Raw genomic sequence first — 144179 nt, 5'->3', positions numbered from 1 at the left:
TAATGCAGCCTGACTTTAATTTAGGGTGTGGTTTTAATGAGCTGCTCTTTATATCTCTGTTTAAAATACAAGAAACATACCAGGTCAGCTTATCTCCTAGCAGATGGGATTTAAATGCCAGAAGGGTAGTTGGCCTATTAAAAGGCCAAAAGGTTGACTTTAAGTCCATTGTAGAAATGTGAAATCTTTTTGTAAGGTAGCTTCATCTCAACTAGAATTCTAAAAAATTTACATTAAGGTTATACATCTCTTTAGTCATTTATCATCTATTATTAATTATATTTCCTGATAAAGGCATCCCATTCAGGCATGCTACATTGAAAGTAACCGTTAAGAGCTGGAGTAGGATTTGTAGATCCTAGCCCCTAAGAAGAGATCTAACATTCTGAGACCGTGCATTTGTTTATCCTACAGAGGCTTCCCTGGAGTGGTCCAGAAATTCCCAGACGGAACTTAACATCTTTTTTCTAGATCTGTTCCTCTTCCTACGTTCCTTTTCTCACTTCCTCAGCACCACCATCATGCATGAGTTCGTTCATTCATTCATTCATTCAGCAGACACGATTTCAGCACGTGGTAGGTTCCACAGACTGCTCAAGGTATTTGTGATGCAGCAGTAAACAGATGAGACATAATGTCTGCCCCCAAAGAACCTCATATTTTCTAGTGGGGGGAGACAGATGGTAATGGAATTATATAATATGGTGTGAGAGATACAGAGAAAGAAGTAGCAGGGAAGGTGGATAGAGAATGTTGGTAAGGATAATGTAGTTTTAATAGGGTGGCTAGGAAAGGCCTTACTGGGAAAGTGACTTTCAGAGGTAGAGACGTGCGAGTTGTGCCTCATCCACCCCATTTGATACCCCCCCATGCCCAGTCATCTGGTCAGCCCCCCAGTTTCACCATGTAATATTTCTCAACTTGATTTCTTCCCCTAACTACTAACACCCGGGTTCAAGCACTTATCATCTGCTCTCTGGATTACTACAACAGTCTCCTGACTACTCTCTGCCTCCTGTCTTGTCTCCCCAAATCAGTTTTCTACAAGGCCATGACAGATTTATCTTACAGGCACATCTGACCATGTCATTTTGGTTAAGACCAAAAAATGGCTCCTTCTGAGCAAGGTAACGCCCTGATGCCCTAATGAGTCATTTAAGCCTTTTGTGATCTTGCCCCTGGTTACTTCTCCAGCCCCATCTCTCGCCCATGCCAGCCTGCTGTCTCTGTCCTGAAGTAGAATTTCTTCCTCCATATATAGCACTACACCAGAATTCTGGTATCTCCCTTCATATGTCAGTATAGGTCCTACTTTTATTTTAAGATCCATTGGAGTCATCACTTCCTCCCAGTGATTTCCAAATTCTACATCCTATCCAGATAGGCTGGGTGCCCCTCCTCTGTGGTCCCATGTGGTCCCTTGTACACATCTTTTTAAAATCACTTTGTCATATTGTTCTGATATAATCTAGAATGGCTCAGTTTCCCCTACCAGACTACGGACTTTCTGAGCATAGAATCGTGTCTTACTCATTTTTTGTAAACTTGGCTTCAACCAGTCAATCAGTGACTTCATTTGTGTTTTGATCCTTCTGTTTCCTCCTGGTGACTGTAAGCCAACCATGATGATTTATAATTTGTGATTAAAATATATGGGAAATAGTCCCAATCCAAGGCTGAGTTCAACTCAAGTTGATTATCAGAGAGTCACAGAGTTTTAGACTTGGGAGAACAATTCCAGGTGATCTAATTCAACTACCTAACTGACACTCGAAAGCCCTTCTTCAACATTTCCACAAGTTGTAGCGTCTAGAGTCCTTCAAGTATGTTGTAATGGTGATAGGAGTGTGGGGAACATTTAGCTGACTGGAGGCTTCCTCTTCCCTCTCTTGCGGTTCAGGATGCTGTGTGTAGAAATAATGAAGCAGGAAGTTATTTGTATTAGAACACATATGTATTTATATACACATACACACACATGCAGCGTAAATTTAAATCTGTAAATTGCTTAAGATGATGAACGGCAGGCCATTACCTAAAATGTTAAACATAAGTTAGGGACTGAACTAGTACCCAGAGAGAAAATTATTTGTAATTTGAAGATAAAACCATCTGTCAAAGCAAGGGGCTCAGAATAAGAAGCAAATGGGTAGGTTAGACTCCATAGATGGATGGCAAGGGACAAGAACCCAACCAGACGAGGGACTGCCAGCTGGAACTGGCAGTCTGGGCACAAGTCTAGCTCTACGCCAGAAGAGGGGACTATAAGCCTTGAGTTAGCCATACCCCACCGCAGAAGCTTTGAGTACCACTTACGGAGTTTTGTGAGGAACACTGTACTTGCTTGTGCATTTCCTAACTGGACTCAATGCACTCAGCTGCTTAAGCTTGCATTTTACCTATGGGTCAAGAGCCTCTCTCTTCCTATCATCTTTTTTGCTCGCTGGTCTTGTAAGAAATAGAGGTATATCTGTGGGTGTGAGGAAAAACAAACTCTTAAAGAATCAGAATTCTTTAAATTCTGCCTTTGCTCCTTGCTCTTTTTTTTTTTTTAATGTTTATTTGTTTTGAGAGAGAGCAAGCACATGAGAGTGCATGCACATGGGTGAGGAGCAGAGAGAGGGAGAGAGAGAATCCCAAGCAGGCTCCATGCTGTCAGTGCAGAGCCGGTTGCGGGGCTCGATCTCACAAACCGTGGGATCAGGACCTGAGCCCAAATCAAGAGTTGGATGCCTAACTGACTGAGCCTCCCAGGCACTCCTGCTCCTTGCTCTTAGTCTCTAAGCAGTTTACGGTAAAAACTGTCTATTACAAAGGAAAGTGTTGAACTTAAAAAGCAGAAAACTTGGGGCACCAATGATGGATGATATCTCGTCACCATTGATAATATGGTTAGTAGATTGATTGTTAATTCTAGAGTTAATAGTGATGTTGAGTTGAAGTGGAATTATATTGCCAATCCTGAAGTCATTAGAAGGGCTGAGAGGGGTCCCGTGAGTGGTCATGGGCTTGGGTTAACTATGTGATATGCATGGGTTTGGTGGGTCATTAGGTGTGGTCATGTAGGTATAGACTTACTAACAGGGTGAAGACGTAGGCTTGAATTAGGGCTGGAATTAGCAAATTCAAGGATTGTTAGTAAGACGAGGACGATGAAACTAATGAGAGCAACAGTGGTGCTGATGCTTATTAGAGTTAGCGTGGCCCCTCCAATTAAGTGGATTAACAGGGGACTAGCAGTAATATTAGCTGTGAGTCCCACGACTAGGGCTATTAGTTGGCTAAAGAGGCTGATAGTCTCAATAATTACAAGTATAGGAATTACAGGAAGAGGGGTTTCCTGGGGTAGGAATGCTTTTGTCTTGCGTCAGAATCTGGTGACTACAGTCCCTTCTCACAGGGGAATGGCCATTCTCAGATTCATTGATAGCTGCTCGGTTGGTGTGAATGAGTGTGGCAGTAGGTCTAGTAGGTTTGTTGAGCCCGTGAATAGGATTAGAGATGTTAGTATTCGGGCTCAGGTTTGTCCTTTGTGATTGTGAATAGCTAGTATTTGTTTTGATGTTGGTTGAACTAGTCATTGTAATGAGATCACGTGGTTATTGACTAGTCAGTTAGGTGAGGGAAATAGAATGCTTGGGAATATGATGATTAGGATAACAACAAGTAATCCTATTACTGTTGGGGTAATGAAAGAGGTGAATAGATTTTTGGCTCAGTTAAGGATCTCACAGTCATGGATAGGGGCGCCTGGGTGGCTCAGTCGGTTGAGCGTCCGACTTCGGCTCAGGTCGCAATCTCATGGTTCGTGAGTTCGAGCCCCGCGTCAGGCTCTGGGCTGATGGCTCAGAGCCTGGAGCCTGCTTCCGATTCTGTGTCTCCCTCTCTCTCTGCCCCTCCGCCATTCATGCTCTGTCTCTCTCTGTCTCAAAAAAAAATAAACATTAAAAAAAAAAAAGGATCTCACAGTCATGGGATCGAGCCCCACATCAGGCTGGGCACTGAGCATGGAGCCTGCTTGGGATTCTCTCTCTCCCTTTCTCCCTGCCCCTCCTCCACTCACACACATGCTCTCTCTCTCTCTTTCTCTCTCTATCAAAATAAATAAACAAACTTAAGAAAAAAAAAGGAGAAAACTTACTTTGTCCAGAGGTCATTCAACCTATCCTAATATAGGCTTTTTTGGCAGCTATTCCCTTGGTTGAATTGAAATCTGTCTTTCTAAGGCTTTCACCCATTGATCCTAGTTCTAACCAGGACCACACAGAACAAATCCAAATGACCTCCCACATTATGGTTCTTTATATTTCCAGGCGGCTTGCTTTTGTGATCAGAAGTCACTGAACTCGTGAATATTGTGTGTTTAGCCCATGCTGGCCCATGGTAGCACTTCATAAATGGTAGCTGTTATTATTAGTTTCATGATCAGACTGCCTTTGAGCCATTCTTTTCTTTAAAAAAAAATTTTTTTTTTAACATTTATTTATTTTTGAGACAGAGAGAGACAGAGCATGAACGGGGGAGGGTCAGGGAGAGAGGGAGACACAGAATCCGAAACAGGCTCTAGGCTCTGAGCAGTCAGCACAGAGCCCGATGCGGGGCTCGAACCCACGGACCGTAAGCTCATGACCTGAGCCGAAGTCGGATGCTTAACCGACTGAGCCACCCAGCCGCCCCTGAGCCATTCTTTTCTTCATAAGTCAAGCCCTCTTAGAGTCACTGGCGTCACAGAATTAACCCAAAACAGAGGTTTCCCCTTAATTACACCAACAGCTTTAGGTGCAGATGTTAGACCACGGGGTGCTGGACAACTGAAGATGTTCTTCCTTCACCCTCCACTACCTGAACCTTACCTTTGTTAAGTGCCAAATCATTCTTAAAGACTTGACTCAAGGTGTTTTTTCCTTGAATCCCTTTCCCCTCCTCCAAGGAGAACTGATTGGTCTATTTCTTCACTTGAATTGAGACTGAATACAATCTGTATTTCTTTTAGATCTCTCTCCATGCCCATATGCACCTCCCCCCTCCCCTAATATCTAGAATGCTGAACTTGGTACCTGTATGCCAAGCAGAATGCCTGGAACATAGCATGTGATAAATATTTATTCATGGAAGGATAACATTTTGGGGTATCAGATTATACAATATTTATGCTATATTATCTTTCATCATATGCCAAGACTCTTCTATTCAAGTCACCTCGAAATCATTTCACCCACTGCTGTGTTTGGCCACCAGTCTCTTGTCTCTCACTTCAGCAATGGTGAAGTGGATAGCTTTTTCTTGGGGAAGAGAAATCCTCTGCCGTTTGTTGCCTTTGCCAATGACAAGAGCGTTGGGGAGTTGGATGGCGAAGCTATTGTCACTGGCATCTTTCACATGAACCACATCAAAAGAAGCAGGGTGTCTCTATTGGTGATCACACCAGTTCTTCCCAGGTTAGCACCTCCAGTCGCCACACACGGGTTACCAGTGTCAGACTTGATGAAGTTGGTCATCTTGCCAGTCTCCACATCATTCTGAATGGTGTTGTTCACCTTGATGAGGGAATCAGGGTAGCGGATGCGGTGAGAATCATGGGTCACCAGTGGAGGGATTCCTTTTGCTCCCACAACGATCTTTCTCACTTTGGGCAACTTGTACTTGGCCACCCTTGGTGTCAAAGATTAGACGGAAATTCTCTACAGTCTTGTCAGTCTTGATGACATCCATAAACCAGTAAGGTAGGTGATATCAGTTTGGACCTTGCCATGCATCTTAATGAACTGCTGCGTGCAGATCTTCTTGATTTCATCTTTTGTTAGGGCTTACTTAAGTCTGTTCCTTAGGGAAATGATGAGAGGGAGACATTCCCAGCTCGTGAGGACTGGCAGATGGGCAAGGAGCAAACACACTGGTCAGTTTATCCAGCCTCCACCGCTTTGCAGCCGCTACACATTACCGATGTTTCTTGGGACCAGGAGCCGTGGTTGCACTAGGCATGAAACGAAGGCTGCCAGGGTGCCTGGCAGTGGTGCGTGCGACCCTTGATCTTGGGGTTGTGAGTGCGAGTCCCACATTGGGTGTAGAGATTACTTAAAAATAAAGTCTTAAAAAAAAGAAAAGAAAAGAAAAGAAGACTGCCTTCTTCCAGCGTGCTGCTAAAATAGCTAAGTTACACAACGTTAACAGCTGGGTGGAAATTTAAAAAATTTCTTCTGTGCTTCATTCCTCCATTTCAGTGGTTCTCAACCATGGCTCTGTATTGGAAAGTAGTGCAAGTTTAAAAAAAAATCCTGAGGACTGAGTTCTACCCACAAGGATTCTGATGTAATTGGCCTGGGGTGCAGCCTGCGCATCAAGATTTTAGAGTATTATACCTTAGGCTGCTAATTCCAGAGTGCAACCAAACTATTCCCTTTTTGTGGACAAGGAAACTGACTTCCAGAGAGGTCATGTGTCCTGCCCACGCTACATGGTGTGTAGAAGTGAACAAAGAACTCAGGTCTCCTGACCTCTCTTCTAACATGCTGTTCATCGCATTTGAGCAGTAGTATTCATGTCTGCTTCAAAGAGAGACACCCCTCTCCACTGGGGCACTGGGGAGCAGCCCCTGGTTCACAGGCACAGTGAAGCCTGCTAACCTTTCAATTTTAGGACAAAAGATCGAAAGCAGTTTTCACAGTTCTGAAATATCACCCAATAGTAATGTTTTTGTTTTGTTTTGTTTTGTTTTTGTTTTTGTTTTTGTTTTTGCACGGGAAACCAGTGTCACTTTCCTCATTGTCATTTTAGCGAAGGGAATAATCTTACTTTTTTTTTTTTTTAATTTTTTTTTCAACGTTTATTTATTTTTGGGACAGAGAGAGACAGAGCATGAACGGGCGAGGGGCAGAGAGAGAGGGAGACACAGAATCGGAAACAGGCTCCAGGCTCTGAGCCATCAGCCCAGAGCCCGACGCGGGGCTCGAACTCACGGACCGCGAGATCGTGACCTGGCTGAAGTCGGACGCTTAACCGACTGCGCCACCCAGGCGCCCCAATAATCTTACTTTTTATGACAATACACTCCTCCTGTGGGAGTAACTTCATTTTGAATGAAACCAAGATGCGCTCCATAAGTTTTTTCATTTATGACTGAACTGGCCTTTGTCTGTAAAGGATGTTGGCTAGCAACCTAGGATACAATGTTCAAGGCAGATTGTTGTTCCCTCTGCCCTAGGGGAGGGGGACCTGTCCTGCACCACCCTCCAAATACTTGTCCAAACCTCCCACGACTTGACTGAGTGGAATTTTTACTGATACTACTCTCCTAGGTCTGACTTAGGAGCTATCAGTTCAACCCACTTACGGACAGTAGAGGGATTATGTTCTGGTTGTCTGTTGCTGTGTGACAGATTATTCTGAAACCTGACAGCCTAAAACATGCCTGTACTTTTGAGGAGCAGGACTCAGACGGGTAATCCTCAGTCCCAAGTGACATTGCTTGAGGTCCGTCACCCAGAGGTAATCAGCTGGAGTTTAGGCTGCTCTGGAGGGCTCGAGGCAGCTTCCACTCACATGTTTGGTTCCTGCAGGCTGGCTGGAAGGTCAGGATCCTCTGGGTCCGTGACCGCTCCGGTGATGCTCTCAAGGTACTAGGACTAGGGCAATCTTCTTTTTCTTCTCTTTCTCTCCGCCATCCTTCTCCTTTTCCTCCTTCTCTTCTAATACATGGTTTGGGTTGCCATTTTTTTCTTATATTTTTTATTGTGGTAAAATGCACATAACATACAATTTACCATTTTAACCATTTTAGAAGTGTCAGTTCAGTGGCATGAATTCAATTCACAATGTAGTAAATGGTCTGTCTACTTGCAATTTTTTCATGGCCCCAAGCAGAAACCCTGTACCCATTAAACGATAACTTCCCATTTCCCCTCCTTCTCAGCCCATAGAAAGCAACTCTGATCTACTTCCTGCCTCTATGAATTTGCCTATTCTAGATACATCATATTTGTGTCTGGCTTAGTTCATTTAGCATAATGTCTTCAGGGTTCGTGTATGCTTTCGCATGTGTCAGAATCTCATTCCTCTTTAAGGCTGAATAATATTCCATTGTATACACATTTGTTTATGTAACCACATTTTGTTTATGCGTTCGTCTGTTGACGGACACTTGGGTTGTTTCCATCTTTTGACTATTGTGAATAATGCTGCTCTGAGCATGGGTATACAAATATCTCTTCAAGTCCCTGCTTTCAATTCCTTTGGGTGTATACGTAGGAGTCGAATTACTGGGCCATATGGTCATTCTTTTTTTTTTTTTTTTTTAATATTTATCTGTTTGAGAGAGAAAGAGAGAGTGCATGCACGCATGAACAGGGGAGAGGCAGGGAGAGAGAATCCCACGCCGGCCGTTTGCTGTCAGCACAGAGCCCTACACGGGGCTCGATCTCACCAACCATGAGATCATGACCTGAACTGAAATCAAGAGTTGGACGCTTAACCAACTGAGCCACCCGGGCACCCCGTTTCTTTGTTTAGTTTAAAAAAAATTTTTTTTAATGTTTATTCATTTCTGAGAGACAGAGATAGACAGAGCATGAGCAAGGAAAGGGCAGAGAGAGAGGGAGACACAGAATCCAAAGCAGGATCCAGGCTCCGAGCTGTCAGCACAGAGCCCAACACGGAGCTCGAACCCACGGACCGCGAGATCATGACCTGAGCTGAAGTCGGCCGCCCAACCGACTGAGCCACCCAGGTGCCCCTAAGTTGTGTTATTTTGTTGTTGTTGTCAAGCTGTATATTTGGACTTCTTACATGACAGCTCGTGGTGTTCAGAGAAAAGATTCCAAGACATCCAGGTAGATGCTGCCAGACTTCTTATGTTTAGCTTCAGAAACCTCACGACCTCACTTCTGCTGTATTTTATAGGTCATGCAGGCTCCTGAGGTCAGCCCAGACTCTAGGGGAGGAGGTAGCAAAAAATCTGTGGCCATTTTCAATCTACCAGAGTATAATATTAAAATTAACTAAAACAATCCAAATGTTTGAATAATAGTAATAATAATAATAAAGACTGGGGCTACAACTTGGGATTAATACAATTTCTTTTCTCCTGAGGTCTTGAAGGACTTTCACCCAGGAAAGCCTTCACTATGGCATTTTCCCATATTTTAGAGGTCTTTAATTATGATGTAGGGATGAGCACAGTTACTTGATTTTTAAAATATACTTAGTTTGTCTCCTTTATAATGACAGGGTGAGGCAGGAGGCCTGGGTTTCAGTCTCAGATCTGCCAATAACTGGAGGAATGGCCTGTCTGGGAGGATAAGCTAGGAAACCAGCTGTTTCCGACTATTTGCAAAATTTTCCACCACCATCTGCTAATTTCAAGTAGATAAAGATGGCCCTTAATAGAAGAGATAATTTTATTATTATTATTTTTAAAATATTTTATTTTTAAAAAATCTCCAACCTGGGGCTTGAACTCACAACCGCAGGATCAAGAGTTGAAAACTGTACCAACTAAGCCAGCCAGGCACCCCGAAAGAGATAATTTTAGTAACTTAATTCTTTTTTTAAAAGTTTATTTATTTATTTTGAGAGAGAGAGAGAGAGAGAGAGAGAGAGAGAGAGAGAGAGAATGAACAGAGGAAGGACAGAGAGAGGGAGAGAGAGAATCCCAAGCAGGCTCTGTGCTCTCAGCACAGAGCCCCATGCAGGGTTTGATCTCACAGACCATGAGATCATGATCTGAGCCAAGATCAAGAGTTGAACTTAACCGACTGAGCCACCCAGGTGCCCCAGTAAGTTTATTCTTCAAAACGTATACGAGTTATGGATGCATCTCAAGGACATCTATACTGAGTCTTGAGCAGATGAAAGTTTCCTGTTTCTTCCCTATCTGGCCAGGACCCCTGCTTTGTATTACTGCAGGATTACAGTAGCTTCTCTTAGCCCTCCCCTAGGGCAAGGGGCTTTTGTTTCTACCCCTTCCATAACAGAAGCAGTGGATCTTTGCTTGAGTCCCTAATTGGGAGGCTTCGCTACCTTCTCCTGCTCCTCACATGCTCACAGCTTTTGCTTCCTATGAGAGAGGGTTTTGGGGGAAGTGGGCTATATTTCATACCTCTCCCCCAGTGGTACCTGATCATTACCTGCATGCTTGAGCCCTGAAAGGGGATTCTCTCTTATCCCTTGCCCTTCCCCCAATCTCCCTTGTGATAATCTGGTGGATAACAGCTTGGGAATAGGTGAATGTTCCTTGTAAAAGTCTGTGATTCCCTTTTGTTTCTAAACTGAAATAGCGCACATTCAGTCTTTAAGAATTGGTTGAAAGTTTAGCGGTTTTCTTCTTACCTACCTTCATGGTGGCCATTCCTTACTGCCATGCTGTAACAACGGTAAAAATTCATGTGTTCGCTGTTTTCTTGGAGGGGTTTGCCACTCTTTGGAATTTAATTCACTTAGCTGCCTTGTGTACTCAGGTTTCTAATGGATTCAAGAAATATTATGATTTTGTAGATTTTCTGTTTTTCTTGTTCTTAGGATGGGAACAATGTTCTCTTTTTTTTTTCCCAATTTTTTTAAAACGTTTATTTATTTTTGAGACAGAGAGAGACAGAGCATGAACAGGGGAGGGGCAGAGAGAGAGGGAGACACAGAATCTGAAACAGGCTCCAGGCTCTGAGCTGTCAGCCCAGAGCCCGATGCGGGGCTCGAACTCACGGACCGTGAGATCATGACCTGAGCCGAAGTCGGACGCTTAACCGACTGAGCCACCCAGGCGCCCCTAGAACAATGTTCTTTTGAAGCTTTCTAGATCCTAAGCAGACGTGGAACTCTGGGGGTACCTGGCTGGCTCAGTCGGTAGAGCACACACCTCTTGATCTTGGGGTTGTAAGTTCGAGCCCCACAACTGGTGGAGAGATTACTGAAAAATAAAATCTTAAGGGGTGCCTGGGTGGCTCAGTCAGTTAAGTGTCCGACTTAGCTCAGGTTGTGATCTCACAATTCATGAGTTCGAGCACCACATCTGGCTTCACGCTGGCAGTGTGGAGCCTGCGTGGGATTCTCTCTCTCTCTCTCTCTCTCTCTCTCTCTCTCTCCCTGTCTCTCTGCTCCTCTCTCTCTCTCTCTCTCCCAAAATATATAAATAAGAGGCCCCTGGGTGACTCAGTCATTTGAGCATCCAACTTCGGCTCAGGTCATGATCTCATGGTTTGTGAGTTCGAGCCCCACATCTGCCTTGCTGCTGTCAGTGCAGAGCTCGCTTCAGATCCTCAGTCTCCCTCTCTCCCTCTGCCCCTCCTCCACTCATGCTCTCTCTCTATTAATAATAAATAAACATTAAAAAATTTTGAAAATAAATAAACTATTGGGGTGCTTGGAGAGCTCAGTTGGTTAAATGTCCAACTCTTGGTTTCAGCTCAGGTCATGATCTCAAAGTTCATGAGATCAAGCCCCATGTCCTGCTCCATGCTGACAGCACGGAGCCTGCTTGGGATTCTCTCTCCCTGTCTCTCTGCCCCTCCCCTACGCACACTCTCTCTCTCCAAATAAACCTAAAAATAAATAAACTCTTTAAAAAAGGATTTTTAGGGGCGCCTGGGTGGCTCAGTCAGTTAAGTGTCCGACTTCAGCTCAGGTCACGATCTCGCGGTCCATGAGTTCGAGCCCTGCATCGGGCTCTGGGCTGATGGCTCAGAGCCTGGAGCCTGCTTCCGATTCTGTGTCTCCCTCTCTCTCTGCCCCTCCCCTGTTCATGCTCTGTCTCTCTCTGTCCCCAAAATAAATAAACGTTAAAAAAAAAAATAAAAAAAAAAAGGATTTTTAAAAAATCTCAGAGAGATTGAGGGCTCAGTTCCAGATTATTGCCATAGAGGGAATATTGCAATAAAGTGAGTCAAATGAATTTTTGTGTTTCCTAATGCATATAAAACTTACACATTTTACACTATACTGTAGTCTAGTAAGTATGAAATAGCGTTATGTCTAAAAAATAATGTACGTACCTTGATTAAAAATATTTTGTTGCTAAAAATACCATCACTTGAACTTTTAGTGAATTGTAATCTTTTTGCTGGTGGTGGAGGGTCTTGTCTCAATGCCCCATGCAGGGTTTGATCTCACAAACCGCGAGATCATGATCTGACCGCGAGATCATGATCTGAGCCGAGATCAAGGTGCTGGTTGCTGAAGGTTGGGGCGGCTGTGGCACTTAGAAAAAGAAAACAGTGAAGTTTCCTCCACTGATTGACTCTTTCTTTTGTGAATGATTTCTCTGTAGCATGTGATGCTGCTTGATAGCACTTTGCCTGCAGTGGAATTTCTTTCAAAATGCGAGTCAATCCTCTCAAACCCTACTGCTGCTTTATCAACTAAGTTTATATAATATTCCAAATCCTTTGTTGTCATTTCCACCATCTTTATGACATCTTCACCCGGAGTAGGTTCCATCTCAAGAAACCGCTTTCTTTTCTCATCCATAAGAGCAATTCCTCATCTGTTTAAGTTTTATCATGAGATTGCAACAATTCTGTCACATCTTTAGGCTCCACTTACTCCTTTTTTTAAAGATTTTGGTTTTTTTTGTTTTTAAAAAAAAATTTTTTTAACGTTTTATTTATTTTTTAGACAGAGGGAGACAGAGCATGAACGGGGGAGGCGCAGAGAGAGAGGGAGACACAGAATCGGAAGCAGGCTCCAGGCTCTGAGCCGTCAGCCCAGAGCCCCACGCGGGGCTCGAACTCACGGACCAGTGAGATCGTGACCTGAGCTGAAGTCGGACGCTTAACCGAGTGAGCCACCCAGGTGCCCCTAAAGATTTTGTTTTTAAGTAATCTCTACACCCAGTGTGGGGTTCGAACCTATAACCCCAAGAACAAGAGTTGCATGCTCTACCACGTGAGCTAGTCAGGTTCCCCCACGTTCCACTTCTAATACTAGTTTTCTCGTTATTTCGACCACATCTGCAGCTACTTTCTTCACTGAAGTCTTGAACCCCTTAAAGTCGTTCACGAAGGCTGGAATTACTTCTTCCAAACTGTTGTTAATGTTAATATTTTGACCTCCTCCCATGAATCACGAGTGTTCTTAATGGCATGTAGAATGATAAATCCTTTCCACAAGGTTTTCAATTTACTTTGCCCAGATTCATCAGAGGAATCACTATCTATGGCAGCTGTAACCTATAAAATGTATATCTTAAATAATAAGACTTGAAAGTCAGAATTACTCCTTGATCCCTGGGCTGCAGAATGGATGCTGTGTTAGCAGGCATGGAAACAACATTAATCTCATTGTACGTCTCCATCAGAGCTCTTGGGCGACCAGGTGCATTGCCCATGTGCAGTCATATTTTGAAGGGAATCTTTTTTTCTGAGCACTAGGTCTGAACAGTGGGCTGAAAATAATCAGTAAGCCATGTTGTAAACAGATGTGCTGTCATCCATAGGCTTTGTTGTTCCGCTAGGCACAGGCAGAGTTGGTTGAGCATAATCCTTAAGGGCTCTGGGATTTTTGGAATGGTCAGTGAGCATTGGCTTCAACGTAAAGTCACCAGCTACCTTAGGCCCTAACAAAGAGTCAGCCTGTCCTTTGAGGCTTTGAAACCAGGCCTTGACTTCTCCTCTGTAGCTATGAAAGTCTTAGATGGCCTTTTCTTCCAATCTAAGGCTGTTTCATCTACACTGAGCGTCTCTTGTTTAGTGTAGCCACCTTCACTCATGATCTTAGCTAGATCTTCTGGATAACTTGCTGCCACTTTCACATCAGCGGTCACTGCTTCTCCTTGTACTTTTATGTTACAAAGGCAGCTTCTTTCCTCAAAGCTCATGAGCCCACCTCTGTTAGCTTCCAACTTTTCTTCTACAGCTTCCTCCCCTCTCTCAGCCTTCACAGAATGGAAGAGCATTAGGGCCTTGCTCTGGATTGGGCTTTGGCTTAAGGGAATGTCGTGGGGGGTTCGATCTTCTATCCAGACCACTAAAACCTTCTCCATATCAGCAATAAGGCTGCTTCACTTTATCATTCGTGGCTTCACCGTGCACTTTTAACTTCCTTCGAGGACTTTTCCTTTGCATCCACAACTTGGCGAACAGTTGTGGCACAAGAGGCTTAGCTGTCAGCCTAGGTCAGCTTTTGACATGCCTTCGTCGCTAAGCTTAATAAGGTCTAGCTATTTATTTATTTATTTATTTAGAGAACGAGCAAGCACGCAGGTGGGGGAGGGGCAGAGATGATAAGAAATCAATAAATAAGTAAATACATAAATAACGATATTACAGACATTTTCAAGAGGGAGAGACAGAATCCCAAGCAGGTTCTCCAGTGTCAGCACGGAGCCCAACACAGGGCTCAAACCCACGAACCACGAGATCATGACTTTGAGCCTAAATCAAGAGTCTGATTAGCCACCCAGGTGGCTCTCTAGCTTTTGATTTAAAGTGAGAGATGTATGATTTGTCCTTTCATTTGAACACTTGGAAACCACTGTAGGGTTATTAATTGGCCTAATTTCAATATTGTTTTGTCCCAGGGAATAGGAAGGCTTGAGGAGAGGGAGAGAGAGTGGGGAATGGTTGGTCAGTGGAACAGTCAAATACACCAAACTTTTATTGATTTGGTTCACTGCCTTATATGGGTGTGCTTCGTGGCACCCCAAAACAATTGCAGTAGTCACATCAAGGATCCCTGATCACAGATCACCATAATAAATATAATAATAATGGAAAAGTTTGAAATATTGCTAGAACTACCAAAATGTGACACATTTTGTGAGCAAATGCTTGTGACACAAAGTGAGCAAATGCTCTTGGAAAAATGGCACCAATAGACTTGCTGAATGCAGGGTTGCCACAAACCTTCAATTTGTAAAAAACCGCAAATTTGTGAAGGGCAAAAAAGTAAAGCATAATAAAATGAGATATGCCTGTATTTTAAAAACTCCTTGTGGGGCACCCGGCTGGCTCAGTCAGTAGAGCGTGCAACTCTTGATCTCAGGGTTGTAAATTTGAACTCCACATTGGGTGTAGCCATCACTTAAAAATAAAAAAAATACATAAATAACTATATTACAGACATTTTCAAAAATTCAAAAGTATCTCTTCATGGTCTAGTGTGAGCTTTTTTATTTGGGACGGGGTCCTAAGAGATTCAGTGGGGTCAGAGGTTATGCATATTTTACATTTTGATAGAAAATGTCAAATTGTCATTCAAAAAATCTGTAACAATTACATTCCCATCAAACACTGCATGAGTAGTACCAAAAATCTTAACCTAACTTGAAGATTTGAGGCATTTACTTTAAAGAAAGTGACAAAGCTATAAAGTGTCCAGTTTGATCCACTGAAAGACATTCTCACTGTAAAAGTCAATTGGCCCATTCAAAAGAGCATTTCATGGGAAGAAGTAAACATTGGTCTTTGGTTCTTTTAGTCCAGTATTTATAGCTGAAGCTGTTTCTATTCTAATGCAATTCACCAAAATTTAGTGCTTAACCACATGAACAACACTTCTCATTTCTATTAGCTTCCTATCCTTGTACATCAGTGGCTTTCTTTCTTTCTTTCTTCCTTTCTTCCTTTAGATTCAAAGGAAGCAAATTTATTTTAAATAGGATACACATATATAGATCAGTGTCTTCCAAGCATAGACACCTTTTATTTATTTTTTGTTTATTTTTTTTAATTTTTTTTTTTATTTCAACGTTTATTTATTTTTGGAACAGAGAGAGACAGAGCATGAACGGGGGAGGGGCAGAGAGAGAGGGAGACACAGAATCGGAAACAGGCTCCAGGCTCTGAGCCATCAGCCCAGAGCCTGACGCGGGGCTCGAACTCACGGACCAGTGAGATCGTGACCTGGCTGAAGTCGGACGCTTAACTGACTGCGCCACCCAGGCGCCCCCATAGACCCCTTTTAAAGAGCATCAGTGACTTTAGTAATGGCTCTGATGATTTCTGTCATTAGCAAAGAATGTGCTTAACTCTTGGCATTAAAGTAAATGTGGCTACATGACATTCTATAGCTTCCAGTTAAAACAAAAAAACAAAACAAAACAAAGCAAAGCAAGAAAGAAAAACATCAAACAGATTTGCTTAAATTCCCATATTTCTGATTATTCTAAATTCTATTCAATAAATATTTCTATTTAGTTTTTGCAATATGCATGTATATTCTATGTACTCAGAGGATTAAACATTAGATATGGTTCCTTTTTCTAAGAACTTCCATGCATACAAAATATGTTTTAGAGGAATCTTTCCATCTATTCATCCATCCATCCATCCATCCATCCATTCATCCACTTATTCATTCAGTAAAAATTTGTCTCTAGTGTCCACTCTGTTGTAGTATTGCATTCAGAACTCAAAGGTGAATAAAAGATGGTCTCTGTATTCAATGAAGGACAATCCTGCGGGAGAAACAGATAATGCTCATGTCCTACGAGGGGGTTAGAGCAAGCTTTCCAAGAAAGGTGGCGTTATAGATGTCTGAAGGATATGTAGGATTTCAATAGGTTGTGTAGGATAAGGTTCACTCCAGGTCAAGTGAATATGAAATACGCTGGGCAAAGGCAAGCAGGTGCAAAAGTGCACTGGAGAATAGGTTGGAGGGGGAGGTTGAGCGATACAGCAATGCTGAAATTCAATTTAGAAAAACGTTAGCCAGGATCAGTAAGGAGAAAGGGTATCGTTATGGGTAAAAATGGTTAGAGAAGATTTTGTGGAGAAGGAGGAGGCACTTAAATACAACTTTGAAGGATGAGTAGGATTTGATAGGCAGATTGTAGGTGTGAAAAAGTACTAGAGGCAGAGAGAACAGTACAAGCATAGATTTGTGTCCTTAGGGGGCAAAGGAATGGATCTATGTTGGAAATAAGAAGTGTTTAACATTGTATCACCTTCTTTCCTGCATTAGGGTTTTCACGTAGGCTATTTTCTCTTCTTTCTATCTCTTCTTTCTATCTTCTTTGCCTGTAACAGAATGCTTTTGTAGTCATTAACAAAAAACCCAAGTTAGGTGGACCAGGGGTTTAGTCCTTAATTCACAGTCCCGTCAGGGCTTCATTTCACTGTAATTATCTGGGTTCTTCTCTCTCCTTTATGTTGGCTTTATTTTCAAGTTGGCTTTTGTCCTCGTAGAGAGATGGCTGCCACTAGCAGGGAGGCTTTCCCTGATCTCCCTGACTAAATTAGAGCCTTCCTGTTCTAGCTCAAAGTACCCTACAATTTTCCTTCACAACGCTTATCACCTTTAAATTATACACTTACTTGTTCTTGGTCTCTCCACTAAACTCTCAGCCATGTGAGAGCAGGGACCGTGAGTATTTCTCCACACAGGTCCCTAGATGGCACATAACAGGCATTCTGTGAAAATGTGTGAAATGAATGAATGGATTCATCTCAACTTCTATTCAATAAGGAGAAATCTTACTTTGATCAGTTTCAAAATTACTCTTGTGCCTGGGGAGAGGGAACATAAAAGTGAATACTAAGCTCAGAGCTGTGGTAACAATGTGACCCCAAACTGATAAGTCCGGTGCACAACAAAGTAGCTACTCCAGGAATTACATGGATTAAAAGACTCACTGTTATTGTAAATGACACTGTCAAATGCTAGTTTTGCATAAAAAGTCTTGCCATTTGTAAAAATATGCATTCCCACTTTTTTTATATTACCAAGGTTATATCTCACAGCAGAGCAAAATTTAAAAAATGCACTTAAACGCAGACCAGGACGATCTTGCTTTTCTTATAATAAATTATCTGCATCAGAAACGCACAATCATGGAACCGAAGCTATAAAGAGGTTTTTATATGGGCTAAAGAAATGATTATAAGCCAGTAGAACTGCTGTCATTCAAAATACACATTTTGACTCCTGGTTGTTTCAAAATTTATTTTCGTATTAATTTTGGCACAGTTTTCAATTAGAGGGATTTAAGAAGAATCAACTTTATCACTTTGAAATATTTATGTCATGCAATGTGGGTATAGTCTATCTCATCAACCCAAGCATTCTGGTTAAAGATTTTCGGAAAATCCACCTGTAGAGCATTCATTAAATTTGGTCAAATTATTTGGACAGCCTTAATGTAATTACTTTCTGTGCTTTTGGTGGGAAAAAAAGTCTCATTGTCTCGTTGTCGGATTGGCTCTGAAGTGTTTTTTTTTTTATTTAAAAAAAATTTTTTTTCAACGTTTATTTCTTTTTGGGACAGAGAGAGACAGAGCATGAACGGGGGAGGGGCGGCTCTGAAGTGTTTTTTTTTTTTATTTAAAAAAAAATTTTTTTTCAACATTTATTTCTTTTTGGGACAGAGAGAGACAGAGCATGAACGGGGGAGGGGCAGAGAGAGAAGGAGACACAGAATCGGAAACAGGGTCCAGGCTCCGAGCCATCAGCCCAGAGCCTGACGTGGGGCTCGAACTCACGGACCAGTGAGATCGTGACCTGGCTGAAGTCGGATGCTTAACCGACTGCACCACTCAGGTGCCCCAAGCTCTGAAGTGTTTTAGTGAGCATACTAACTGGTTATTGATTTCATCACTTGTTTTAAAAAAAGATTTTATGTGGAAGTAATCTCTACACCCACCATGGGGCTCGAACTTACAACCCCAAGATCAAGAGTCGCGTGTTCCACTGACAGAGCCAGCCAGGTGCCCCTGATTTTATTACTTTTTAAAATAAACATATTTTTGCATTGTTGTGCAGAAACAACCAAAGTATCATATGTTTAGGTTCCTGCTAGAATATGTGAAGAACTATATTTAATTTTATTTCATAGTCTTTTATCCAGTTTTAAGTTACTTGAATTTACAGAGCCTGAAATTTTCAGTTCAGTATACTGCTACGGAAATTAAAGATTTAAGGAATATTTGTTCCATAGGGAATCTGAGATCAGCATTTGGCAGGATGGATGTGGGCTAATCTATTTAGTGTAATAACTTCACTTTATTAAGCAATCTCTGAGGGTAAGCGTTCATTTGGGAAAATAAATCATTGATTCAAAGGACACTATCTTTCTGCCTTTCACCCATTGTTTGCCCTTACTATTTTCTATATTATAAATAGTACTGATTAAAAGTTATGAAGAATCTCATTATATGAAGAAATAAAGACAATACGTACAATTTAAGAAATAAAAATCTCGGGCCCTTACTTTATAACAAGGCATGTTTTCTGGATTGTTCGAGACACAGGTAAAGCACGAGACGGATTTTTGAATGGCTTAAGGATCTGTTGGCACTTTTTAGTGGGTCATCGTTATGTTTCAGTCTTCTTCTGTTCTGCTTATGAAAACTTTATAGACGTGTTTGAAATCATTACACCCTGCACAAAACCAAAACAAGAAATTGTCTTTTCATTAAAATGTTGCATTTTTAGTGCTCGCTTCGGCAGCACATATACTAAAATGTTGCATTTTTAGAGAGGCCCCTGGCCGTTTCCCAAATCTAGGTTGGGTTTTTAATATCCCATTAAGAGAGCCAGCTTAGCCCAGTGAGCTAAAAACGGACATCAGGACATCTGTGTCCCACTGTTATTTAAACGATAACTTTGGATAACTGCCCAAGATTTTTGTGCCCCAGTTCTCCATCCATAAAATGCTTTGCAGTAGGTGTTCAGTGTTAGTTAAGTGAATGAATGAACTAGAAGTAACCAACACTAACATGGTGCTCACCACATGCTGGGGACTTTACATGCAATGTGACACCGAAGCTGTACGAAGTAGATGCTGTTATGAACTCTATAGAGGAGAAAGTGAAGCTTAATTAACTTGCCCCAAATCATACAGCTAGCAATGTGTGAAATATGAACCCAGGCCACTTCAACTCCGTGTTCTTAACATGCTGTGGCTCTACAAGGAGAAAGTCAACTAAAAGCAACTAACGACGCTCCGGCTATCCTTTGCCTGGTGAACTTGGGTCTGTACTTTGTCGGGTTAGCACCACGTGAAGAAGGAATTCAGCAGGGCTGGAATCTCTCATCGCGTGGCGTCAGCAATTCTGGGTGCAGGAGAACTCTTTTACCTTTTGTGTCTTGAAGATTGCATAACTGAGGTCCTTCTAAACAAAAGAGACGGAGTAACTGACGTCAAAATATATACTGCCCTTTGACCCCCTTGGGGGTGAGTCAGGGGCGTAGAGCTAAGTATTACTGCCATCTCTTTCAGAAATCTAAATATAACGTCCTCAAAAAGAAATTTGATATCTGGTAGAACAAGTGGCCAGTAGATGCCTTAGACCCAGATGGCAGTGGTTGGGGGTCTGGAAGAAGAGGCCCCACCACAGTTTATAAAAGCCACGGAGTATCCTAATTAATATTTAGAAAGTGTATACGGGGACATTGAGGTTGAGTTTATACGAGTCTGAAAACCTTCATTTCATTTTGAAAACAGCCAGGGCCACATAGTGACCTGATTATGCGACGTTTGAGATGAGATTCTATGTTCTTCCCTGCGGTTTAGAAATGCATTCCATATTTTGGAAACATACTGGAATCTGATTTATATAGTGAACGAATTCTAGGGCATAAACTGAATATTGTATAAAGCTGAAGTTAAGTGAGAGCGGCTCTAGTTACATTGTGGGTGTCGGGGGTGTGCCGAGGCAGAGCTAACCCTGTGTGTCTTAAACAAAATTGGAGACGCTGCCTCACATGTGAAAGGTCAAGGGGAACTCACAACCCAGATCAGGTGCAAGCGACCGATATCATAACCAAACAGCTTTATGCCTTCCCTTATATATTTAAAAAACATCTTTCAAAAAATGCAGTTTGGCTGAGAGGAGGAGAACGGAGAGTCTACCCTAGTCAACAAGGAGGAGTGAATAGGCATAGAGCAAAGGAGGGCGCTGTGAAAAAAAAAAAAAAAACCAAAAGAAATGAGATTTCTGAGTGTTTTCTTAGCCAGAATCACTTATCTAAAAGAGATTAATGCTTCACAAACTCTCAAAAGTACTTATCAAAACACAGAAGACATTTTAAGTGCTCCCTCTGCCAAAAAAAACCCAACCCCAAACACCTCCCCCCCCACCACTGCACCCCTCCCCACCCAGACTATTAAGCCTGTGATACAAGCCAGTAGGCAGCAAAATACTCCGTTAATTTTGGAAGCCTACCATATGTCATTGTAACACAACAGAATGCTGTTTTAATGGCCCTCTTAACATACCCTGTGGTGTCTGAGTACTGGATGACATAGTATCTTTCTGGTTTAATTGTGCATTTCCTTGCTTCCTTTGGTTTCTGTCTGTCAAAACAGAAATGTTTTAATTTTGGTGCATATAAATATAAAAAAGTTTAATAGTTAATAATGGAACAATATAGTGTGCTCGAAGCATTTTAAAAACTCAAAGCAAAGCACACATAAAACAGTTTTAAATTTTTCAGTAGGAACCTCTAAAAACAGTTTTCTGTGTTAATAATTTACCTTCCAAATTAGATTCAGGGAGAGACACTTTAAGGTGGTTTTTCAATCCATGTACAATGCATAATTATTAAAATGGATGTAAAAAAACGGAGGTAACTAGCTCTGAAGAAATTATGTAAAAAAAACCCAGTAAATAGTATTAAATTGTTAACTTATAAAACTGAGTACCATACATGTTCAATGTGCATTTATGATATCTCAGCATGATTACTTGCTTTTACTTCAAGTATTTTTCCTTGTAGAAAATACCTTAAGAGCTGCACTTTAAGCATTTGAAATACATTTATATGCATTCAAGATATTACGTTTTTGGAAACAAAATCTATTAAGAAACACCTGAATGTTTGATAACACATCACTGTAATTATTTGGAAAAACAATAACAAAGGGATAAAATTGCTCAGTATGCTCTAAGGCAATATTAATAATAATGCAGTCAAGAGTGGGGACAAAGGACAAACATCTTACTCATAACGCTGTAGAGGTAAAAATCAACTTTCCTTCTCTCCACGCGTCCTCTTATATCCGTGTTAAACTTAAAGGAAACTCCTCTTTTTAAAGAATTGAAGGATAATGAAATACCTATTATGATTAATGTAATACTCTGGGTAAGAAAACAATTGCCACACGTATAAAACTCTCAGTTGTGGGGCGTACATTTCAAGGAAATAGAATATAATAAGATGACTTTAATATCAAGACTAAGTCAAACGATTGAATTGCTTTGTGCTTCAGAAGGCACTCGCGTCTTGCAGAGGCGTAGGGCCCTCTATGGAAGCATGAGTAATCACTGCCTGTGACTACAAAGAATTCTAGTTATTTGGGTCCGGCCAGATAGGAGCTTACCGTGTGTGCTGCGATTCTCCTTTGACTTTATATAAATAGCACCCTAAGTGAAATGGTTTTCATAGCTTTTCTTCATGGTCTTTTTGCAGTCCAATAGACTTTCATGCTAGAGATTTTCTTCAAAGCTAAAAGTCACAAAAGACTTGCAGTAACTTACATTCTATTTGTTAATTTACTTCTGATTTAATATACTACATTATTAGCTAATATTATAAAATGCAATATATAACATAATAATATATACTATGTTATTAAGGCAGATGTAAATTCTATCTATCCATCATCTATCGTTCATATATTAGGTAAAATCAACGTAAAATTACATTTATATTCTGCACGACTGCATAGATCCCCCAACTTAAGAACAAAGTTTAATTGGGAGATCAGTGAGGGGAGCATATCCTTTTGAACTTTAAAACTTTGGTAACTATGTACATGTCTTACTATTCTAAAAATACGAAAACAAAATAATTAACATTTTACAAGGGCAAAATGGGGGCAATGCCATTCTATTATTTTACCACAGGTAAGATGGCTCATTTTTTTAAATTATTATTTAAAAATTTTTTTTTTAATATTTATTTATTTTTGAGACAGAGAGAGACAGAGCATGAACGGGGGAGGGGCAGAGAGAGAGGCAGACACAGAATCGGAAGCAGGCTCCAGGCTCTGAGCCATCAGCCCAGAGCCTGACGCGGGGCTCGAACTCACAGACCGCGAGATCGTGACCTGGCTGAAGTCGGACGCTTAACCGACTGCGCCACCCAGGCGCCCCAAGATGGCTCATTTTTAAAAGTATCTTGCAGAGTCAGAATTATAATTTTACTCAATTCTCTCTCCTTGCCTTTTTATGGTAATACTATTTGACTTGCAGCTATTACAGTGTGGCTATGTCTAAAAAAATACTAGAGTCATAAAAATCATCCACCTTATAAGAACATTATGACTACGCTTAGAGAATCCTGCAAAAGTCCTTCAATGTTTTGGAAAAACCTGTATCATGTAAGAAAAAGCATTATTATGTTGAGTTTAGGAAAATGTACTTACGAGCCTAGTTTCACAGCGGTTCCTGTAAGGAAGCTGACATTTCGCACATTAGAACATGTAGCAAACAGGTGCGTGGCTGCAGGGGACTTTATTTTCCCAACTGACCTAATAAGACCACATATATCCACTTATGTTTTACTCATGGGAAGACACAGGACATGTATATTATTGTTGATTTTAACTCAGGAGAGTTTAGGACAAAAGCTAGAACCCAATAGTCTGGTGTTTCTGTGGAATTATGAAGGCAAGTAATACTAAATACTCGATTTTTGTGCCAGAAGTTGAGATTTGGAAACGGATAACGTGTCATCAGTGCTTTGAATCGACCACCTGGTAGCCTAAGTAATGGAAGCCACGTCGTTCTCATTTGGTTACATATCCAAATTTTTTAGTGGTTTTTAATAAAAGTATTTTATATACCCCGCTGGGGTAACTTTCTAAAGTAACTCCCTATCCTCCTAGAGCCTTTCTTGCTTCCAAATGTTTACTCGAGTATATATCATAGCAATAGTTCATTTTTATTGGGTGCTTACCACGTGCAAAACCTTTTATATGAGTTATCCCAATTAAACCTCACCCAAATCCTTCTAATGTAGGCATTATTATTATTTGTGCTTTACCAATAATGAAACTGAGGCTCAGAGAAGTTGAGAAACTTGTCCAGGAATCTGTTCATAAATGTCAGATATGGGATTTGTTTAGGTCTGTCTGACTGTAAAGCCTGACCTCTCTTTACTACACCCTCATCAGACTCTAGACCTTAAGTTCATAATCAGTTACTTAGGCAGTATTTTGTTAAAAACACGTACACTTATTCAAGAATAAACATTTCTAAACGCTTGGACAAACTGTCCTTAATTCATCGTATCAGCTAATGTGCCACCTACTTCTTTTGAGGATTAGTTTTGTTCCTGTGCATGAAGAATGCAGTTTTATTATCCGTCATTCTTTTTCTTTTTCACAGATTGGATTCTAATTTGTACCGTGGTGTTCCAGGTATTTAAAAGTGACGAACATCATAAAGTCTTTTACGTTTCTAGCTTCTGCTGATTTTGGTGGAAGTCATTGTCTTTCTATCATCACAGAAGATCCCCAATTTTATTTTTATACCTCTCTGTGGGCAAAGAACCGACTGTCAGAAAATGCTTCCATTTAGAAGATACCACTCATTTAGAAAGAATTGAAATCTGAGTTTGTTTTCATAATAAGTGATCAGCAATGCAGAGAAACTGCTTCTGATGAAGAAAGTAAGTAAAGACAATAAAACACCAGCTAAGGTTTATGGCCATCATAATTTGTCTTATTTTACATGCCCTGGGCACGTCCCCTTATAATTTCTACCGAATTGTGTTGCACCCATCTGCTGCTTTGTCGCTATTCTATGGTTTCGGGCGTTCCTCTTTCGTCATTCACCTACTTTATAATTTCACCAGAACAGGACCCCATCTTCTAGTTTTTTGGTTTTGTTTTGCTTTTTAGATATGATCTTGAAGATCTCAGTGTTATGAATCAATCAGCACTCAGTAAATGCCTACTGAAAGAAAGCTGAAATAATCCTTTCTGTGTGAAGGGAAGAATTAACACCATTAACTAAGAAATAAGCACGCCTTATTTATTTATTTATTTATTTATTTATTTATTTATTTATTTATTTATAAAAATGCTATATTTAAGTAATCTCTACATCCCACGTGGGGCTCAAACTCACAACCCCAAGACCAAGAGTTGCATGCTCTACTGACTGAGCCGGCCAGGTGCCCTGAGCTTTATTTACTTTTGAGTCAGAGTAACAAGATGGAATTAAATACCTTTTTATAATTCTACAGTCAGAGTGTACTTTAAAATATGTGCCTCTTCGAGAGCTAGCACCAAAGGATTACGCTCTCAACAAACTTCGTTTTTCATGGAAAAATCACAAGGAAGAAAAATGTGCATTAAATTTTATAAAGGCAAAGTCTTAGGCTGTGGGTGGTGAGTATCTCACGGCTCTCAGTTGCAGGTTTTTAAAATGGAAATGGAAATGGAAAAAGCATAGAAACCTTATTGTCTTTTGGCCCAAGAGCATCACACTTTTCCTGAGAAGCTGCTGGGATTTTGGTTTGCCGGCATGTTACCCAGGCTACTAGCCCTTCATTAGCAATCCAAGAACATTGGTTTTACTATGTAGTTTGTCTCTCTGTATTAAATTTATTTGTAATTATTTGCCAAGTATTATGGACTCATAATAGTTATTTGGATCTGGACAATCTGGATAAACCTTTCCCATGAAAGGAAACTAAAGCATAGAAAGAGTGGTGCACCCAGAGTTTTTTCTTCTTACACCTGATGTTTTCCCTTCTTGAGCATGGTTTTGGGGTACAAGGCAGACACCAGCCACAGCTAGCAATAGAACTTACCTCTGAAGACCTCCGAGAAGATTCGTGGGTTCTCTTGGTACATGTCTGATGTATAATTTAGGCATTTTTGTTTGTTTGTTTGTTTTGGCCAATGATTGAAGTAAGGTCTCACGGGAAGGACCCAGGATATTCCTGACTCCATAGCTTGTTCCCCCCCCCCCAACCCCCCCAAAGTGCTTGCTGAATTTCTCAAAGCCGGACGGCAATCAGACCCATAAAAATGAAGTTCATTAATGAAAACTAATTGAAAATTAATTCACCACGACTCCGGGGACGAGCTCGCATTTAGAACGTTGTGTTGTTAGCGAGTGAGTCTCTGATCATCAGAGCATGGCAAAATACTTCAGAATGACACATAGGTTAATGAGGTGGTGAAGCATCAAGAAGAACAAAGTCTTGTAATGTTAAAATAGCCGCCACACTTAAAACGGTGCCTTGCCCCTCCCTCCTCACTTCCCTTTCTGCCTCGTTCTGCCTTCTCGCTTCACTGTCACTAGACAGAGCACATGCCACGTTGTTATTCCTTCCCCCCGGCAAATCTTTCCTAGGGAAGAAATTCCACAATGATCTCCAAGTTTGGATTACTAAATATGAATTTTGCAAATGTCGACTTATCTAGTCTCTAAAACGTAGAGTCCATTTCCTCATTTTTAAAATGTTCGCTATGAAAAATATCAAACGTATACCAAAGAGAGAATGCCATAATGAAACCCTCCCCCCCCCAACTTCAACAATTATCTACCAGAAACCTGTTTTCCACCATATTTCAGTAAACTTGAGAGAGCAAACATTTAGACAGAGTATTTTCTTGCTCACAGAAGAGATGTTGTGTCTCAACGGGCTTGCTTTTCTTCTTTCTTTCTCATTCATTCAAAACACGTTTATTAAAGGTATTGTATGTACCAGATGGAACTAAGAGATATGGGACATTTATTTAAAATGAAGTTCACCTGTATCTTTAAAGATTCCACCTCTATCTCTTCTGAGGGATCATCTAGGAATCCTCTTGAAGCATCTTTACAGGCAGGTAGCTTCTAATTTTATGTGTATATTTATGGATTTTTCTTTTTTAGGTCTCAGCTATCATTGACATTTTACCGTGTCCTTTGGTCACTTCAAGTGGGATTGTTCTCCGCAAAAACACCTATTTTCATTTTGCTCTTAACACGATTCATAGTTATGCTGGTATTAAAAGTATTGGGAAAGTGGTATGTGAGGGGCACCTGGCTGGCTCAGCGGTAGAGCGTGCAGCTCTTGACCTTGGGGTTGTGAGTTCGATCCCCTCCGTTTAAGTAGAGGTTACTTCAAAAAATAAAAGAAAATCTTTTTTAGGAAGCGGTAGGTGAAAGAATCTGATGAATCACTGCCTTTCCTCTCTACAGTATTATTATTTTTGACAGTGAGAAATTAAGGGAAGAATTTCAAAGAGAAATTCTTTGTCTCCATTTGGTTGTTACCAGGATCAATTCGTATTTCTTTTATCATCAGTCCTTTTAGCAAATCTCATCTCTCAACTTGCCTAAAGTTTATTATTCGAGTATTATAGCTTCAATCTCAATCCAAAGAAGATAATAAATGCAATCTCTTGGTTATATCTTACAGAAAGCTTTTAAGAAAGCTCTTCAAAACTATCGAACTGTTCTGGAAATCTTTAGTACATTCTTTCAAGGTATGGAATTTATTTTTTTTATTTTTTTTTCAACGTTTATTTATTTTTGGGACAGAGAGAGACAGAGCATGAACGGGGGAGGGGCAGAGAGAGAGGGAGACACAGAATCGGAAACAGGCTCCAGGCTCCGAGCCGTCAGCCCAGAGCCCGACGCGGGGCTCGAACTCCCGGACCGCGAGATCGTGACCTGGCTGAAGTCGGACGCTTAACCGACTGCGCCACCCAGGCGCCCCAAGGTATGGAATTTAAACCTACCTTCACCGTAAAGCAAGGCTCTCTTAAGATCCTTCCTTTTTTCACACACTCCTATGTCTGTGAGTTTAATATCTCACTTCTCACAAGTCATTCCAGAACAATTCTGCTTTAGTATCTTCTTCAAAAAACTTTTTTAAAAGACATTGCCTTCCATCTCACGTTATTCTGATTTGCCAGCCAAACTATTTAGGTTATATTTACGGTACGGCTGTACTGGTGTGTTTTGAAATAGGAAATTTTAAAACGGCAAAAAGGAAGCCTGACAGAGTAAAAAGTTAGACAGCCTATGAAAACGCCAAGCGCTGCCCCAGGTGGCGTGAAAGATTGGTGTGGGGCTGTAACCGTGATTTTGTTATTTCTTTGATTGCTAAGAAGAGTTCTCATGTAGCTCAGTTTCTAAAAGAAGATCTGATGTGATACTCATCCCCCCAGCCTTATTAGTACCCAGTGGGGTTATGGAGACATGCAAGAGACACATGAATTATCTTACTTTTGAGTATGTCTATTAAATTGCTCTGATCTGTTCGGTCAGATCTTTTCCTCCTCTGACTGTATTTCTTCTGCATCGACAGTTATTGATTTGAAGAAATATGACGTAGTCCTTTCTTGCCCCGCTCTGGGCTATACAAGTAAACTATGCTTTGTAAGAAGAAGCGCGATGATAACACGGTGACGGGGATTGGGGAACAGGAGAGAAAACGGGCTTTAGTTGAAGAGATGCATTAAGAGAGAGGAGCCCAAGATTGGATGCAAGAAACGGCACATAAAGTTGTCTTCTCCTTCACAGAAACGCGAGCTTCGACGCAGGACAAGCACCAAATGAAACATACGTACGCATTTCTTGAATTTCTGCACCCGTCTTTATTTTCAAGAGGTCATACCCATTTTCTGTGTGTCAAGTTTCTTGGCAGTGACCAATGAGGGGAATTTTAGGACATGAGCAAAGGATTTGAATAGCAGTATCAAAGATGATATGGCTGTTGTCCTTTATTAACCACCAGTCAGTTAAGGATCGCTAATTTTCCTTAGATAACGAACAATGGAACTGATAGCTGAAATTGGATCTTGTAAAATTTTTTTAACTGTAAAAAAAAAAAACAAACAAAAAACACACCAAACCAAAACAACAACCAAAGAAAGAATCTTTGCCTTAATTTGAGTTTGAGCATTTCAAAGCTGGTATTTGCAAACTCAGAAAAAAGAGCCTTTCATTAATCCATGATTTTGGAAACAGTTACCCTAGCCCACAACCACATACAAATACAAAAATCCTAATGGGACTATTTTCTTACTAAGCCTGTAACAGTTTACATTCACCTAATGGCCTGGGGTTATGAGCAAACTACTCAATTAGAGAATTTAGGCTGGTTGCCCACATATTTTAGAGCAAATTATCCTTTCACAAATGCAGAACCCCCTATATAAAACGCCTAACCAGTATTTCCTGTAAAAAAATACTATTCCCTAAATTCCCACCTTGAACCTACTAAGAATTTCTCTTTTTGCTAGGGCAAAGATTTTATGGAAATATTTGTTTTTATATCACATACCTTACTGTTGGTCTTCCTGTGGGCTTGTGTTTTGACCTTAAAGCAGCTGAGAAATTATAATCAAGACACTTCTAAATAAGATATTTCTTTTCTGAGTACTTTTGCTAAGTACTTAAGCTAAGAACCTTAAGTTGGAAGGCATAGACTCCTGCCAATTCTTTGATAACAGATCTTCTGCTTGGGGGGTTAAATGAATTTCATGGTTATCCTTAACACTTACTATTTCTTCTTAGGCCTCTTTCATTTAAAAGGGGGTCGGTGCTTCCAATCTATAAACACCCATTAAAAGTTCTCCACCCTTTTATACTTGGCTGCTGGTCTTAATTGTCTGCAGATGGGTGGGTCACTGCATTTTTATTTCAAAGGTAGAGATTTGCAAAATGTAAACGAGCCTATTAAAAGTTCTAAATCAAAACTCTCAACATCCATTAAAGGGATCCGTGTGTAAATGGAGATAGAACTCAATCTGAACGTGTCTTTTTGCAACAAACATTTTCACCCACATGGAAACGAAATGGTCTATCACCGCCAATACCTTGCACATGTACTCGATGTAAACGCTGCGTTGTTAGAGAGGTATTCAAAAATTTCATGCAAAACTTGGAACCGAGGAAAATACGTGTTTGCAAAACATTATTTTTTTTCATGATAGTTGTCAGAGAAGAGATGCCACATAACTTACCCTACAGTATCCAGCCTATACTGGGTTGAAAAGAAACAACAGCATTTTGTTTTTTACATTTTACACAACCAAATTCAAATTCAGCACAATACAGACCTGTAGTACTAACAACCATATTCGAACGTATTTAATATAAAATCTTAAAACGTGACTATTTTTGGCTCACCTACTAAATTATGATCTTCTACCCTGATAAAATTCCTTTTTAGAAAATAAACCTCAGTTCGCAGTGTTGCTTGTGACTGAGAACTGAAACCCGAGACGGTTGCTCTTGGCACTGTGGTGTTCTGGCTTATCTTGCCCAAGGGACTGACAGTTTATCTCAGATTCTACAGTTTCTTCCATCCTTCTTTCACTAGCATTTCCCCTTGGTCTTGCTTTTCATTAGCCCACCCTGATGGCTGGCCACTTCTAATCTATAAATTAAACAGAAGGAAAACACAAAAGCGTGCTTTCTTTTATCTCTGGAAATCAAACGCACCACAAACTCAATTTAGCTTGATTTCTCCGGGCCTAAAATAAAATGTCCCGAGGAGCACCTAACGTTTGCTAGAATAGCTGCACTTAAAAACCAGCCTTAGATATGCTTCGTCTTGGGATGTAGAGTTGGCAGTGGGATTGCTCTGGGATAGTTTAGTCACTTGGGCTCTGCTCCCTGTAATCTGTACCCAGTAGTCAAATCCGGGTTCAGCATCTGACAACTATATTTCCTTCATCCTTTCTCTAAATGCGAGGGACAGTTTAATTTTAGGGGAATGGCGTTTTCCCTAAACTCCAGTTTTAATATGCTGATTAGAGTGACAATATGTAAAAGTCGGTCCAGTCTTTGAGATGGCAGTCTCTTTTTTTACTTGATTTTTCTGTGTGACAGAAGGGAAGCAGAGGTTGGGTATCTAAATAGAAACAAACACAGAAAAACCCAATTTAAGCTACTCTCCTTTAGCTTGCAAAAATACATTTACAAGCTCTCAACAAAATTTTCCTTTTAAAAGCCATTTTAATATTTGTTATCTTTTTCTGAGTAAAATAAACTGATGCTTTTACATGTGGATCTTATTATGTGAAAAGCTGTCTAAGCCTGCTATTGAACATAATCATATGAATTACGAACTGTGACTTTATTTCTTTTATAATCTTTGTAGTTCTTGCCATTACTTTTACATGCCTATGTCTGGCATTATGTAGCTTTGAAACTATGCCAAAAATATTTATTGTCGTATATCTGGCATTCTCATACTATGTGGCTGAGTTTGGTTTCCAAGCTGGGCAAAACTTATTAGCAGATACAGTTCTTGGCATTTGTTTGAAAAAAAAAAAAAAATCATATGTAATTTTAGTACCCTCCTGAAATACAACCTTTTGCACTCTTTGAAACATGTATGGAGTTGGCATTCCAGTGCTTGAACTATCTCTTTCTCCAACTATGAGTAATTTTTCTGTTACGAAAACTATATAAAATAGAGCAAAACAATAACAACAAGAGAAACAGAAAAGAATGAATTGAACTGAAAACCAGAACCGTTGGAAAAAATCATATGGACGGTCTGTGTAAAATATTTCTGTAGCATGCAAATCCCAGGGAATGGGGGCTGGGTCCCCATGAGAGAATGCGGTGTTGGTACTTTGTGGTTACATGAGCTAATAAGAATGATGAAAAGCAAAATATGTATGAATACTTCTTTTACTAAGCTCTTTGCAGCTTGACTAGTAAATTCTTTAAAGAAGTGTTATGAAGATATTCAGTTCCTGCACTTGTTTAACGTGCTTAGCCTCGCACAGTGCTCTTCGTGTAGTTCATTCTCAATATATTTTTTGTGTAGAGTGAGCCATTAGCGTTATTAAAGATGTTTTTAAGGTATTATTAAGATGTTAAAGGATATTTCTAAAAGAAGGTAAAACCATGACTCGCACAAATCTAAAATGTTCATTTTAGAGACCAAATATTTTATTTAATGCATTAATTAGTGAGGGAAAGAGTAGAATGTTACAAAGAGAATTCAAAGAACTACATACATGTGGGAATATGGGAAGTTAAAATACATTTACAAATAGATGCAAAACTGATGTATACAGAGAGCAATAATCAATTGCCTTCTACTGGAGGTAATTTGTCTGCCTTTCTATGGACAAAAATCATTTGTATTATCTATTTTCTTTAATTTACAGAGTAATAAATAATAAGACTTGCACCGTGCATTTTAAATGGCGAAGATGCTATGATTGAAATGTAAGATAAATTATTCTGTGTTAATATGTTCATTAATCTTTTTCAGTCAAAAAATTTTTGAGTGCCTATTATGTAGCATTGTATTTGATGCTGAGGATATAAAGGTAATCCAAAACTGCCCTCAGAGGTCTATCGTTCAGTGTGAGAGACAGACATTGATCGAATAAGCACAATAATGAATTTACAATTGTAACTGATCAGAACTACAAAGCTGCCTGAGACAAGTCTGCGGGACTCCTGGAGGGTAAAATTCATAGAATGGTAATCTCAATGTAAGTTATTTTTACTTTAAGTAGCATCGACATTTCCTGATTTTTGTGTTTATCAAAGGTGATACTTTAAATTAGAAACCTATTTTTAAAAAATTCTGAGTCAGCTACAATTTCTTACAAAGCTAGTAATTCTGCAATGCATAAATAAGTCTAATATTTACATACTTCGATATTATTTTTTCATGTTTATTTATTTATTTTTAATGTTCGTATTTATTTTTGAGACAGAGAGAGAGACAGAGCATGAGCGGGAGAGGGGCAGAGAGAGAGGCAGACACAGAAGCAGAAGCAGGCTCCAAGCTCTCAGCCATCAGCCCAGAGCCCGACGCGGGGCTAGAACTCATGGACCATGAGATCATGACCTGAGCCGAAGTTGGATGCTCAACCGACTGAGCCACCCAGGCCCCCCTAATGTTTATTTTTTGAGAGAGAGTGAGAAGGGGGGCAGAAAGAGAGGGGGACAGAAGATCCAAAGTGGGCTCTGTACTGACACTCGAATCCACGAACCATGAGATCATGATCTGAGCCAAAGTCAGACATTTAACCGACTGAGCCACCCAGGCACTCTGCCAATTGTTCCTTCTAAAGTCCTCTCTCCAGTTCCCCCAGTATGCTTGTCCAAAACAGTTATTTGTGATATATCTAGCCCACAGAAAGATGTCACTCTTCAGTGTTTTAGTTAACCATCCTGTGTTCTGAAAGGCTGTTTCTGTTGGTTTCCCCAGGGCTGAGTATCGCTGAGCACATTTGTTGTCCATTGACTCTATTCACTTAAATGTACTCCCTTTATGTTCAAAGATCCAATTAGAAGATCGCTCTTACGAAGCTTACTGTGGCAATATAGAGTTAAGATACAAAAACATTCACTTTTTTTTTTAAGCTTATTTATTTTGAGAAAGAGAGAGAGAGAGAGAGATGAGGGCAGGGAAGGGGCAGAGAGAGATCGTGGGAAGGAATCCCAAGTAGGGTCCCCCCTGTCAACACGGAGCCCTAAGTGGGGCTCGATTGCACCAAATGTGAGATCATGACCTGAGCCAAAATCCAGAGCGGACTGTTTAACAGACTGAACCACCCAGCCACCTCCAAATGCATTCATTTTGTGAACAGCCTGTAGATATCCCCATCACAAAAGCTAAATTTATATATGTGAATGTGACCCTAGCAAAACAAGAAAAATACACCCTTTAGTTTGTTTTTCCGTAGTAGTAGGGATAGGTACGATCTAAACCATTCATACTTGTCCAAATACTCCTTTTGATCTTACGTTTGAAGCTACTAAAAAGGATCCAGCGCCTTTAAACCTTCACCTTGTGTCTTTTATCAGGTTTCCTAGAAGCAGGCCATCAGATGAGGATTCATATGCAAGTGACTTATTACGAAAGTACTCCTGGGGGAACCAAGTAAGGGGATGTGGAAAGCAGGACAGGGAAGAGAAGACAGCCAAACAAGAATGAATGTCAGGCCAACTCACAGGGTAGCTTTACTTGTGCCTGCGTGGGCGCTCTGGAATGAAGCCATGCCTCAGAATTGTCTTGACCAGAGGGTAAAAGAGAGGGTCTTTCATACTCCTGCACCCATCAGTCCCTCTTGGGTGAAGCTGGGTGGGGGGAAGTAAATTCCTAGGCACTTTCCAGTGTTGGTACAGTGAGATCCAGTTTCCCCAGGGCATCTTCCAAAAAGTAGCCCATTGTTCGCTGTTCGAAGCAGAAACACACAAAGAGGTAAAAAGGGATCTGCAGATATTGGGAAGAAACGTTGATAGTGTTTGCAACACTCTATCTGGTCCCCTAAAATCTATTCTCTTCTATGGAAGAGAATATGGAAGCCCACGGAAGGCTACCTACAAGGTACATTGGGCTACATTTCCCAGCCTTCTTTGTCAAGTGTGGCCCTGCAGCTGTGTTCTCTTCAATAAACAGTGTGAGTGATGTGTGCCACTTCTGAGCCGAGGTTAGCTCCACCCATATTGTCCTTCTCCTCCCTGCTGCCTGGAACTCAGAGTGACTCAGCTTATACTATAAAGATAATGACAGTGACCTAAGGTCTGATGATGGAAGATGGTAGAAGAACTGGGGTCTCTGAATGACTTCACGGAGCCGAAGTTGTTGGTGACCCAAAGCAGTCACACTGGACTCTTAGGTAAGAAGTAAACCTCTTCTGGGGCGCCTGGGTGGCTCAGTCGGTTAAACGTCCGACTTCAGCTCAGGTCACGATCTCGCGGTCCGCGAGTTCGAGCCCCGCGTCGGGCTCTGGGCTGACGGCTCAGAGCCTGGAGCCTGCTTCGGATTCTGCGTCTCCCTCTCTCTCTGCCCCTCCCCCGTTCATGCTCTGTCTCTCTCTGTCTCAAAAATAAATAAACGTTAAAAAAAAATTAAAAAAAAAAAGAAGTAAACCTCTTTTTCAAACCACTTAGCTATTGTTGGGTCGCTAGCACAGCAGTCTGACCTTTCTCTAATTACTAGAGGAGACTTTTTTCTTATCAAAATGTTATATTATAGATCCATTTTTAATTACTCTTGATTTCTTCTATTAGAGTACATATTGTAAGAGAGAAGGAGATTTGCCTATCTTTTTCTTGCTGGCAAAAAAATACTCAAAAAATAGTTACCTAGTGAATAAGTAAAAGTGTAGTTATTTTGTCCTACAATAATTAAAATTTATAAACACACATCACAATTAAGGAGCTTATTATAATACTAAGTTAGGAGTGATGTAGAACAAATGGGAAGAGTTTAATGAAACATAATCCAAATGATTGATGAGCTAAAATGTTGCCATTCAAATGGATAGAAAATAAATTATATAATTTAAAGACAAGGCTGAAGGGCACCTTGGCAAGTGTCTTTTCACACAAAAAAGGTGATTATGTAGAGGTCGCTGACCAACTGTTTTCCATGTCTGCAGAGGGAAAACTAGCAGAAAAGAGCTTAAACTGACTTGACAGAAATAGTGATTAAACATTAGAAAAGGCTCCAGAGTAATATTGTGGAATCTCTGTCCCTGGTGAATTTTAAGGACAAACCATCTGTCTTAGACGTTTCAGGCAGAGCCTTGCAGGAAGAGAGAGGTCTGGATTAAATGACTCCTTGATCTGGCTCCCTTTCAATTCCAGAAGTCTGTGCCACTATACAGGGCATCAGAGGATCTGACAGTGACATCTTTCACTCCAGTGACCAGCGGATTGATTAATAGGCATCCCCTATCTATAACTTGAGAGAGTTATTTCTCTGGGTGAGGCTTATGGGGTGGGTGGGAAATAGGGAGAAGACAGACTAATTTTCCAAAGTAATGATATTTAAGAACTCTAGATAGAACTCTAAGATACTCATTTCTGTATGATCAATACAAACTGGGAGAGTCCCAAGATTTTTGACACATTTCAAGTGCTAGGTATTATTGAGTAAAATTCACTTTTATAGCAATGATGGAAGGATAATTTAATGTTGACTTTGAAATGACACAGAACAGAGAGAAACAATTGATATCCACTTACTTTATTTATTTATTTATTTATTTATTTATTTATGTTTATTTATTTTTGATAGAGAGAGAGAGAGAGAGACAGAGCATGAACGGGGGAGGGTCAGAGACAAGGGGAGACACAGAATCAGAATCAGACTCCAGGCTCTGAGCTGTCAGCACAGAGCCCGACGCGGGGCTGGAACTCACGAACTGTAGATCATGACCTGAGCCGAAGTTGGATGCTTAACCAACTGAGCCACCCAGGCGCCCCTACGATATTTATTTACTTTGGTATCAGAACACTAGCAACAATGTAAACATGCTCTTTATGAACGCTGCCTTAAACTTATACTGTATTTGGGGTGCCTGGCTGGCTCAGTTGGTAGAGCGTGTGACTCTTGATCGCAGGCTTGTGAGTTTGAGCCCCATGTTGGGTGTAGAGATCACTTAAAAATAAACACTTTTTTCTTTAATGCTTATTTATTTTTGAGAGGGAGAGAGAGGTGGAAGGAGAGGCAGAGAGAGGGGGGAAAACAGAGAATCTGAAGAGGACGCTGTGTTGACAGCAGAGAGCCCAATGCTGGACTCGAACTCATGACCATGAGATCATGACCTGAGCTGAAGTTGGATACTTAACCGGCTGAGCCACCCAGGTGCCCCTTAAAAATAAAATCTTAAAAAAAATTTTATACTGTATTTATAGTACTTATCAATAATCATATAAGAAAGTCCCTAACGATAAGCTTTCATTGGGAAATATTTTCTTAGTCTTCGGAGTTTGTTTATTCATTACTGGATAATATGGCAGCTATTGTTTTATTTTTTTATTTTTATGTATTTATTTTTTATTAATATGAAATTTATTGTCAAATTGGTTTCCATACAACACCCAGTGCTCATCCCAACAGGTGCCCTTCTCAGTACCCATTACCCACTGGCAGGTATTGTTTTAAAGAAAAAACATTTTTGGGGCGCCTGGGTGGCGCAGTCGGTTAAGCGTCCGACTTCAGCCAGGTCACGATCTCGCGGTCCATGAGTTCAAGCCCCGCGTCGGGCTCTGGGCTGATGGCTCAGAGCCTGGAGCCTGTTTCCGATTCTGTGTCTCCCTCTCTCTCTGCCCCTCCCCCGTTCATGCTCTGTCTCTCTCTGTCCCCCCAAAAATAAATAAACGTTGAAAAAAAAAACTAAAAAAAAAAAGAAAAAACATTTTTTTCATTAAGGTATATATGTTTTGCATTTTGACACTGAGTTATAAAAAACAATTAAAATTAAGGATTTATATATTATGGGGATTTCCAACCTTACTAATAGAAAATTTTAGTGAAAATTTTCATGTTTGCTGTAAATTCAAACATAAACTTTTGAATTCTTGCAGAAAAGGTAGAAAAACCCTGCTTTTATATTCTAAGATGTTGCAGTGATTTATTATTTATTTGTTTGTTTATTTATCTATTTATTTATTTAGTAGGTTAGTTAAATGGTAGACAATATAAAGTTATAACCCAAAGGGAGGGGTTTTTTTTCACTGAGGGGGGAAAATCTAATCAAATTTAGAAGGAAATATTGACTACTCTTTATGTAATGAATCTTTTTTAAAAAGTATATACTTATTGGGGCGCCTGGGTGGCGCAGTCGGTTGGGCGTCCGACTTCAGCCAGGTCACGATCTCGCGGTCCGTGAGTTCGAGCCCCGCATCAGGCTCTGGGCTGATGGCTCGGAGCCTGGAGCCTGTTTCTGATTCTGTGTCTCCCTCTCTCTCTGCCCTTCCCCCGTTCATGCTCTGTCTCTCTCTGTCCCAAAAATAAATAAACGTTGAAAAAAAAAAAGTTAAAAAATAAAAAAAAAAGAAAAAAAAAGTATTTACTTATTTATTTTTGAGAGAGAGAGAGAGAGAGAGCAAGCTGAGGAGGAATAGAGAGAGAGGGAGACACAGAATCCAAAGCAGGCTCCAGGCTCTGAGCTGTCAGCACAGAGCCTGACGCGGGGCTCGAACTCACAAACTGCGAGATCATGACCTGAGCCAAAGTCAGACACTTAACCGATTGAGCCACCCAGGCACCCCCGTGTAGTTAATCTTGAAAGTAAATGTTGTTCTTTTTTTTTTTTTTTTTTCTAACGTTTATTTATTTTTGAGACAGAGAGAGACACAGCATGAACGGGGGAGGGGCAGAGAGAGAGGGAGACACAGAATCGGAAATAGGCTCCAGGCTCTGAGCCATCAGCCCAGAGCCCGACGTGGGGGCTCGAACTCACGGACCGCGAGATCGTGACCTGGCTGAAGTCGGACGCTCAACCGACTGAGCCACCCAGGCGCCCCTAAATGTTGTTCTTAAACACATGAAGTGATGTTCACCCTCCCTCATAATTAGAAAAATGTAAAAATACAATGAGACACCATTTTTTCAAACCTACCATACTGTCAAAAATAAAAATGTGATCATACATTGCTTTGTCTAGAGTGAGGAAAGAAGCACATTTCTCGTGGAAATGTCATTCAGTACAATCTCCATGGAGAGTAATGGGAAATATCTCTTGAAAATTATAGTCGCACATATCCTTTAACCCCACGGTTCCACCTCTAGAAATTCTTTTTTTTTGCAGATGTATATCGACACACAAAGAAATGGCACATGCACAAGGTTATAGACTGCTATGTTGTTTATAATTGTACAAGGTCAGAAACAACCTCAATGTCCATTAGTAGAAGATTAGATGAAGAATGCTACATCCTTGCAATTGAACGCAGCCACTAACACCGCTGAGAATTAATTCTTAAGATACAGGCAGAATAGCATATAGAATGAACTACTCTTTGTGCCAGAAAAAAAAAAAAAAAGAGAGAGAAATGTATCCATACATTCACAAAATATATCTGAAAAGCTACCTAAGAATTGCCAACCGTGGTTGCCTCCGGGGAGAGGAACTATAAGTCCTGAGGCCAGGGTGAGAGAGAGACTTTTCTATAGTCTTTTTGTAACATTTGAATTTTGTATCATATACATGTATTACCCATTCAAAAATAAACAAAATAGAGGTCTCGCTGACTCGGTCGGAGAAGCATGTGACTCTTGATCTCAGGGTCGTGAGTTTGAGCTCCATATCAGGTGCAGAGATTACTTAAGTGAATAAAACTTTAAAAAAACAAAGTTAGGGTGCCTGGGGTGGCGTCGGACTTTTGATTTCGGCTCAGGTCATGATTTCACAGTTCATGACTGCAGAGACTGCCTGGGATTCTCTCTCTCCCTCTCTCTCTGCCCCTCCCTCGCTTGTGCATACACTCCTCTCTCTCAAAATCAATAAATAAACATTGAAAAAATAAACAAGGGGCACCTGGGTGGCTCAGTCGGTTAAGCGTTGGACTTCAGCTCAGGTCGTGATCTCATGGCTCATGAGTTCAAGGCCCATGTCGGGATCTGTGCTGACAGCTCAGAGCCTGGAGCCTGGTTCAGATTCTGTATCTCCCTCTCTTTCTGCCCCTCCTCCACTCACACTCTGTCTCTCTCTCTCCCTCAAGAATAAACATTAAACAAAATAATTTGAAAAGAAATATTGTGAATAGTATAACAAACCATTTATTCTTAAAAAAATTTTTTTTAATGTTTATTTATTTTTGAGACAGAGAGAGACAGAGCATGAGCGGAGGAGGGGTAGACAGAGAGGGAGACGCAGAATCTGAAGCAGGCTCCAGGCTCTGAGCTGTCGGCAGAGAGCCCGACGCGGGGCTCGAACTCACTAGCTGTGAGGTCACGACCTGAGCTGAAGTTGGACGCTCAACCGACTGAACCACCCAGGCGCCCCACAACTCATTTATTCTTAGTTTGAGGGTTTATTTACATTTAATACACAATTATTTTCAATTTCAAAAAGGTAGCATTAAGCCAATTTCAAAATTTTGTAGACTGCTCACACTTTCTGTGTGGGTTATAATTGTGGATTATAATTCATATTTAAAATATGAAAATACACCCCAATATTTAAAAATATGCTCTATGTAAGTAAAGAGCAGGTGTTATCATTCTTTTCTCCTTCACCCTTACAGTATGAGGTCCTTGAACCCAGAGACCCTGTACCCGTTCACCCTGAAGGTTAAATTGGGAAAAACTACTTTAAAAAACTATTTTAATTATAAAATTAATATGTGTTATACATATTTCAAATCTGGTAGTTGTTTTCAAATTGACGTTGGGCTACTGCCAATTTATATCTCCACTAACATGGGGCACCTGGGTGGCTTGGTCGGTTAAGCATCCGACTTCAGCTCAGGTCAGGATCTCACAGTCTGTGAGTTCAAGCCCCGCGTCGGGCTCTGTGCTGACAGCTCAGAGCCTGGAGCCTGCTTCAGATTCTGTGTCTCCCTCTCTCTCTCTCTCTGCCCCTCCCCTGTTCATGCTCTGTCTCTCTCTGCCTCAAAAATAAATAAATGTTAAAAAAAAATTAAAAAATAATATCTCCACTAACAGTGTATGAGAGTATACATTACAGATCACATCTCAAGTAGAATATTTGAAGTATTTTACTTCACTGGCTCAGAGACATAGTCATAAATAGATTTGGCTAAATAATTTGGATGGAAAATAAGAACAATGCACCACTATATAGGTAGAATTCCTAAAGGAAGCCTAAGGTCTCTGAAGTACTCTGAAATGAGCCATTCTGCAAAGGTTGAGAGTGACATTTAAATAGCTTCAGTGTATGAAAAAAACGGAGTGGCTCATTCTAGAATGATGCTTTATCTCAACAGAAAAAATTTTTATTTTATTTTAGAGAGAGAGAGAGAGAGAATGGGCAAGGGAGGGGCAGAGAGAGACACAGAGAGAGAGAGAGAGAGAGAGAGAGAGAGAGAATCTTAAGCAGTCCTCATGCTAAGAGCTGAGTCTGCCTTGGACCTCTGTCTCATAATCCTTGGGATCATGACCTGAGCGGAATTCAAGTGTTGGACGCTTAACTGACTGAGCCACCCAGGCGCTCTATCCACAGAAATTATTAAAAGATTTCCAAAACAGTAAGTTACCTTTCAATAGTACAAAGAATATTTCTTTTATTTTTAAGAAAAATATTTACTGGGGCGCCTGGGTGGCGCAGTCGGTTAAGCGTCCGACTTCAGCCAGGTCACGATCTCGCGGTCCGGGAGTTCGAGCCCCGCATCGGGCTCTGGGCTGATGGCTCAGAGCCTGGAGCCTGTTTCTGATTCTGTGTCTCCCTCTCTCTCTGCCCCTCGCCCGTTCATGCTCTGTCTCTCTCTGTCCCAAAAATAAATAAACGTTGAAAAAAAAATTTTAGAAAAATATTTACTTATTTTTGAGACAGAGCGAGCATTCTGTATATTTTTTGCATTCCAGTGTATTATAAGGCATCTTAGCCTTGCTGGCATATCTATTGCTGACAAAGTCTTGTGGTTTAGGAGACTAGGCATGCAAAGTTACCACTAACACGGTGATACGGTCAGAGCACACAAGTGTTCCAGTGACAAAACGCCCTGCACATATTCATAAGAAACCAGTGTATGGAATAGGAGCGACTCAGTTACACATTTTCCTGGTTATCACCATATAGTAGCAAATTAAAAAATACAGGTGAGTTGCTCCTCCTTGTCTTAACTTCAGGTTTTTTGGAACAAGATATTTTTAGAATTACTCTTCTAAATTCAAAGGTATCTGGAGAAGAAAATATCCTTTTGCAAGCCAAAGATTTAAACTGGAGTTTCACAAAAGCCTCAAGACATCAAAAACTGCCTTGTTACATCAGGATTGTCACCAAAGCTGTCAAAATTGTGAAGAAAAGGGCAGTCATGAGAGCCAAGAAAATACAGGTTTTTAAAATTACAGCAAAAGAGACAGAGATTGAGAGGATGAGGACCCTGCAAAAGAGGAAATGAAAAAGCCGAAGAAATAGAAAATAGTAAAGCAAATACAATTTGTGTAGTCAACGAAGGTTGGCAACAGCTTTAGGTTGATGACTTCACGGACTTTATTTATTTATTGGTTAATATTTTGGAAGAGGTTTTTGTTTTTGTTTTTGTTTTAAAGTTTTTGTTTAAATTCCAGTCAGTTAGAGGCGCCTGGGTGGCTCAGTCGGTTAAGCGTCCGACTTTGGCCCAGGTCATGATCTCACCTCCGTGAGTTCGAGCCCTGAGTCAGGCTCTGTGCTGACAGTGCAGAGCCTGGAGCCTGTTTCAGATTCTGTGTCTCCCTCTCTTTCTCTGACCCTCCCGCATTCATGCTCTGTCTCTCTCTGTCTCAAAAATAAATAAACGTTAAAAAAAAACTTAAAAAAAATAAATAAATTCCATTCAGTTAACATAAAGTATGATATTAGTTTCAGGGGTACAATATAGTGATTCAACCCTTCCATACGATACCTGGTACTCAATACAACTGCACTCCTTAGTCTCCCTCACTTATGTCACCTACCCCCCCCCCCTTCTGGTACCTTCAGTTTGTTCTCGCCAGTTAAGGGTATGTTTTAGGAGGGCACCTGTTGGGACGAGCACTGGGTGTTGTATGGAAACCAATTTGACAGTAAATTTCATATTAAAAAAAAAACAAGAGTTTGTTTCTTGGTTTGTCTCTTTCTTCTTGTCTCTTTGCTTGTTTGTTTTGTTTCTTAAATTTCACATATGAGTGAAATCATATGGTATTTGTCTTTCTCTGACTTATTTTGCTTAGCATAATACTGTCTAGTTGCACCCACATTGTTGTAAACTGCAAGATTGCATTCTTTTATATGGTTGAGTAATATTCCATTGTATATATAAACCACAGCTTCTTTATCCAGTCATCAGTCGATGGACACTTGGGCTGTTTCCATAGTTTGGCTATTGTAGATAATGCTGCTATGAACATTGGGGTGCATGTATCCCTTTGAATTAGTATTTTTGTGTCCTTTGGATAAATACCTCGTAGTGCAACGGCTGGATCATAGGGTATTTCATTTTTTAAAAAATTTTCTTTCTTTCTTTCTTTTCTTTTTCTTTCTTTCTTTCTTTCTTTCTTTCTTTCTTTCTTTCTTTCTTTTTTAATTTATGAAATTTATTGTCAAATTGGTTTCCATACAACACCCAGTGCTCATCCCAAAAGGTGCCCTCCTCAATACCCATCACCCACCCTCCCCTCCTTCCCACCCCCCATCAACCCTCAGTTTGTTCTCAGTTTTTAACAGTCTCTTATGCTTTGGCTCTCTCCCACTCGAACCTCTTTTTTTTTTTCCTTCCCCTCCCCCATGGGTTTCTGTTAAGTTTCTCAGGATCCACATAAGAGTGAAACCATATGGTATCTGTCTTTCTCTGTATGGCTTATTTCACTTAGCATCACACTCTCCAGTTCCATCCACGTTGCTACAAAAGGCCATATTTCATTTTTTCTCATTGCCACGTAGTATTCCATTGTGTATATAAACCACAATTTCTTTATCCATTCATCAGTTGATGGACATTTAGGCTCTTTCCATAATTTGGCTATTGTTGAAAGTGCTGCTATAAACATTGGGGTACAAGTGCCCCTGTGCATCAGCACTCCTGCATCCCTTGGGTAAATTCCTAGCAGTGCTATTGCTGGGTCATAGGGTAGGTCTATTTTTAATTGTCTGAGGAACCTCCACACTGCTTTCCAGAGCGGCTGCACCAATTTGCATTCCCACCAACAGTGCAAGAGGGTTCCCGTTTCTCCACATCCTCTCCAGCATCTATAGTCTCCTGATTTGTTCATTTTGGCGACTCTGACTGGCGTGAGGTGATATCTGAGTGTGGTTTTGATTTGTATTTCCCTGATAAGGAGTGACGTTGAGCATCTTTTCATGTGCCTGTTGGCCATCCGGATGTCTTCTTTAGAGAAGTGTCTATTCATGTTTTCTGCCCATTTCTTCACTGGGTTATTTGTTTTTCGGGTGTGGAGTTTGGTGAGCTCTTTATAGATTTTGGATACTAGCCCTTTGTCCGATATGTCATTTGCAAATATCTTTTCCCATTCCGTTGGTTGCCTTTTAGTTTTGTTGGTTGTTTCCTTTGCTGTGCAGAAGCTTTTTATCTTCATAAGGTCCCAGTAATTCACGTTTGCTTTTAATTCCCTTGCCTTTGGGGATGTGTCGAGTAAGAGATTGCTACGGCTGAGGTCAGAGAGGTCTTTTCCTGCTTTCTCCTCTAAGGTTTTGATGGTTTCCTGCCTCACATTCAGGTCCTTTATCCATTTTGAGTTTATTTTTGTGAATGGTGTGAGAAAGTGGTCTAGTTTCAACCTTCTGCATGTTGCTGTCCAGTTCTCCCAGCACCATTTGTTAAAGAGGCTGTCTTTTTTCCATTGGATGTTCTTTCCTGCTTTGTCAAAGATGAGTTGGCCATACGTTTGTGGGTCTAGTTCTGGGGTTTCTATTCTATTCCATTGGTCTATGTGTCTGTTTTTGTGCCAATACCATGCTGTCTTGATGATGACAGCTTTGTAATAGAGGCTAAAGTCTGGGATTGTGATGCCTCATGCTTTGGTCTTCTTCTTCAAAATTACTTTGGCTATTCGGGGCCTTTTGTGGTTCCATATGAATTTTAGGATTGCTTGGTATTTCATTTTTTTAAAAACTTTTTGAGGAAACTCCTTACTGTTTTCCAGCGAATAGGAAATTTTTCCAAAAAAGACATACACATGGCCAACAGACACATGAAAGATGTCAGCATCAGTCATCATTAAGGAAATACAAATCAAAACTACAATGAGATATCACCTCACGCCTGTCAGAATGGCTAAAATCAACAATATAAGAAACAACAGGTGTTGGCAAGAATGTGGAGAAAGGGGAACCCTCCTGCACTGTTGGTGGGAATGCAAACTGGGGCAGCCACTCTGGGAAACAGTATGGAAGTTGCTTAAAATGCTAAAAAGAGAACTACCGTATGATTCATTGACTTTAACAAGGATTGTGGTCTTTCATTATGGCCTGTAACAAAAAAGTAATAACGACATTCAGTACTTAAAGACTTTTTTCCCTTCACAATTGTGATTCTAATAATATTTAAAAGATTTTATTAGGGGCGCCTGGGTGGCTCAGTCGGTTGAGCGTCCGACTTCAGCTCAGGTCACGATCTCGCGGTCCGTGAGTTCGAGCCCCGCCTCGGGCTCTGGGCTGATGGCTCGGAGCCTGGAGCCTGCTTCCGATTCTGTGTCTCCCTCTCTCTCTGCGCCTCCCCCGTTCATGCTCTGTCTCTCTCTGTCTCAAAAATAAATAAATGTTAAAAAAAAAAGATTGTATTAATGTTTATTTTTGAGGGGGGGGGCAGAGGGAGGGAGACAGAGAACCCGAAACAGACTCCACACTGTCAGCGCAAAGCCTGACACGGGGCTCGAGCCCACAAATTGTGAGATCATGACCTGGGCCAGAGTCAGACGTTCCATCTGACTAAGCCACCCAGGCGCCCTGATTCTAACAATATTTATATAGAATCAAAGAGAACATAAAATGTGTAAAAGAGATGTTTCTCAAAAGGATGTTTAAAAATATTTTAAATAGTCCTACTCTTAGGAGTTTAGTCTAAGGCAGAAAAAGGTCATAGATATTGTTGTGTTGATAAATTATTTGCAACAGTAATTGAATCCAGACTTGATGTACACTGGGTGGGTGTTCAGAGTTAATGAATACATTGAAAGCCCTCAAAAGGTGTGATAATTCTACGCAACGTACAACAACTAGAAATAATAGGAAAATATATGCATAATGAGAGCCTTAACAAATAAACCAGACACCAAACCCTGCTCCGTGGCCGCGGATTCTATGCTAGATGGTGTCCAATGCTCATCAGTTGTCCATTATTGTTCTCTCCTGCTGTGGTCGACAACTCTATGTAGAGCTTTAAGCATTTTGACGAACTCGAAAACAGGGGCGCCTGGGTGGCGCAGTCGGTTAAGCGTCCGACTTCAGCCAGGTCACGATCTCGCGGTCCGGGAGTTCGAGCCCCGCGTCAGGCTCTGGGCTGATGGCTTGGAGCCTGGAGCCTGTTTCCGATTCTGTGTCTCCCTCTGTCTCTGCCCCTCCCCCGTTCATTCTCTTTCTCTCTCTGTCCCAAAAATAAATAAACGTTGAAAAAAAAATTAAAAAAAAAAAAAGAAAACAGCCCGTGGCTTTATTCAACAATGGAAAGTAACTTTTGGACAATAGTAACCTGTGGTTGAAAACACTCATGCAGTCTTGTCCAGCAACATGGCTGCCAGGAAAGGTGAGGAAAAGGGCTCTTAGCACTCTTTAAAGATATTAATAAGTGTGCACGATGCACACCATGTGCAGCTCATTCCTTTAATCTGGTAAGAGAAAAACCTGCCTCCACGGTTGTTAACCACGTTGGCATTTACGACTTATTTTCCTTTCAGGTTCCTCTCATAAAAGGAGTATTTTACCTACATATATCAACTTGACTGAAAAAAAAGTCTAAGTATGATATAATGAGTTAACCATTATAAAGCCGTTCGAGCCTGGCAACATGGGCCAAGGACATTTTATGTACTCTAAAACAATATTTTTCTTTTTTTAAAAAAGTGTTTATTTATTTATTTTGCGAGAGAGAGAGAGAGTGTGAGTGGAGGAGGGGTAGAGAGAGGGAGAGAGAGAAATCCCAAGCAGGCTCCTTGCTGTCAGTGCAGATCATGAACTAAGCCGAAATCAAGAGTAGGGTGCTTAACCGACTGAGTCACCCAGGTGCCCCTAAAACATATTTTTCAAAGACCTGGAAGTAAAATCTCAACACGAGAAAAGCAAAATCTTACATAAAAAGTTGATACAAATAAAATAATTTCAACTATATAATTCAGTAGGACACTTTGAAATGTTTCCGTGAGACATTTAAGAAATTGTCATCATCGGGGCGCCTGGGTGGCGCAGTCGGTTAAGCGTCCGACTTCAGCCAGGTCACGATCTCGCGGTCCGTGAGTTCGAGCCCCGCGTCAGGCTCTGGGCTGATGGCTCAGAGCCTGGAGCCTGTTTCTGATTCTGTGTCTCCCTCTCTCTCTGCCCCTCCCCCCGTTCATGCTCTGTCTCTCTCTGTCTCAAAAATAAGTAAACATTAAAAAAAAATTAAATAAAAAGAAATTGTCATCACCATATTTGATTTACATGAAGGGGACCATCTTTCGTCATCTTTAAATCTATTCATGAAGAACTGAGAAAATTTTCACATAAAAAACTAATGGAAGATAAAACAAAAGGAGAAAAAGGTATGAAACTAATCAATAGAAATTATTCTAACAAATAACAAAAAAAGATTTCAAATCATCACCAAAAGCAGGAATTCACTAGAAGGAAGAGATTGATTTCAAATGGAAGTACGGAATAGGCTCTAAGATTGTCTGATAATTCATCTCTAATGAGAGGAGGGAACCATAAGAACACATAGAAAAAGGATTTAAAGTTCTTGGTGATTTGACATAAAATGATTACTCTGAAAAAAGTAACATAAACTCATAATATGCCATTGAAACAAGGACATCAATAGTAATAGTAACAACTGTCAGTGATTAAAACAATATTTCAAATTAATTAGTGTACAAGGAAACTTGAAAGTCCCAGACATCTTATAGCACATATTAAGAAAACCAACAACCTGATAGCACTTCCTCCACGTTTGACAACCATTCTAAAAATTTACATGATATTAACACAAAGCTGAAATATTCGCATGAACTGTCAACAATGCAAAAAAAAAGTTTGATAATTTTGAAAGATAGAAAGTGCATATGCAAGTGAGGAAGGGGCAGAGAGAAAGAGGGAGAGAATCCCAAGTAGGCTCCTTGCTGTCAGCGAAAACGCTGATGCGGGGCTCGATCTCATGAACTTTGAGATCATGACCTGAGCCGAAAACAAGAGTCAGACGCTTAACGGACTGCCACCCAGGCGCCCCGTAAAAAACTTGTTAATCAACCAGAAGACTGAATTATATTTGTATTTTTTAATAGAAAATGATATTACAAAATGATTGTCACATGGAGAGGCAATTAAAAAGTATGCAGGAGAACTTCTGATGTGGCCAAGGGAGAGAAAGCCTGTGTTTCCGATGATTACAACTAAAATCTCTTTCTAGACAAAATAAAAAATGCAACTGTCTGAGGACTTTGAAAAGTAAAGGAAAACAGATTGGGGAAGGAAGTAAAAACCGGGGGAAGTGAGCTGTAGGGGGGTTATTTTCCCATTTTTTCCCCTCTTTTTGCTTATGTTCTTAAGCCAAGGGTGAGCCCTTGGCAGAGCTGGGGCATCCATACTGCAGACAGCTAAACTCAGAGAAATCCTTCCTGTCCAAAAGACCAGGAAAGGGGATCCCCGTGGGCCAGAGAAAATGGGAGTAATACTTTTTTCTTTCACATCCTCGGTTTTTTGGTGTTTGTGACTTACTGAGAGCTGGCCTATGATGGAGCTGAAGCAGTAGGTTTTTTTGTTCAGAGTCTTTTTGTTCAGAGGAGTTGAGAAAAGGGACCTGAGGGTAAGAGAAGGTAGAAAGAACTCCTTTTAAAAAGTCTTCGTGTGTTGGGGGGGGGGGGGCAGGGGGAGGTGCCTGGGTGGCTCAATCGGTTAAATGTCCGACTCTTGGTTTCTATTTAGGCCACTGTCTCATAGTTCCGTGAATTCAAGCCCCACATGGGGCTCTGCACGGATGGTGTGGAGACTGATTGGGATTCTCTCTCTCTCTCTCTCTCTCTCTCTCTCTCTGCCTCCCTTCCTTTCTCTCTCTCTCTCAATAAATAAACACACTTAAAAAAATCTTTCTTTTTGTCCTCTCTGCTTTGCCCCAATGGGCACCTCCAATTGTAAGAACTGCAGCAGCATGGGCATGTAGGAATCCAAGAGGAATCTCATCTTTCTCGACAGAAGATCAGTAGAAGGGACCCCTGTGGGCTGGAGAGTGTGGGGAAAGTCTTGGAAGTGAGAGACTTGGAGAAGATGATCCCCCAAATCTGTGATAAACCAGCATAAAGCCAACCTCACTAGTGTGCTGGTGAGCTGCTTTTATGATATTTCCGACAGTAATTATGTGGGTTTTTCCCTCACGCCAACCAACTGTCCCTCTCTCTGGACATCCACCGGGTGTTCTACAATTCAGTTCAAGTCAATTCTCACACTACCTACCCGGAGTTAGTGTCAGGCTCCACAGATACAAGGGCTCAGTCCGACAAGGCTGCCATCACTTCAGATGTCAGTCACCAGTGTTGGGTCTCCAGGTTACCCACTCTTCCGTCTGACTTAGCTACACATCAGGGGTTTCCACAACCCACTTCCCTCAGGTTCAATAATTTGCTCAAACAGCTCACAGAACTAAGGAAAACAGCTTACTTACTGTTACTAGTTTATTCTAAAGGATACAACTCAAGAACAGCCAAAGAGGAGAGATGCATAGGGCAAACTATGGGGGAAACGGGATGGCACAGAGCTGCCATTTTTAAGTGTGCAGTTCAGTGACATTAAGTATTTTAATGATGTCACACAACCTTCATCACTGTCCATTTGCAAAACTTAAAAGAAATAATTCTAGATAGAAACTCTATAGCATTAAACACTAACTCCTCCTTTCCCCCTCCTACCAGCCCATGGTTATCAGTGTTCTACATTCTGTCTCCATGAATTTACCTGTGCTAGGTACATCATATAAATGGAATCATCCATTGTTTCTTCTTTTTTGTCTGCCTTATCTCACCGAGCATGGTTTCAAGGTTGACCTACGCCGTAGCACGTATCAGAATTCAATTCCTTTTTAAGGCTGAATAATACTCCATCCCACGTGTGTGCCACATTTTTCTTAATCCATTCGACTGTTGATTAGCACTTGGGTTGTTTCCACTTTTTGGCTACTGAGAAGAGTGCTGCCATGGACATGAGATACAAGTATCTCTCTGAGTCTCTGCCTTCATTCTAATGGGTATATGTCTAGGAGTAGGGATAATGTGTTTGTAATCTGGAGTGATAATAGCTATCCTACTAGGTGTGAGGTGGTAACCCATTGTGTTTTCATTTGCATTTCCTTAATGACATGGTTGTTGAGCATCTTTTCATGCTTTCTTGGACATTTGTATACCTTTTTTGGAGAAATAACTATTTATGGCCTTAGACCCTTCTTTGAGTTATGGTTTTTGTCTTTTTGTTCTTGAGTTTAGAAGTTCTTTACGTTTTCCATATATTAGACCCTTAAAAGATGCATGAGGTACAAATACTTTCTCCCATTCTATGAGTTGTTTTTTCACTTCTGTGATATTGTACTCTGACATACAAAAGTTTTATCTTTGGACCGTAGGTTTTCTTCTGAGAGTTTCATAGTTTTAATCCTTAAGTTCTTTGATCCATTCTGAGTTAATTTTTGAATTGTGGTGAAAAGTGAGGATCCGAAGAAGGCAATTCTTTAACCTGATAGAGATTTACAAAATACTTACACCTAATATTATACTAAAACTGAAAGAATGTTTTTCCCTAAGGTTGAGAACAAGACAAGGATATTCGATTTTACTATTCCTATTCAATATTGTACCGGAGGTTCTATATAGTGCAAGAAGTCAAGAGAAACAAAAGAAAAAAATACAGATCAGAAAGGAAGAAATAAAACTTTCTCTGTTTAGACTATATGATTTTCTACATGGAAAATCCCAAGGATTTTTAAAAATCTCCTAGCGCTAATAAATCATTTTAGAAAAGTCACAGGACAAAAGGTCAATATAAAAATAAGTTTTATTTCTACATATTACCAACTAATATTTGGAAATTAAATTTTAAAACACAGTATCATTTATAATAGTACCAAAAACATGAAATAAGTCTCACAAAAATATGCAGGATCCGTATTCTAAAAATTATAAAATAATGATGAAAGAAATCAAAGATCTAACTAAATGGAAATAAATACTGTGCCCATCAGTTGGAAGATTCAATATTGTCAATATGTCAATTTTCCACACACTGATCTAAGCATTCAATGTAATCCTAATAAAAATCCCATAAGACTTTTTTTTTTAAAAGAAATTGATGGGCTTATTTAAAATTTCATATAGAACTAGGATAGCTGAAACAATTTTAATTTTTTAATTTTAATTTTTTAAAAGCTTATTTTGAGATAGAGAAAGAGCATGCATGAGCAGGGAGGGGCAGAGAGAGAAAGGAAAAGAGAACCCCAAGCAGGCTCCGAGCTGTCAGGGCAGAACCCGACCCGATCGCATGAACTGTGAGATCATGGCCTGAGTGGAAATCAAGAGTCAGATACTTAACCGACTGAGCCACCCAGGCACCTAGTTTCACATTTATATGCAAAGAAAATTAAGAAAATGAACCTCACTTCATACTGTACACCTTATCCAAAATTAATTCACGATGGATCATTGACCTAAAACCAAAACCTAAAGCATAAAATGTGTAGATGAAAACTTAGGAGAAAATCTTTGTGATCTTGGGTTAAAGATTTCTTAGATCTGATACCAAAGACATAACCCAAAAAAGAAAAAAATTCTCATCAAAATTACGAGCTTTTGCTCTTTGAAAGACAGTTAGGAGAATGAATAGACAAGTCACAGACTAGAAGAAATATTTGAAAATCACGTATCTGAAAAGGAACAATATCCAGAATTTACAAAGAATATTTAAAACTCAAGAAAAAGACAATGCCATTAAAAATGGATAATTTTTAAAAACAGATAATTCCTTGAGTATGACCTATTTGGGGAACAAAGAGAAGTCTGTCCAGGTGCTCTCCCCACAAAGGCAACTCCTGGAAACGATGTGGGTCCTGAGCACACTGCACAGGACTTTGGTCCTTATCTTGTAGGAAAATATTGGTTCTGATTTCAGTGTTGCTATAGCATTGGAACTTTTCTAGAGTATATGCATACATAAGGAAAACCAGTGCTTTTGAACATATCTTCGGAAGTGAAATTCCTTTTACGCTATAACCCCAAAATATCAAACTTCTTAAGTTGTTCACAATTCAAGCTGCATTCTGATCTGCATGGAATTTTGTTTGTATATTCTATCTGTTATAGATGGGATAATATTGTTTGATTGAGGTTTGGTTTAACATCTACTGTTTGGGAAAATCAGGTCTTAAGGTTTTTTTTTTTTTAATTTTTTTTTCAACATTTATTTATTTTTGGGACAGAGAGAGACAGAGCACGAACGGGGGAGGGGCAGAGAGAGAGGGAGACACAGAATCGGAAACAGGCTCTGAGCCATCAGCCCAGAGCCCGACGCGGGGCTCGAACTCCCGGACCGCGAGATCGTGACCTGGCTGAAGTTGGACGCTTAACCGACTGCGCCACCCAGGCGCCCCAAGTTTTTTTAAAAAAATGAGTCGTATAGTTTGGATTTCCAGCTGTCAAATTTCAGAGGTTTGTCAAGGAAATGAATCCTACATTCTTTCTCATGTATTGGTCCGTGTCTCACAGCAGCAAATCTTTTTCTCCGTCTCTATCTTCATTTTTTCCTCTTTCCTCATTTCTTAGAACTTTCTTTTTCATTCCTCTCATCTCTTCTTCCTTCTTCCTTCAAGCTTCTGCAATATCCTTCCCCCCTCCGAAATCCCTGGCATTTTCCAATTCTCTCTTTTTATAAGACGTTTTTTTTCTCTACCCGGTCTTCCATTGGCGATGACTTTGTAAATCACCATGACTTAATCTTTTTCCTGTTAGCTACCGCCTACACATGTTTTACTAAGCTCCTCAGGGCAGAAAATTTGTCTTCCAATATTTTATGCTTTGTAAAATGCCATGCACTCTTATGACTCCTGCTAACAATAAATCTCAGTATAAATTAGTTGAATTTACATCTTCTTTGTTTTATGTGTAAGCTTTATGTGCTTAAGAGTGAAGACTCAAGTTTCACCAGCTACTTGATCTGTCGTATGTAGCATTACTTTTTAGGTAGCGTTAGAATGCCGCCTTTTGGAATTACTGGGCACCAAGACAGGCATTTATTTTAACCTGCTTAGTTTACATGTATTTTGTTCCAGAAAAAGCAAAAATCTTTTTTCCATTGTAAGAAAATGTTCCTCTCTTTTTCGATAACTCGACTGAAATCACGTAGAGTTGTCGACATGCCCGGATGCTTTGTGTTCTAGTTCTATATCTGGTCTTTCAGGACAAATGGTCACTGGAGTTACTAGGAGTGACAATTGGAATCTTTACTATTAGACTTATTAGGTGTCGATATCAAAATATATTGATATTTTCAGAGTTATTTCACACCAGTCTAGACTTTATTTTCCTCACTTTTTAAAAAAAATTTTTTTTAACGTTTATTTATTTTTGAGACAGAGAGAGACAGAGCATGAATGGGGGAGGGTCAGAGAGAGGGAGACACAGAATCCGAAACAGGCTCCAGGCTCCAAGCTGTCAGCCCAGAGCCCGACGCGGGGCTCGAACTCACGGACCGCGAGATCGTGACCTGAGCCGAAGTCGGCTGCTCAACCGACGGAGCCACCCAGGCGCCCCTATTTCCTCACTTTTTTATTGGAGCAGGGGAACCACACTTAGCACACAGTTGCTTTAGGAGAGTGTGATGAACGAGTCTAATTCTGAAGCGAGCAGAGGTTGGAGGAGCTGCGTGGCTCCTTCTGTTGTACCCCAAGCTCTTGGCTTTAGTGCTTTGCTTCCCCTGATTTTTTGTCCACCTCCTTCCAAATACTATTTATCTTGTCCTCCAAGCCCACCTTCAGGAGGTAGCCGAGTAGCTTCCAGGACCACCTCTCTCTTGGGCATTTTTTAGTTTGGATTCTTAAAGGTGAAACAATCTCAGCCACAGGACTTGAGGAATGTGACCTTCTTCGTACCATCACCAAGGCTTACTTGATGAGCCCCCCAGATATTTTGCTTAATAAGTAGGGTGTGTATTAGTTTTCTTTTGCTGCCATTTATTCTCTCGCAATTCTGGCTGTCAGAAACCTGGGCATGCCGTGTCTCAGCTGGTTCTCTGCTCTGGGTTTTACGAGGTTTAAATCAAGGTGTCAGCAGGTTGTGTACCTTTCTGGAGGCTCAAAGGGAGAATCTGTTTCTGGGTTCATTCAGGTTGTTGACAGAATTCAGTTCCATGAAGCTATAGGACTGAGTTCTCAGTTTGCTTGCCAGCTGTCAGGCAGGAGGCCCTCTCAGATTCTTTTTTTTTTTTTAATTTTTTTTTCATGTTTATTTATTTTTGAGACAGAGAGAGACAGAGCATGAACGGGGGAGGGGCAGAGAGAGAGGGAGACACAGAATCGGAAACAGGCTCCAGGCTCCGAGCCATCAGCCCAGAGCCCGACGCGGGGCTCGAACTCACGGACCGCGAGATCGTGACCTGGCTGAAGTCGGACGCTTAACCGACTGCGCCACCCAGGCGCCCCGGCCCTCTCAGGTTCTTGAGCCTGCCTACATTCCTCGGCGCACAGACTCCTTTTCCCTCATTTGCAAAGTCAGCAACGAGGGGTGGAGTCTTTCTTGTGCTTTGAATCTCTCTGACCTCCTCTGCTGCTACTCATCTCTCTTCTCAGCTTCCCTCTTCTGCCAAACGTCACTGACTGACTCCAGCTAGAGAAATTTCCCTTTGCAAGGGCTCAGGTGGCTAGACTGGGCCCACCTAGCTTATTCAGGATAATTTTTTAAAAAAATGTTTATTTATGTATTTTTGAGCGAGAGAAAGCAGAGGGAGAGGAAGAGAGAGAGTATCAAGCAGGCTTTGCACCATCAGCGCAGAGCCTGATTGGGGGGGGGGCTCGAAACCATGAGCCGTGAGATCATGACCTGAGCTGAAATCAAGAGTTGGACGCTCAACCAACTGAGCTATCCAGGTGCCCCGCAGGATAATTTTTTAAAAAGTAATCTCTACATCCAACGGGGCGTCAAACCCATGATCCTGCGATTAAGAGTCGGGTGCTCTACCAACTGAGCCAGCCAGGTGCCCCTGTTCAGGATAATTTATAACTTTAATTACATCTGTAATTGTCCTTTACAGTAGTACCTGGATTAGTGTTTTATTGACTAACTAGGGGATGGGAATCATGGAGGGACATCTAGAATTCTGCCTACTATAAGGTATGAGGCCTATATGATGAAAACGATAATCTTTTTTTTTTTTTTTTTTGGAGAATGTATAAAGACACTTGAACAAATACAGAGTTATGCCATATTCCAGAAAGAAAAGGCTCATGTGGAAGGATATTATTGCCCCTTAAATTAATGCAAAGAAATTTTAAGGAAGATCTAAATGTGATTTTGGGGGGTTTCTTGGTAATCTGGTTCCAAAGACAAGAATAAATGAATAAAAATGACACGAGAGTCAGAAAAAAAAGTATATTCCCCAACTCATTTTATGAGGCTAGCTAGTGTAATTTTAATGCCAAACCCAAAGAAAGAGATTACCAGAAAGAAAAATTAGAGATCAATCTCATTCTTTCTCATCTATTCATTTGTGTCTCACAGCAGATAGTCTTTTCCTGTCTTTATTGTCAGTTTTCCCTCTTTCCGTATTTTATTTTATTTTATTTTATTTTATTTTATTTTATTTTATTTTATTTTATTTTATTTATTTTATTTCAATTGTATTTCATTCTATTCCACTCTATTCTATTCTATTCTATTCTATTCTATTCTATTCTATTCTACTTTTAAGTTGGCTTCATGCCCAGCACAGAGCCCAATGTGAGGCTGGAACTCAATGGCCCTGAGATCAAGACCTGAGCCGAGATCAGAGCCAGACACTTAACTGATTGAGCCACCCAGGTACCTCCTGTTTCCTCATTTTTTTTTTTTTAATTTTGTTTAATGTTTATTTATTTTTGAGACAGAGAGAGACACAGCATGAACGGGGGAGGGTCAGAGAGAGAGGGAGACACAGAATCTGAAACAGGCTCCAGGCTCTGAGCGGTCAGCACAGAGCCCCGTGCGGGGCTTGAACTCACGGACCGCGAGATCATGACCTGAGCCGAAGTCGGACGCTCAACCGACTGAGCCACCCAGGCGCCCCTGTTTCCTCATTTCTTAAACAAAATAGGAGAGTCTCCCAGATCTGAAACAAAATATTAGCACATCAAATCCAGCAATATATAAAAAGGAAAACAGACCAATGGAACAGAATATGAAGGTCAGAAACAAATCCACACATACATGACTACTTACTTGGTTTATGACCAGGATAGTACTGCAGGGTAGAATGGGGAGGACCACCTGACAAAAAGCGGTGCTGGTTTAATTTTCCACATTGAGGTGGGGGTAGGGGTATGAGGATGTATAGGTGTCCTGCTTTCTCCATTAATAAAAAAGTTAATTTCAGGTATGCTTAGAACTAAATTTGAAAAGGAAAACAATACAATTTTAGAAGACCACATAAGAGACTATCTTCATGACCTTTGGGTAGGAAAAGATCTCTTAAACAGGATACAGACACCACTCACTACTCAGGAAAAGAGTGATAAATGACTCCATTAAGAATTTTTCATCAGGGGCGCCTGGGTGGCTCTGTCAGTTAAGCGTCTGACTTCGGCTCAGGTCATGATCTCACGGTTCGTGAGTTCGAGCCCCGAGTCGGGCTCTGTGCTGACAGCTCAGAGCCTGAAGCCTGCTTCGGATTCTGTGTCTCCCTCTCTCTCTGCCCCTCCCCTGCTCATGCTCTGTCTCTCTCTGTCTCTCAATAATAAGTAAATGTTAAAAAAATAAAAAAAAAGAATTTTTCATCAAAAGACATTATTAAGAGAGTAAAAAGGCAGGGCACCTGGGTGGCTCAGTCGGTTAAGCTTCTGACTTCAGCTCAGGTCACGATTTCACAGTTCGTGGGTTCAAGCCGCATGTCAGGCTCTGTGCTGACAGCTCAGAGCCTGGAGCCTGCTTTGGATTCAGTGTCTCTGCCCCTCCTCTGATCACTCTCTCTCTCTCTCTCTCTCAAAAAAAAAAAAAAATTAAAAACAAAAGAGAGAGTGAAAAGGCAAGCCAGGATGGAAAAAAATATTTGTAGCACATGTAGTCAACCAAAGACTTGTTTCCACATTATATAGTCAATTAATAGAAATCAATAAGGAAAAGATAACCCAGTAGAAAAATGGGAAAATATGTGAGCAATGAGCCAATGCTTTTATGAAAAGATGTTATTCTTCACTAAAGTAAGGGACATACGAAACAGTACCACAATAAGTTCATATTACACATCCATTGGATTGGCAATAATTAAAATGTTGGACAATTCAAGTGTTGCTGAGGATGTGGAGCAGAAGAAATGTTTACACGGTATTGTTGGTTATAGAAATTGGAACAATTTATTTAGCATGGTCTTGAAAAGCTGAAAATGAACATGCCCAGGAATTCTATACCAAGGTAAAGACTCTATAGAAATCTGTGGTTATGTACTCCGGGGTAAACACATACATATGCACACACACACACACACACACACACACACACACACACCAGCATTGTTTATAATAGCCCAAATCTGGAAATAGCCTACATCCATCAACAGTAGAGTAGATAAATTATATTTCCATGCAACATGGTCCCTTACAGCAATGAAAATGAATGAGCTACAGACACGTCCACATGGGTGAACCTTAAACACATAACCTTGATCAAAACAATTTCAGACATGAAAAAAACTTACTCTATGGTTCAATTTACATAGAGTTCGAAAACCAGCATAAGCTATATTTTTAAGAATGAGTAATTAGGCAGAAAAAATATGAATAAAAGCCTGAAAGTGAATATGCTAACAACAATGATAGTGGTTATCTCTAGGCCTTTGGGGGTTATAAGGGAAGAGGCACATTGGGGCCTTTTGGGGTATTGGTAATGTTCTACTTTTTGACCCAGTGGGGTCACATGAGTGTTTGGGTTTTAGTCTTTAAGCAGTACACTTCTTTTTTTTATTAACTTTTCTGTGTGTTTGCTATAGCTCCCATGACAAAAAATAATTCCAATCTTTTTTACCCCACACTTCCTGATTCTTCCTCTAGTTAGAAGAATCTACAGTGCCTCATAGAGACTTGGAGTTGTTACAGCAAGACTACAAAGAGAACAAACAATTTAGTCTTTAAAAACAAAAACACTTCTTAGGGTGCCCGGGTGGCTCAGTCGGTTAAGCATCTGACTCTTGGTTTTGGCTCAGGTCATGATCTCATGGTTTCGTGAGTTTGAGCCTTGCATCAGGCTCCTCGCCGATAGTGTGGAGTCTGCTTGGGATTCTCTGTCTCCCTGTCTCTCTGCCCCTCCCCCACTCATGCTGTCTCTGTCTCTCTCAAAATGAATAAACTTAAAGAACAAAAACACTTCCAAAATAGGTTCTTGAGAATAAAAAAAAGCCTTGCCAAGAGCGAAACATAGCATTTGACCCTATTTCCCTTCCAGTCCTGGCCAGATTAGCTTAACAAACAAAAACAACAACAACAAAACCACAGACCCCTGAATTGGGAAGAGTATATGCAGCGTAACCCTGAAGAAGATTGGGGTGGGGGCCAAGACGGGGAAAGGTTTGATGGGAGTGGGGGGAAAAGAGAGCATCAGGGTTGACTAAGCACCATTTTGGGAGACAAGGCAGGAGGCCTGGGCTAGGGGCAGGAAAGCTATTATCACAGCAGTCTGCAAGGGTTGCCTGCTGCCTCATATGCATCATTCAGCAAAGGACACCAGCTTTCTTCTGCGCTGCCTGGTGGAGAGCCTAGGACGCCTCTGTCAGAGATACAGGGCGAAATCTTAGACCACCTGGTGCGGTAGTATCTCCCTCCCTCCGTTCCTCTCCTCCCTTCTAGGGAGGAGATCTTAGGGATCTTAGTCTGCAAGGCCTAAGAGTCTATTTTTAATAAGTACCTCGGGTAGCTCTTATGCAGGTGGCCCGTGGCACGGGCATACCATTTCTCAGAGAAACTCTTTGATGAGAAGAATCACCAGAGGCACTTGTTAAAAATCCCAATTTCTGGGCTCCATACCAGACATGTGGAATCAGAATCTCCAGGGAAGGGGCCTGAGAATTTGTTTTTTTAACCAAGGTCCAGGTGATTCATAGGGAATTCTGGGAAACAGCTTTAAAGACTTCTACGTTTTATTTTGTTTTCTGTAGTATATTTAAAAACAAAACATTTATTTATAATTAAGGAAGTGGTATTTTTTTTTTTTTGCATTGTGAAAAAAAATAAGTGCCTTATGGAGAGAGATTACAATCTCTAATTTTTTTTTCCCTCTCTTCCTTTAGCCCAGACTTCTCAGTGCTGCAGGATAACAGATCTATTTACACGACAGCTCTCCTTGAAATCACAGAAACATCTTAAACTCAACATGTTCAAATTGGAATCACCATCTACCCCCCAAACCCAACTGCCTTCCAATGTTCCCCATGTCTCACTGGGGATCGTTACTATCCACCCACTGGGCCTACCAGAGATCCCATCATCTGAGACTCCTTCCTTTCTTTCAATCCCCAGTCCACCCCACCGTATACACATCCATCACCAAAGTCTCCCATTTTACTTCCTAAATCGTTCCATTTTCCCCACCTGTCTCCATCTCCGTGTTTCCATCCCAATCCGGTTGTGCCACCACCAACAGTAACTACCACCCGTGGATCCTAATTGTCCATATCCCCACATTGCAGCTGGAATGATCTTTTTCAAAATACAGACCTGATCAGGTTAAATCCCCTGTCTGCTTCTCAAGAAAAGGATGAAGGTTCTCAGTATGGCCAACAAGGTCCTGCTTAGTCTGGTCTCCAGTTTCATACTGTAGCACTCTCTTCCTGCAATCTGTGTGCTAGCCACATTGATCCGTCCCTCAGGCTTGCAACGTTTCCCCTCTGACAAAGGTTTTTACGCATGATGTTCCTTGTTTTCTCCTTTTCTCAGTATCTCATCCTTCACATCTCCACTCCAGTGTGACTTCCTCAAGGCAGCCTTCCCTAACCTTTCTGACCAGTTCAATGAATGACTCTATTGTAAGCCCTCCTGGTACTCATCCCTTGCAACTTTCATTCAGTTCTTGAATGAAATGTGGTTTACTTATTTGTTGAATTAGGCCTTTTAGCATTCTTTTGCCTAGAGTAGTTTGTTTCCTTGCTTATCTTCTCTAGTGTTTTTGATTTCACTTCCTTAGACTCTATCACTAGACTCTATTCACTACCTAGACTCTAGAACTATTTTAGGATTAGTAAGGAATAATTCTTTAATATTTGGACTCCGCTAAAGCACCACCTTCATTGGCTTTCCCGTTTCCCCTCTGGCTGCTGTTGCTTTATCATTTTCCAACTCTTGAACATTTGCCTCGATCATAGCACTTATTTACCCTATATTGTACTTTTTTGCTTATTTTTGTGAAGGTTTCTCTCGCTAGTATCAATTGCTTCAGGGCAGCTATTTTATTTCTGTATCCTTACACAACACATGGTCTTGTCCCTAATAAATATTTGGTGTGACCCTGATATAGTGCATACGTTGATTTCTCTGCTTCTAGTATCTTCCCTCGCTGTGCCTGACAAACCTTCATCACATAATATAAAGGAGGCAGTGGTATAATGCTAGCTTCAACGGTATGTTTCTATTCAATTTCCTCATTTGAAAAATGATATTTACCTTACAAAGTTGTTCAATTAAAAGAGTTAAGGATTCAATACATCCCTCCCTCCCCTTGCCAGGTCAAGCCTCTCCTCTTCTAGGGCAATTACCTATGGAATTTTGTCTCTGGATTAGATTTGGGATCTCTGGCAACCATCTAGTTCTGGTCTCCCCTCCCCCCTTTACAACAGACTTTGATGGCCCAATTAAAACCAGAGAACAAACCATTAGCAAGTGGAGAACATTTCTTCCCTGTTATCTTAGGAAAATATATTCCTGAGGTGAGGAGATATATTTGCGTAACTGCATAGGCCTTTAAAAAATGTACTTTGAAATAGCATAGGATGAAAATCAAAATGGTTTAATTTCCGTATCAAAATAAATGAAATGTTTCATTTTCTTCTAGGTTTGTAAAGGGCCTGACCCATGGTACACAAGAAGTAAACTTGGGTTCCTTTCCCTTCATCCTTTCAAGCTTAAAAAGCTGTAAGTTAGGACAAGCGATTCCACAGTGAATTATCTGGTAGCTTCCAGCGTAAGATTTTATTCTTACCAACCAGATCCTATGTTCAGTTTGTTACTTTACCTTATTTGTTTGCATTGTCAAAGTTTAAATATAGCACATTCAAACAATTAGTCTTTAAAAATCACGGAAACATTATTTTAATATAATTTATTGTCAAATTGGCTTCCTTACAACACCCACTGCTCATCCCAACAAGTGCCCTCCTCAATGCCCATCACCCATTTTCCCCTCTCCCCCATCCCGCCTCAGTTTGTTCTCAGTATTTAAGAGTCTCTTGTGGTTTGCCTCCCTCTCTCTCTGTAACTATATTCCTCCCCCCCCCCCCATGGTCTTCTGTTAAGTTTCTCAAGATCCACATGAGTGAAAACATATGGTATCTTTCTCTGCCTGACTTATTTCACTTAGCATAATACCCTCCAGTTCCATCCATGTTGCTGCAAAAGGCAGGATTTCATTCTTTCTCATTGCCAAGTAGTATTCCATTGTACATGTAAACCACATCTTTATCCATTCATCAGTTGATGGACATTTAGGGTCTTTCCATAATTTGGCTATTGTTGAAAGAGCTGCTATAAACATTGGGGTACAAGTGCCCCTATGCATCAGCACTCCTGTATCCCTTGGGTAAATTCCTAGCAGTGCTCTTGCTGGGTCATAGGGTAGTTCTATTTTTAATTTTTTGAGGAACCTCCACACTGCTTTCCAGAGCGGCTGCACCAGTTTGCATTCCCACCACCAGTGAAAGAGGGTTCCCCTTTGGAAACATTGTTTTCAAAAGCCTATGTAAAAAAAAAAAAATCCCACGAAAAATGTTTGCACAACGGGTTAAAACATGTCACGGAGGTAAAACACTGACCAAGGCTTTGGCTTGCTTTTCTACCCTTCTCCATCGTTATCTTGTGTGGTTCAAGTAGCTTTCCTTATTGGGACTTGTCATTTCCAGTTGACTAGGAAATTGCTCTTTAGCCAGTGTTTCAAATCTGAGGTGAGTGCAGCCTGGGTGGTTTATTCGTGGGCCCACGTATCACGACCTGTGTAGGGAGTATCCTGGAGGTAAGAGTTTTCAAATAGAAAACTCAGCTTCTGCCATACATGGGTTTGAAATCAACATCATGTGCCATGTGCAGCTCACCACACACGGGTGAGGTAAGCGTCCTGTCATCAAATGACCCTTTTTGACGTCCATGGGTGATAAGAGCCCCAAGCACTCCTGGAGTCTAGGCTGAATTTTCCCCACTGGCTTGGGAACTGGCCTCTTCTCAGCACTCGCACTGCTGCCGGCTGGATGACAGCCGATCTGGGACTCCTCAAGGCGGAGTCCTTTCCAGACACAGCCGTCTCCACCCTCAACCGCACTCGTCTCTCTCGCGGCCGGTCTAGGACCACCAGGACCAATTTCGGGGTTCTCCTTCTCCAGTGAGACTCGGCAGGACAGGCTTCAAGAGAATCGGGGGCAGAGGACGAGTAAGAAGTAACCGCTATTGGTAAGACTCATAATAAATGGCAGTATACCCCTGAGACACGACGAGGAGCACCCTGCTTAGCCGCGGAAGCCACAGGGACAGGAGGCCCCCGGCCAACGGCCGGACTGGCCCGCCCCAACTGTCCGCTCGGGTCACAGTCACGTGACCGGGGAGCGGCGCGCGCCGGCCGCGGCGCCGATTGGCCGGCGGCGGAAGCGCGGGGTTTGATGGGAAGGAGTTGGCCGGGCCCATCGCTCTGTCAGTGGCGGCTGCTGCCTGCTCGGGAGGCAGGCTGCGCGGTGGCCGCCGAAGCTGGCAGACTTGGACACAGGCGCCGGGCTTTGCCCGCTTCTTGCAGGTAGAACGCTTAAAATGAAGGCAACTGGGGGTGGCGGGCTCGGCAAGGGGGAAGCGCGCCGAGCTTTTCCCTGGGAGATACGCTCCCGGTTCCCCCGCTTGCGTCTCCCAGGCGCCCCCGCCTCATGCCAAGTGGCCTAAGAGCTCTGCGGCGGCGGCTAGTCAAACTCCCGCCGGGCTGCGCGCTAACCAACATCGCCTCCTGCTCCTCTTGATTTCCCAGCCAAGTGGCAGGGCTGACTCTGGAGTGCTAGAGACCCCTTTCCCCCACCTATCCCCGCGAAGGGGAGGTGGTTTCCCCGCCTTGTTCTCAGATTCCGGTGTGGGTGTCTGGGTTGAGCTGAGCATCGGCTCTTTGGCCCGCCTCTGTCGAGACGAAGGGTCCGAAGGTTCTACCCTAAGCTAAGCTGTCGCCTTGAGTGTTCTCTGTCTCGTTTTTTTTCCTCTGAGTTGTGCGGAGGCGCCACGAATTGGACAGATTGGGAGGGATCGAAAACTGTCAGTGTCATGCTGCTCGGCCCAGCCATGTGGGCGTGGATTGTGTGCTGCTTAGAGAAGCCTCTCTACAACCGTTGTCCTTATTTGAGGGACGGTGGGCGGTGTAAGGCTGGAGGGCGGGGAGAGGTTGCGTAGGTGTCTTGGGCGCAGCGGGAGAAGAGCAAATCTAAACTACATCCATAGTTTATTTCTTGGGGGTGCCTGGGTTGGGCGGAGCCTGCGACTCTTGATCTCGAGGTTATGGGTTTAGGCCCCGCATTGAGTGTGGGGATTACTTAAAAATAAACTATTTAAAGAAAATAGTTTAATTTTTTTAATAGTGGGTATGGGTATTGAGAGTTGTGATTGGTGAACTCAGTTTTGCTGATGGTGCCCTCACAGTAATAAAACTGGTGACTCATTGAATTTTCCACGTTCTGCTTTTTTCCCAGTTGGCTTCTGGTTTGTGTCAATTGTTTTCTCCTTTCTCTCTGGCTTGGGTGTCACCGTTGACAGAAATGACCCTGTTCACAGCAGTGTGTGTGCATCTGAGTGAGCTTGGCTTCAGGCGTATGTTCCAACTGGCAGGGAATGCTAATCTCTTGTTCTCAGCAGCCCTCATAGTTCCATTTTAGGAGGAAGTTGATTTTGAACACGTTTTTAAAAACAAGAATGGTGCCTTTAAAATTAGAATTTTAAGTTTCTCTGTCATCTACTAAGATCAGTCCAACACTGTTAATAAAGTTACATGGTGATTATATATTAACTTGAGAGAGAATGTAAGAAAAGAAGTCCTATGACTGTCAAACAGGTATGATTTAATATTAGAAACCTTTCCATATTAAATATAGTCATTTCTTGGAAGTTAGTTCAGAATGAACATCAACTTACCATGAACACCAGAATTAATCAACGTGTAGTAAAGTTACTTTTAGAGGTGTACCTCTTTTCAGTAGTTTTATTTTTGAGCAATAAATGTGGTGGTTTGGTATATTTCAGAATTGCCTTTAGCTAGGATATTGGAAAGTTAGAGTTCTAGAACAAATCACTCTTAAGCTTAAACTGAATAGTACAAATAGAGGTACTGTTGATGGTGACTGAATAGTTTCCACTTAGGTTTGGAAGTTGATAAATATAAAAGTTAACTTGCTTTGCTGTTAAAGGCCTGCAAGATTATTTTAATGGAAGAACCTGCAGGGTATGTTGTTTTATTTTTTTAATGTTAAAGTAAATGGGAGCAAAACATTTTCAGTTAAAATACAAACTGTAACTTATTTTTCCCATTTTAAAATTATGAAAACAGATACTTTATGAGTTTAGAAAGAAAGGTGTTTGTATGAGGAATATTGCTTTCTGATAATAGTAATAATAGTGGCTACAGTTTATTATGTGCACACTAGTTGGACACTGTGTCAGGTGATACATAATTTCATTTAATTCATACAATAATTCTGTAAAGTGTAGATAGCTTCACCACTCTACAGATGTGGAAACTGAGGTTTAGAGAGTTTAATTTACCTAAGATCACGTTGCTAGTATGTGGTTGAGCCATATTTTGAATCCAGATCTTTTTTACTCCTTTATTTTTTTCATTTTATTTAAAAAATTTTTTTGAAATGTTTATTTATTTTTGGGAGAGAGAATGCCAGTGGGGAGAGGCAGAGAGAGGGGGACATAGGATCTCAAGAAGGCTCGATGCTGACAGCAGCAAGCCCAATGTGGGACTCCAACTTACAAACTAAGAGATCATGACCTGAGCCAAAGTTGGTCACTCAATCAACTGAGCCACCCAGGCACCCTTCCATTATTTAAAATAATTAATTAATTAATTATTTTTGGGGGGAGGGGGAGAGGAGCAGAGAGAGAGAGAGGGAGAGGGAGAGGGAGAGAGAGAATCCTAAGCAGGCTCCATGTTCAGCGCAGAGCCCTAGCAGGGGTCGATTCTGTGACCCTGGGATCATGCTCTGAGCTGAAATTATGAGTTAGATGCTCAATTTACTGAGCCACGCCCCTACTCCATTATTTTAATATGACTTGAAGTAAGCTGAGAATTTAAGAATGACATGACCCAGGATTTTAAATTCTGACACCCAAACCTGAGTGTGAATATCAGTTAACATTGAACATTCAAAACATTGAAATAATATGGTGGGCATAATTACTTACTGGAAAACACATTAGATGCATCCAGCTCTTAAGGTCATGTCAGGTTGCACTGTGATATCAGAGTGGAAAGAGACCGTACACATTTATGGAAGAGTTCTTGGGGACAAGCCACTTGAGATTGAGCCATCTGTCCACTTAAGGGCAAACATTGATTTATGCTTCTGAAAGAAATGGTAGTTATTTGCTTCCCATGTATTTTCCATTTGTTGGAAGAGATGGATTAGGAAATAGCAATGACCACAGCAGTAAAAACAATTTATATTGAGGAATTATTTATGTGTTAGACACTGCTGTAAATGCTTTAGAATGCATTGTGTCATTCAAGCCGTTCAACATTAAAAAAAATTTTTTTAATGTTTATTTTTGAGAGAGAGAGCGCGCGTGTGCACGCACAAGTTGGGGAGGGGCAGAGAGAGAGGGGGAGACACGGAATTCGAAGCAGGCTCCATGTTCTGAGCTGTCAGCACAGAGCCGGATGTGATGCTTGAACCCACAAACTGTGAGATTATGACCTGAGCTGAGCCAAAGTTGGTCGCTTAACCGGCTGAGCCGCCCAGGTGCCCCAAGCCTTTCAACGTTTAAAGAGGGTCCTTAACTATCCCTCTTTTGCAGATGAAGATACTGAGTAACTGAGACATTAAATAGCTTATTTGCCCAAGGTTTCATAGTAAGTAATGGGCTACAGGAGTTGGAGTATGGCAAGGAGGGAAAAAGAGTTGGAAAACAGAAGAGGTATGAAACGAAAGCTATAAAGAGTTGATTTACTTAATTTTGTTATGCTTTCATATCTGATGGAAAGTACTACCATTAGTTGTGTATTATAGCAAATCAGCTTCTTTTTTTATTTTAATTTTTTTATGTTTTTATTTTATTTTTGAGAGGGAGACAGAGTGTGAGCAGGGGGAGGGGCAGAGAGAGAGACAGAATCTGAAGCAGGATCCAGCCTCTGAGCTGTCAGCACAGAGCCTGATGCAGGGCTTGAACTCACAGACTATGAGATTATGTGAGCTGAGCTGAAGTCCGACGCTTAACCAACTGAGCCACCAAGGTGCCCCACAGTAAATCAGCTTCTTAATACTGGAATTTGATAGGAAAATTGCTGGAACAATGAGGGTTGACTCATTCTTTGATTATGACATTCTTTGGATATGACATTTAATGACTATTTACCATAATGTTTTTTCGAGGACAAATTCTAAAGCAGAATACTCTGCTTCAGAAATCTCATAGTTTATTTCATTAACACCATAACAGTTCTCCAAGCAAATAATTGATATTAATTGCAACATTATGCACATATTTCATATTATGCTTACTTAAAAAGTGATATTCAGTAAAAAAGTAAAAGCAGTGCTTGCAGACTCCTAGTATCAGTTCTGCCCCTAACTAGAGCTAGGTGCCAAAATGATTTGGCAAATCATTTAGCTTCTCTTCCATGCAGATTTAAACATTCAGATTTAATCAGATGTGGGCTACATGATCCACTGTACCAACACTGTCTCTTGTGTTTATAACTTACTTTCCACTTCAGTAGCTCTGTTTACCAGCTATTTGAGAATGTCAGAGGTGCTTTCATATATTTTATGTATGAATATTCCAATCTAATTTATATAAAGCAGACTTTATTTCTGATTTCGTGTTACTGGGAATAACTAGTTTCTTCATAAAAAGCCAAAACTAAAATGCTGTGTCTGGCTCTGCTACTTAGTATTTTTGGGACCAAATTACTTTACTTCCCTAGCCTCAGTTTCCAACATTTGTAAAATGGGATGATAGTAGTATCTAAATAATAAAAGTCATGTAAGGCGTTTGTTTTAGGGTTTCCTAGAGAAATAGCAGTACTTACCAAATATTTAATTGGTATCTTTATTGTTGTCATTACTTTCTTTTTCAATGTTATTTTAAAGAATTATTTATTTTTAAGTAAACCCTACCCCCAACATGGGGCTCAAACTCCTGACCCCAAGATCAGGAGTCCCATGCTCTACCAACTGAGCCAGCAGACACCCCTGTGATTACTTTTAAGTATTAAAAATCCTGACCTGTGATGGCTACAAACTTAACTTGGAGGCATATAATTGTTAGAAACCAAAACGTGTAGACCAGTTGTGTGCAAAACTCTGTGCTTGACAGCATACAATTAATTCCCGAATAGTAGAGAATTACTATATACTTTGAAAATACCAAGTTAAGTGGCTCATGTAAATCCACCCCCACCCCGTCACCTTTCTTAGTATTTTTAGCATCTTCAGAAGATTTTGAGATCTATTTAATGTTTTAACTGAGAAATTTATACTTTTATGCATTAGAGTTCCAGGATTTCCTAAAACTGCACTTTAGAAATTTGAATACTTAGTTAATATTGAAGGATTAATAATATTTAGGTTGCAACTTAAATGTGGCGGATAACATTCATTATATTTATAAACACCAGAAAATTTCAGGACGGATTATTGGTATATCTGGTACTGGAAATCGCTTTGTAAGTGAAAGTATTTCATAATTAGGCTCTTTGTTACTTCTCTACCCAAGAAAGTCCAAGATGGGTATGCCTTATGCTAATTCCAGCCTATAAATAGTGTCGCAGAGTGAATGTATTTACTTGGTACTGGTATTATTTTGTGATCACATTAATGGTTTTAAAAAATGTAAGAATTATGGCCTAACTTTTTTTGTGTGTGGAAATGAAGTAGTTTTATACATTGGCAGTATATAACTACACCTGGTAAAAGTGTGTAAATTTGAAAGTATGTTTTTACTCTTTCAACTTAAAAGAGTAAAAACTTATATAATTATTGACTGGTAAATTGATTTAGAACCTAAGATTGCCGATACATTTTTATCCATATGGTAATATTATAATACATTTGAGAATACTAGAAAAATGACTGAAATAAGGACATTAGATATACACTAACTGACATGAAGGTCAACTGACTTGAGGGACTTAGACCCAGTTTCAGAGAGAAATGTTTATTTGGGTGTTGGAACAGTAGTGAACAGACCAGAAGTCTGAAGATAGAGTGGTTTTGAATCATGTGTCTTCTGAGCTATTGGGAAAATTGCTGAATGTCTTTTCACTTAATTTTCGTATCTGTAAAATGGTAGTAAGGAAGGCTATCCTGTGAAAAGTGGTGGTATAGTAAGTCTAGTTTACAGAAAATAAAATTAAAGCTCCAGAAGCAATAAATGATTTGCTCAAGGTCACAGGTAGTTCTGTAATCCTTATTTTCTTATTCAAAATCCAGTTGGCTTTCTGTTATTACTTGTGAAATAATGTTATGCTAAACATTGTAAAATGCTAATTCCAAATAACTAGTTTAGTTGGTAGATAGCTGAATGATAGAGATATTGTATTTAAGCGTGTGCAATGAAAGTAGTTTAGTAAAACTTTTCTTACAACATTAGGGGATCTACTGTAAACAACAGCAAATTGCAAAGTAGTATGAATATACGCTGCTAAAATGTCGTGCCATTTAAAAGCCTTTTCAGCTTATTTTTACTTTTAAACATGTCCTGATTTGGAAGAAGGGATTTCTTGAAGGGTAGACTCTATCCCAAGGCTCTCTAAATTAAAATTCCACGTAAGTGGAGTTCAGAGAAATTAGTATTGTATGTTATTTTTTGGCAGTATTGCAACATCTATATTTTATAGTGGGTTTGCTGTGTGTTTAACCTAAAAATTTTAAATACTTGCTTTTTTTCTAGCTGTGAATTCCTTTGGACAATTGATGATATTTATCATTGTGCCCAGTTTCTAAAAATAAAAGATGGGTGGATTATTTTCTCGATGGAAGGTAAGTTATTTTTCTTTATGGCCAGTTCTTAGTCTAATATAAAGTGTCACATAAACCTATTTGTAAAAGTCTCCTTTGTAGTATAGACTTGAGTAAAGCTTGATATTGTCCCTAATTCTATTTAATTTTCTTCCTTTTCTTATGAGTTAGAAGAATTATAATTCTTATGAATTATATTTGGACTTTAATAGTTCTGCTTGCCAGGTAGGTATGTAATGCCTCTGTTTAAAATAATTGTTTCACTTTGGCTTATGAATTATTTTTGTTTATTCATTCATGTGAAAATAGCTATCTTTTCTAGCTTTTTTCCCTTATATTGCCTACATTTCAATCTTACTTGAAAAATAGTTGAAACTATTATTATTGTTGAAATGGTTGAAATTATAGTTGTATGCTATACAATACCTGATTTTACAGGCTATCTCTTTTTGCTTAAAGCTTGTCATAAATATTTGCTGAAGTTATACTAGATATACTTTTAGGAATTAGAGGCTTAAAACAAAATTTGAAATGTAGTTTGATTTTATTGGTTAAGGCTTTAGAGGAAGTATCTCCAATTTAGTACTATAAAATATAAAATATATTAATATATGCTCTTTTCTAATATGAGAGGAGATCATGTAATCTCAGACAAACTACTTTGCTTATTTTTAATTCCTTTTTAGTATAATAATGGAGCCTAGAAATGCTTGGTATACTAGTTTTTGGACTGTTACTGGAACTGCTTTGTTTTGGTATTCCATGGACTCCTTGCTCTTTCCTTTAAAACTCTGTTACAGTTCTGCTTGAGGATCAAATTTGCCTATTTTTTCTTTGTCTTTGTTAGGTTGAATCATATGAAATTACCAATATTCAACAGTTTTGACTTACATAAAAAGCAATTTCATATGGTTCAACCTATGTTAACAACTCTTATGGGAACTGCAATGAATTGATATTCATTATCCTCCTATATTATTGAGTACATAATTGGTAAATGGTTTCACAAGTGTTGTGTGAGACATTTTGGCGGGTTTTTATTCGGGGTGTATAAAAAATATTTTTAACAAACAAGCTCTGCTATAATGAAGTATTCTTAGGTGCCTTTTTAAAATCTAATCTTCAGAAACGTAGGAATTCAGAATGAAGGTAGCCTATTGATTTTGACTTCCAGAGTCCTAAATGAACTTTTAGCAATAGTAAATCAGACCATCTTTAATCTTGAGTTTTTTAATGTAGGAGTTCTTTTGAATAATCATGTCTAAGAAAATTTTTCTTGGAGGAGAAAAGTGTGTTCTGGGATTAAGACTGGTAAAAAATGAACTGTCAGAGTTGAAAGTACTCAGGCTAAAAAGTCAAGTAGGAAAATGCTTGTTTCTTTAATCTTACGTAGTTCTCTTTATAATTTTTATTTAAATCTAAATGTTATTTATAAATAAATAGGAGTATACATTGTTTAACAATATTTGAAAAAGCTTAATTTTGAATTAAAATGTTCTTTTGTGATTTTATAAATCAAAATGTATCTAAGTTTGCAATAACAAGTTTTAATGTCTCATCTGTTTTTATAACAGACAAAACCGTCAACTGTAGAAGTTCTGGAAAATATAGATAAGGTATGTTTTTTAGCTCTGGGGTGTTTTAATTCATTTTAGGTATTACATAAATATTATTATAGTATATGTGTAGTATTTTGGAGACTGGATCTGGTTTGGGAATTAGAGATGATATAGAGTAAGCCTGAAGACTTTAATGTTACATTATTTCAAAAAAATTCAGAGTGAATCAGTGACTTAAGAAGCCTGTGTCAATAGAACCTGTTAGAATGGAATTAGATGCATAGCATGGCATAAATCAACGTTACAGATAGGATAAAGTAGATTATAAGATGGTCTGCAACAATTTTTATCAGTACACAAACTTCACAGCTTTTTTTACTTTCTATTATCAAAAATGGTTATTCCTTAGGAATATTAAGAGTGATGAATAGATTGAAAGAATCTAGTATGGGTCACTGTTTTAATTTTTATTAATTCCTTTTTTTTTTTTTTAATTTTATTTATTATTTATTTTGAGAGAGACAGAGACAGCCCAGGTGGGCGAAGGGCAGAGAGAGAGGGAGACAGAGAATCCCAAGCAGGCTCCACACTGTCATCACGGAGCCTGACATGGAGCTTGAACTCACAAAACTGTGAGATCATGACTTGAGCCGAAACCAAGAGTCGGATGCTTAACCAGCTGAACCACCCAGGCACCCCAGTTTTTATTCATTCTTTCTTTATATAGCCAGATTTTTTTAGACCTTATAAAAGGAGAATTATTACTTGTTTAGTTTAATAAATACTATTTATTGATGTCAATTTCATGCTTGATCTTTGCTAATTTGGTAGGTTAAAAACAGTATCTTAATTTTGCATTTAAGAGTAACTTGTCAGACTAGGCATTTCATGTTTTTAGCCTCATTTAAAATTTTCTTTTTCATATGTTCTATTTAAAAATATTAAGGTATTATATTTCATTGACTTTTAAGAATTATTTCTTTATAACCTCTCTATACTGTTAAAATTTTTTGTTAACGTTTTGATTTCTTTATGAAATTTGAGATTCGCTTCAATAATATAGAATAATTCTCTCTTAACAGGAAATTCAAGCATTGGAAGAATTTAGGGAAAAAAATCAGAGATTACAAAAATTATGGGTTGGAAGATTAATTCTCTACTCTTCAATTCTCTATCTGTTTACATGTTTAATTGTATACTTGTGGTATCTTCCTGATGAATTTACAGCAAGACTTGCCATGACACTTCCGTTTTTTGCTTTCCCATTGATGTAAGTAAATTGTTCTTTTAGTTGACTTTTCCTCTTTTTGACCAGATGGTTTAAATATATTAAGTCTCTCTTTAGTATGAAATAATAATGTCTCAGTTTGAGTAAATTTGTTTGTTTGTTTTTCATTTTGAAAAGTATTTCTTTAAAAAAGTAAACCAACTGTTTAAAACCTTAATTTACAATTCAGCAAATCTGAGGAATCTAACTCAGTGACGTTAGTAATAATGACTCTAGGTGGGAATCTTTTGTGATTCTCTAATAGATGATCATGCTTCCCTAGGGTCATAGGGCATAAAGTGGATATCTCAGATTGTGGGTAGTGGTAAGTGAGGGAGGGTTTGTAAAATAAAAAGAACAACTGACCCAGTAATTCCGAATATATTCCATTCATCCTATCTCTCTTCCCCTGTCTTAGTCACTGCTATAAAGCAATTGACCCTTATTATAGAAATATTTTATAATATAGGCCTTTACTGAAAGTGTGTAATGATTGAATTTTGAGACAATTGAATAAAAAATTGGTACCAATTCTTGGTATTTATGGGTACCAATTTTGTAGGTATTAGATTATAATGGTGTATGGTATACAAAAATACAAAATCTTTGACTATAGATTTTAGACTGCATATATCAATTAGTAAGTATGATGAATATCCTAAAGAGAAGTGTCACATGCTATGGAAACACTTAACAGAGACCCTAACCCAGTCTGGGATGGAGATGGGGGTCAGGGAAGAGCCTTTGTATTCATTTTCTATTGTTGCCACCAATTTAGCAGCTTAGAGCAACACCCATCTATTGTATCACAGTTTGTGTAGATCCAGGTGGCTTGACTGGGTTCTCTGCTTAGAGTCTTGCAGGCCTAAATCAAAGTAATCAATCAGCTGGACCGGGATCTTATTTGGAGTCTCTGTGGGGAGAATCTTCAAGGTCTAGTCAGGTTGTTTGCTGACTTGTGCTGTATCTCTCTGACTTCCAATTCTGCCCTCAACTCAGAGAAAGCTTTGTCTTTAAGGGTTTAACTGATTATATTAGACCCACCAGGATAATCCAGGATAATCTCCCTTGCTTAAAATCTGAGTAATACTTAATTATATTTGCAAAGTCCCTTCACAGCAGTACCTAGATTACTGTTTGATTGTATAACTGGAGGATGGAAATCTTGGGGAGGGAGAGAGATAGTTTTAGAACTCTGCTTACCATAGCCTCCCTGAAAAGTGATCTTTGAGTTTGAGATGCAAAGAATGATTATGTGTATTAAGGGTGGTGTGACAGGGGAGTGGATAGTCTGTTAGAGAGAAGGAACAGCATATATAAAGACCCTGAGGTGGATAGACCGTGGAAGGTTTAAAGAATTGAAAGAAGGCCAAAGACTGGATTATAGGGAAAGTCTGGATAGTTAGGCAAGGGATATTTCTTAAGGGCTTCATAGGCCATGATAATGACTTTAGGACTTAATCTAGAAGTGATAGGAAGTCATTGAAGATTTTTAAGAAGGGATATGGATAAGGGAAGATCTTTATAGGAAGAGAACAGAAAATACAAAGGCTGTGTAATGGAAGAGAGCATGACTTATTTGAGGGTCTGTGATGGAGAGAGTGATAGGAAGTATGCTTGCAGAATCAGATAGGTTCTGGATCATGGGAGGGTCCTGGTGCTAGGAGTTTGAATTTCATTTTGGGTGAAATGGGAAGCTTGTAAAGGTTTTAGTGGAAGAATGGCATGATGAGATTTAAGTTAAGAGGCTCATGTGTGCTGCCTGTGGAGATTGAGTAGAGGAGGACAAGGATAGAAACAGATCAGCTAGGGTGCTGTTATAGGAGTTTAATCTAAAAATCCATCTGGATTGGGACATCCCAGTGGCAGTGGAGATGAATAGATGACTTAGCAGTGTTTCAGAAGTAAAACTGAGACAACTTGATGGGAGGAAATGGAAGGTAATGGAAGAGGAGTCAGTGATATTTAGGTTTTTTGGTGGGTGTAGGATCTCTTTCTTTGGGACTGCTGTAGTAAAAAAAAATTTGTTTAGTCTGTAGTGCAGGACATAATTTCAAATTGGAACTCCAGGAGATCATAAAATTTTAGCTTTTATATGTAGATAAAAGAATAAAAAAATGAGTGCATGCATATTATGAAATAACATCTCTGCCATTTTCTTTATTTTCTTTCTCTTTTGAAATCTTTTGGAATGCTTCTTATCCCAGGTATAGTAGTGGATTTTATAATGCTGAGCCCCCTTCCCTCGTTCCTTTCTAGTTTTTCATTAAAAGAGGGGAGAAAAGAAATTTAGAAAGGGAATAGATGTGATGTTTACTTGATTGAAACATCTTTAAAAAACTTTAAAAAACTCACTTGAGGGCCACCTGGGTGGCTTAGTCTGTTGAGTGTCTGACTCTTGATGTCTCACAGTTGGTGAGTTCTTGCCCTGAATGGGGCTCTGTACTGATATTGTGGAGCCTGATTGGGATTCTCTTTCCCTTCCTTCCTCCCCCTCTCTCTCTCTTTCTCTCTCTCTCTTTCTCTCTCTCTCTGTCTCTCCCTCTCCCTCCCTCCCTCCCTCCCTCTCTGTCTTCCTCCCCCCCCCCCCCTTGCATATGTGCACGGGCTCTCTCTCTCTCTCTCTCTCAAAAATATATAAATAAACTTAACCCCCCCCAAACCCACTTCACTTGACATCCATTACTATATAAAAATAGATTTTTTTTTTAATTATGAAAGATTTGTATCTAGTTGCAAAAGAATGACAGGGAACTTTACTGTGCTAATTCTAATGGCTGTTCACAAATTGTGATCTCCTGGATCTGCTACTATGCTGCAGAAGACTTTTTTTTTTTGGCAAATAAATCATATACTAATTGTTCATAAAAGTAGAAAAACTTAATTTCTTTAAAAATGTTTATTTCTTCAGTTTGATCTTTCTACTCTTGAGTATGAGGCTTTATTGTCCTTACTGCGTCCTTCTGCCTGTTCTGCATCACCTGCATCTAGTATTTCTTGGTTTGTTAAGCTTCAGAGCCATTTCTCACTTTGTCTCATTCACATTTGTGACCTGGTTCTCAACTGCTGCAGCTTCTGTTTCACTGAGCTCTTCACTCTTGGAAGCATAGACCAGTTATCAAACAAAGAATAGAATTGTCCTTCTGATTGATGGCAATCAAAAAAGCATGAAATAAAATACAACAACGTGAAAGTGGATGCTGTGGTATGAAGAGAGAAGACTTACCACGGGACATTTTCTTTCATGTGAGCTATTGCCTGAGCTTATTCCTGGACCGTTTTCCTTTGGAAACAAAAGTGTTGAGGTCTGGACCAGGGTTTACTTAAAGAAATGGAGGCAGAATTAGTAATAAAATGTATTGTTTTACTTATCACAGTCTACACTGATTATAAAGCTTAGCAATCTACCTGATATTGCAAAAAGTGACTCACTTCTGCGTTCCAAATTTCCCAAATGCTTTTACTGGACAGAGCGGTCATGGATTCAGGAATGAGCATATATTGCATAATCATAACTACCTTAAAGTTATCTTTTATGATAGAATGTCAATACTCTGTATAAGATGCTTTGATGTTTTATTATATCTTCTTTTCAGGATGTAATAGGGAGGAGCTTGGGATGATTCCCAACCTGTTATTTTTCTGCCTTTCAGATTCAATAGTATATTTATATCCCTAATCTTTTCAACTATTACTGAAACAAATTATAATCTAAATGCTGAATTTGCTTCATTGGAGTCATTATGGCTATCGTCCAATATGAGGGAAGGTTTAGATTGCAGTTTAAATTTTATATTTCTTGCTTATGCTGGCAGATATGCATTACCTTGGGAATTGGTTCATTTTCTAAGAGTGAACAGCCATTAAACTTTGTCTCTATCCTTAACTAACTCTACAGGCAGTCTTAGACTTTTACTCCTAGATACCTTATTCTTCCAGATTATAACTTTCTAGAAATTTCATTCTCTATAAGATCATTTCAGAGGCTTATTAGCATAAAACTTGACCTTCCCAGAGGATTTAGCCATATTTTCTTCCTCCCTCCCCCCTCCCTCCCTCTTTCTTTTCTTTTCCCTTTCTTTCTTTCTTCCTTCCTTCCTTCCTTCCTTCCTTCCTTCCTTCCTTCCTTCCTTCCTTTTCTTGGAGAGTGTGCACCTGCATGAGTTGGGAAGTGGGCGGGAGGGTGGGGGAGAGAGAAAGAATTTCAAGCAGGCTCTTCTGCTCAACATGGAGCCCAACGTAGAGCTTGATCCCACAACCCTGGGATCATGACCTGAGCTGAAATCAAGAGTTGGACACTCAAGGAAAAAAAAAAAAAGTTGGATGCTCAATTGACTGAGCCACCCAGGAGCCCCAGCTATATTTTCCTTCTGTTTTTGTTTGTTTGTTTGTTTTTCATTCCTCTTAAAATGGAGCTATGGGGGCAAAAGTTAAGCAAAGGACCTGAAGAAGGTGGTCTTGTCCCTATTTTTTATGTTTTTTTTTTCCTACTTAAATCTAAAGTCATTTGAGGATAGGACTTTGATCTTATACAGTTTTTAACACCTTCTTCTCACTCCTCCTCCTCTCTCACCCCCTCCTCCCAACTCTGATAAAAGATACTTCCTCAATCCAGCAGGAGGGTTGGCAAGCATAATTTGTAGACTTAAAAAAAAAATTTTTTAACGTTTATTCATTTTTGAGAGAGAGAGAGAGAGAGACAGTGTGAGTGGGGGAGGGGCAGAGAGAGAGAGAGAAGGAGACACAGAATCCAAAGCAGGCTCTAGGCTCTGAGCTGTCAACACATAGCCAGATGTGGAGCTCCAACTCATGAACCCTGAGATCATGACCTGAGCTGAAGTCGTCCCAACTGAGCCACCCTGGTGCTCCATAATTTGTAGCCTTTTGAGGAAAGTTTAACATTTCTTTCATGGTGATCTTATGAGAATACAAAGTATCTCTATACTTTGGAATCAACTATAGTTGGCTCTTAAAGGAGAAGGTTTCTGTGACCATCTGTTGATATTTACTCAAGGATAATCTTTACTAGGAGGTTTTGGTAGGTAAGAAATCATTTTGCAAGCATCCTTTTTGCAATTGATAGATATTTGAATATTGATAGTTATTCACTTGGTAGATTTTTGTATTTAAAGAATTATGTACCGAGACATAATTAAGAGATCTTACTCTTTAATGGGAAGATTTAGTATTGTTATGAGATCATTTCTCCCTAAATTAATCTAAAAATGTGTGATCACATTAAAAATACCAACAGTACTTAAAAAAAATTTTTTTTTTAACGTTTATTTATTTTTGAGACAGAGAGAGAGAGAGCATGAACGGGGGAGGGTCAGAGAGAGGGAGACACAGAATCTGAAACAGGCTCCAGGCTCTGAGCTGTCAGCACAGAGCCCGACGCGGGGCTCGAACTCATGGACTGCGAGATAATGACCTGAGCCAAAGTCGGCCGCTCAACCAACTGAGCCACTCAGGCGCCCCACCAACAGTACTTTAAAGGTCTTGGCACACTCATTCCATACTTTTGAATGGAAAAATAAACACATAGAATAGTCCTGATAATTCTAAAAAAGGAGAGGAATGAGAAGCAGAGGTCTACCAGGCATCAGATGTATTATAAAACTTCATTGATTAAAGGTTTGCTATAGTGTATAAATAAATAGTATATACATTAATTAAAAGTTTTTACTTATTTTTAAAGTTTTTTTAATTATTTATTTATTTTTATTTTAGAGAGAGAGCACTAGCAGGGGAGAGGGGCAGAGTGAGAGAGAGAGAGAAAGTGTGCAAGCAGGTCCCATGCATCCTTTACCCAGACTTCCCCAGTGGTAACATCTTGTATGAGTACAGTAAAATATCACAACCAGGAAACTGACATTGATTCAATTCACAGAGCCTATCAGATTTTGCCAGTTTTACATGCACTCTTTTGTGTGTGTTTTACATTTCTATGTAGTTTTATCATGTGTAGCTTCATGTCCCTGCCCCACAATTCAGATCCAGAACGGTTCTAAAACCACAAAGCTGGGAGCACTTGGCTGGCTCAGTTGGTAGAGCATGTGGCTGTTGATCTCAGGGTTGTGAGTTTGAGCCCCATGTTGGGTGTAGAGATTACTTAAATAAATAAATTGAAAAAAAAAAAAACAAGACCATGAGGCTCCTTTTTTGCTACCCCTTTGTAGTCCTACCAACTCTCCTCTACCTGCCTCCTTCTTAATCCTTGCCACCCACTAATCTGTTTTATATCTCTATAATTTTGTTAGTTCAAGAATTATAAAATGAGATCATGTAGCATATAACCTTTTGAAACTGGCCTTTTTCTTTTTTATCTAGCATATTCTTGAGATCCATTCAAGATGTTAAGTGTATCAATGGTTTCTTTTTTATTGTTGAGTTGTATTCCATGGTAATGACCTACCACGGTTGTTTATCCATACACTTGTTGAGGGACATTTGGGTAGCTTCCAGTTTTTGGCTATTACAAATAAAGCTTCTATGAACATTTGTATATAGGCATTAGAACATAAGCTTTCATTTCTTTGGGGTATATGTCCAAGAGTGTAATTTCTGGGGCATATGGTAAATACATGTTTAGTTTTATAAGAAACTGATAAATGTTTTTTCAGAGGAGATGTACCATTTTACATTTCCACTGGTTATATATAAATGATCTAGTTTCGGGTGATAGGCATTGAGGAGGGAACTTGTTGGGATAAGCACTAGGTGTTGTATGTAAGCCAATTGGACAATAAATTATATTAAAAAATGATCTAGTTTCTCTGCATCTTTGCCAGCATTTCATATTTTACTATTTTCTATTCTGATCATTCTGATGGGTACGTAGTGATATTTCATTGTGGTTTTAATTCACATTTCACCAATGGCTAATGATGTCAAACTTCTTTTCATGTGTTTACTTGCCATTTATATCTCCTTTTCTGTGAAATATCTGTTCATGTCTTCTATTTTTCTGATTGGATTATTAGTCTTTTTGCTGTTGAGTTCTGAGAATTCTTTAATTTTTTTTAACGTTTATTCATTTTTGAGGAACAGAGAGAGAGAGAGAGAGAGAGAGAGAGAGAGAGCGCGAGCAAGCAGGTGCATGGGGGAGGGGCATAGAAAGAAAAGGAGACACAGGAGCCAAAGCAGGCCCTAGGCTCTGAGCTGTCAGCACAGAGCTGGATGCGGGGCTCGAACGGGGCTCATGAACCGCGAGATCTTGACCTGAGTTGAAGTCCGACGCCTAACTGACTGAGCCACCCAGGCACCCCGAGAATTCTTTATATATTGTAGATATAAGTTATTTGTTGGACATATGGTTTGCAAATATTTTTTGCCAGTCTGTAGTTTGTCTTTTTGTTCTCTTAATAGGGTTTTTGCAGAGTAAAATTTATTAATTTTTCTTTTTATGGGTTGTGCTTTTGTTATCAAGAACCCTTCCCTGGCTATAGATTCTGAAGATTTTCTTATTTATTTTTTTTCTATGTTTTTTTTCTTCTAACATTTCACATTTAAGTTCATAAGTCATTTTGAGTTAATTTTTATATGAGGTGTGAGGTTCATGTTGAGATTCTTTTCTTCTTTCTTTCATTTTGCACATGCGTGCTCAGTTGCTCTAGCCCCTTTTTGTTGGAAAGGAATTGCATCATATTTAACACTATGAAATGATCTTTTTCTGGTTTAAGCCTTTTTGGGGGGGGTCTTGAATTCAACCTTGTGGGGTATTAAGATACAACTCTTGTATTGTTTGTATTTGCCTAGTATACTTTTGCTCTTTGTTTTATTATCTTCAGCTTTCAAAAACTCTTAATTTTAGATTTTAGTTTATGTTATGGAGTTGGGTTTTGTTTTTATGCTCCAGTCTGAAAGTCTTTTGCTCTGGTGAGTTTAGCTCATTTACATTTATTAACAGGAAAGATGTTGACCTAGGTTTTGAAACATAACTTTGTATTTTGCTTTTGTGTTTTTTTTTAACTTAAAAATAAATTTATAACTATGTGGCATGTTTATTTTTGCCCAGTTATTTGTAGAAGGTTGTATGAGTATGGGGGCATGTCCTCCTACATTCCAGGCTATCTAGAATTTTCCTTATGATCCAGGATTTAATGTGCTAATTTGCTCAGCTTTTATTTTTCCCAGCCAATAGGGTTAGGCAACTGTATATTTTTTCCTAATACAAAACTTCTTTTCTACCCTGCTGCCATAGAAACAAAGTTCTTTGTAAACAGGGCACTTCTAATTTTTTTTTTTTTTTTAACATTTATTCATTTTTGAGAGACACAGTGTGAGCAGTGGAGGGACAGAGAGAGAGGAAGACACAGAATCTGAAGCAGGCTCCAGGCTCTGAGCTGTCAGCACAGAGCCCAACACAGGGCTCCAACTGACAGACTGCGAGGTCATGACCTGAGCCAAAATCAAGAATCAGAGGCTTAACTGACTGCCTCTGTAAACAGGGCATTTCTGAATGATTTCTCTTTAAGCTCTCTGCCTTCTCTGTTTCACTGCTGGAGCCAGATGGAGGAGTTTCTGCCTATGTAGCATGCGTTTCTTACTCCTTTCTTTCTTTCTTTTTTGGAGAGAGTGTGTAAGTGGGGAAGGGGAGAGAGAATCCAACTGAGCCACCCAGGCGCTTCTATCTTATTCTTGTTATAAACATGGGGTTTAGGCTTTTACACTTTGAGAAGTTCGTCTTGCTCCCTCTTTGTGAGATAAGCAGTTTTCCTTCTCAGCTTGCACTCTTTTTTTTTTTTAAGATTTTTTTTTCAACGTTTTTTATTTATTTTTGGGACAGAGAGAGACAGAGCATGAACGGGGGAGGGGCAGAGAGAGAGAGGGAGACACAGAATCGGAAACAGGCTCCAGGCTCTGAGCCATCAGCCCAGAGCCCGACGCAGGGCTCGAACTCACGGACCGCGAGATCGTGACCTGGCTGAAGTCGGACGCTTAACCGACTGCGCCACCCAGGCGCCCCTCAGCTTGCACTCTTAATCTTCATGATCTCCATGGCTTTTGGGAGTTGGATTTAGCTATATCTTAATTTTACCAGAACAAGAATTTGCGTGTTTTCTTTAAAATTTTTTAAATGTTTATTTATTTTTGAAGGAAAGAGAGACAGTGAGCAGGGGAGAGGCAGAGAGAGAGGGAGACTCAGAATCCAAAATGGATTCCAGGCTCTGAGCTGTCAGCACAGAGCCGGACATGGGGCTCGAACCCACAAACCACGAGATCATGACCTGAGATAAAGTCGGACACTTAACTGACTGAGCCACCCAGGTGCCCCAAGAATTTGTGTTTTATTCTCCTTGTTGTTTGGAGTATTTCTAAGGAGAGAAGAGGGAAAGGGAAATTATGCCACTATTCTCTAAGTAGGAGTCAGTAGTAATAAATCTTTAGTATCATCACAAAATATGTTGCTTTGTTTTCATAAGTTGTATCTAATTATTAGGAGAGCAAAAACCTTTATTGTTTTATAGATTTTTTTTTTTTTAACATTTTTAATTTATTTTTGGGACAGAGAGAGACAGAGCATGAACGGGGGAGGGGCAGAGAGAGAGGGAGACACAGAATTGGAAACAAGCTTCCAGGCTCTGAGCCATCAGCCCAGAGCCCGACGCGGGGCTCGAACTCACGGACCGCGAGATCGTGACCTGGCTGAAGTCGGACGCTTAACCGACTGTGCCACCCAGGCGCCCCATAGATTTTTGAAGTACCTTATTGTTTTTCCTAAATTTCATTTTAAAAATACAAAAGAATTTCATTTAATTTAGCCTTAAAGGTAAACTATGTGTTCTACCTTTTCAAGTCTTGAAGGAAATGTATTGTTTGATAGTTCATTTTCTCCAGCAATAGTTCTGACAAAAACCAAAAGGAGAATCTATGGTCCACAAAGGGGGATTACTGAGTTTTATTTTGAGGTAAAGAAATACATTTCAATTCTTACAGTTTTTACACTTTGAAAATTATGTACACTTTTTCAAAATACCCATTTAAGAAAACTTACTGATTTCTTCAGAATTCTGTCACTATCTGCCATTCCTTGTCCTGTGTTCTGTTTTCCTATCCTTTTTTTTTTCCCTATATCATCTCTCTGCTGGCACTGTTTCAGTGGGTTTGTAATGGAGAAATAGTATGAGAGTTTTCTGTTGTAGAATACTTGAAGATTGTGAAAAGTACGTTTAACTTCTCCTCTCCCTTCCCTTCCCTTCCCCTTTCCCTTTCCCTTCTCCTCTCCCTTCATTTTTATGATATAAACAACTACCCAAGTATGAAAAAAAAAGACACCGAGCATTGTCAATAATGTCTTTTTTCGTACTTACGTAGTTGTCTGTATCATAAAAATGAACCAGCACAATATAAAAAGCATGTATTGGTTATCTATTGCAGTGATAAATTTTCTTAGAACTTAGTAGCCTAAAACTACAAATGTTTATTATCTCTCACAGTTCCTGAGGGATAGGGATGTGGGAGCAGATTACTTGGGTGGTTCTAGCTCGGGGTTTTTATTCATGTATAAATTGCAGTTAAGCTGTTGGCTGGAGCTGCAGTTACCTCAAGGCTTAACTAAGGCTGGAAAATTTACTTCTAAGCTCAACACACGTAGTTGTTGGCAGGCCTCATCTCTTTGCTGGCTATTTGCCACAGACCTCTATTTTTTGCCACATGGGCCTTTCTGTAGAGTTCCCTGAATTTCCTCATATCATACCAGCTGGCTTCTCTTAGAGCAAGTAATCCAAGAGAGAGAAAGATGGGGAGTGGAAGAGGAGGCCTAACGTGGAAGCTGCAGTCCTTTATAACCTAATCTTGAAGTGACATACTGTCACTTCCACCATATTCTGTTAGTTACACAGAACAACACCGGTAAGAGAGGACTACGTAAAGGTGTGGCTACCAGGAGACAGGGTTCACTGGTGACTTACCTTGCAGGCGAACTCCCAGGAATAGCAATGATGTATTTCAGAGTGAAGAGGTCACGTAAATCCAGATACAATGTATTTTTTTTATGAAATTGTGAATAATGTTTATATGCTTATTCTGCCATGTTCCATGGAGAAAGAGGTATTTTGCTATATTTACATTGAATTTAAGAGATGATCTTAGCAAGTTTGTGATTAGTATCATTCTTTGATTCCCTTTTAATATCATCTGAGGTCTTATTCTAATGTAAGTCCTAAAGAATTCTCCTCATAAAATCTTTGAAAGGAGGTGTCTAGCCAAGTTTACTTATCAAATATTTATTTGAAGGTAAGTTTTCTTTTTCTTTCAGATAGCTTATTCTGTTTAGTAGAGAAGATCCTTCCAATGTGAAATAATAGAGGAGGAGTAACAACTTACATTTGTACAGTGTGCTGGAGTTGTAAAACGTGCTTTTCCCTCAGTACCTGGGAATGGACAAATTTTGGGGGTTGATACTTACTTAAGAAGAAGAAATCTATAATTTGTTTTCTTTTGGGGACTTCATAAACCTCTTTGAGAATGATGAACACAATGGTCTCTCCAGAGGGATACACTTATGCACACAAAGGTAATTTCACAATTTTGGGGCATCCTCAGAAGGTGCATGGATTTTAGATTGAGAACTCCTTCTTTGAAAGCAGAGGTAGACCTTTGATGGTCACTGAAAGAAAGGAGTACTTTCTGATTTTCAAAATAGAAAGGGAAGCAATATACTGAACTCTAATTGGAAATGTGTATTTCTTTTCATTTTATAAGGCTTTTAATTTACTTATCCTAATGATGGTTTTTCTTTCTGAATTTTGCTTCCTCCGTAGCATCTGGAGCATAAGAACAGTACTTATTTTCTTCTTTTCCAAGAGAACAGAAAGAAATAGTAAGTTTAATTTCTATATTTTTATAAATACATTACAAAAAAACTCTATCTTCTTGTGCATTGGTTTCTAATTGAATGGCATGTTGTGAAATGTATATTGAAATGACAATGTGGTAAATATTGAAGAGTTGTTTACTATCAAGCATTTTGTATGATCAACGTTGTTCTGTTTTTTTCATTTGTGTTATTTTTGTCTTCTTCATTTAGAATATTTTTTATGCAAATAATTTCTTTCTTTAAATCAAGAGAAATTACTTGTTAATTTTTATACAACACTTTTGTCACATCATTCTCTTTAAAAATTTTTTTTTATTATTATTATGTTTACGTATTTTGGGAGAGAGAGACAGAGTGTGAGTGGGGGAGGGACAGAGAGACAGGGAGACACAGAATCCAAAGCAAGGCTCCAGGGTCTGAGCTGTCAGCACAGAGCCCGACGCGGGGCTCCAACTTACGAGTGTGAGATCATGACCAGATTCGAAGTTGGACACTTAACCGACTGAGCCACCCAGGCGCCCCTGCACCATTCTCTTTAACCTCACAGCTCCTAGGCTTTTGTTTTTATGGAAACATGCAACTTATGGTAATATCTCCTTCTGTAATCTGTGTACAGATTTTATTTTATTTTATTTTTAATTTTTTTTTTTTCAAAGTTTATTTATTTTTTTGGGACAGAGAGAGACAGAGCATGAATGGGGGAGGGGCAGAGAGAGAGGGAGACACAGAATCGGAAACAGGCTCCAGGCTCTGAGCCATCAGCCCAGAGCCTGACGCGGGGCTCGAACTCCCGGACCGCGAGATCGTGACCTGGCTGAAGTCGGATGCTTAACCGACTGCGCCACCCAGGCGCCCCTGTCTGTGTACAGATTTTAAAGATTTTCCGGTCTTAAAAATATGAGTTATAAACAAAGATAGGCAAATTTTGTTATAAATGAACTTTATATGTGACTTCTTTTTTCTTGTTTTAACTTCTAATTTTGGGAAATTTCATATGCATAATTACCTATACAAAAGTAGGGTGAATAATAAGTTCTCATATACCTGTCACACAATGTTAACAATCACCAATTGATGGTCAGTCTTGTGTCATTTTTACCTCCACCCACTTTTCTACCTACTGTATTATTTTGAAGTAGATCCTAGTTATATCTATCCATAATAGGCTTTAAAAATACATTATGTAATATATTATCATTCAGGAACATAATATTATATCTAAAAAATTTTTAATATCATAAAATATTAAATATGTTTTGTTTGACTCAAGATCCAAAGAAGATTCATACGGATATATGGCCCTCCTCACTTATGACTTCTCTTCAGCCCAGTTTAGGTTCTCTGGTCTAGTCTAGTGACCCTTCCTTGCAGATACCCTTGACTCTTTTGTCCGTCTTTCCCATCCTACTTGTCTGGCAAAAACTGCACCTTGTTTAAATACAATAATATGCTTAATCTATGACTGGCAAAAACTTCTATATGCTTAATCTATCCCTGCATCAGAAAAGCTAAAATTATTTAAATATGTATTCAGTACTGCTACACAGTCCTATTTTATAGTTCCCTAGAAAATTCACTTTTTTCTCTTTGAGAGCATTTTTTGAGATTGTATTTCTCTTCAAATCACTAATACCTGCCTCTCTGCAAAAAAACAAAAATCAAATCAAAATAAAGCCGACCAATCAACCAACCAAATAAAAATTCAAAATCTACAAACAAAATCCCACATACAAACAAACAAAATCCACCTGGCCACTCTCACGTGATAGTCTCACTTTATGGAGAAAATAGATGTAAACAGAGGAGAGCTGCCTCTACTACCAAATGTATCAAGTTGGCTTCATCTGTTTCTCCTTCAGTTATGTTGTCATCCTTCAGTGGTAGTCTGGAAGACTGAGTGTGATCCATTTCTGGTTAAGCCCTCCGTTTATGTTTTGGGTTCTAGATACTCTGGCCATCTCGAGAACTTTGCACTTGCCGTTATCTCTTCCTGAAGTTATCCTCTTCTGCATTATCTGTTGCTGTTGGATTGTCTCTATTGGTGTATCATCCTGCCTCCATACGGTCAGCTGGAGGGGAAAACCCTATCCTGACCCCATACTCCCTTTAATCTACCATGCATTCCTCTCTCTCCTTCAAAGTCTTAATCATCTCTACCTCCACAATTATCTTGAATCTGACCACTTCTAACCTGCTTTACCACTACTACTGTCCTAATTCAGGTCATTATTATCTCCTACTTGTACCGTTGCAATGGCTTCCTCACTAGTCTCTTTTTGAGGTACAGATCAGTTCTCTTGTCTTAAAATTCTCTGATGGCTGCCAGAGTAAATCTGAATTCTTTACCCCTACTTTCCGGCTTATGCCCATTCCTCTGACTTCATCTCTCTCCACTTTTTTTTTTTTTTTTTCACTTTTGCTCCAGCCATCTTTTTGTCTTACAGACAAGTTTTAGTTCTTTGAACATCAGTTTCCTAATTTGTAAAATGGAAACCTATATTAACAACATCATTAACATGAAATATTTGTTTTGGCAAGCTATTGTGAGTATGAAGAGAAACTATCTGCCAAAGCATATGAAAATTGCAAAGTGTTATATACATGTGGACTGATGACACTGGTTATTCTTTTCCATTCCTTATTCTTTTTTATTTTTCTTGCCTTTTGAATTATTTTTGTCTGATTTAAGTGGGAACAGCAGATATCCTTGTCTAATTTCTGATTTTCAGTGGAACAGCTTTTAATTTTTACCATTATAGATGATATTTGCTGTGGTTTTAAAAAATATTGATACTTTTTATCATATTAAGGAAATTAAGGTTATGGTGTTGTTTCCAGTGATATTTAGTAATATAGTAGATGCCAGGAGGACAAGAAGAAGTCTAAAACAAATATGTTCTCTGACTTCATGGAACTAACAAACTAGTGAAAAATATAAGAAAACTTATTTTAACAGAGTGGTTGGAAACTCTTCTCTAAGGAAATTAAATACGTGAATATTTTATCTTACAAATAAGCACACCAGGACATGGTTATTATATAAAGGGGTTGGTTTAAAAATTTATTTCATGGATCCTTTTATTTAAAAAGAATTACTGTGGGCACCTGGGTGGCTCAGTCAGTTGAGCAGCCAACTTTGGCTCAGGTCATGATCTCACAGTTCGTGAGTTTGAGCCCCACGTTGGGCTCTGTACTGACAGCTCAGAGCCTGGAGCCTGCTTTGGATTCTGTGTCTCCCTCTCTCTGCCCCTCCCCCACTCATGCTCTGTCTCTGTCTCTCAAAAATAAATAAAGATTAAAAAAATAAATAAAAAGAATTACTGTACATTTGAATAGGTATTACATGTACATTTAAAATAGACTTCATAAAAGATTGTCTTGCAATCCTGCACATATTTTTTTTTAGCATAAAGTCACTTATAATATTTATTTTTTTAAGCCTGAAGCTATTGATTGTGTCTTTGCCTTTTACTCTCTTTAGTTTTATTTCCTTTGTTATATACCTAGTATAGAATAAGTGTTGGCAAACCATAGCCTGTGGGTCAAGTCCTACTTACCACCTGTACAGGTCATGATCTAAGAATGATTTTAGCAGTTTTAAATCATTGAAAAATTCAAAAGAATAATATGTAGTGATATTACATTTATATGAAATCCAAATTTGTTTTTATTAAAGCAAAACGCTGTCCATTGATTTCCATGTTGTCTGTAGCTGCTTTCATTCAGAGTTAAGTAGTTGTGACAGAGTGTATGTGGTACTCAGTACTTCAGACTGTTACAGGATGTACAACAAATCACACTGACACAGTTATAACTCGACATTTCAAGTGCCATATGTATTGTGACAGTTTTCTTTTTATTAAATTATCAATGCATACTCATCATATAAAAACAGTAAGAGAAGATTGGACTTTGAATGTTGCATTTTTAGGGCATAGTGGACTGTGGATTATTTTGTTATCAAACTGCAAAGCATTGTGTTTATTACTCAATGACATTATAACTGTGCTAAAAGAATACAAATATACATTGACATTACCATACTGATTACTCATTATGATATTCCCAATTCAGAGAAAAGCAATGGTCAGAAAAATTGGAACATTTAAAATGGAATATATCATCAGAGCTGAATTTCTTCATAAAAATAAAAAGTGAAAATGAAGCTTCAACCAAATAAGTTTCTGAGTGGCTTATTAGTGAAGCAGAGAAAGCCATTTACCAATGGTGAATTAATGAAATTGTGTTTGGTTGCAGCAGCTGAAGAAATGTGTTCAGAGAAAGTATACTTTTTTAATTAGTAAGTAGCCTTTTGACAAGAATAATCGCTTGAAGAATTGAGAATATCGGAAGCAAGATAGTTAATTTAAAAACATGGCAAATGATTTCAAGTGATCTTCCAGTTGGCTCTGATACTGCTCAGTTGTAGTTTATTTGAGGAGTCAGTACTGAGGTTGAAGTAACTGAATTAACTTCTGGGAAAAGTCTGTGTGAAACAACTTCAGGACAGAATATTTTTAAAGTTAAAAAACTACCAATTCAGTAGGACCTGAAGTGGAATCTGCCAAGATGTATTATAATATTGGTAGTAAAATATTCCCAAAGACGACATACAGATGGCCCGCAGACAAATGAAAAGGTGCTCAACATCAGGGAAACACAAATCAAAACCACAATGAGATATCACTTCACACCAGGCAGAATGACTAGTATCAAAAGGATAAGAAACAAGTTTTGGCAAGGACGTGGAGAAAAAGCAACCCTTGTGCACTCTTGGTGGGAATGAAAATTGGTACAACTACTGTGGAGAATAGTATGGAGGTTCTTCACAAAATTAAAAACAGAAATACCGTATGATCTAATAATTTCATTATTATTTATTCTTTCTTTTTCTTTCTTTCTTTCTTTCTTTCTTTCTTTCTTTCTTTCTTTCTTTCTTTCTTTCTTTCATTATTATTTATTATTATTTCAATAATTTCATTATTTACCCAGAGAAAATGAAGACCCTAACTTAAAAAAGTATACGTACTCCTATGTTTATCTGTTTATTGCAAGATTATTTACAATAGCTACAGAAGCAACCTAAGTGTTCATCAATAGACAAATGGATAAGGAAAATGTGGTGGGTGTGTGTGTGTGTGTGTGTGTGTGTGTGTGTGTGTGTGTAGATCTACAATGGAATATTACATAACCATAAAAAGGCCATTTGAGACAACATGGATGGACTTAGAGGGTATTATGCTAAGTGAAACAAGTCAGACTGAGAAGGACAAAAAACATGATTCCACTCATAAATGGAATCTAAAAAATATGAATAAACAAAAAGCAGAATCAGACCTATAAATATAGAGAACAAATTGATGGTTGCCAGAGGAGAGGGGGGTGGGGGATTGAGAAAAAATGGGTGAAGAGGGGAGGGAAATATAGTCCTCTAGTTATGGAATGAGTAGGTCATGGTATTAAAAGGCACAGCATACAATCAATGATACCGTAATAGCGATATAATGGGACAGATGATAGCTATACTTGTGGTGAATAGCCTAACACATAAACTTGTCAAATCACTAAGTTGTACACCTGAAACTAATGTAACACTGTGTGTCAACTATACTAAAAAATATGTGTGAAGCAGAAAAAAGGGTTATTTGGATTAATTTACAAAACTTGTGAAACTGTAAGGTGTTCAAATTCTATGGTTATTCCTCATGTTAGGCAATAGCAGATACTTTGCAGAGCATAGTTGAACCTATCATGTGTTATTAAATTAGTAGTGTCAATGGGGAACTTTATTCTCATGAACTTAAATATTGTCAGTTTTGTGAACTTTAATCAGAAATAGAAGCTGAATATCTTAACCTGCCCAGCCCCACAGCACTTTGATGGCTCAGCAATGGTAAAGTTTTATGGTGGTATTTTGAGCTTAGGGCCTACACTGAAATATTTCTGCATGAGAAGAACATTTTCAACCACTGTGATGGAATGCTGACTAATTTGGAAAATTAGCTTTTGCTGCAGAGTTGATAATGGTTCTTAATGAATTAAACCTAAGATTGCAAGACAAAACAGTCCTTATATGCAAAACCTATACTGATGTAAAACAGGTATCATTGTGATGACAAAAAGTAATTAAAAAAAAAAAAGGCTATGACAAGTTAAAACAAGAAGCAAGATCTCCATTTCCACAGAAATTTGCAGCAGATATGTTATCTGATCTCGAACTATAGTTCCAGCAGTGTTTTCCATACCCCACTCAAGTAGAAAGGAAATTTCCATATTTCCTTTCCATTTAACTGTGCAGTTGAGGGGCTTCCACCTATCTTCAATTGGAAGTGATTCATTTCCAATGTTGTGACAAGATAAGGTAAATATCAATAGAAGAATTAAAGAATTCTACACTGTTTGAAATCCCTTCCAAACAGTGAATATGCTCAATTAAATCATGAGCTTGTGGTTTGATTTCAATATTTAGCAGTACCTATCTGTTTGAAAAAACATTTTGAAAAATCAAGTATGTAAGATTTCATCACAAATCAACTTTAACATATTAACATTTGCAGTCAGTTTTGATAGGGAACACTGACTTCTTTTTTTCTTTTCAATTTTTGTTTAAATTCTAGTTACTGAGCACACAGTGCAATATTGGTTTCTGGAATAGAATTCAGTGATTCATTACTCACATATAACACCCAGTGCTCATCACGAGTACCCTCCTTTTTTTTTCCCCCCCAATAGAATTTATTGTCAAGTTGGCTAATATACAGTGTATACAGTGTGCTCTTGGTTTTGGGGTTAGATTCCCGTGATTCACCGCTTACATACAACACCCAGTGCTCATCCCAACAAGTGCCCTCCTCAATGCCCATCACCCATTTTCCCCTCTCCCTTCTCCCCCAGCCCCCATCATCCCTCAGTTTGTTCTCTGTATTTAAGAGTCTCTTATGGTTTGCCTGTTTGTAACTATTTTTTCCCCCTTCCTTTCCCCCATGGTCTTCTGTTAAGTTTCTCAAGATTCACATATGAGTGAAAACATGATATCTGTCTTTCTCTGACTGACTTACTTCACTTAACATAATACCTTCCAGTTCCATCCATGTTGCTGCAAATGGCAGGGTTTCATTCTTTCTCATTGCCAAGTAGTATTCCATTGTACGTATAAATCACATCTTCTTTATTCATTTATCAGTTGATGGACATTTAGGCTATTTTCATAATTTGGCTATTACAACAAGTGCCCTCATAATACCCATCACCCATCTAGCTCATCCCCCACTCTCCTCTTTCCATCAACCGTCAGTTTGTTCTCTTTGAGTCTCTTATGGTTTGTTTCCCTCTCTACCTTTTCTCCCCCACTCATGTGTTCATCTGTTTTGTTTAGGGAACACTAATTTTGAACCTCAATTAAGTGAAATGTTATCTCCCCACCCAAAAGAAAATAATTTTTTTTCATTGATAGACCTATGTTACCAAAAAATTAAACTCAATTATTATTGTATTTGAATTTTATCAATAAGGATTTGTGGATGTTTGTTTTTTCTTATGCCTTAAACGTGCTGACTCAATTTTGCCTTTTGGCCCGTAATGCCTAAAATATTTACTGTCTAGTCCTTTGTAGAAAAGGTTTGCTGACTTCTGGATTAAGGGATAAATATTTGGCTTGGTCTTAACTAACTGTAGATGACTATTCTCTTTAAAGATGTTAACAGACTTCTTTTTCCCCTTTAGTAATAATAAGTCTGCTAGCATATTAAAAACTAAAATATTTTGGAGAAATTGCAGTAAAATCTTTTTATAAGTTTGTATTTGAATTTTTACATAAATAATATACTTTGATTTGGGTATTCAGATGCTTGCTACCCCAGAACTTCGATGAATTAATAATAATTTTATTATAAATTTAATTAAAAATCAAGAATATTTATTTAAATCCTATTTGGTAAAATGTTTAAATCTTTTTAAGTTTTGAAAGGTGTTTTATTCTATGTAAAGTTGATTTTTCTCTGATTGTAAATATATAGGCAAAAATATGAAATATGTATGTGTAAAAATTGAGATAATCTTTATCTGTACGCATCAGTGAGAAATCCTAAAATGAGACAGTATTCTTGTGGTTGCTTAATATATATCATTTGGCATGCTATTTTAAGATATCTAAGTATCTTAATATCTGACTTAGCTTTGATTTAAATCTTGTTTTCTAGATGAAGCATTGGATGATTTAAAATCCCAGAAGAAAAAAATAGTAAGTTATTTAAAATTAATTTATATAAAACAAATACATTAAGAATTGAATAAGTAATGTTTATCAGTTATAAGTAATGACTCTCCAAGTAACAAGTATGCTTTTAGATAGCATTTTAATGCTGAAGCTAAATTATGTATAATTTTACTAGTTAATAATGATTGACAGGAAAAAGTAGTTACATGGACCTTTTTGGTTCTAAGAATCTATGTCAGTTGGAAGCTGAAAAGCAAGTAAATGAATCATATTGGAGGATTAATTGAGGCAGAAGGGTAAAAAGGTAGGTGTCCAGTGATTATTAGAGCCAAAAAAAGTCAGTTCTAGGTTTTTTGGACAGTTCTCAGGTATTCTGGCTGAAGAAAGGGGGAAGGAAAGAATTGTTTTTTCATTTTCTATCAGCAGCTCTGATCACATGCGTATCTCTTGTGGGGCCAGTTAGATGTGTCCTTCAGACATTTGGAAAGGGGGCTAAGCATAAGAGATGAAGGGTCCTAGATATTTAGACGTTGATATATCATAGTCTCTAATAAGTGAATTGAACTTGGTGTTTGACTTGAATTTATATATACTTTTTTGTATAATTATTTTTGAAGTATGAAAATGATAATTGATAGCAATAGCATGTTATGTAGAAACTTATTTAATGAAATTTAATCAAATGCAAATGATCAATGTATTTTAGAGTAACATGTAATAAGTAACAATTATGTATGAAACTAATAAAAATTATGAAGGTTAAGATTAATGTCAAAAATTATTCTGTGAAGGTGCCTGGCTGACTTGGTTGGTAGAGTATGTGCCTTTTGATTTTGGGGTCGTGAGTTCAAACCCCATGTTGGGCTTAGAGCTTACCTAAAAATTTTTTTTTCTGTGAATTGGTAATAAAAGACACTGGTCTTGAGGGTTTTAAGTACTTGAAAAATAAAGGACCTTTAATTCTGAAAGGATTTCTTGTTTGAGCTGCTTCAGTGTTCTTTGAGTTATTTGTCAACATTGCATTGGCATTTTTAATGGTCTTGAAACATAGAAATATTGCCATTATATCTTATTGTATTTCTTGCGTTTCACGCATTATGGAACAGCCAGAAATTCAAAATGAGGAAATACTGATGTTTCTCAGTAATATATAAGTTGTGATATGATTGATTTGGTTTGCTGATGTGATAAAAAGAAGAGCTGATAGAGTTGACCAGAGCCAAACCCCACTTGTACCAAAATGGAGAAATTCTGATGAAAGTAGAAAAGTACAAGGAAGAAGACAAAAGAAAAAAGAAAAAAATAGAAAATTAAAAAAAAATTTTAAGTGATGAAGAGCCGACCCAGTGTCATTGGTATCACATGACCAGAAAGCAGAAACTTGGGGTAATCTTGGAGTAACAGCAGACTTGGAAAACTCTGTGAAAAGGCAAGCCAAGCTATTTGTTTCTTCTTTAATAGCCCTTGAAGGAATCACAACACAAATATACTTTACCTAGGTCTGACAGTTGGGAAATTCAGTTCAGGGTTCAACCTATATATATCTCTATATATTTTTTAATGTCTATATGGTTCAAGAGGCGTCAATATTGCAGAATAGTTCAGTATGTCTTGTTTCTTGCAGTATGATTAAAGAAAAATAAGTTGGCTGCTCCAACTCATTAATTAGGGAGCACAATTTGTATTGATTTGACTGTTGTTTGTTATAATACTGTTGTTACTGGGAACTAGTCCCTGGCCTTTATTACTCAAGCCCTTAACAGAGCTGCTTTGCTTGAGTTGCATTACATTTTGTTTAGAACAATAGGTGTTAAGGGTGAGTTGGTAAGGAGCACAGTGCTTGCTCATGATTGTGCTGGTAATGAGAGGAAAAAGAAGGATACTACTTTTTTTTCAACGTTTATTTATTTTGAGAGACAGATTGAGTGTGCGCAAGCCTGCGTATGCATGCACAGGGAGGGGGCAGAGAGAGAGGGAGAGAGAATCCCAAGCAGGCTCTGCACTATCAGCGTGGAGCCTGACATGGGGCTTGATTTCACAAACTGTGAGATCATGACCTAAATCGAAATTGAGAGGATGCTTAACCAACTGGGCTACCCAGGCGCCCCTGAAAGGATACTACTTTTGAACAAAAGCTAACTGTAATAAAAACTGATCTTCTTCATTGATGTTTAAGTTTAAACTATACATTTATAGCTTTAAAAATACTTTTATTATTGAAATGCCTATAGAAAAGTAACTTTTATCAGTGTAAAATTATCCAACTCCTGTCTCTCCTCTTTTAATAACAAAATGAATATAAACTGTATTTACTACTTGACATTTTATTAAAGGTGGTTTCCTTAGGGATGCATCTCTTTATTCTGAATGGATTTGTAATATAATTTATAAATTTGTATAAGTGCAATTTGTAACAATGAACATGAATTATCAATTGATTAAAAAGTTAAATTATTTAGGAAAATTAGTATCTTGACAGTTTTAAATCTAAGAATTTAAGTATTTACTGGGGCGCCTGGTGGCGCAGTCGGTTAAGCGTCCGACTTCAGCCAGGTCACGATCTCGCGGTCCGTGAGTTCGAGCCCCGCGTCGGTCTCTGGGCTGATGGCTCAGAGCCTGGAGCCTGTTTCCGATTCTGTGTTTCCCTCTCTCTCTGCCCCTCCCCCATTCATGCTCTGTCTCTCTCTGTCCCAAAAATAAATAAAGGTTGAAAAAAAAATTAAAAAAAAAAAAAAGAATTTATTTACTTATTAAAATAAAGCTAGGAATTAATCTTTAATTATCTAAAAAACTCCCAAGTCTAGATACATACATTTTGCTACTCAAAAGAAAAAAAATATATAGCTTAAAAAAAAATTTATTGTTTAGTAGATAATCCCTCTGCATCCAAGAGCATCCCATCAAAACAGTTCAGAATCAAGATCCATCAAACACAAGTGTTGAAATTTTTAAGTGGCTTCATGAAAATGGTGTACTTTTTCAAGAACAGTATTTCTATGTGGTAATTCCTTTCTGGAATTCTCAGGAAATTTATGTTTTTCTAAATCCTGAGAAAAATCAGTTGAGAAATTAGGGACATGGGAGGGCATGTTATAATTCCCCGAGTATTAAAACTTAACAATTAACTACAAATGTTACTGGTTCAAAGGAATCCACTAACGCCAGTTGAAAGAAAGAGTAAGAAATGCTGACATGCTGAGCTATAGGTTAATGTGGACATTTCTGGAAACAGGACAGGAGCATGTAGTAGAGAAGTACTATAACCTAATTAATCAGTCTTGCTTTTGTGGCCATATTATGTTTTATGGGTCCTGTCTCTTGTTAATGTTGAGTTATTCTTGCAAATAGGTAATAATAAGCTTATACACGTAATATATTGTATATATAATCCTGTGAATGACATTCCATGAAATAAATTTTAGAAGCAAGATAAGTCCTTAAATTGGCACGTTTGGCATGTGATTCCGTATAGGGCTGTTGACCTCACTAGAAGTTTCAAGTGTTATATTTTTATATTATCAGATAATGTTTGCTGCCATTTTTCAGTGTTTGAATATTCACTATATATTATATAAATTGATCTGTAGATCTTTGTAAATACTAAGAAATGCAGAGAGAAAAGATGTGACTGTTGTTGTGGAATACTCCTATATGAAATCAGAATATGATTTAAAATCTGAACTAGTAAAAACAATATTGATTTCAGCAGAATAACCAAAATCAGGATAAGCAGACAGTATTTTCTTCATTGTAAAAAGATGAATTTAAACAATGCAACATGTACCCTAGTGCTCTGAATTGAAGATACTTTGGGGTACACTCTTAATAATTTGACCAAAGTCAATGTAAAATGAAAGGAAATTTGCTGCATCTAGAATATTTGCCATGAAGCAAAGATAAAAAATATTAGATAGAGCTATTGATTTTTTTGTGTGTTTTAAAATTTTATTTCATGAATGATATTTATTATTTTATTTTTTCACCTATTTATTTATTTATATGATTTATTGTCAAATTGGTTTCCATACAACACCCAGTGCTCATCCCAACAGGTGCCCTTCTCAATGTCCATCACCCACTTTCCTCTCTCCCCCACCCCCCATCCACCCTCAGTTTGTTCTCAGTATTTCAGAGTTTCTTATGGTTTGCCTCCTTCACTTTCTGTAACTCCCCCCCCCCCCCCCGCCCCGCTATGGTCTTCTGTTAAGTTTCTCAGGATCCACATATGAGTGAAAACATATGGTATCTGTCTTGCTCTGCCTGACTTATTTCACTTAGCGTAATACTCTCCAGTTCCATCCATGTTGCTACAAATGGCCAGATTTCATTCTTTCATGAAGGATATTTTAAAATTTAACTATTTGTAGGATTACCTTTTAAAATTAAAATTTTTTCTGACATTTGTGGTAATGTTTTCTTTTTAGTGTTGTCTATGATGAAATGTGTATATCAAGTAGAAGTAATTTTTGCATGTTATTGAAATATATAATAATATCATTGATTCATAATAAATTATTATTTTTTTAAATAAAAGGTCTGAAACCTTTGGTATAATGTATCACAGAAAAGCAATTATATAATTTATTAGTACTTAAAATATAAAAAATATTATGAATAATATAGGGTAATTTATATTTTAGGGAATTCTGAGAATCTGATTTTTCATTCTTGCATCTTGGGATTAATATGTTGGGTATTTGAAAACACTGTTTTCAGACCCATTCTGATTTATTGGGATATCACTAAGGATTATGTGTTATTGTAATTGAGTACTGTTGTAGACTTTCTCCTACATTATTGTAATTACCTTCAAAAATATTTTTGAGAGAGAGAGCTAGAATGAGAGAATGGGGGAGGGGCAGAGAGAGAGAGAGAGAGAGAGAGAGAGAGAGAGAGAGAGAATCCCAAGCCCAACATAGGGCTTGACCCCATGAACCGTGAGATCATGACCTGAGCCAAAACCAACAGTCAGATGCTTAACTGACTGAGCCACCCAGGTGCCCCTAAAGTGCCTAATAGTAGTATGAAGAAAGTATTAATGTATCTGCTTTACAAAAAGAGAAACTGAGGCCAGAAGACTTGCTCAAAGTCTTTCTGGGTAATTAAGAATGGATATGTGCTTTAACCCTGATTTTTTTCGGACTTCAGAGTTTCAAGCTTATGTTTTTTTCACTGATCAGAATGTCTGTGTTTAAAATAAGTTGAATTCACTTAAAATGTTGTATGGATACATGTGTTAATTAAGATATTATGTGAGAGAGGCTCCTGGGTGGCTTAGTCGGTTGAGCTTCCGACTTCGGCTCAGGTCATGATCTTGCGGTTTGTGGGTTCAAGCCCCGCGTTGGGCCCTGTGCTGACAGCTCAGAGCCTGGAGCCTGCTTTAGATTCTGTGTCTCCCTCTCTCTCTGTCTGCCCGCCCCCCCCCCCCTCCACTCTGACTGTCTCTCCTTCAAAATAAATAAACATTAAAAAAATATGTGAAAAATTTTTGTTAAAAGTGCAAAAGAGAATGGATTTATGTCTTTTAGTGCTTTAAAAAATGATTTTATTGAAGGTACTTTACATGAACATGGACATAGACATGAATACTGGCTGAATGATCAGCAGGAATTGCAATCATTTGATGAAGTGTCATTTTGGTTTTGAGTTTTGTGTGTTGTTTTAAAGATCATGGTTGTATCTAATCTTCTTTTTAAGCCTAGAAATCATCTTAGTCTAGAACTGTGCTATCCAGATCAGTAGCCAGAGCTACATGTATCTTTTAAATGTACATTGTTTAAAATGTAATAAAACTACAATTCCATTCCTCATTTGCACAAGCAACGTTTTAAGTGCTCATTTGTCACATATGGCTTAGTGGTTACTGTATTGTGAAGATGTAAACCGTTTTCATCATCACGTAAAGTTCTATTGCCACAACATTATTAGTCTAAGACATCAAAAATTAATTTGTAGAGATCAGGGACTTAGTTCATTGATATTCCATGTGGATTCCATGTAGATTATGTTGATTTGGGGGCATATAATATCTTTCTATCTCAATTCCTACTTTTTCCTCAACTCTCAGGTGATACTGCAAACCTTTCCTTTACATCAGAAAATTAAACTTGCTTGTTTTGAGAATTTATCATAATTTTGAAATAATTTGGAAAATTTTTAGTTTCACTGAACCAAGGTTAATAAATCATTCATGTAAGCATTTCGCTTCTTAAATGTTGAATTGAGTTTTTAATGAGAAATCCATTAACAACTGTTGGCAGCATTTTTTTTAACTTGGTAAATGTGCTCTTGTGTTGAATTCTAAAATAAATGACCTTTGAAATAAAGATGACATTTACTGAAATCTAAGTGGCTATAGTGGTCACTGAAAAGGAAAAGAAAACGTCCTATTCCAGTTTTTGCAAAAGCATTTTCTACTACACATTAGCTATTTGTCATAATATGACTGTCTTGTACTAAAATTAAACTTTCTTGATATTGGGCCATAACTGCTAAAATGATACTTTACTACTTATTGCTTTTTAAATTAAACCCTGTATTAAGCCATAGAGTGACTTGAATGTATTGTAAATAAAATGCTATAATAATGAACTGTTTTAATTACAGTCCCTAGTGTGAGTATAGAACTCAGTAAAGTTTTTATTTAAATTCTTACTATGTTTTTTTCCCTCTCAAGTTGTTTGGATCTAAGTAAAAAAGGAGGAGCTTCAGCTTTTAAAGTCATTTGAGCAAATTCCATGGCTGTTCTCCCAGTTAGTGAGTTTCACTGCATTTGCAGCAAGCTAATTGCTTCTGCTAATAAATAATCTAAAATCGATGCTGACAGCAGTTAATTGGCACAGAGATTTTATTTTGTAAAGCTCTTGGCTAACGACCTTCTTTAAATTAATAGCATTAAGTGCTATGAGGAAATAAATCTGAGGAATTGCCTGTCATTTGCTTGTCATGTCTAATAACTTCCAATAATGATGGCTGATAGATTTTTGCACATTCCATTATTGAAGTTGGTGCATGTAATTATTCTCCTCATTATATGTAAACAATTAGCAGTATTTGGTATTTCCTTCCAGTAAAGCTGTTAAATACAAGTAACATATTAGAGGTTAGAAGCCATTTTAAAATCTGGATTTTAATTATTTGAATGTAGGAAGTCTTTCATGATATTTGGATATATTATGTGCTGTTTATTTTAAGCATTGTACTTGAACATTTTTAGAATAGGACATTTAAAAATAAGTAGTGTATATGTTTTAGAGTGTGACAATTTATGGAAATTTTTGTTTGTAGCTTGAAGAAGTCATGGAAAAAGAAACTTATAAAACGGCTAAATTAATTCTTGAAAGGTTTGACCCAGACTCAAAGAAAGCAAAGGTAAGGCTGTTATATCACTGCTATTTTATTATAAATAGTGCATTGTACTAGGTCACTGTAATAACATAACTGTAATTGACAGGAGTTTGAGCCGCCATCTGCTGGAGCAGCTGTAACTGCAAGACCTGGACAAGGTAAATAACTTTGTAGAAACTGCTGCTGCTGTTGGAAAGATCCATATTTATCCAAGTGAGTTCAAAAGTGTGATAGAGGTGTGTAAAAACTTGTGTAGAATGCTTTTATGTTGATTTATACTTGGTAGTGTGGCTTATGACTTGGAGTGGATGGCAATAAGTTTACTTCATTTTTATTTTACAGGAATATGTTGATAAATAAGTAAAGATGTTATCTTTTGAGATTAAATATATGATTGATTTTAAGCTTTTGAAATTTAAATAATTCCATCAATATTTTGTTAAGTTTTTTCCCCCCTTTCTTATAAGAATCTCTTAGGGGCGCCTGGGTGGCTCAGTCAGTTAGACATTGGACTCTTGATTTCGGCTCTCGTCGTGATCTCAAGGTTTGTGAGATCGATCCCTATGTTGGGCTCTGTGCTGACAGTAGGGAGCTTGCTTGGGATTCTGTTTCTCTCTCTTTCTCTGCCTGTCCCCTGTGCGTGCACTCTCTCTCACTCTCTCTGTCTCAAATAAATATATATATAAAAAAAGAATCTCTTAGAATGCCTTATGAAAATTCTTACATTTTTATGATTTATTTTTGAGAAATTTAATGACATTTTTGTCAAGCTTGAAGTTTCTTCTAAAAACTTTTATTTAGAAAGATAATAAAATAATTTAGAAAGTTTGAATTTCTAATAATTAAGAAAAAATAGAATTACTGCTATGTAAAACATAAACTCTTTCAAAAGTTGTGTTGTCAGATTATTAGCGAAACCATCACTACTATTGTATTAAATATTACATAAAATTTAAAAAGGTACTATTTTAAGTGGCTACATAAAGTAATTCTAAGATTGGCATGTGAAAAGATATTTTTGAGTTTGTATTGGCTTTCCTCTTTGTTCTTTTTTCTAGAATATCATAGTTTGTAAGGCTTTTGTTACAATACAGAATATATCATTTTTAAAGATTTAACTTTTGGGGTGCCTGAGTGGTTCAGTTGATTAAGTGTCCGACTTCGGCTCAGGTCATGGTATCACGGTTTGTGGGTTTGAACCCCGCGTCGGGCTCTGTGCTGACAGTTCGGAGCCTGGAGTCTGGAACCTGCTTTGGATTCTGTGTCTCCTCTCTGCTCCTCCCCTGCTCGTGCTCTGTCTGTCTCTCAAAAATAAATAAACATTAAAAAAACCATTTTTTAAAATTTAACTTTTATTCTTATAAATCATCAAAATTGTAGCCTGGTTTATAAAGTTAAGGATGACTTTTAGAACCTTCAGAAGTCAATTCTTTTATAAATGTCCACAGAGACCACTGGTACTAAATAAGCCATAATACTTTTAGGTTTTCTTTTTTTTTCTTTTTTTTTTTTTTTTAGTTTTTTTTTAAATGTTTATTTTTGAGAGAGAGAGAGAATGAGCAGGGGAGGGCCAGAGAGAAGGAGACACAGAACTGGAAGTGGGCTCCAGGCTCCGCCTCCGCTGTCAACACAGAGTCTGCCATGGGGCTTGAACTCATGAAATGTGAGATCAAGACCTGAGCCAAAGTCAGAGGCTTAACTGACTGAGCCACCCAGGTGCCCCAGTTTTAGGTTTTCTGATTGGCAGGGCTATATAGGAAGAATCCCACCCTCTCCCATTTTCTATAAGTAGGATTTTGATTTATAGAAATAGAAGCCTGATATTTTGATGAATATAATAAGTTTACATATGATTAAAATAAATTAGTCATAGATACTTGCACTGAAACTCCTGCCTTCATAATACGTTTAAATTTTTCTACAACTTACACTTGTTTTTAGTAATTTTAAATGTTTCTTAAAATGTTTTTATTTATTTTTGAGAGAGAGACAGAGTCTAAGCAGGGGAGGGCCAGAGAGATAGGGAGACATAGAATCTGAAACAGGCTCCAGGCTCTGAGCTGTCAGCACAGAGCCCAGTGTGGGGCTCGAACTCACAAACCATGAGGTCATGACCTGAGCTGAAGTTAGACGCTTAACTGACTGAGCAACCCAGGTACCCCCTTTCTAGTAATTTTAAAAAGAGTGTTCGGTCTATAGGCCAGGTTTCTATAATTTTTACAGTATTTTGTATAACTGGTACTAACGTTTCAAAACTACTTCTTAAATAACCTTAGGAAATTTTTAAAATGTGATATTTTGCAGAAAGCTGATGCTGTTACTTAAAAAAAATCTGCTCTTTTCTCTCATTAAAAAAAAAGAGGTATGAACCCTTTACTGACATTCTTAAGTATTTAATAATATTTAGGCAACATAATTTCCTTGAAGAATTTAAATTTATTTTTCCTTAGAAGCCTTTGAAACTCAAATACATTTTTTCCTTTTGATGTCATATTGTAGTCATAGAAAAACCATTGCTGGTCTCTGCTGTGGATTCCTGTGGTACTGCTTTTGGATATCCTTTTAGCCTTTTAGGGAGAATTAACCACTAGTTATAAGATAAATGAATTGTTTGTTTGTTTCTTTATTTAAAAATTTTTTTTTAACATTTATTCATTAAAAAAATTTTTTTTTAAGTTTATTTATTTTTGACAGAGACAGAGTGCGAGCATGAGCTGGGGAGGTGCAAAGAGAGAGAGGGAGACACAGAATCCAAAGCAGGCTCCAGGCTCCAAGCCGTCAGCACAGAGCCTGACACGGGGCTTGAACTCGCGCACTGTGAGATCATGACGTGGGCCAAAGTTGGACACTTAACCAACTGAGCCACCCAGGTGCCCCAAACGCTTATTCATTTTTGAGAGACAGAGAGAGACAGATCATGAGCGGGGAAGGGGCAGAGAAAGGGAGACACAGAATCCGAAGCACGCTCGAGGCTCTGAGCTGTCAGCACAGAGCCCGACGCGGGGTTCGAACTCACAAACTGCAAGATCATGACCTGAGCTGAAGTCGGTTGCTCAACCGACTGAGCCACCCAGGTGCCCCATAAATGAATTGTTTATTTAAAAGAACATGTTAAATAATTCTTATGTGCAAATACCATGAGGAGTACAGAGATGAATATAATACGGTTTTCAACCTTAAGAAGCGTATAAGCTTTTTTTTTTTTCCTCTTAAAAGTATTTCTTCTGGAGGGTCCTATTGTAGTATTACTAGTTCTTCATCTGCAGTAATTAATTGCTGTTTGGAGTTTTTTCCTTATTGAAAAAAATTCTAAACTATATCTCAACTTCATTCTACTTTTTGAGAATTATAATTGAGTTTTGTTGTTTAATCCTTTCAAATCTCTTTTAGGTTTCTATTATTGTGTAGGTGACTTAGTCATACATTTTATTTATGTTTAAGTTCTCTGTTCCTGTGATTTAGTCAAATATTTATGTCTTTGCTTTTACCATTGTTCATTCGTTTGTTCTTTCCTTCCTTCTCCTCCTTCTCTCCCTCTTTTTCCTTCCTTTCCTTTCTTTTACCTGTTTCTGAACTGAAATAGGTAGGGGAAAAATATATATGTGCATATATATATATGTGCAAAAATATATATGAATATATATGTGCATAAATGGTGCTTGAATAGATTTGCTCCCAAATCAAATTGAATTGTGCTGTTCTTATTTGAATCTAACTCTCTTGCATGATTGCTGAACCAGAACTGTGATTCACGTGTAGTAGATATATTTCTTTTATTTCTTATTACTTAGTATTAATAATATATATTATACTGAGATTGATTATAAAATTTGAGAATAGTATTCTTTGGTTTTCTTAGGTTTAGCATTAAAAGGAATGTAATATTTACTGGAAACAATACTAACCTGACCTTCACCTTCTTTTTAATAAAGTTAATGTTTTAGAATATTTTTAGATTTACAGAAAAATTACCAAGCTAGTACAAAGAATTCCCATATACCTTTGTACCAAGTTTTCCCTGTTAACATCTTACATTAGCATAGTACATTTGTTAAAGGTAATGAGCCAATATTGATTCACTATTAAAAGTCCACATAGTTTATTCAGATTTCCTTAGTTTTTTATTATTTATTTATTTATTTATTTATTTATTTATTTATTTATTTTTAATGTTCTTTTTATGTTTCAGGATCTCATCCATGATATACCACATTGCATTTAGTTGACTTGTCTTCTTAGGCTTTTTTGGCTGTGCTCGTTTCTCAGACTTGTTTTTCATGACCTTGACAGTATTAGTCTTGACCCTTTTTTATAAGGAATTTTTATCAGTGGGTGCTTAATATTAGAAAATCAGGGTAATCATTTGATATGAAGAAATAAGTTAACATAAAAGGTAGATCTATGTGTATATATACATATTTACATTTAATAGAATGATAACGGTACTTAGAATCTTAGCATTCGTTCTAGTTCTGTAGAAATCATAGACTGAGTGGGAAGACTTTGTTCTTAGTAGATTAAAAAGTAGTAAAGTTTGGAATTAATGAAAAATGATATTTGCAAGTATAATTTTCTGAATAGATTCTATAGGATAAAGAAATCTAGATATTTGGGGTTGGTAAGAAATTTGTGTGCTATTGGGAATGGCCTATAAGACATGGAATAATTGATGATGGAGAGAGTGGGGACAATTGGTAGAGAGTCCGTAAGGAAGCAAGAAGGAATGGGATTTAGTGTACAAGTGCAGGAGTTGGCTTTCGATACGAGCGTGCATAGTTCATCAATAATAAGGGAAGACAGAGAACATGGGCAGATCCAAGTAAGTAGTGAGAATTGTCTTCTGATTGTATCTATTTTCTTAATGAGAGTGAGAATGGGGGAGACATTGTTGGGGCCCTGAAGAGAATATATAAAATAGGTCTCTAGGAGACTAAGAGAGTAAATGGATTAAGAAAATGTAGGAATGCCAGGGGACACTAAAGTCCACTTAAAGTTAACAGTCACAAATTTAAAGCATGGTTGTGCATGTTTTCCTGTTGTTTAGCTGTATGGGTAGAGGCATGGAGTAGGAAGAGAGTTGGTTTTAACCAGGGTTGGGGTTTTGACTAATGGATTAAATAAAGTGATAAAGGGGCAGGGTGGTGAAATTGTTTGCAAGGGAGTGATTATGACAATATATTGTAGAATCTAAGATGATCATGAGGGAAGTAAAGACATGAGAGGCGGGTGATGGACATCAAAGGTATTGGTAGTAGTGATACAGGGGTCTGAACTACAAGATCTCTTTTGTATGGCTCTTGACCTTAGAATTGGTTTTACGTTTTTAAAGTGTTCTAAAAAATAAGAAAGAAGAATAAGAATATCCAACTGAAGCTGTATGTGGTCCACAAAGCCTAAGATATTTACTATGTAACCCTTTACAAAAGTTGGCTGACCCCTTTAATAACTAATGGGTTATAGATCTCCCCTTGGAGTTGAAAGAATAATTGAGAAATTAAGCTGGAAGGGTAACTGTGCTTTCAGAGTGGGATGCTTGAACTTGAAAATGGTGCAGTTACCTTTAATGGCAAAGTTCTAAGATTAAGTTATGACCATAAATTCTTAACAGACTTTCTTATATTTGTTTCAAAAGGAAGTCACCTATACATTCTTTTTTACCTTTGTACATAACCCTGCATCTCTACTAATGACATTAACAAAAGAAAAGTCAATTGTATTCTGCCACAGCTAAATTTGAAATCAATAAGTATTGCAGAAAAATTTAATGGCTCTAGCAAATGGATTATAACTTCTTAAGTAGGTTTTTAGAATTTACTCACTTGTGTTACGTGGCATATGTGGAAGATTAAAGTAGAAATCACTGTTTTTGATCTTGATAGCAAAGGGAACGATACTTCATATTTTACTGTTTTTTGAGGTGTATGTTTGATTAAAGAATCTGGAAAACACTTGTAAAATAGTAAATTTACTTTTTGGGATGTTCTTAAGTGTCATATCTATACTGTTGCAGTTATCTATTTTTTTAATGTTCATTTATTTATTTTAAGAGAGAGAGAGAGAGAGAGAGAGAGAGAGAGAGAGAGAGGGAGGTTTAGAGAGAGAGGGAGAGAGAGAATCGTAAGCAGGCTGCATGCTGTCAGCACAGAGCCCGATAGAGGGCTCGGTCTCACGAACCTTGAGATCATGACCTGAGCCAAAATCAAGAGTCTGACACTTAACCGACTGAACCACCCAGGTGGCCCACACAGCTATCTATTGAATAACAAACCACCCCAAAACTTAGTGGCTTACAACAACATTCATTTGTTTTGCTCATGAATTTTCAGTGTTGGCAAGGTTTGACAGAGACTGAGCATCTCTGCCTCACATCTTTTGGATCTACCTGATTGGGCCTGGAAGATCTACTACCAGGATGGCTTACTCACATGGCTGACAAGTTGGTGCTGGCTGTTAGTTCCTCTCCGCATGGAGTTCTCTCATGGGGTCACTTGGGCTTGCTCCAACATGGTGGCTGGATTCTAAGAGCAAGCAGCCCAAGAGACAGAAAGTAGTCCTGAAAACTGGCGCATTTATATTCTCTTGGTCAAACAGGAACAGATTCAAGGGAGGGGACATAGACGTCCTCCATCCCCCATTTGATGGCAGGCAAACCAAAGCATCCTGGGCTTGTATTTTAAAACTGCCATGTGTGCCTTAATACAGGTAACAAAGGCATTTATGTCTCCATCCATTTTTCAGTGTTCGTCTTAAATGCCCCATTCCCATGAACCCTTCCTTCATCCCATCACCGAGTTTAATTTCCCCATTCTTGGGCCCTCTATGGCACTTTGTTGGTTCCTTTTTTATGGCACTTACCTGCTGTTTCATGATTTTTGTGTGATCTTTGCTTGCCACCTCTGTGTGCAACTCTGCATTCCATTCAGTGGTGCTTTACTCAGAGTGGTTGCTTAATAAACGTGCTGAGTTGAAGGAAATAAAAGAAAACTTTTTCTTAGAATTAACAAATTGTGTTTAAATGTTGTAAAATAATAATTTACCAAATGGGATGTTGGTGAGCTGCCAGGTGCAGGTTGTTTAAAGTTGAAAGAGGTAGGAGACTAAGTAGAAATAAACCATCAAGGTGATGAAAAAAGTAAATGTTGAGATAAAGAATTATAAAGCAAAACATTTTTTTTAATGTTTATATATTTTGGGGGAGAGAGAGCAAGCATGACCATGAGTGGGAGAGGGGCAGAGAGAGAGGGAGAGAGAATCCCAAGCAGGCTCCACACTGTCAGCACAGAACCCCAAGCAGGGCTCGAACCCATGAACCATGAGATCATGACCTGAGCCAAAATCAAGAGTTGGATGCCCAACTGACTGAGCCTCCCAGGTGTCGCCAAACATCCTCTTTTCAACTGAAGTACAATTGACATACAGCATTATATTAGTTTTAAGTGTAAAACATAGTGATTTGACAATTGTGTACGTTAGCTTTCCAAGCTAAGTGTAGCTACCGTCTGTCACCATACAAAGTTCGTGCAATATTGTGGACTATATTCCCTACAGTGTACTTTTCATCCCAGTGGCTTACTTGTTTTATAATTGTAAATTTGTATCCCTTAAGCACCTTCACCTATTTTGCCCATCCCTCTATCCTCCCCTCCTCTCTGGCAACCACCAGTTTGTTGTCTGTATTTATGAGTCTATTTTTTATTTTGTTTGTTCATTTTATTTATTTATTTATTTTATTTTAATTTAGTTTTTATTTTAGTGCAAGTGGGAGACGGAGGGAGGGAGGGAAGGAGGGAGGGAGGGAGGGAGGGAGGGAGGGAGGGAGGGAGGGAGAGAGAGAGAGAGAGAGAGAGAGAGAGAGAGAATCTTAAGCAGGCTCTCCTGAGCCAAAATCAAGAGTTGGATTCTCAACTGACTGAGCCACCCAGGCATCCCTGTTTATTTTTTTTAGATTTCACATTATAAGTGAAATTACATGGTTCTTGTTTTTTTTTCTGTCTGACTTATTTCACTTAGCTTTATACCCTGTAGGTCCATCCATGTTGTTGCTAATGACAAGTTCTCACCCCTTTTTATGGCTGAATAATATTCCATTATATGTATAGATGTGTGTGTGTGTGTGTGTGTGTGTGTGTGTGTGTGTGTGTGTGTGTAAATGGCACATCTTGATCCATTCATCTGTTGATGGACACTTAGGTTGCTTCCATATCTTGGCTATTGTAAATAATGATGCATTGAACATAAGGGTGTATTTAACTTTTCAAATTAGTGTTTTTGTTTTTCTCTGGTAAGTACTCACAAGTGGAAGTTGTATGGTATTTCTACTTTTAAATTTTTAATTTTTAAGGAAGTTCCATACTGTTTTTCATAGTGATTGCATCAATTTACATTCCTACCAATATTGTAGAACTGTTCCCTTTCTTCCACATCCTTGCCAACACCTGTTATTTCTTGTCTTTTTGGTACTATGTGGTGATATGTGGTGGTATCTCACAGTGGCATTGATATTCATATCCCTGATGATTAGTGATGTTGAGTTTCTTTTCATGTGTCTGTTGGCCATCTTTGTGTCTTCTTTGGAAAAACATCTAGTCATGTTCTCTGCCTGTTTTTAAATTGGATTATTTGTTTATAAAATAATATAAGAAAATATATTATTAATTTAAAAAGCAGAACAACACAAATAGTAAACTACAGGCTGGCAAGTGGCATATGTGATTAGCACATTTTCTGCTTGAAGTTGGCTTTTTTTGTATGGTCTCCTGAAGTTAGGCTGAAATTCTCAATGAAGCAGGCAACACAAATTCAGCTGATTAACAATCTTAATTCTATCTGCAATCTTAATTCCTCTTTCATGTGACATAACATTTATAGGTTCTGAGGATGAGAATGTGCATATGTGTGGGAGGCCATTTTTCTGCCTACTATACCATCTAAGTTGGATAACAGGCAGTTGGAAATTTAATCTTGAAATGCAAGTGGAAAGTAAATTTATTTCACAGATGTTTATTAAGCTCACACTCTGTGCTAATTACTTACCAAATCCTGGGGCTACTAAGATGCAGTTCCTGTCTAGGAGCTCTTGGTTCAAAAGGGTGCGCTCATGTAAATAATCTTAACGTATTAAGGACCACAATGAAGGTGGTAGGTACAAATCACAATGCATTATAAATTTTAGTAACAATGTGCCTTGAGAACACACTGGGATAGGACTGTTCAGGTCTACTTCACATGCAAAGATAAGAAGAGGGAAACAATGGGGTACCTTAAGAGACTGCAAATAGTGCTGTATGCCCCAAAAAGGGAGGTAGTGTTTATGTGAGGGAAGGATGATCATGAAGCATTTTGTACGCAACATTCTGGAGTTTGGGACTTTATTGTATATGTGACATGGAAAGCCACTGGAGGCTTTGCATTTTAGAAAGAACACTTTTTTTTTTTTTTTTTTTGGTAATATGGAGAATGGATTTGGAGAGAACAAGGTTGAAGACATGGAGATGGATTAGGATATAATCTATTATAGGTAAGAGATAAAGGCCTACAGGATATAAAGTTGTGGCAAAGGAGTTGAAAAAGAAGAGATTTAAGAGATAATTAAGATTTAAGATTAGATTGACAAGATTTTATGACAATTAGATTTGGAAAGTGGGGAGTGGGAAGAGGGGTCCAGATATCACCTAGGTTTTTGGCAACTGGTTAGATGTTTTAAGCAAGATAAGCATAAGACTTGGAGTAGTACGTTTGTGTAGAAGATAATGGATTTGCTTTTGGATTTGTTGAGTCAAGTGACATCTAAGTGGTATGGTTTATAGGTAATTGATTATTTCATGTGAAGCTCAGGAAGAAGGTTAAGGTTATAGGTACAGATTAGGAACGATTGGGACGTATAGATGATAGTTATTCAAACCATGGGATTGAGTGAAATTGCCCAGGGAGAGAAAACAGAGTAAGAAGGCCTATGGCAGAACTCCAGGGAATATTAACATTTAAGGGTAGATGGCAAAAGGAGGAGCCCAGGAAAAAGAAGGAATGATTAAAGTTAAAAGCAGAACTAAACTGGCATCTAGAAAGTTGAAGTGTAGTTAGGGATGCATCTGCTGTCATAGTCTGCAAAGGGTCAGGTGAGTAGAAGACAAGTGAGGCCACTGAATCTGATAAGTTATAACAGAGTTGAGGGCATTGTTGTAATAAACACTGGGATTTGTATCCTGCCTCCATCTCTTATTTTACTGTGAGAATTTGCAAGTTGCTTAGCTTTTGAGCTTTAGTTTCTTTTGAAAAGTAAGGATAAGAATTATCTCAAAGAGTTGGTTTAAATATTAGATGAAATTAGTAAACTCACATTAATCACCTAGTGTAGTTCCTAGTAGATAATAGGGATTCCTTAAAGAGTAGCTGTTAACAGTAATGGTGTAGGTTTGTTGGTAACCAAAGCAATGGTGTCTTCAGTGGTAAGTGGTAAGTGATGTTGTAGCTAAGAAAGACAAAAAACAGATTGTGTTGGGTTGAGAAGTGAAATGTTGGGGAAGTTTTTCTTCCCTCCCAAAAGCTTTGCCTCTATGGGAAGGAAGAGGTTATGGAGTAATTTTGTTGTTAAAAGGCATCGACCTATTGAGAAAACAATCTAAGTGGAGAAATAGGGCAGAGGCTGAGTTTAAAGTAGCTTAGCATGAGTAGGATATGTAGAAGATGGTACAGTGAATATAGAGTTCAGAAAGTTTTGAAAGTAAAAGAGATGTCAGATCCATGGTCTTTATTATTTTGATTTTTTAAAGGAATCATATAAATTTAAACAATTAGAGACCAGAATTTATATACATTTAACAATGGAAATTCTCCTGAAGATATATCCCTTATGTCTCACAGAACTACATTTAGTAATCACTTATAAAGAGCCTTATTCACCCCCAATTTAAAAATCTCCACATTTACATATGTGAATCATTCAAAAGCTTTTTCTTGACACTTTTTCTTATGAGGCTTAGAACTGGACACAATGTTCAGAAAACCTTTGACCAGTGCTAGGGAAAATATGAGGATCATCTTTGTAGTTTTGCCAACACTCTTTAAAGAAATTTGAAACCCAGAGTAGATAAAAGACTTTTTATCTACATAAGGAACTGGTGGTATCACTAGGATGAAAATCCAGGTCTCCTAACTATAATATGGTATTCTTCCTATTCCAGCTTAATACCGAAATGAAGACAAAACCCTCTACATGTAAAGAATCAGTATTTAAAAATCTGATAAATCAAGAGAATTATTTGATTTCTAGAACTTTTATCTCAAGAATTATCGATAATATGCTAGAGTTATAAAGTTTTTGCATAAATTGTGAATTTACACATTTAAGTCAGTTCACAAATAACTTTAGGAAAACATTTAATTTGTACATTAATTAATATCTACATTTTATTTTAATTATGGCTTTAGGAGTTGTAGGTTGCTTAGCTTTTGATTTATTGTAATCTCTGGAAAGTTTAGATGAATACTACTAATAGTTATTGTTTATTAAGTACTTATTAAGTACTTGTGCGTTGGTTAAGCCCTTTGTGTTGCTTATCTCATTTAATCTTTACAACAACCATAAGAGGTTAAGTATTCCTATTATGAGGAAGCTGAACTGAAAGTTGTCATCAACTTGGAAAAGGTTGCATGCACATCTAATAAACAGGGTAGAGCTGAAACTTAAATCCACACAGCTTGATCCCGGTGTCTGGGTTTTTTTTTTTTTTTTTTTTCTTAGTTTCAAGTTTTTATTTAAATTCCACTTAGTTAACATACAGTGTAATATTAGTTTCAGGTATAGGATTTAGTGATTCATCACATATATAATACCTACTGCTCATCACAAGTGCCCTCCTTAATATTTATCACCCATTTAACCCATTCCCCTGCCCTCCTCCCCTCCAGCAACCCTCAGTATGTTCTCTATAGATAAGGGTCTGTGTTATTGCTTGCCTCTCTCTTTTTTTCACCCCTATTTTCATCTGTTTTTTTAAATTCCATATGTGAGTGAAATCATATGGTATTTGTCTTTCTCTGACTTATTTCTGGCAGTCTATGCTTTTTAACAGCTGTCTTGTTTTTTCATTATTTTAAAATTTGTTTATTGTAATGTACTGGTTTTTAATCTCATTCAGATTCTATTTGTTTCATTTGGAATTTAAAAATATAGACATGTACTCATTCTTGTTGAATGTGATTTTTATTGAATCAGTGACTGATCACAGATAAGGATGTTGAAACATCTTGTAGTCAAGACTTGAATTTATGAAACACTCTTTATGATACTTTGCCAGAATGATGTGAAATGCTTGGTAAATATTTTGGGGGGATGGTATTTTACATTTAAATGCAGGAAATGTTGAATATAACAATATAATACTTAGTTGAATACCATAAACATTTTAGAGAAATTATAATACAAAGCACTTGTGAATGGCAGGTGACTAAAAGTAGATAAATCTTAGATGTTTTAAATTGAGACTACCAGAATATTTCATAACACCTTACCAACTATAGATTGGATGTTGTACTACTAGGTACTTTCACCTATTGATATTCTAATTCTTTGTTACTTGCTTTTCCTTTGAAAACAATGACACTATGTTTTCTCCCTTTCCTGACTCTCTTGTATCATTTTTCTCCCTTTTCTGCCTAAATTTCGATTTAGAAATTATTAAGCCAAGGGTCTCTTTCATGGAATGCTACACATGGTGTCCTTTGTTAACTAGCTAGTTACAGACCTCATCTTTCAGTCCTACATGGCTGATGTTAAAAGGGTACTTTAGTTAAGTGCTCCAGGGTAGATGCGCATTTAGAGGAAGCAGTTTCAAATCTTAATAGCTACTTTTAATATAGTCTAATACATGTTAAACTTTTATTTATCTGGAAGGAAAATGTCTTTTTTTGAGTTATGGTTTACCTGAAAATTGGCTGAAAAATGATTTGCAGTACCTGATACCTTGTTTTTTAAAATCAATTCAAATGACCAAATCTTAATATAATTTCACTGATCTTAGTACCTTTTGTGTGTGGTTTTTTTTTTTTTTTTTTTTTTTTTTTTTTTTTTTTAAGTAGACTCTATACCCAACCTGGGGCTTGAACTCATGATCCTGAGGTCAAGCGTTGCATGCTCTACTGGGTGAGCCAGCCAGGTGCCCCTCAGTACTTTTTGCAGCATTTAATGGCTTTCCTAATGTGTAACCACCTCTTAAGGTGTTCCTTGTGAGTAAAAGATAATTAGGTAACCAGCTAATTTGCAAGAGATATTAGGATACAATTGGTCCAGGTAAAATCTGAAAATTTCTAAACTGCATGGAAAATCACCAAATACAAAGACAGTTCCATTTCTATAATGATGATCTGCTTGTAATTTATTATTTCAGTGGCTAGGTTAGAGACTAAATTAAGAGCCAGAGGAAAATTAGTTGGTCTCAGTAATAACACCCTAACTGGTCATTTGAAAATACTTTGTGTGAAAACACTGTCATCTGAAATATTATGGATGTATTCAGTAAATGTGAGCTATCAATACAGACATTATCTTATTTAATCCTTATTACAGTTCTATGAGTTAATATTATTATCCTGAATTTACAGATGAAGAAAAGAGGTTTAGTGAAGTTATCCCATCTAAGGTCTTGTAAAGCTGTAGGATTCTAACCAGACTTTTCTGATTACAGGGCCCAGGTTCTTAGCTGGTAGACTAGATTGTAGTAAACTGAAATCTGATGCTAGAGCTATACTTTTAGTGGCAGTGAACTTTTAATGAAAATCTTTAACTGCCAAACAGAGTCCAAACTTAAAATATTTTGCTTCTGGAAGTATGCATTTTTACCAGTCATGCCAATTGGAACTTAACTTCTTTAGTTTCAGCCTACTGTTCAAGGATTTGTGATAATTTAAGGTGATATGTAGAATTAAAAAGCTATAAGCACTTTTTTACTTGAGATCTTACCATTGACATTCAAGTAAGATATGGTGGGAAGGGGAAATGATAGAAGTGAAATGTTATGGAGTAGAGAATTATGAAACTTTCTGTAAAGGGCCAGATAGTAAATATAGTAAATGGCTCTGACAGTCATATGATCTCTTCTCAGCTCTTCTAAAACAGCTATAGGCAATGTGTAAACAAAAAAGAGTGTTGTCATGTTTTAATAAAACTATAAAAAGGGGCAGGAGCCTGGATATGGCACATTTACCAACCCCTAATACAGAAAATCTTGTAATTTCTGCAACTAAAAGATGAGATTTATTTAGATTTATTTGTGATGATACTGTTTATGCAGAGTGGAAGTTTTCCTTTATTGAATGTATTGACAAAAAAAAAAAAAATTACCAAAAGGATGTTAATAATATAAGGAGAGTGGGAATGGTACCTAATAGTAAAGAATACTTTTTCAGCATTTCTGTGACTACTTAGATTAAGTACCTCATAAATTATTTGATGATTCTAGAATATACTTCATTCATTCATTTCTTAGTTATCTTTTTTCTTATCTTGAAAAAAATCTGCCATTTTCATTAGAGTTTTCACTAATTTTAATAAACTTTCTTTCCTTCATCATAAATTAGAGAGGATTACTATAAAAAGACATGACACATAATTGGGGATGGTTTTATTTTCATTGAATTTATTTTGAAAAGTGATACCTGTGATAGATTGAGGCTTTTTGTGTAAACATATACAGTTGGAAGTATAGGATCAGAAATGGAGTACTCTGTTATAGTCAGTTTTCAATGTACATTTTATAGATTTCTTATTATAAGAAGTCTTGACCCTAGAGATGCTTTCTGGTGCCACAAAACTTCATTAAACGTGTCATTTGTGGTATTGGCTAATACAGATATTAAATTGAAAATACACTTTTTAATTCTTATTCTCAGAGATTCGTCAGCGAACTGCAGCTCAGAGAAACCTTTCTCCAACACCAGCAAGCTCTAGCCAGGGCCCTTCTCCACAAGTTCCAGTATCTCCTGGACCACCAAAGGACAGTTCAGCCCCTGGTGGACCCCCAGAAAGAACTGTTACTCCAGCCCTATCATCAAATGTGTTACCAAGACGTCTTGGATCCCCTGCTACTTCAGTGCCTGGAATGGGTAAACAGAGCACTTAATGTTATTTACAGTTTATATTGTTTTCTCTGGTTACCAATAAAACGGGCCATTTTCAGGCAGTATGGAAATGGCATTTCATTTGGAAATAGCAGAGCAGTTATCTGATTAAGCAGGAGTTCCATATTCAATTAGCCATAACTCTTTACAGCTGGCACCTTGTGATACTGAAACCTATTTCTTGAGCTCATTTAACTGTTATGGCTTCTTTGTTTAAATGGCAATAAAACTTTGTAGTATTCTGTAGTCAACAGTATAGCATATCTTTTTATATTCAGATTTAGAATGGCTCCAGATTCATATAAAATGGGGATAGAAGAGAACACTTTTGGAATATATTCATGTTTTTTGCTGAACTCTTCACATACATTTTTAAGCATGACAACATATTCCAGGAAGACTATTTCTGCATTGTAGTCTACAGTACTATTATTGTTACTATGGGCTGGTAGATTTTTCTTTTATTAAGCCAAAGAACCTTAGTATTTTTTGACAGATACTTTAGCATAAAGTTCTATTAAATTAACATACTGCCTTTACTATTTCATTTCTTTGGATTTTCTTTGTTCAGTGTGGTAGAGCTCTAGGGGAAGACCCCATTTTTGAAGTGTAATAGATTATATTACCCTGATTATTATTTCTTTTGGAATGTGATGGTACATGGAAATCTACTGCTTCAGCAGATCACATTATTTTATATAAATTTCCGTGTCAGATTCTTGAATATGGTAGTAAATGATTTATCTTGTCTTTATTTACTTATTAAAGTTTATTTATTTTGAGAGAAAGAGAGAGAGAGAGAGAGCGCATACACACACGGGGCAGAGAGAGGGAGGGAGAGGATCTCAAGCAGTCTCCATGCTGTCAGCACAGAGCTGGATTTGGGGTTCAGTCTAAACCGTGAGATCATGACCTGAGCTGAAATCAGGAGTTGGACGTTTAACTGAGTGAGCTACCCAGGGCCCCTATTTATCTTATTTTAGGATATTTAATTCTAATTTAGATGATTTTGTTATTTCATGAGTAATTACTAACCTATAATTTATAATGATTTTGAGGCTAGTGAGTAGTTGATATCAAGTATACAGGGCACTTATGTAATAAAAGCAATCTAAATGTTGCTATGACAGTAGAGTTTTTTCCTGCTTTGCGTTAAAAAAAAAAAAGGAGCATAAGATTTTAGAAAACTGTTAATTTATAAACAAATTAAGAAAGCTGGCTGCAAATTAAATGTATATAAGTCATAACTTGAAAGTAGTTACTGAAAAAATACTTTCAAATTTGACATATAATGATGTCACTTAAGGCAGCCATGTATTTTGTGAAATTTAGAAAAATTAAGTTGATTGAAAATTATTTATCTTTCTGTTATTATCTGATTGATTTGAAATACACATGATTTGTAAAGTTCTTAGTTACTGAAAAGTTATGAAAGAACTTTTTCTTGTCTGAGAATGCATGAATTATATACATTTGTGTATCTAATTAGTTTTAAGGAAATAAAAGTGTATTTATTTATTTTGAGAGAGAGAGAGAGAGAGAGAGAGGGAGAAACCTGTATAAAGTAATAAAAACTGTATTGCATGTATAAGAATAGGGTTATAGAGGGGAAATGGCCTAAATTTCACGATCATGTAAATAAAGCATATTTTACTAATGTTCTTGATTTGTTTTCCATGTAGAAGAGTATTTAAGTTGTACATTGCCAGAAATATGAATGAGTTAAATGATTTCTTATAGAGAAGATTAATAATTCATTTTTTCATTATGCCATATTTGTGGAAGAGAATCAATCTAATGTGTATTACCACAGGGCTCCCATATGTTTGAAAATTAATAACCAGCAGGTACTTGATAATTTGCCAGGCTGTGTGAAAATGACCAGTATTCCTACAATGATTGCTTTTGATGTTTGTATTAATTACTGTTATCCATAACAGCATAAATGTGAAGATGTGTTATTTTAAAAGTCATCAGTATGCACAGCATTTAAGATATTTTTTATGAAATCTGTTGTTTTATGTATCCAGATTCCTTTATGGACATTTTCATTTTAAACATGTAGAAGTAAAATATTCCAGCAAAAGGTAATTTGACTTGAAGGCTTTCAAGATATAATTTGGCATACTTATTCTAGTTGAAAACTTGATAATGAGTGTGCATTATCTAAGTGTTTGCATCCAGGTTTACTTTTTGATGATAACAATTGAATGTTAATACAAGTAAACTAATATCTGATGAAATCTGAAAAAATGTTCTTGATTTGTTATATTAAGAACTTATTCTACAACTTAAATTTCATTTGTTAATTGCTACAATTTTGACATCATTTGCCCTTTTTTAGATGGCAACAGCCTTTAGGTTTGTGGTGATTTACAAAGCAAATCTCTTTTATTATCCTTTAAAATATTAATATAGTATTGTTACTCTTAAACTTTGGTTTTTGTCAGAATCATTTTGAAAACCTTGTATCCTTGTATTGCAAGGCTTATTCCAGCAACGTCTCATTTTGTTGCAAAGTCTTCTGTGAGGTCTTCATGTAAACCTTCATTGCTGCCCATCTTATTTTTGTGTTCATCCTGCCTTGCTTTACAAAGGCAAACGTCACTTATTTTATTCTCTCACTTTCTTCTTAGTGCTGCCTTCTGTGTTGTCTCTCAGTTCAGAGTATCTCCTACAAACAGTTTTCTTTCAGTTTTCAAAGTTTGTGGAGTTGCAGTTCATAACTCTTCATTTTTGTTGTTGATGTGTTTATGTGATGTAAATCACTAATTAAAACTAGGTTATTGGGGCGCCTAGGTGGCTTAGTTGGTTGAGTATCCGACTCTTGATTTTGGCTTAGGTCATGATCCCAGTGTCGTGGGATTGAGCTCCACATCAGGCTCTGTGCTGAGCATGGAGCCTACTTAAGATTCTCTCCCTGCTTCTGTACCCTGCTTGCGTGTGCTCTCTCTCAAATAAAAATAAAAATAACGAAAAAGCCCCCCCAAAACTAGGTTATTCTTTTACTCTCTATTCTCCATTTGTCTCTTCTGATATTGCCTAGTTTATTACATGAACACAGTATGTCTCTCTCTTGTTTAGATCTTCAGTTTTTCTCAGCAATGATTTGTAGTGTTTAGTATGTAGGTTTTGTATGTTTTTTTGGTTAAATGTATATGTAATTGTTTCCAACTTTTGATCCTAATGTAAATGGCTTTGTTTTGGTATCTCCAGTTGTTCATTGCTAATATATATATATATATATATATATATATATATATATATGTGTGTGTGTGTATATATATATATATATATACACATATATATATATATATACACACACACATATATATATATATATATATATATATATATATATAAATGCAATTAATTTTTGTATTTTGGTCTTGTATCCTGTAATCTTGTTAAACTTACTTATTAGTTTTATTAGTTTTTGAATAGATTCTATAGTATTTTCTACATAGACTCTTACATTGTCTGTGAATAATGATAATTTCTACTTCTTTTCTAATCTGGATTCCTTTTGTTTCTTACTCTTACCTTATTGCACTAGCTAGAACCTTTAGTACAATATTAAGTAGAAGTGTCAAAAGCAGGGGCGCCTGGCTGGTACAGTTGGTGGAGTGTGTGACTCTTGATCTTGAGGTTGTGAGTTCAAGCCCCATGTTGGGTATAGAGATTGCTTAAAATAGTAAAAAAAAAAAAAAAAAAAAGAAATTGCAGAAGCAGACATTCTTGCCTTATTGCTGATCTTAGGAGGAAAGAAGTTACTTTTTCACCAGTCAGCATGACGTTAACTGTAGGGTTTTTTCTGTTGTTGTTGTTATTGTTTTGTTGTATATGGATAACTTTTATCAGGTTGAGGAAGTACCCTTCTATTTCTAGGTAGCTGAAGACTTTTATCAATAATGGATAATGGATTTTATCATATTTTTTTCTGCATCTCTTGAGATGCTAATAATGGGGTTTTAGTTTATTTAATGTCTGTTCATACAGTGAAATACATTGATTTTTAAATATTAGACTATCTTGCTTCCCTGGGATAAATCCGACTTAGTCATGGTGTTTTATTTTTTATATATATTGTTGGGTTTGATTTGCTAAAAGTTTGTTAAAAATGTTTGCATTAATTTTCCTTAGGGATATTGGTCAACAGTATTTTTTTTTTCTAATAATGTCTTTGATTTTTCTATCAAAAGTATGAGAAAGTATTCTCTCATCTTCAATTTCACAGACAAGTTTGTGGAGAGTTTATATTATTTTTTCCTCAAATGTTTGGTAGAATTGACAGGTTGAAGCATCTGACTCCGGTGTTTTCTTTGTGGAAGGGTTTTTTGTTTTTGTTTTCAAACTAAAAATTCAGTTGAAAAAAAATCTACAGACTAATATCCCTTAGGAACATAGATATAAAAGTTCTTAATAAAATTTTAGCATGCTGAATAGTTACCGGTTTCTTGTTGAGTAAGCTGTGGTAGTTTGGTGGTCTTTCAAAGGATTTGTCTATTTCACTTAACTTTTGAATTTATTGGGATAAAGCTATTCATTATACTCTTATTATCCTTTTGATAGCTTTATAATTTAGATTTATGCCATTTCTTTCATTCCTGATGATAGTATTTTTTATCTTACCTTTTTTTTTTTTTCTCTGATTAGTCTGGCTTGAGGTTTATCAGTTTTGATCTTCTCAAAACAACCAGATTTTCTCAATTATTTTTATATTTTCTATTTTATTATTTACTCTTTATTACTTTATTCTGTTTATCTTGGGTTTCATTTGCTCTTCTCTTTTAGTTTTTTAAGGCGGAAGCTGAGTTCATGAATTTTAGATTTACCCTCTTTCATAGATGTTTAGTGTTATAAATTATCCTCTAAGTACTGCTTTAGCTGCATATCATAAATTTGATATGTTGTTTTTTCATTTTCATTCAATTCAAAATTCCATTTTGATTTTTCTTTGAACCCTCGGTTATTTAAATGTATGTTATTTAGAGATTTGTTATTTGGAGATTTCCTTGATGTCTTTCTGTTGGTGATTTGAAATTTAATTCTGTTGTGTTCAGAAAACATACTTTGTATTTGAATCTTCTTAAGTGTACTGAAACTTGTTTTATGTCTCAGAATATCATCTGTCTTGGTAAATGTTTTATATTCACTTGAATACATATTCTGTTTCTGTTGAATAGAGTGGCTATAAATGTCAGGTCAAGTTGGTAGCAGATAGTGGTGTTCAAGTCTTTTATGTCATTACTGATTTCTGTGTTTATTCTGTCAGTTATTGATAGAAAGCTGTTGCAATCTCCAACCGCATTATTTTGTGTGTATAAATAAGTAAATACTATTTTATATATATATATATACATTATATATATTGTGTATATATGTTGTATATACTGTTATACATATATTTTATATATTATTGTGTATATATATTATATATACTATTATGTATATGTATATAGATTACATATATACCAAATATATACTTGTCTATTTCTTTTTGTACTTCTGTTAGTTTTTGCTTCATGTGTTTTGAAGCGCATTATGATGCATATGTATGTTTAGGATTATTGTGTTCTCTTGATAAATTGACTCCTTTGTCATTATAAATTACCCTTTTTTATCCCTGATAATGATATTAATACAGCTACTCCAGATTTCTTTTGATTAGTGTTAGGAAATTTATATATATTGTTTCTGTTATTTATTTTTAAACTATTTGTGTCTTTGTATTTTATTAAAAAAATTTTTTTTAATGTTTATTTATTTTTGAGAGAGACAGAGACAGAATGAGAGTGGGTTAGGGACAGAGAGAGAGGGAGACACAGAATCTGAAGCAAGTTCCAGGCTCTGAGCTGTCAGCACAGAACCCGACACGGGGCTCGAACTTATGAACTGAACTGTGAGATCCTGAGCCAAAGTCGGACACTCAACCGACTGAGCCACCCAGGCACTCCAATGTTTATTTATTTTTGAAGGAGAGAGAGACAGAGTGTGAGCAGGGGAGGGGCAGAGAGAGAGGGAGACACAGAATCTGAACCAGGCTCCAGGTTCTGAGCTGCCAGCACAGAGCCCGATGCGGGCTTGAACTCACAAACTGTGAGATCATGACCTGAGCCGAAGTCGGACGCTTAACTGACTGAGCCACCCAGGCACCCCTTTTTCACGTTATTTTAGTGGGTGTTTTGGGGTTTACATATATCTTATATGTATATACTTTAACTTACAGTTCACCTTCAAGTGATATAATACCAGTTCACAAGTAATTTGAGATTCTAACAACAGTATACTTAGGTTTCTCCTTTCCTGGACTTTGTGCTATTATTGCCATACATTTTACTTCTAGATATGTTGTAAACCACACACACACAAAGTTATTTTTCCTTTAAGCTATCAATTATATTTTAAAGGGATTTAAATAATGAAAGTTTTGTATATTTACCCGCATGGTAACCATTTTAGTTATTTTTCTTTCCTTTGTATAGATCCCACTTTCTGTCTGACATCATTTTCCTTCTGCCTGAGGACTTCTTTTAACATGTTTACAGTGCAGTTCTGCAAATGATGAATTCTTTCAGTTTTGTATGTTTGAAAAAGTTTTAATTTTGCCTTCATTTTTAAAAGATGTTTTTGCTAATACGGAATTCTAATTGATAGTTTTTCTTTAAAAATATTGTTTTACTATCTTTTGGTTTGCTTATTTTCTGATGAGAAATCTGTCATTCTTATCTCTGTTTCTCTGTATGTAATGCACCTTTTTATGACAGTGTTTAAGATTTTCTCCTTGTTTTGTTTTTTTTTAAAAATTTTTTTTTTCAACGTTTATTTATTTTTTTGGGGACAGAGAGAGACAGAGCATGAACGGGGGAGGGGCAGAGAGAGAGGGAGACACAGAATCGGAAACAGGCTCCAGGCTCTGAGCCATCAGCCCAGAGCCTGACGCGGGGCTCGAACTCATGGACTGCGAGATCGTGACCTGGCTGAAGTCGGATGCTTAACCGACTGCGCCACCCAGGCGCCCCAAAGATTTTCTCCTTATTACTGGTCTTAAGCAATTTGATGATCTGTGCCTTGGTGCAAAATTATTTCTTGTGCTTAGGGTTTGTTAATATTCTTGGATTTGTGGGTTTATAGCTTTCATCAAATTTGGAAATTTTTTTTTTTTTTTTTTTTGCAGTACTGTTTTGTTTTCTCTTTCCTTTCTTATGGACTCCAATTATATGCATATTACGCAGCTTGCTGATGATTTATTTAAAAAAAATTATAGGCTTTTCTTTGTGTTTCATTTTGTATGGTTTCTATTGCTATATCTTCAAATTTACTTTTTCTTTTCCCTGTAATGTCCAAAGTGCTATTTATCCCATCAGCAGATTTTTCATCCTAGACATTATAGTTTTCATCTGTAGAAGTTCAGTTTAGGTCTTTTAAATTTTTCCATTTCTTTACTAACACATTGAATCTTTCCTGTAGATTCTCAAGCATATAGAATAGAGTCATAATAACCATATATTTGTCTACTGAGGCGCCTGAGTGGCTCAGTCAGTTAAGCGTCCAACTTCAGCTCAGGTCATGATCTCACAGAGCCCTGTGTCGGGCTCTGTGCTGACAGCTCGGGGTCAGGACCCTGCTTCGAACTCTGTCTCCCTCTCTGTCTCTGCCCCTCCCCCGCTCATGCTCTGTCGGTCTCTGAAAAATAAATACATGTAAAAAAACCCAACAAAATACAAAGCTTTAAAATAATGTGTATTTGTCTACTAATTCTATAAACTGTCATTTCTAGGTCATTTTTGGTTATTTTTCTCATTATGGGTTGTATTTTCCTGCTTATTTGCATGTCTAATAATTTTTAATGCTTTTTTTTTAACTTAATTAAATTTATGGGTCAATGCCCATCCCCCATTTTCCCCTCTCCCCCATCAACCCTCAGTTTGTTCTCTGTATTTAACAGTCTCTTATGGTTTGCCTCCCTCCCTCTCTGTAACTGTTTTTTTTTTCCCCTTCCCTTCCCCCATGGTCTTCTGTTAAGTTTCTCAAGATCCACATGTGAGTGAAAACATATGCTATCTGTCTTTCTCTGACTGACTTATTTCACTTAGCATAATACCTTTCAGTTCCATCCACGTTGCCAGAAATGGCAGGATTTCATTCTTTCTCATTGTCAAGTAGTATTCCATTGTATATATAAACCATATCTTTATCCATTCATCAGTTGATGGGCATTTAGGCTCTTTCCATAATTTGGCTATTGTTGAGAGTGCTGCTATAAACATTGGGGTACAAGTGTCCCTGTGCATCAGCACTCCTGTATCCCTTGGGTAAATTCCTAGCAATGCTATTGCTGGGTCATAGGGTAGTTCTATTTTTAATTTTTTGAGGAACCTCCACACTTTTCTGGAGAAGCTGCACCAGTTTGCATTTCCACCACCAGTGCAAGAGGGTTCCTGCTTCTCCACATCCTCGCCAGCATCTATAGTCTCCTGATATGTTCATTTTAGCCACTCTGACTGGTGTGAGGTGGTATCTCAGTGTGGCTTTGATCTATATTTCCCTGATGATGAGTGACGTTGAGCATCTTTTCATGTGTCTATTAGCCATCTGGATGTTTTCTTTGGAAAAGTGTCTACTCATGTCTTCTGCCCATTTCTTCACTGGATTATTTGTTTTTCAGGTGTGGAATTTGGTGAGTTCTTTATAGATTTTGGATACTAGCCCTTTATCCGATATGTCCTTTGCAAATATCCTTTCCCATTTTGTCGGTTGCCTTTTAGTTTTGTTGATTGTTTCCTTTGCGGTGCAGAAGCTTTTTATCTTGATGAGGTCCCAATAGTTCATTTTTGCTTTGAATTCTCTTGCCTTTGGAGATGTGTTGAGTAAGAAATTGCTCTGGCTGAGGTCAAAGAGGTTTTTTTCTGCTTTCTCCTCTAGGGTTTTGATGGTTTTCTGTCTCACATTCAGGTCTTTCATCCATTTTAAGTTTATTTTTGTGTATGGTGTAAGAAAGTGGTCTAGTTTTCATTCTTCTGCATGTTGCTGTCCAGTTCTCCCAGCACCATTTGCTAAAGAGACTATCTTTTTTACCACTGGATACTCTTTCCTGCTCTGTCAAAGATTAGTTGGCCATACATTTGTGGGTCCAATTCTGGGTTCTCTGTTCTATTCCATTGGTCTATGTGTCTGTTTTTGTGCCAATACCATGCTGTCTTGATGATTACAGCTTTGTAGTAGAGGCTAAAGTCAGGGATTGTGATGCCTCCTGCTTTGGTTTTCTTCTTCAGTATTACTTTGGCTATTTGGAGTCTTTTGTGGTTCCATACAAATTTTAGGATTGTTTGTTCTAACTTCAAGAAGAATGCCGGTGCAATTTTGATTGGGATTGCATTGAATGTGTAGATTGCTTTGGGTAGTATTGACATTTTAACAATATTTATTCTTTTAATCCATGAGCATGGAATGTTTTTCCATTTCTTTGTGTCTTCTTCAATTTCCTTCATAAGCTCTCTATAGTTTTCAGCATACAGATCTTTTACATCTTTGGTTAGGTTTATTCCTAGGTATTTTATGGTTCTTGGTTAATGCTTAGTTTTTGAGAGAGACAGCGCGTGAGTGGGGGAGAGGGAGAAACAGAATCTGGAGCAGGCCCCAGTCTCTGAGTTGTCAGCACAGAGCCCGCCATAGGGCTGAACTCACAAACCATGAGATCATGACCTGTGCCTAAGTCAGACGCTTAACCCACTGAGTCACCCAGGTGCCCCATCATGTCTAATCTGATATCAGGCATTGTAAGTTTTATGTTATTGAACACTGGATGTTTTTATGTCTCTATACAAAGGTCCTCTGAATGCTTACCCAGTGACCTGTGAGTTATGAAGGTTTCTACTCTGGTTGGTGAGAACGTGCTATACTTTGGGCCCATGTGAACACTATTACCTGTAATATTTGGGGGCAATTCTTTCTCTGTCCTCAGTTTCATCATACACATGTACCAATCAGTACTCTGTTGAATAGTCTCGGGGATCCTCTGTAGATCTTTGGTGTTCTTGCTCTGTGCATTTTCTTCTCTCTAGTACTCTTCCTGTAAACCCAAGCTGCCTTGGTCTTCCTAGAGTTCCAGCTTTATCTTCTCAAACTTAGGGAGACTGATACATTTCAGCTGGATTTACCCTCCATGAGCTGTTGCCTAGAGATTTTCTCCAGGCAACAAGCTGGGGCAATTGTAGGTTCATCTTACTTGCTTTTGGTCTCTCAGGAATCTTTATCCTACCTTGCCTGATTTTTAATGTCCTTACAACTGTTTCATAATATATTTTGCATAGTATTTTAGTTGTTTCAGGTGGAAGGTAAATCTGATCCCTGTTTTACTCTATTATTGCCCCAAATGGAAGTCTCCTAATTTGTTATTACATAAGATTTTAAGAATCTGGGCATTTTAAAAATTAGTTTGTACAGAGACCAATGTAGCTTCATTTCTTAATAGATTATGTTGACGGTTTTGATATAGAACATAATTTAACATACTTTGTAGTATATATTTTTAATGAAAACCTGAATGCTCTGAAGAGATTTATAAGAATTGCTATTATTTTTGTTAAAATCTTTCAAAAGTTCTGACAAGCATGGATAGTACTTGGTAAGTTAATTAAAATTTAAATGTATTTTATACATATAAATAAATATATGAGTAATATTTAAATATGTATCATGTAAAAATAACTATATAAATAAATTTTATTGTTCCTTTACTAGGTCTTCATCCTCCAGGTCCACCTTTAGCAAGACCCATTCTCCCCCGAGAGCGAGGTGCTCTGGATAGAATTGTTGAATATTTAGTTGGTGATGGTCCACAGAACAGGTAATGTTCGTTAGGGTGGTAGGTAAATGAAAATGAAGAAGTTTATTGGTCAAAAGGGTGTGTGTGTGTGTGTGTGTGTGCGTGCATGCACACTAGACATTCTATGGTTTTGTGACTCCTGTTTCCTGATTTTATTTTATTTTATTTTATTTTTTTTTTCAACGTTTATTTATTTTTGGAACAGAGAGAGATAGAGCATGAACGGGGGAGGGGCAGAGAGAGAGGGAGACACAGAATCGGAAACAGGCTCCAGGCTCCGAGCCATCAGCCCAGAGCCCGACGCGGGGCTCGAACTCCCGGACCGCGAGATCGTGACCTGGCTGAAGTCGGACGCTTAACCGACTGCGCCACCCAGGCGCCCCTCCTGTTTCCTGATTTTAGAACATAATAGAATATTTTATGCCCCTGTAAAAGAGAACATACTCAGTTGTTTTTCAGTAAGAGTTTTGATAAAATGCAAAAAAATATATAGAGAGAACAAAAACTGTTGTGACCCTACTATAAGATTATTTTTAGAGAAATTAAATCATTTGTTTGAAACTTTTAAACTTGAAGAGCACACAAATAGTGAAAACTTGGTAGTTTGTAAGAAATGGGGTTTTATAGATGTCAGTATGGGAGTCGGTGATGGTAATGATTTTAATGGCAACGAGGACAATTTAGGTATGTTTGACACTATGGTTTTCAAAATAGTTTTCCAATTATTATCTTATTTGATTTTTACAATAATTCTAGGAAGATAGGGGTGATGTGAGCAGAGCAACTGTCATAATATAGACTTTTAAAAAATACTTTAGGATAGTAGACTAGAATATTTGACAAGGTTATTGGTTAATATTATTTCAATAAAAGGACTAGAATTTAATGTTAATGTAATAATTGTATATTATTCAAAACAGACAAGTTGTTGTTTGGTCGGGCCAAGTGTTAAGTGCATACACAGAGAACAGAGAATGTATAAATAGGAAATGAGGAAGATGTATAACTAGGATAGACACAGCAATCGTGATGTTTGGAAGTTAACCTTTGGACTGGACTAAACAAATTCATTTCTTTACTACAGACTTCTCAGACGTTTTATTTTTATTTTATTTTATTTTATTTTATTTTATTTTATTTTATTTTATTTTATTTTATTTTATTTTATTTTATTTTATTTTATTTATTTTTCAGAAGTTTTAATAACATTCATTGTGAATCACTAAGGGGTTTCATCTTTTTCAATCTAGTCTGACCATGGATTTTGGGTCTGTTAGCCTCAGAAATATATGTTAGGAAGTACTGAAATTTAAGTGTTCTGTTATTGAATATGTTTGTTACCTTAGTAAGGATATATTCATTTGACTGTTGCTTAGTTTGTTTTTCGTTTTGTGTATAAATTATATTTTAGAAAGGTTGAAATTTTGGCTGTTATGCTTAAAGGGTATTGTTTATTGTTTACTAAGTAACATTTAGTCTGTTATGGCATATTTAGCTGTGTAAAATATTAGTTAGCTGTGATGGCTATTTTCATGGGCTTTGTCTGCATTTGTAACTGATCTGTTCATTTTTCCTTTTGGTGTAGGTATGCCCTTATATGTCAGCAGTGTTTTTCTCATAATGGAATGGCTTTGAAAGAAGAATTTGAATACATTGGTAAGAATTATTGGGCGTTTAGATTAAAATATTTTACTCTTAAATATTTCATCCTATGCCAAGTCCTATGTAATGTCACTTTGTTTTAGGTGCTCTGTTTGTATTGTTCAGGCATATTGTCCTTATTTTAGGACACAGAGCAAAGCAGGAACAACAATGCAGGTTTTTTCCTCATATAGTGTACAACTTCTAGGTCTTTTCAAACTTCATTGTGCATCAGAATCACCTGAAGAGCTTTTAAAAATACCATGCCCAAGACCCACCAACTAAGAGTCTGTTTTAATTGATATGGGGTGGGTCCAGGCTTTTTTTTTTTAAGCTCCTCAGAGGATTCTCATGTGCAGCCACTATTAAAAATTATTGTACTAAATTACTTATGTTTCTTAAATATGACATACTATAGTTTCTTGGGCACGTGAGCAATGTTCTGGATTTTAAAATCCCTAATGATTATAGTGACTAGAAATGTAATTTCTGTAATACATTTGGATCATTATTAATATTGTTTTGCTATTAAACTGCTGTGTAACTTACCATCTTTTCTGATTTATTTATTTACTTATTATTTACTTATTATTTTTTAAAATACAATTAATTGTCAAGTTAGCTAACATACAGTGTACATAGTGTGCTCTTGGCTTCGGGAGTAGATTCCCATGACTCATTGCTTACATACAACACTCAGTGCTCATCCCGACAAGTGTTCTTTTCAATGCCCATTACGTATTCCTCAACCCCCCCCAATCCACCCTCAGTTTGTTCTCTGTATTTAAGAGTCTCTTATGATTTGCCTCTCTCTCTGGTTGAAACTACTTTTTTCTCCTTCCCTTCTCCCATGGTCTTCTGTTAAGTTTCTCAAATTCCTCATATGACTGAAAACATATATCTGTCTTTCTCTGACTTTTCTGTTTTAAAATTAATATTCTAATTCTAATAATAATTAGAAATTATGCTTTAAAATTAGCTTTTGTTAGAGCACCTGGCATTATTATTAAAACTACATGTAGTTTCACAAGGGATAAATAACTTTTGAAGGGTTCTTTGACTATTTGCAAAAGTAATCTTGAGAATGATCTGATTAGTCCTTGAATTTTTTTTTTTTTGGTTTGTTGTTTTGTTTATTTTTTAAAAAAATTCTCTGCAGCTTTTCGATGTGCCTACTGTTTTTTCTTGAATCCTGCAAGAAAAACTAGACCTCAGGCTCCAAGACTTCCAGAGTTTAGTTTTGAGAAGAGGCAGGCAGTGGAAAGCTCAAGTTCAGTTGGTCCCTTGCCCTCAGGAAGTGTGATTTCGTCAGAGAACCAGACCAGTGAAGGTATGAATATGTTAATTAAAAAGTTTTATCTCTTAATAATGTTTGCTATTTAACATTAAAAGCATAATGCTTTTAGATAAGAATGGATTAATTTATCAGATTTTGCAGCATGCATATATCAGCTATTGCTCTGATACTCAGCCCTCCTGTGTGATTGGTATGATGTGTTTCAGTTTTAAAATGTAGGTTACCCTGTGTTAAGCAGCATCCACCCACAGCTGGGTAAACATTGTTTATGGAGTGACATCTAGGAACTGTTGGGAGATTTGACTAGTGATACTTTCATGGAATCATTTTTTCAATATATTTAAGTGAAGCATGTTATAAGAATTACGCAACTACTTGTAAGGGTAAAATTCTGCTATAATTTGTAGTTAACATTGATAAAATAGATTTGTGCCTACCATTGGAATTGGTAAGGTTACCAGAAGCAAGAAACTTCGGAACTGGAAAGTCGTCCTTGGCATTCTTTGGATAAGTATGTTGATAGGACTGGTGTTTCTTTGAAACAATTTATTGAGGTGCACAAGATTTAACATTGCTGCTGTATGCCTTTGATGTAAAACAACCTTTTGCAAAAGAGAAACAGAATTTATCAGAATTCATTGGTTTTTAGGATTCATCTTTAATTCTGTTTTAGGACTTCTTGTGGAAGTTTCATAAGCAAATGGAAAAGATGAGGTGGAAGATCTGACTATTAATTGCCAACTGTTTCTTGTTAATATTAGGTGGGGAGCTATTTGTTAAGCAGCTCCTAGTCATGGAGATGCTAAAATTATGGCACAGGCCATGATATTTTGGTGCTATGCCTGATGTAGAAAAAAATCCATATTAGAAGTTTAGTTCACATAGTGTATTTAGCAGTCTGTATTCATCCTTTTAATTTCTAGGAATTCTCATTTATAGATATTTGATTTCTTCTTTATACAAACACTGAGTAGTGAAAAAACTGCTTTAACTGAGAACAATAAAGCAGTGAATTTTCAGATATCGGAAGGTTAATATAAGAATTTGAGTATCTTTTTTTTTTTTTTTTTTAAACTTTGAAGAGTGAACCTAAAATACGTGTGTTGATTTGGGCTTGGCTTTTGGCTTACTAACATGCATCAGAATGAATTTGAACACAGATAGCCATGACAAGAAGTGTGTATACTTTCAACACTGAATCAATACATTCACTTTCTCCAAGTCTGCAGTATCAACTCCAAACATATCACATTTTTTCTTTTGCTTAAGTCATGCTCTGAAGCTGATTATTGCATGCAAATCACCTGCCTTGCTATTGCAGCCTCTTGGAACTGAAAACTAAGGAATTTCATACTGAAGATGCCTAGAGGAAAATTTGAAGTCCTTTCCATAAATAAGTAACCTTGCTTATGAAAGCTAAAGTGAATATTTGAAAGCCAATAGTTGGGACACACACACACACACACACACAAAGAAACAAAAGGAAAAACAGCCAACAAAACAAAAATCTTGATGAGTCCCATGCTTTATATCTTCTCCCAGGGTTGAGATGGATAGTTAGCAAACAACACCCAGCTATACCTTTCCTTCTCATCAAATCTAGGAGGAGCAATACCCCAGATGTCTCATTTTCTATCTGAAATCTCCAGAACGAAGTCTAACTGGCTCAGACTCAGCCCTAATAAGGTAATGTTTATAGGTGAAGACAAAACTTGAGGCAAGGTCTGACAGCTGTGTAGTGCTGGAAACTGAAGCAACAATTCCATTTGGTTGAGATGGTCTTTGGAGGAGTAACTTTTTCATACTTCTCTTTGGATTCATTGAAATGGCTATGAGAATTTTTTACTTCTTTGGCTTTCCAGAAGATTGAAACTTTTCTCCAAGATTCTGTCTCAGCACTGTGATACACAGTTACCATTTCCAAGCTGCAGTTCTTTAGTAGACGACCAGGTAGTATTCTGATGAAAGATGAAGCTGCATTTGTGGTGACTGCTGGAGGCATACCCTTAAGTTTAAATTGAACAGTAAGTAAGGCCATATCATCTCAATCGTCTACTTTTGGTGCCAAGAGCCAGTATAATGGAGGGCTTATATTTCTGATTTCCACATTCTTGATGTAAAAACTTGAGGTCCAAAAGAAAAAAAAAATCTTTCCTGCTTTTATTTTCATATTTTTTAAAAGTAGTGAAGTAGCTCCTTAGTAATTATAGAAACTGCAGAGATTAGGTGATTGAATTCACAGATGGAACTAAAAGGTAACTTTTTTCCATCTGGATTTTTCTTTCAACAAATATTCTATAACCATTTATATGAATAATCTTGAGTCATTAGAAGCAGCCTTTTTTTTTTTTTTCAATCTAAGGTATAAGACTTTGAAATTAAGTTTTGTTTTGATTCTGCTACTGGAAGATTTTGCATTTAGGATGAGACACAAGGTTTTTGAAAAATTTTTGGATCACTCTTTAGAACAACATATGAAATGTTGGAAAGTTTTCATCAAAGAAGGAGACCTGGAAGAAATTTCTCCCGTTAATTACTCATTTGGATTCCTAGAATTTTTTTCTAGAATTGTGTGTCCAGATGCTTTGGTAATAGAATATTGAAGAAACACAAGAAGTTAGGACTATGGATTTTCTTTTTATCTAGGAGCATACTAGATGTGGTATGCCAAAGTAATGAAGTACTTTTAGGTTACTGGGTTTCTTTTATGGCTAAATGAGTGGTGCAATAATACCTGAATCTCCGCTAAGCCACATTAAAGTGGTTTATCAGTTTTGCTTTGTTAAAGTGTGCTTTCCAGAGTGCTTGATATGTGGCATTCTTTTTTGTTAACTATGATAATAATTAGAAAAAGAGATTTCTGTCTTGTTAGTGTACCAGTACAGTGATTTTAGGTTAGCATGTTTGAAAAATGTTAATGTTGTTCTAATTGCTCAGTTGTATTTGTCTAGCTCATATGTAATTATTTTAATAAAAAATAGCTTTTACTTAATTGGAAATAACTTGCTAATAATAAAACTCATGGCCTTTAATCAATATTATCAAAAGTAGTAAAATTCATTTAAGGTGAAATTTATTTTGGTAATTGATTTCTGCTTTTTTCTTTTAAGCAATATACTGTTACTGTTAGGTATGTTAAACTAGAGAAAATTCTATTTTTAGTGTTGTTTGTTGTGAGGCTCTAGGAAATTGAACTATTTGATAATGTAAACTTTGTTGAATTCTGTGTATTTATCCGATCCAAAAAGCTTGTACCTTTGTTGGTATTTAATTATGTACAACTTCCTCAAGGTGTATATTTGCCTATAGGATGTTTTTGCATGTTTGTTTTAGACATAGAGATCTTATGCCCTTCTGATTCTCTTTTCTAAAACGCCTTCACCTAATAGTTTTACATTGTTGCCTAATAATGACATTTCTTACTCATCTAATGGATTTTTTTTTACCAATGCTAAATAACAGTACTATTGTTAAACAATATTCTATTGCTCATTATGAGTTATTTTCTCATAGGTGGTTTTTATTTAATTGAATTTTATTCATTGAACTATTGGGTTAAGTTTTGAGATGAGATGAGATTCATGTCTTTGTTCCTTAATATAAGTTGACCATTTTCCTCAAGGCAGAAAAATCTTGTAACAACTGCTTTGCTTGAAACCTATGAGTTAGTTCAAAGACAAACTGTTCATTCTATTTGAACAAATTCTCCTTTGGGTAAGTTTTACACATATAGTGGGTACTGATGTGTGGGCAAGGCAAAAGTTTGATGCATTAGCAAGACAAATTTTTGTTACTGTAAAAGGAATAAGGGGCGCCTGGGTGGCGCAGTCGGTTAAGCGTCCGACTTCAGCCAGGTCACGATCTCGCAGTCCGTGAGTTCGAGCCCCGCGTCGGGCTCTGGGCTGATGGCTCGGAGCCTGGAGCCTGTTTCCGATTCTGTGTCTCCCTCTCTCTCTGCCCCTCCCCCGTTCATGCTGTGTCTCTCTCTGTCCCAAAAATAAATAAAAATGTAAATAAAAAAAAAAATAAAAGGAATAAAAAGTAAGAATCTAAATGAATCCACTAAAATATGAAGGGTTTTCATTTTTACTTTATTTTTTTTTTAATTTTTTTTTTTCAACGTTTATTTATTTTTGGGACAGAGAGAGACAGAGCATGAACGGGGGAGGGTCAGAGAAAGAGAGAGACACAGAATCGGAAACAGGCTCCAGGCTCCGAGCCATCAGCCCAGAGCCTGACGCGGGGCTCGAACTCACGGACCGTGAGAGCGTGACCTGGCTGAAGTCGGACGCTTAACCGACTGCGCCACCCAGGCGCCCCATGAAGGGTTTTCAAAGGCATAAACTAAATAGAATCGTGGGGGTTTTTTCCCTGTGGAAATTATGTATTTCTAAAGGGAATACATGAATTTGTTTTGCTAGACTATTCTTTAGTTTTCTTAGAAAATTATTCTTTCAAGAGCTAGAATAAAAACCTAAAAGTAAGGTGATGTTCTTACATGTTTTTGCATGTGCATGGTTTATAGATGAGGCAGTGGTATTTGTTATACAGTTATACTCAGTTTTATGAGTTTGAGTTATCTAGCTGAGTTGAGGCTTTGCCCAAACCAACTGGAAGCCAATTGTTACAATTTGGTAGAGAAAGCTTCTCTCTCAAGGATACTGAGGTGAGAGTGGGGCAGGGGGTAGGAATGGGGGGAAGGAACAAATTCCATGGGTCATTTTTGTTTTATGATTGTGATATGTTGGTTTCTTAACATTATGCTTGCCAAAACTGATTTTTAAAATTTTCTTACATAGGTCATTCAGGTAACTTTGTTTTAATTTTGGTGTTAAATTGGTTTTGCACAGGGGAGAAGAGGCCTGTTTAATTAGTGTAAACACAAAGGCTGGTTTCTGTTTTAGTATTTTCTGCCCAGATGTTGACATCTTTTGTAATGTATTTTTTACCACCAAGCTGTTTTAAACTACAACTTTGCAGAAAAAATTTGCTGTTTTTGTTGGAATAGGCAAATGATATTCTCCCATAGAAATAAAGTAAATTTAGAATACATTTAATGATCTTATTATAAAGCCCTGTGGTTTAGTTATTAAACACGTAATTCTCTGTTAATCTTGTACACCTAATTCACTTAAATCTTGTTTGGATGACTTTTCACAAAATGGCATTGGCACCTAAAAATCGAATATTTATGTCATTTAGACTTATGTCTGCAATATAGGCATCATGGCACATACTGGTTTTTCTGTAGTATTACTAGTCTTAAAATGACTTTTCTGCAAATTAACCTGGGAGAGGAGAAGTAGTCATTAATAGCTTTTTGATTATTCTCAAGCCCTACCCATAATTTCACCAATTTTTAGTATTCTGTGTATTCTTTGCAATATGATACAGTATTGACAAGCAAACGTTGTGTATGATGTCATTTTCTTTTTTTTTTAATTAAAAATTTTTTTTCTTTAATATTTATTTATTTTTGAGAGACAGAGAGACACAGAGCGTGAGCAGGGGAGGGGTAGAGAGAGTGGGAGACACAGAATCTGAAGTAGGCTCCAGGCTCTTGAGTTGTCAGCACAGAGCCCGACACAGGGCTTGAACTCACAAACTGCGAGATCATCGCCTGAGCTGAAGTCGGTTGCTTAACTGACTGAGCCACCCAGGCGCCCCGATGTCATTTTCTAATTATGATAGCCCATGGTATTTCTTAGAATTTATCTTAATAGACATTTAAAAATTTAAGTATTGTAGTACTTCTTTTTGTGTTATCTGCTTTAAGACCCCAGAATTTTTTAATTAAATTGGATTTGACCAATGATGTGTCTGCTTCTGAAAATAGTTACATGACAAAGCTTTAAGATGATAAACAATCAACTTGAGTACTTCTGTTTAAGTTCAGTACTGAGGCAGTTGGTCAGACAATGTGACAAATTACATGGGCCTCTATTCACTTAAACACATTTATTGGTGAGTCCCGGATTCTGAGCTTTTTCTTTTCATTTTGTGTGGCTTTATTGTTTTGTGTTTTTTTTTTTTTTCCAGAAGGCTTTCTAAAATATAACAAATGGTAAAGTTCTTGGCAAGTAAGAACTCTCAATGGCCAGAGAGTTGTGGAAAACCGTGACTCTTAGAATTCTACCCTGGATAAATTCTGAGAGGGTAGAATTACAAATGGTTGGCAACTCCTGAAGTTTTCCACTGAAGAACTTGCTTGCCCTTGTGGCAGAAATGCTCTGTACATGTTTAGAGCGTTTCATATGTACTTCCTGCTTTTCCTTTATGCACTGGAACATTCATATAACAAAACTCAAACAATCTACTGCCTTTCTACCTTGAGTTTTGGAAGATTCCAAGTGGTACAGCAATGCCATTTTCAGTTCCTTTTAAGATGAGAATAGCATTTTTGTGACATTTGACATAAATAGGATTTGTGAACATTACTCACTACTTTTGGGGATCATGTGAATTTTCATACAGTAAAACCTCATTAACTTGGATGTTCCCAACTGTGGAATTTTGGCCTTTCATTCTATATATGAAAGAGGGAAGGAGGTTGTAACTAATTCTGTAAACTATAGTCCAAGATATGTTTAAAGACATAATTACTTTATGTGAATTACTGTATATGTAATTACATAATTACTATATATGTGAAATATAGATAATTTGTATTTATTAAAACTGATAATGGTAAACCACGACTTTGTAAGACCTCCACATTTCTGTGTGCATACAGCGCATAATTTCTTTGCAAAACTATTAACTAATTTTATTTATTTGGCAAGACTCTGACCTGTACTGTAAAAGAACTAAACTTGAACTTTTTACTAACGTAAACTGGTTTTTCCTCCGATTTTTTGAATTAATAACATTTGTAGTGTATCGTAAGGGATCTTGTATGAGCATAATAAAATCTGCTTATTTGTTTAGCTGATGTGATTTAACGATATTTCTCCTAGCAAGGATATTTGTTACTATCTATTACAAAAACAAAAGCTAAATTTTTATTTTTGACTTGGAAAATAAGAGGCCCAAAGCTTTCTGCTTCTGACATCTTCCCCTCCCCACTGGCATTTAATTTTTTAAACTTTAAAGAACTAAAGGGACTTTATTGAATAAAATAATAATAATTGTTATTAGGGATTTGAGTTTAATGAAACTCAAAAGAGAGTTTAAAGGGAGTAAATTTTCAGGTAGGAACCGAGACCCTCCCTTAGCTTCTACTATGGCGACAGGGGCCAAAGACCCTTCCCTTCTCTTAGTATTCTAGGTATATAGCATATTCTGACCCAGAGGTTTAAATCCTGAGAACTTGTCTTGCAGAGGGTTGAAGGGAGACTTTTCATGGGAGAAGGTCGATCCAGATCACCCCAGTCTTTGGATAATAGAGATGCAAATCAGTGTGGGGAATAGCACAGCCTACACACACACACACACACACACACACACACACACACACACACACATTTATTGTTTACAGGGTTGCCTGGGTGCCAGGGACATAGTTCTTTCAGGAAACATGATCTGGGAGTTAATACATTGGCCTCATTTGCTGTACTGTTTTCTTATAGCACATAAATCTGTTGGAACTTAGTTTGCTTTATTTGGACATTTAACTTTCAAATACATCTTTAGGAAATTTCCCGAATATTGTGAAAGTTGCTAAATTTTAGGAAAATATAGGGCTTTGGGTAAAAGTGTGTTTATGCATTTGTTTTCCCCAAATTGTTTTTTTTCATCCTTCATTCATACCAACTCATATATGGGTATGCTACAGGGAGTTAAGTACATATTTTAAAAGATTTTAAGGATAATGTTGGACCATTCTTCTGTTTCTTAGTTCATGTATGTGTGTGCTTATCTTTTGTTTATCTTATTTAGCAGTTTTAACATTTGGATATGCCTAAAATCTTGACTCTTTATCTTTTCAGAATCTTTAGAAGAACAAGATGTTCTTGATAACAGTACAGAGCAGACAGATGAGAAAATATCAGATACAGAGCAGACAGACCAAGGGATTGAAAAAATTTCTGGCACAGAGGACCCAGAGGAGAGACAAGAGACCGAGAATGAGGAGACCTCAGTGAATGAAGCCAAATCAACAGTTCCCAGAGTGGATTCTAGTCCGAATCCTGAACTCAGTGGAGAATCTTTGATGGCAGTGTAGTAAATGCTTCCACGTGCCTTCCACTGGACATTTGTAGACTTGTTGATGTCAGTTATTGCTTTTTAGGTGCTGCTTTCTTTTTTTCCCCTCTAAGGATGTGCTTGATATCATTTGAATTCAGATTACTTAGCTATTTCAATATGTCAGAATTGTAGCTACTGGGTATTAAATTAAAGGCAAGGGATATCAGTAAAGGAAGATCCTTTGGAGTGTACAAAGACCCACACTGTTTAGCCAGCTTTTAGATGTTTTCTTCCATTCTAAAAGCAAACAAACATAGCATTCTTGTTTTCTCTATGTGTGACCTGTAAATAATACCCATTTTGACATAGGAAGAACTTTGGTTATGAGTAAGTTCTAATAGTGTTCGTTTTAAGGAATGAAACCCAATTAAGATTTTAAATAATTCATTATCAAAAATGGATAAAATTTTAATTCTTGAGATATTTTCCAGGAGGGGAAATGTCTAAGCATTTACATTAAGTGGTATGAAAGTTACAAATAACTATATAGGCATTGGTACGAATTCTCAGTAAGAATGCAACTGAACAGTCAAGTGCAGTGTTTCTTTTTGATGTTTCTTATTTTGCAGCTGGGCCAAAGGCACATGATGTATATAATTAGCTTATGTTTACATATTAACATATAGGAAATATCTCTGCACTTGACTGTACTTGAATTCTGAGCATTATTTATACTTGTAAAATAATGGTGATATTATAAGTGAATTTTGTGCTCTTGTGTGTGTATTGTTAAGGAAAATAAAGATGATCTGGCAGCAGTTTCTTTTTGTTAAATATCTAGACTTCTTCAGACAGTGTCTTGGTAGATGACTTGGCTATCTGAAAAATCTTAGTAAGGGGAGCTCACAATAAAATTAATCCATAGACTCTCCTGAGAGCAAATTTTGATGCTTCTGTTCAGACCAATTGCCTTTCAAACTCAGAGAAATAGTGACATGTAGACGTTCTAATCAGAGATTAGAGTTTCCTGATTCGGGAAAACCTTAAGCCATTTGTAATTTTTTATTTTGAGAGACAAATAAGTACTGTGAGAATAGGTAGTTACTAGTAGTTCCTTGGGTTTAATATATGTATTAACTGGCAAAAAATTAGACCCAGAATGGTAATTCTCATACCTTGCATACAATGTGGTTGGTTATCTTATTTTCCTTTTATCTTTCTTCTCCATTATTCAAAAAATTGAAATCAAGTTATGCCAAAGGGAAGCATATACAGGAATGGTACATATGGGAAATATTTCTAAATTGTACGTAGTTTATTAAAAATTTAATAAAATACGATCTGTTATTAAAAAATTCATATTTATGATTTAATATCTTATATATGATAGGTATTTTAATGAACCCAATCTGTTAATAATCTGAGGCATTATGGCACAGGGACCAGAGTTTTTGAGATTACAAAACACTTTAAATTTCAGCTCTGCAGTCTTGGGCAAGTAACTCAACCTCTCTGAGACTGGTTTTTCAACTGTAAAATGGGAAGTATGATACCTACTTGTCGGAGTATAGGGAAGGTGAGAAATAATTTGTATAATAGGCCAATTATTCATAGATAATTAAGCAGATGGTAGCATTTTATATTATTGATATCCTTGTGAAAGATGAAGGGCTATAAATTCTTCCTCTTGCAAATAAGGAAATGAAAAAATAATGTGAACATAGAATTCAGCTGCTCAGAATCAAGCCAGTATTCTCTGCATCAGCTTTTCTCTATCTTATACATGTACAGAAACACATAGATTAAGGAAATAGGAACCTGAAGCTGTGGAATATCATCTCTGAATGTAATTTTTTTTTTTGGGGGGGGGGGAGTGAATCCATCAGATTTTGTACATTATGGGCTCATAAATATTTTAGTAACATCTTGTTGAGTCGTCTTGTTTTAAAACATTCAAATTCTGATATACATTGCTTGAAAATGAGGAGTATTTCAGAGAAAATATAACTTAATGATAGAATCAAGCAAATATCATGAGAAATAACTTTGCAAGAAATGTGGAAGAAGGTTAAAAGGGGATTAGTAAAGTTAATGCAATGGGTAACATGCTTACCCATCGTATAGTGATTGTATAGTACGCTTGAAAACAGAAAAGGTTATTCTGATATTGTAATAAGTAGTTAATGGTTTGCGCGAGTGGTAAAATGTTCCGATTCTTAAGACTACTATAAGAACCTACTATTGAGGCTAGGAAGAACAAACTATTGAGTGCCATTAGCTAGAGTGAGCTTCCCTACTAAGAAATGCTCAACAGATATTTTCTAAACTCTTCTCACTGTGTCCTCAGCATGATCTACAAACATGGTCTGGCTGCTACCCCTCGATGCCTCTTCCACCATTTGCTACAGCTTCACGGGCGCTTCCAATTCTGTGACCACGCTAAGCCCGTTCCTGCATTAGGTCTCCGCTTAAATGGTCTCTTCTCAGAGAGGTACGCTCTTAACGTTCCTGGTCTAAAGCTGGCCTCTGCCTGTTGCTCTCTGTCGTATCACTTAATCTCTACTATTGGATACTTTCAGTATTTTATTTGTTTACCGGTTTACAGTCTGCCTTCGCAACATAAAATCTGTGTGTGCAAGGCTCTTTTTTTGTCTTACTCACCGCTGTATCTCCAGGTCTAACACAGTGCTTGACACATATTTATTATGTGAATGAATAACTTGTTGCTAAATCCAGTGAAAACTCTCAGTCCTTAACTTATTTCAGTGTTTGACAGTATTGACATTGCTGAGCATTCCCCTTGGTTTGAAACACTTTCTTTTCTTCTTTTGGCTTTTGACCTCTCACACTCTGGCCCCTTTCTCTCAGCGTCCTTTCTCTTTCCCTGTGCGCCCATTAAATACTGGTGTTCCATAGCTTCAACCTAGTGCCAGCATTTTTTCACTCTGCATATTCTGTCCCTGGAGGATCTCATCAACCCCATGGATTTAATTAACACCTGTCTCTCTGATTCTCAAATCTCCAGCCTTGATCTGTTTGCTTCACTTCAGAGAGATATATTCACCTGCCTTCTTAATGTCTCTTACAATCAGTATATCAAAAAACGAACACCATTTTCTCCTTCAGACCTTCAAAACTTTCAAACATTATGTGTTTGAACTACAGTGCCCATTCAACCCTTCCCCCCTTTTTCTTATATCTTCACTGTCAGTTTCTGTCTCCAAAACATCTTCGAGTTATTTTCTCATTTTTCCATCCCATTAACATTACGTCAATAAATGATAATAAAACATTTGCATTCTTCCTCTGTGCCAGGCAACATGCTAACTGTTGTATGTATCTTATTTTATTTGTTCTTTGGCATAACCCTGTGAGGATTTTTATTTCTGGATTATAGATGAGAAACCTGAGCTGTAGAGAGAGTAAGCAACTCGGGCAATGGAAAAATCTGGGCTTTGAATGTAGGCAGATTACTTCAGAAGTCTTGCTCTTAATTACTGTTGTGCTGCCTTCTAATTCAGGCTTCCATTATCTCCAAACTGTCTCTTCACTGGTTTCTATCTTCAGTCTTGCCCACTTGCTATTTATGATGTGCACTATAGCCCGAATGAATTTTCAGAATTGGAAAAGGAATCCTGCTACCATTGCTTAAACTGTTCTATGATTCCTCCTTGTTCTTGGGATGAGGTTCAAACTTACTGATCGGGCCAGCAGAGCCTATGTAATTTTGCTTCTAGAACACAACTATTGCCATTGTTTTCCGGTCTCCCCGCTCCCCTCCCTGTCCCACTTTTAATGTAGCTGTCCTAATGTTTTCTGTGGTTTGCATATGCAAAGTTTTTTTTATAATCCCCTAGCTTCCTCTTCCCGTGCTTGGGATATCCTCCCACTCACTCAGACATGGGGACACTCAATAAATAGTTGCCAAATTCCATCAAAATACTAATAGAACCCACATTTGGAAATTTTGCTAGTTGTGAAACCTATGCCTTTTATTGCTGAAATTTGTCTTTTGCATTTTATTCATTAGATACACAATGTTATGGAGAACACGACTGAGTCAGGAGACTTACAGCTTTGAGTGTATATATGTTTTTGTGTGTGAGACAGAGAGAAAGGGAGAGATATTCTAATTATATAATGATTGTCATTAAGTATTATATGCTGAGTGTGTCAGAAAAGCTAAATGATTTAATGTCACAGGAGTAGCTAGCATCTAAACCAAGCTGTAACTCAGATCTCAGCTCTTAATGCAGGATACTTTATACTGAACCATCCGTTTCACACTGCCAATCAATAATAGTGTTAGAGTTTAAGATTACTTTAAAAATGTAACCTGTTTTCTTATTTTTTTCTAATATTACTTTGCAAAATTATAATACTACCTGTTAGATCGTGTGCAAATCAGTCAAAGGGTCAAAGAATGGGGGTAATTTACAGAATTGTGACTGGCTAGTTTGAAACAATCATGGAGAACAGAGCTGCTTTAGAAAATCGGAAGAAAATAATGTGGTAAGTTATTCTATGGTATAACTTCAATTCATTGTAAAAATTGTAGAGATTTAGATATAGTTTATGGACTCCCAAAGAACTATTAATATATATAAAGATGATCATGAATTGATGATCTGCTAAATCTTAGTTTGTTATTTGACTTGTTTCAAAGTGTTTTTTTTTTTTTTTTTTATGTTTGTTTGTTTTGAGAGAGAGAGTGCGTGGGTATGTGCGAGTGAACGGGGGAGGGGCAGAGAGAATCCCAAGCAGGCTCCATGCTCAGCATGGTGAGCTTGGAGCCTGACACAGGGCTCAGCCTCACGACTGTGAGATCATGACCTGAGCCAAAATCAAGAGTCAGACACTCAAGCTCTCAACCGGTTGAGCTACCCAAGCACTCCTGTGTCAAACTTATTGAAGATCTAAATTTGTCAACTCCACCTAGCTGATAAGTAAATGTAGTCAGGCTCTGAATTTCGAAAAATTTATAAACAGAGCAGAGTATGTTTATTAGAATACAAACATAAGAGTAAAAATTAAAAGGAACAAAAACCTTACTAAATTTTATTGCTCCATAAACTATTAATTTGTCTCAGCCTAATTTCTTTCCTCCTCAGAAGTGAATCTACATTTTCTACTTTGATACTATTTAAAAATGTTTTTTTAGAAATTGTTGGGGCGCCTGGGTGGCTCAGTCAGTTAGCAGCCGACTTCGGCTCAGGTCATGATCTCGCGGTCCGTGAGTTCGAGCCCCGCGTCGGGCTCTGTGCTGACAGCTCAGAGCCTGGAGCCTGTTTCAGATTCTGTGTCTCCCTCTCTCTGACCCTCCCCCGTTCACGCTCTGTCTCTCTCTGTCTCAAAAATAAATAAACATTAAAAAAATTTTTTTAAAAATTGTTGAATTTATTGGATAGTGGGTATCCCCCCCCAAGTGCCCTTTAGTTTGCCTTTGTGTGAAACTTAGCTTCCACTTAATTTTCCATTCTTTGTCCAGAGGTCCTGCTATGTGGTTTAATTTATACTACTTGTAGACTTTAGGAGAAGAAAACACTACCCACTTATATAATTCTATATTATTTGATGTTTTTTACAACCTAGATTTTCTGCTTCATTTTTCTCTAGGTTTGTTTTTTTTTTTTTTTTTTTTAATATTTATACCTTCCTTTTTTCTTTGGCAGCAAAAATGGTAGAAGTTGGAAGAGCTCTGAGAAGATTAAAATGTATTCTCAAAAATCTCCTTCATAAATTAGTTTTTTTAAGTTCTTATTCCAGGATTATATGGGAACAGGCCAAATTTTCAGCTGCCAAAGACTTTTACCAGATCCCTGGCATTTGATTTAGGAAAACTAGGGAAAATAATTTATTTTTGTGAAAATAAATATTTTTATCTTAGTCTGATTTTGAAGGGTGAAGAAAGTGGGGACTTAACATTTTTTGAATACCTGCCCCTGGTGAAGCCCTGGGTGCTAGATACTTTCACATACATCTCTTACAACCATGTGAGGAGGTGAAATCTTATCAAGCAGGAATTAAATTAATTCCCCAAGACCTCTTAGTTTATGGATGTTGTAAATGGAATCAGAACCCAGGATTTTTTTTTTTTAACCCTTTTTTTAAAAGTTTATTTTGAAAGAAAGAGTATGAGGGGGAGGACGGGTAGGGAGAGAAGACGGGGAAAGAATCCCAAGCAGGCCGTCCACTGTCAGTGTAGAGCCGGACACAGGGCTCGAACCCATGAACGGTGAGATCATGACCTGAGCCACCCAGGCGCCCCAGAACCTAGGATCCTTAAGTCCTTGTCCTAGTCGCTATCTGTGAGGCTTCTCTTTGGCTGGGTGAAAGAATAGATTAGTGTTCTTTTGGATTTCTCATATTTTTGTGATGATTCAAGTATTGCTTCTTCAGGACAGTCTTCTCAGCTGAACACTTGTCTCTCTACTCACACACCCTCCCCTTGAAATTCCTTCATAACATTGTCTCCTTTGCCAGACTGTGAACTCCTTGAAGGCAGGCCCATATCTGTTTTTACTTGTCAATATATTCCTAGTGGCTGGCATGTAAAAGACACGATAAGTTAGCTGTTGAATGGGTCGTATGCACACCCAGCTGTGTGCAAGTGCACACACACACAGAGTAGGAAATAACTGCTATAGTCTTCGTGCAGATTTTATAGTATGGGCAATTCTGTAAATCTCAACTTTGAATTATTGAGTAGGGAGAGGACCAGATAATTCGATTCTCACAATTTAGGTGAATTTCAATAGTCTCCTTTGTCGTTTTTGTTTTTGTTTTTGATTCACCCATCCATATTGCCGTAGGAGCTTTGTAAAACACAAGTTTAAAAAACTATTCTAAGATTCCTTTGTATACGGCTGACTCCTTAGGCGGCCTGGGAGGATACCCTAGTCCAGCTTTCTCTCCCACTGCTCTCCCTTATGCTCTGACCACAGATGAGTGTTTGGTGCTTCTGAGAGATGCTCTGCACTGAGCTTACATGATGCTATTCTTGTTAAACTCTCACTTCTTTTAGCCCCCAGTTTATAATCTTCTGAGTGACCTCTTCCTCAGCTTTCCTAAGCAGTTACTTTTTGTTCTCATTGTACCTTATACATTCATATGTAACTTGCAGTCTCCTGACCTCTTGTTATACTGTCTGCCTCCCTCATTTGATTGTGAACGCTGAGGACAGGCTGTGTCCCCCCGATTTGTGTTTTCTCACTCGCGCTCTCCTCAAACAACACAACACAAAACAAAACTAAAACCTGGTGTGGTGCCAGCTCCATGTATGTTTAGAGAGTCGATTCATATAAACAGGTGAGAGACCTGACCGGGTCAGCCCCAGTGGCTGCTGTGCTCCTTCTATTTTGAAACCCTTATAAATAAAGTCATTGTGGCTAGAAAGTGAGAAGCACTAGCTCAAGATCTGAGGATGTGGAAACTGTGAGCGCACTGAGGGTGGGGAGGGTTCGTTTGTTTTTATATTCTTAGTGCCCAACATAGATGCTCAGTAACTGAATGAACCGAACTGGAGATAACCAGTGTGCTAGTTGGTGGGATTACAGTGTGGAAGCTGTTCCCTAATTCACGTGAATCCAATGTTTGGGCAAGGTTTCTAAATTGTATATAAAACAACGTGGTTTAACCCCCATTCTCGATGATCTCTACGTTCCCCACCCTATGATCTCATGTTTAACTTCAAATGGGGTATTTTTGTTTGTTTGTTTTTCTGTTTATTTTTATTATTTCTGACCCATTTAATGTTATGACTGATGTTAATTTAGGAACTTTCTGGATTAAGTAGGTGCTTTTTTGATACCGTATCTGGTGGAGTCTGGATAGACACACTCACAAAATACAATTTAGGAATATTTCCTCTTTCATTATATAGGTCATTGGAATTGAGACCTTAAAGCT

The 144179-nt window shown here is 37.8% G+C and overlaps 1 protein-coding gene and 1 pseudogene across 4 annotated transcripts; one reads left to right on the top strand and one right to left on the bottom strand.

The window, feature by feature from the left end:
• Window positions 1-5211: 5211 nt before the first annotated feature.
• On the bottom strand, window positions 5212-5982 carry LOC101091389 (annotated as a pseudogene).
• A 56045-nt stretch (window positions 5983-62027) lies between these two features.
• On the top strand, window positions 62028-137089 carry LNPK (lunapark, ER junction formation factor). Of its 4 annotated transcripts, none has more exons than XM_045033977.1 (14): window positions 62480-62637; window positions 68988-69076; window positions 70630-70671; window positions 71697-71884; window positions 83647-83705; window positions 91901-91941; window positions 99205-99288; window positions 99371-99422; window positions 114151-114363; window positions 125122-125227; window positions 126792-126862; window positions 128007-128177; window positions 129748-129830; window positions 136073-136161. In XM_045033977.1, the coding sequence occupies exons 2-14, from the start codon at window positions 69050-69052 to the stop codon at window positions 136079-136081; spliced, it is 1146 nt and encodes a 381-aa protein (XP_044889912.1). In that variant the 5' UTR covers window positions 62480-62637; window positions 68988-69049; the 3' UTR covers window positions 136082-136161. The 4 variants fall into 4 exon arrangements, with proteins under 4 accessions (XP_044889911.1, XP_044889912.1, XP_003990935.1 ...); XM_045033978.1 differs by lacking the exon at window positions 129748-129830 and adding an exon at window position 70230 and having other exon boundaries at window positions 62492-62637; window positions 68988-69080; window positions 136073-137089; XM_045033976.1 differs by lacking the exons at window positions 62480-62637; window positions 129748-129830 and adding an exon at window positions 62028-62300 and having other exon boundaries at window positions 136073-137089.
• Window positions 137090-144179: the final 7090 nt, after the last annotated feature.

Source organism: Felis catus, chromosome C1 (assembly GCF_018350175.1).
Source record: "Felis catus isolate Fca126 chromosome C1, F.catus_Fca126_mat1.0, whole genome shotgun sequence".
NCBI lineage: Eukaryota > Metazoa > Chordata > Mammalia > Carnivora > Felidae > Felis > Felis catus.
Note: the sequence above shows the minus strand (reverse complement) of the source record. Positions and strands in the feature narration are given on the sequence as shown.

Coding starts and splice junctions, on each gene's coding strand:
- LNPK (XM_045033978.1), top strand. CDS start 62,507: ATGGGAAGGAGTTGGCCGGGCCCATCGCTCTGTCAGTGGCGGCTGCTG. Junction 91,942..99,204: donor AATCCCAGAAGAAAAAAATA/GTAAGTTATTTA, acceptor TTTTGTTTGTAG/CTTGAAGAAGTCATGGAAAA. Junction 128,178..136,072: donor AGAGAACCAGACCAGTGAAG/GTATGAATATGT, acceptor TTATCTTTTCAG/AATCTTTAGAAGAACAAGAT.